Source organism: Labrus bergylta, chromosome 14, assembly GCF_963930695.1.
Source record: "Labrus bergylta chromosome 14, fLabBer1.1, whole genome shotgun sequence".
In the NCBI taxonomy this organism is placed as follows: domain Eukaryota; kingdom Metazoa; phylum Chordata; class Actinopteri; order Labriformes; family Labridae; genus Labrus; species Labrus bergylta.
In genome coordinates this window covers 16,803,668-16,939,867 of record NC_089208.1, presented here as the reverse complement: position 1 = coordinate 16,939,867, position 136,200 = coordinate 16,803,668, and the positions used below count along the sequence as shown (strand labels likewise).

General features: G+C 40.4%; 4 protein-coding genes across 6 annotated transcripts; 3 read left to right on the top strand and 1 right to left on the bottom strand.

The window, feature by feature from the left end:
• Positions 1-17,774: 17,774 nt before the first annotated feature.
• Positions 17,775-19,382, top strand: ovca2 (OVCA2 serine hydrolase domain containing). The gene is made up of 2 exons (XM_020644091.3): positions 17,775-18,195; positions 18,560-19,382. The coding sequence occupies exons 1-2, from the start codon at positions 18,042-18,044 to the stop codon at positions 19,081-19,083; spliced, it is 678 nt and encodes a 225-aa protein (XP_020499747.2). The 5' UTR covers positions 17,775-18,041; the 3' UTR covers positions 19,084-19,382.
• Positions 19,383-37,532: 18,150 nt separating this feature from the next.
• smg6 (SMG6 nonsense mediated mRNA decay factor) lies at positions 37,533-52,382 on the top strand. 2 transcript variants are annotated; one of them, XM_020644082.3, is made up of 19 exons: positions 37,533-37,664; positions 39,186-41,595; positions 41,783-41,975; positions 42,326-42,436; positions 42,613-42,719; positions 43,883-43,961; positions 44,123-44,233; positions 44,448-44,663; positions 45,443-45,504; positions 45,599-45,744; positions 46,131-46,244; positions 47,022-47,196; positions 47,626-47,842; positions 48,011-48,190; positions 48,348-48,515; positions 49,395-49,539; positions 49,725-49,987; positions 50,121-50,202; positions 50,331-52,382. In XM_020644082.3, the coding sequence occupies exons 1-19, from the start codon at positions 37,574-37,576 to the stop codon at positions 50,459-50,461; spliced, it is 5,001 nt and encodes a 1,666-aa protein (XP_020499738.2). In that variant the 5' UTR covers positions 37,533-37,573; the 3' UTR covers positions 50,462-52,382. The 2 variants fall into 2 exon arrangements, with proteins under 2 accessions (XP_020499738.2, XP_020499737.2); XM_020644081.3 differs by having other exon boundaries at positions 47,623-47,842.
• A 2,404-nt stretch (positions 52,383-54,786) lies between these two features.
• LOC109991726 (serine/threonine-protein kinase TAO1) lies at positions 54,787-80,178 on the top strand. Of its 2 annotated transcripts, none has more exons than XM_020644078.3 (21): positions 54,787-55,208; positions 65,755-66,013; positions 66,193-66,264; positions 67,261-67,362; positions 67,452-67,497; positions 68,075-68,171; positions 68,284-68,397; positions 68,784-68,875; positions 69,063-69,156; positions 69,370-69,451; positions 71,024-71,191; positions 71,425-71,631; positions 72,565-72,699; positions 72,908-73,144; positions 73,326-73,454; positions 73,988-74,071; positions 74,217-74,336; positions 74,433-74,672; positions 74,779-74,991; positions 75,755-75,937; positions 76,243-80,178. In XM_020644078.3, exons 2-21 carry the CDS (start codon positions 65,882-65,884, stop codon positions 76,756-76,758), a joined length of 3,063 nt encoding a protein of 1,020 aa, XP_020499734.1. In that variant the 5' UTR covers positions 54,787-55,208; positions 65,755-65,881; the 3' UTR covers positions 76,759-80,178. The 2 variants fall into 2 exon arrangements, with proteins under 2 accessions (XP_020499734.1, XP_020499735.1); XM_020644079.3 differs by lacking the exon at positions 54,787-55,208 and adding an exon at positions 55,307-55,752.
• A 137-nt stretch (positions 80,179-80,315) lies between these two features.
• LOC109991712 (protein ABHD15) lies at positions 80,316-86,205 on the bottom strand. Its single transcript, XM_020644062.3, has 3 exons — positions 84,989-86,205; positions 83,621-83,850; positions 80,316-81,818 (listed from the first exon to the last, which is right to left on the bottom strand). The coding sequence occupies exons 1-3, from the start codon at positions 85,727-85,729 to the stop codon at positions 81,104-81,106; spliced, it is 1,686 nt and encodes a 561-aa protein (XP_020499718.2). The 5' UTR covers positions 85,730-86,205; the 3' UTR covers positions 80,316-81,103.
• Between the last annotated feature and the right edge of the window lie 49,995 nt (positions 86,206-136,200).

Below are 136,200 nucleotides of genomic sequence, written 5' to 3'. Positions count from 1 at the left end.
GCATGCAATCATCACAATGAAAAAAGTATTCATTTTTTTCAGTTCATTTTTTTCATTTCAATTGTACGAATGCAATTAAGATAATTAACCTATGAGCCAAATCTCAAGCTATAATAATTAAGATCAACAATATAAAACTTCAGAAATACAATACAATACAATAATAAGGTTTATCTTATGATACATAGTTCCAGACCACACTCTTTTTTTATATTATTCAAAAAGGAAGCTACTTAAATCAACCAATGAGCATCAACTTGGCAACAGTGTCGTGGTAAAACTTGCTCATAACAGGTGGATCCATGTTTCATGTTTTTCATTGTTGTGTGTTCTGTCTTGTGAAACTCATGCTGACAGCATATTGTTGTTGTTGTTTACGTCATGAACTTTCTGCTTCACCTGGTAAAAACATTTATTGTTCTTTCACCACGAATAAAGGGAGAGATGAAGAAAAAAAAGGGACTGCATCATGACACCATTATCTTACTGGCGTGAAAACTGCAAAGACACATTTGCTAGCAGAGTAAATCGGCCTCCACAAAGTGCACTGCTTTCTTTGCCAAGCGACGACTCGGCCCCTCACTGCTCCACACGCATTCATTCTCCTCATAAACTGCAAAACATCGGAGACCAGAGCAAACAGCCATAATTCACACGTCTCCCATCTCCCTCCAGTAATTAGCCTCCCCCACCATTTCCTCCTCTGCACGCACTTAGTATTTCCAGAACGTAGTGCTGTCTCACAAATTGTTTTAAATGGTGCATCTCATCTTTAACATTTAGGCTGATAAAAATGTTAACGTTCCTACCTAATAAGACAACAGTCTTCACTCAGATATTTAACACTAATAAACCTCATGAATAATTCAAAAAGCACAGAGATAAATAAATAATGTTTGATTGAATACCACAGGGAAATTAGAAGCCAACAAGACCAAACAAAGCACATAGCAACCTCTCTTTTATGTTTATTCTTTTGTTAGTTTGCTTAAAAATGTTGCTTTTAGCTGACTTGCCTGATGTACATAAAGCACTGCTTTTGATTATTTTCTTAACGTACTTATTTAGAGAGAATAATGAAACCAAATGTATTCCCAAACTGATAGAAATAGTTTTGGCTGTGCACCAAATAAGTTTGGTACAAGAACAAGCTAATCTAATTTGCATATTACCTTGTGAATTCTAAATTGCCATAAGCTGTTACTCTTCTCCCCTGCTCTTTTTTTTGGGGGTGAATTAAGAAGTGCTTTGTTCCAGCTTTGATTCTCATTTTTGTTTAGGGAGTAGGCATTTGAGAGGATAGTTGTTAGCAAAATCATTTGAGATCTAATAGGAAAACAGAAGCGGTGAAGACATGGAACTTTTATTGTTCTTTTTATACACCTGTTTAAAGAGTACTTCAACCCATTATCCCATTGTTTGGGATAAACATTTTTCATGTCTGTACCTTAGCTAACAAGCTGAAACTAGGGCACGGTTAGCTTAGCAACACAAGACTAGAAACGGAGGAAACTGCTAGCTCTGTTAATCAAAATAAAATGTGTGAGTTCGTGTTAGTAAATATGAAAGCCTTTAATCTATCATTTTAAAAAACAAGTTAAAATTTCAACAGGGAATGTGTGCTGGACTATTTGTTGGCCCATTAAGGACAAGCATTGAGCAACACTAACAGTACACCCCTGCTTCCCGTCCGTATGCTAAGCTAAGCTGGCAATCCTCTGGATGTAGATTCATATTCAGCCGACTGATCTGAGAGTGTTATCGATCCTCTCATTGCAGTCTCGGCCAGAAAGAAAACATTCCCCCTTCCTAAAATATCTCAGGCATTTTATTTAACGTGATCTATCATATCAATGTTAGCCTTCTGAGAGCATGCTATTTCTGTCTCTTACTGTAATCCACCGCAGTATTAGGCCAGCACTAGTATTAGAGAGACAGAGAAAAAGAAGAGATATAAAATGTTTAGTCAGAAAATGCTCGTGAATTGAAAGGTAAGTGGAAATGATTGAATATAGATGAAGTAAGATGGCGACAGTGTTGAGAGAAGTGTGTGGGGACGAGGTATCAGGTATAATTAAGTGTATGGAGACTCTAAAGAAGGGGGAGGATAGCTGAGTTAGCTGAACACATCCTTTCTTTAGCCTCTCCAGCCTTCTCTATCGACAGTTGTATTGACCCAGTGGCAACAGCACCAGGTCTGTATCCCATTTAATGTAATCAACACTGTGTCTTCAGTCCAAAGTGCACTGTGAATACAGACCAACACCAGAAGTACTCCTAGTGGAGTACAAAGGAGGTGGAGAGTAACAGTTAAAATCTCAAGCACTGATACCACACAAGCCTCTTCTGGACCAGGGACGAGTCCCTGCTGTCCCCTCCCCTCCTTGTTGTCTTCCCATTCTTTTTCTTAGTTTTGTCTTATTGTGAACCGTTTGTCCCTTGTGGAAGAATAAAGTCAGGTAATTTTTAGTTCCCTCATGCCAGGGGGAGAGCCTGTGGGGAGCAGTGTTTGTCACAAATTCAAACTTTTTGACTCATGACTTCCTGCCCAGAAATGGCTTTGAACTGTCTTTAAAACTGTCTTTAGAAAGACACATAAGTAGAATCATGTGAAGTAGCAAATAGCTCAAAAATAGAAATACTGTGGGGGGGGGGGGTATTTTGTACAGTTACTTAACGGTGTAGCAACAAGCTATAACCACTTGTTGACATCATTTTTTTGACCTTCTTTATATGGACCTGGATATCACACATATAAACACACATTCAAAACATCACTGGTCAACAGCATTTCTTCTGATAAAAAGTTATTGTACTAAATATTGATAATCTTGACAGCATCTGCCAGAAACCCTGTTCTTTCATGAATTCAGGCAGCTCACCAATAAACATAAACTTTGGAGCAAAAAAGAAAGACATTTGGTCAGTTCATGGTAAAATGTTAAATAGACATAAGCTTGTAGTGCTTTTCTATTCTTCTGACTACTCAAAACACTTTTTGCACCACGGGTCACACTTAACAATTCACACACTGAAGGCAGAAGCTGCAATGTAATAAGCCGGTGACGCGGGAGGCAAGTGTCTTGCCCCAGGACACATCGACATTATGGCTGCAAGTTCTGGGGATCGAATCTTCGACCTTCGGTGGCTCAGGAGTGAATTTTTCGAGCTTCTTACCTCACATTTTCTCAATGTAATGCTACAATCCATTCCTGAGTATTCTCTTCTTTATGTTTCCTCTCTGCATGTCTCACCCTGTCTCAAAATGTTTTCTGCATTGTCGAATCAAGTGCAAATTATTCATGAAAACAAAGTGAGCAGCATTTCCATTGTATGCAGTCATATAATGCATGACCACTCTGATGGCACCTCTGGACTCTCACAGAACACTAGAATCGTGAAAATTTTAATGACCAATCCTGATTTCTCGAGCCAAGGTGCTTTAGTAAACATTCCTCTCAACACAGGAGCCATGAGAGCACATAAAAAATGTCATTTACAGTCTACATCCTCCAGTGAATAAAATATTCTAACTCATTTCCAAAGGGAATAGAATAATGTCAGATGGAGTATTGGAGGCTACAAGTTTGATCCTGCACATGCATGTTTTTTAATATTTGGGTCAGTCTGCAGGGACGTGTAGTAGTCATGGCTTGGCAGGGCAAGAAATGATTTGAACGAAAAATTTAAAATGACTTACAAGATTAGAATGGACTGACTCAGAGGTAATAAAACCAGCTTCTGAAATGTTGTCATTGCAAGGGTAGAACACTGTTTACTGTGAGTAATATGGTACAATTTAATTTTGATATATTTACAGTGATATATATTTAGACTTCTCTTGAAATAAAGGTGTTAGCTTTTAAGTATTTTCTCCATAGACATATTGCTCTGATAGTCACCATTATGCCAGTATCAGGCCAAAAAAAGATTAAAAGTTGTATTCGTTATTTTAAGTGAGATTTTAAAGTTTGTCTTTTTTTTTTTTTAAGGCCAAAAATCCTGATGGCTGATCTGGCTTTAAGGATCATCCCAAAAAAAAAATGCTGCAAAAGAGCTACAAGCGACATAGTAGATGTTTGTCGTCACTTTGGTGGATTTAATGTCCACATAAAAATATCTAGACAATTTCAGGAGGACTGCTCCGGAGATTCTCCTGACCTGGCTGTTCACATATGCTCCTCACAGCGGGAGACTATCCCTGTCAGAGGGGAGGGGGGGGGATTTCCTGAGGTAAAACATGATGTAGAAAAATGACGCGGAAGAAGCAGACGAAGCAATAAAGTCCGCTATACGTTGCCATAATGAGAATATTTCCCTTTATATCAATGCTCCGGGTAGTTCAACTGAATCACAATATCCACAAAAGAGTGGAGAACAACATGCTGACGATCAGAAAACGTAATGCAGCCGCTTAATTACGTGCACGGAGATCTTAGTGGTCGTGTGTATACTCTCTGAAAAGTGCAGCAGTAACAGTATATGAACGTCACTCCCTGCATTCTCACAACAGCTCCCTCGGACTTGCTGCGGAAAAAATACTTGGGGTCCCGCAGGAGAATGTTTGCGTTCACACACACAGCTCCTCTGTCAACTATCAGGAGTTTTTCAGGAGTTTTCTGCACATGTGAATGCCCTAACAGTGTAGTGTGTCTGTGTAGCACTTACATTTAATTGTGAAAGAAAAAGTGGTTTGGATAAGCTGCTTGCAACTGTCTCTCTCTCTCTCTCTCTCTCTCGCTCGCTCGCTCTCTTTCTCTCAGTTCAATAAAATTCAGATGAGCTTTATTGGCATGACAGATCAGCGATCTATGTTGCAAAAGCAGTACAGAAAAGTATGAACATTAACACACTTTCGCTCACTCTCTCTCTCGCTCTCTCTTTCGCTCTCTCTCGCTTTGTTTTATAACCATCTAACCCAATCTGATAGCAACTAATGAGTGTGATTACTTTAGAAGCTGCTAATAGCTGTGGCTAATCCCCCCTTCTGCCCCCTTTCATTTCATCTCATTCTGCTCCTCCTGCATCACTCCACACGTCTCTGAGCTTTCTGACTCTGCATGTCGTTATTGTTAGATGTGTGGCCCCTGATATTCCCCCAGCTCCTCCTCACCTATTATCCATCACGGATGACAGGAGGCCATGTTCTAAATGTTCTACTTGAAGTGGAATTAGTGGCTGTGAGTGTGTTTTGTGACAGGAAGTGAGTTAATGTTGTGCTGCTCTGTAAATGGGGGTACTACACTGAGTGGGAGGGAGACTGGCTGACCTGTAAATTTGTCGCGCCATTGCAGCAAAAAACAAAAAGCGATTTTTTTTTAATCTTTCTCACCTTTCCCTTAACTTGAGCAAAAGTGTTTTGTTTTCCAAGATCTGCATTCACTTCTCTCTCATCAGCACACAAGGAGATGATATAATAGAAAGGTATTGATCAAAGGTATACTGTAGACTGAATGAATAATGGATGAAGCCAACGTAATGTTACCCAAGTATATGCCGACTGCCTTTTTGAAGCCTCAAAATCAGCATTTTGGCAGCCACCTTGTTTGTTTTCTTGAGCCATAAATTAACATATTTTGATGTGAGGTTTACACTGGCAGACAACAAATAATCAAAACTTAATCATTTGTGTCATAAGCTAATTTATTAGCTGGTGAATGAGCTACTTACAGGATGAGATTCTATTTTTCCTGTTTAAGAGAAGAAGAAGTGTTGAGAGCTTGCAGAAAATAGTGGACTCATGGCTTGCTTGCTATTTTTCTCTGGTGCCAGTAATGGTGGATTGTGTTCTGCCTCCTTTTCTCTCTACACAGACTGTTTTCCTGCATACAGCCAATGCCTGCTGAGGTGTGAGTCGACAGTTATATTTGGACTACAAACAGGAACCACAACACTTCCAATACCAAAATATTTTTCCCCAGCTACATATTCAAATATGAATGCATGACGAACACTGAACAAGCTAAATAGGTACTAAATATGGCTAACCTTCAAATAAAATAATAATAGCTTTTTACTCATCATAATAGCTTGAGTATAAACTTTTTGGACTCCGGTTTGTACAAAGAAAAGTGCAGAACAACATGTTTTAATCCTGTATTTGCATTAGAAATACCAAAAAGGTTCCAACGCAAACATGGCCAAGAGATGAAGTGTAGTGACTGAATTAGCTGTGTTGATGTCTTCCAAACATCAGCAAATCAATCAAAGTGACCACTTCCCTAAATATGCATAACAGATGGGTTGTATTAAAAATCACCCATGTAAAAATGATATGCATAGAAGATTTAGCTGTATCGGAAACCATGTTTTTGGCTGTAAGGTTGGAAATGTTTAAGGATTCACTCTATTTTAGAGGTAACCTCACGTTGCCACTTGAAGAGCTGCAGTTTTTGGCACCTGAACACTGGCTTCTTTTCTTAGCAAGAAAGGTCTGTGCTTTGGTAAAGGCGAACAGTGGAGGTCACAATCCCTTTAGGTTCTAGATGAGGTTTTATAAAAGAAAGGTCAGAAGGTTTTGCTGACGCGAGGTTCCTTCTAGCAGCCTGTGTAAATGTGTGGCTATGAGTTATGAACACAAGAAATGTAAACATTGTGCCACAGTCAGAGAGCAATTGATCTTGTTCTTTGGATTCTCATTAATTGGGATCAGTGGGAGAGTCCCACCTGTGTATATCCATTCCAATAATTCTTTCTGAAATATAATCTATATTTTTTTGTGCTAATTAAATTCCTGGAAGCACTGCGGGCTCATATGTGAATGTGTATGAGAGTGATAAACCTTTAACAAACCAGAGGGTATGCAGTCCCTAAACATGTTGGCATGTTGGTGTGTGTGTGTGTGTGTGTGTGTGTGTGTGTGTGTGTGTGTGTGTGTGTGTGTGTGTGTGTGTGTGTGTGTGTGTGTGTGTGTGTGTGTGTGTGTGTGTGTGTGTGTGGTGAGACAAGTGGTGGTGCATGAATGACTCTGATAAGGGTGTGACAGAAGGGACACAGAGCAGTACTTCAAACAGGAAAAACATGGTGAGTCACATGGAGGAGAAACCTTCTCTCAAGGATATCAGTCTTTGCACTTCATACCCCCTTTCTCTCAGCGTATGTTGAGCTGTGATACGCTTAATTAAAGCCGCATAATGAGCAATTGATACATGTGCAATGCAACCGGACCTGCACCTATTGCACTGGCTAGACTTCAAACCAGGTCATCCCACATAGTACAGTCCTGACTACCCCTCACAAATGAAAAGGAGACTCTCAAACTCAGATTCTCAAGTACAGGTTCCATTTTTATTCCGCGTCTGACCTATAAAGTGACTTGCTCCCTGATGCAAAAGGACATCGAGTTGAGTCATTGCTGCAAAAATCCATTAGGAGACTAGCACCTTTACAGTATATGATCATCCTGGTGGGTTGTTATTTTAGTTTTGAGAGAAAGCCTGAGTGCATATAGGAACAAGGACTTACACAAATTGCAAATGTAAACTGAAGTGGTGTGTAGGTGTAAAATGTAGATCAGGAGCGGCAGGTGTTTTTCTAAGTATCCACTTATTGCTGTGATATATTTCCTCCTAGTTTAGCATATACATACTTTACACCTTTACTTATTTTTTCTTATACACACACACACTTTAAACACTCTCTCCCCTCCCCTTGTGCTCCCATTTATCTGATTTGCAGCAGGAATATTATAATGTTTCCATTCCTCATAAATCACTGTGACAGGGAAGGGCCACATTACACCTGAGTATAGGAATTCCCCAATTTCTTTCTTTCTTCTTCCCTAGCTTTTTTTTTTTGTATTTATCACACACCCGCTTATTTGCACTCCTTTTTTTCCCCCCACACCTCCCTCGGGGTTCGACACATGGCTCCTCATCAGTGCTGGAGAACGTCAACAGCATCCTCGTCCCCTGGGTGTGCTTTTTTAACTCTCCCTAATTGGCATGTGCATCAACAGTGAGCCTGTGTGTGCTAACACAGCAACCAAAGACCTTAAGTAAACCCAAAGACTCTTTAGTGACACCTTTTTAAAGCTAGTGTCATGCAGTAAAGGATAAAAAAACAGATAAGGAAACAAGCAGAGGCACCGGGAAGAGAGAAATGAGCTGAAACCACTCATTTGAGAGCTGCCTTGAAGCTGGTCCAGAGAGCACAAATAGTTAGTGTCATCCTTGCCTAACTACCAGGTCCCAGCTGGGCTCTTCGAGAACACGGTGAGGCTCACAGGACTCTGGTACCTGCAGGATATAGCTGTCTGCTGATGTCTTTCTTTAAACAAACAAGTATGAACTATTCACCAACCATTTCAAGCCTATTGGGTAGATGACATGTGAAAGGTGATATCGACAAGCCACTCGTTGCCTGATTTTCTTTCCAATAAACAAACAGTGTACTGCTGACATGCTGTAACAAGCCTTTACTCTTGCTCTCAATGTATGGCTTGTTGGTTTCCATCCCTTTCAATACAGCACAAGTATCAACTTGCAGAGGCTGAAAACTTGCTTGAATGAAGCAGGTGATCTATTCTTTTTTTGTCCTGGTTAAAGCTCTGTCAATTTAAATTTGACCACTAGGGGGCAGAACTGCAATACAAGCTCAGCCTGTATAGTGCTTTTCTAGTCTTCTGACTACTCAAATCGCTTTTACACCGCAGCTTTTCCAGTGCAATCGAAAGCTATTTAAAAAAGACAGGATTTAATGAACTGACATTGACTAGATTTAGGTGTGGTTAGCTTCAGGCATAAACTCAACTTGATTTGGGTTTAGGGAAAGATGTCTAAGATGTCTCATATAAAGAAAAAAATGAATTAAGAAAGAACGTGGTTCTTTTATCTATTTTAAGAACAGGAGACTATAATCACCATGCTGACAAAATAACAACAGTGAAGGTTGGGTAACATTGACAGGCATGGTTTTAAAAATACAACAACGTTGCGTGTTGGTAGGAAACAGGAAGCAAACAGCCGTCTCCCTGGGCAAGGTTCCATGTTTTGGTGACCCATCCATTGAACCTTCATCCGTGGACTCTGTGGCTCCAGGAAACATCTCCCAGCCTTGCTCTGCAACAACTGCTGTCTCATTTTATTCAGTTAATAGGAAAATCGACTGTATCTACCAATGCATGTTTTCTGCTTTTAGGTGCTTTTAAAGTCACTAAAAACAAACAGCTAGCTTCTGAATCCAACCATAAAGGAAGGATTCTCTGTCTGTATGTCTGTCCTTCCCATAACTCTATAGAACTAGTTGATTAACTTCATACATGCGAGCCAATTAAATTTGTGCCATACTGGCATGATGTTGGTGATAAGCCACACACTGTCAGCTTTAGTCTGTAGGTGTGTTTTCACAGTGGGTAGAACACAATCAGTTTGAAAAGCATGGTTTGCTTTTATAAGATGGTTGACAGTTTCGTTAAATATACCGTATATGTGCTCTTTAAGTATCTGGCTTGAACTTGTAATCCTCAGTCTGACCCACCATTGTTTGTTTATAAAAAAAAAAAAGTCAGGTCATCTAAAGGAGAGATTCTAATCTACATTTCTGAATTTCACGATTCAGAGGTGATCAAGGTGATCAACTCTGCAGGAAACATTTTAGAAAAACATGGTTTATAACTCTGTTCTGTTGCTGCAAGCTTTCAGTAAGTTTCCAGTTTGCTGAAGGCAATTGAAATAGCACAAGGCCTTTCACCAGAGGTTAGACAGGGATGTCTTTCTCCATTGTCTCTGTGAGAGCACTGATATACTACCTCTCTGTTCATCTCTTCAATCTTCATCTCCAGTGTCCAGCATATGTCCTCCTATACCTCCCTCTGGACACTTAGACTGCAGCCTCCTCTGAAACGAACTGTTGGAAATTCTCCACACAACCCAAATGCCCGGATAAAACATCCTGCACTAGTTGAGGGTCATTTGTCTCTCTGAATGTTGGGCCTCTTACCAAAGACAACAGATTTTTTTTTTTTTTTTAAATAAGATCAGCAACATTGTGCTCCAGTCATTGCTTTATTGCTGAGGGGAGAAAGGGGAGGGGGAGGTAGAGTTTTATAACATATGCAGTCTTTAATTACTTGCTCTTGAAGTATCACTAACATAAAATTCAATAATTGAGCAGCATATGAAGCGGATGATGCTGGGAGGGGGAAAAAAAAGTGGGATTTCCCTTGTACAATGTTTGATTCCCGTGCGTCTGATCATAAAATTTAATTTCTAGTGGCGACACGGTTTATAGCCCCTCCTAGACTTTTATCAATTTGATCTCTTTGATCTATTTCTTAATGAAAGCCTGCAGCCAAAAGCACCAAGACCGAAATACTGAAGTTCTGCGAGCTCTGCATCAGGCAACGGACTGTCGATTTGAACAGTAATGCATCACTGCATCTTTCTGAAACGTTCGCCAGAGGATGGTGTTTGGCAGCTTTGTATGATGGAAAATAAAATATTAGGGTTTTTTTTTCCTTTATAAAGTTTTTGAGGAAACTATTTTCTAAAATGATTCAAATGTAAAAGTTATGTGAAATTCCAAAGTTCAGTATTGTCAATATTTAGATCCTTAAGGAAGTATCAACAGTCTAAGAAAATGTTAATAATCTGGTCATGTGACTTGCAAGAGTGCAAAATCCTGCAATTCCTCGAGTGTCCACTTGAGGCTGGCTACAGAAGCACCGGAAGCCAAATATAAGTACACATCCAGTCAAAAAAAGCCAGTTTTACAGCAAAAATGAACATGTTTACAGCCTGGTCCATAAAAAGAAATAGGTCTGATTAGCTCATGTGTCAATCGGCGCACACTGTACGGGGTGTGAATTTCTTATTTTCTAGTACTGATCTGTTTTGATTTTATGAAGGATGAGCATTATTCACAATAAGGTGAGTAGCTGACCTGATTGACAGGGGGGGCGCAATGTAGCGGTTTGTCAGAGGCTTAACAACAGGTTCATAAAGGGCCCGCCTCAGCTCCAGCTCTTAGCCTGCTGTTAGGTTGACTGAAAGTTAGGGTGAGACATCGATGGGACTCCAAAGCCCCCTGCAGTAACAGCTGATTGATGTCACGCAGGCTTCGTCCATTAATATTTACAGTCTCTGCTCATAACAAATCTCCTGATGGTAGAAGACAGGATGCCAGTTGTTATTCTTGCCCTTCTGATTAGGGTTGGAGAAATACGGGTCACCAAACTATGCAAAGACACTGTTACGACTTTCCTGCAGAGCATTATGTTTCTCAATGAACCCTGAGCCTTTTAAAGAGAACCCAGAGTTTGACTCATTCGATGACGAACAAACCACCCTTTATGAGCCTGTTGTAATTGAGATTCAAAGTAAATACCCATAACCCTTTTTGTTGGTTCTGATCCACCCTCTTCCCAATGTTTTCACTTACAATTTCTGTCCCTCTGCTCTCATATTTACTGGCCTGCTACAAATGTAAAAATAGATGCTTCTCGGGTTTAAGACTGAATTGCACGTACAGTGGAATCCCTCATTTAGAAGTCAATCAATAAAAGTGAGTGCAGATCTTAAATAATGTATAGCTTGGATCAGATGTGTAATACCACGTCGTGTTTTTAGACTTTTTCTACAGTATGTAACTTAGTGATTTTGTGCTTGTCATTCCTCGCTGAGTCACACGGTGCAGCTTGTTCCCAAACATTAACAACCAATATTACAAGGAGTCCCTTCTGTATGAGTCAGTCAGAATCGGACTCTATGCTTAAAATAAATACCTGTATAGCTCACAAATTTCAAAGCAGCTGAGAAGAGTCAGTCTGTGAGTCCACAGACCAACTCATCATGTATCAGTAAGGCGTAAGCATGCTCATTCAGAGCACTGAAAGCATCGTCCACAGGGAAGGATAAGAGGCTTTGTAACACACTGTACTGTGACTGAATGGATGTGAGAGCAACATCAATATTGCTAAGATTTCATGGGAAGGGACCACAGTCCCGATTTGATCTCACATAACACTATTTGGATTAAGTCAAACTTTATATGCATTATGGATCGTCATACTTAATTTTTAAATGGGCACAATTGTACTCAGAGGGGGGCCCTTCAAACATACATAAATTAGCTCACTGAAAAAACTAAATAAAAACATTTGAAATTCAATGAAACACATACATCCATTTGTTGGTACATTTTGTTTAAACATGGGTGGAATAGGTTGAATTTTGAAGGGACATTAGCGTCAGGTGCCGACCACAATGCCTCTGTAAGCTATGTGGTAGGCTAAGAGGTTAGGTATTAGTTTATAACTCTGACTTTTTTGGCTTCGAGCTAAACACAATGTACGGATATTTGTGTTGCACTTTGACTTGAAGAAAAGGCTCGTTCTCCAAGAAACATTAGCATCAGGAGCAGACCACAAGACACTGGGAGCAACAACCTGTGGGAGCAACAAATGTGACTTAGCAGTACGCTGCAAGCGTATACAAAGGAAATACAATACAATATGTAGGCACTTTGAGAAAACAATAGATACATTCAAAATTCAAATGGGCATAAGCATCAGGCGCAGACCTAAACTCCTCTTGGAGCTAGAACCAGTCAGAGCAACACAACATGTGACGTATCGATAGGCCGCTGGGCTAGGTAGCTAGTTCCAATAGATTATATCACATCATGGCTTCTAGCTCAACTTCAATATACAGATATTTGGCATAACAGAACTCAGTAGCACTCAATTTTTGTAACTAAAACTAGCATTCCGTTTGTTTTATACTTAAAAGTTGTGCAGATTCAGAACATGCTTTTTTTTTTTTAAATGCCCTGATGTTGCTTCTCTCTAAACTCACTGTATACAACCTGTGCAGTTTTAGTAAAAAGGTCGTGATTGGAAAACTGTCTGAAAAAGACACATCCTCCACAGCAAATAAAACATGAGCTCATAGATTTATCTTGTTGTAAATATTCCTCTGTTATCTCATCATTTCAGTTCATAATTACAACACTTTCCAACATTCAGTCAAACTGACAGTTTAATTTATGAGGATATGAAATGTCTCCTACTTCTGCTGCCATACCTGTCACCTTTGTCCCACCCTGCCGTTATATCTGTATGCTGTCAACAACACAACAACAAAACAGCCATTTATAGCACTTTTTTTTTGCACTATACTTGTCTTGATAACAGTCATAGTGGTGTCGCACTGAATAGAACTTGAAGATAAGCATTTTGTATAAAGATTCTTATTTCTCGACTATCTGCTTTTCTTCTTCCAGGACATTCACACTGTGTGTATGGCCTACATTGCCAGCTCCAGTGAGGATCCAGAGCAGGCAGGACATTCGTCATCCTCTCTTCTTGTCCTCCTTTATGTGCATACAGACTTCACAGATTGCATGGCAGAGTGACAAGGTCTATAATAGTGTGGCTGCAGAGGACAGCAGTACAGATCTTTCACTGGAGGACACAACCTGCAGGCTAGTCTGACCTCGCTGAACACACCCACTCCCCCTCTGTTTAAATTCTTGGCTCAGGCTGCGAAGCTTAACCTGTGTGTCCTTATGATCAGTGAAGCAGACGCAGCTGTAACAGCACACGTCAGCATCTGGCTTTACAGTCAGAATCATCTGAAAATGTCTTATTACAGATACTGTAAATGTCAGTTTGTTGTCTGGATCTGCTTCTATAAAGGTGGACATTTTGTATTCGAAATATATATATTTTTTAAATTGTATATATCCAAAATTACGCAAGACTCCACACTTGATCCTTAATCTGTGCAGAAACTTGCTGAGGATTTGTTTTCCCACATGCTTAGGTGGGTTCAGCTTTCTAGGAGTATTTTAGCTGCCAGGGAGGCATAACGTCTGCTACAACTCTGAATTTATAGTGCACCGCTGCCCCCTTGTGGACAAAAGGCAGACATGAGACTCTAATTGCTGCTAGGAGTCATAATTGGTCAATTTTCCACGTTTTCTTTTGATAGACTTACTGAGGTGTCTTCTGCTGTCTGTAGCTTTTCTACAAAGATTCCCACAAGATGAAAAAGAATATGAGAGTAATGTCACACCTTAGGCCACTAATAGGATTTTTTTGTAAAATATATGTATTTAATCAGCTGAAATGCAAGTAAAAATAATACTGGCAAACACTTTGTTTCAATATATATATATATAAAGCTGAATATAACAATGTATGATTTCATTTCATCATTTTTTTCACTCAAAGTTTAATGACAAATGTGTCTTTCAAATCTTTTAACGAATAAACCAGGCTGAAAAAGTCCTTAAGAAAAATAATTTAGAAAATGAAATAGCTTTAAGATGTGCAGACCTCAGCATTTGCAATCCATGTCACAAGTTAAGGCACATTAAAGCCTCATATTATATTAATAGACTAATTACACCCATTATGTTATGATCATTATGTTACCAGGGTTTTATATAATATAGAGTGTTAATTAAGATCATTAACATGTTTAAGTTCTTTATGATAGAATGCTTCTAGTATATGTTATTATTTATGTATGTTGAAGGATGTGCTAATATTAGTTGTTACAATGTGTTTTATGGTCAGCATGAGTGCTCAGTTTTTGGAGCTGTTAATGATGGGAAATGTGGAGCTGGAAGGGATCAATATGTTGCTGCAGCCAATTCTTAAAGGAATTTTAAAAAGATTAATAAGTTGTCTAAGGTCTCTCTCTCTCTCTCTCTCTCTCTCTCTACCTCCCTGGGGGCGACACATGGCTCACCACCAGTGCTGGAGAACATCAACAGCAGCCTTGTCCTTTGGGTGGGCATTTTTTCCCTCTCTCCCTAATTAGCATGTGCGTCATGGCGGGGCAACACGTGAGCTTTCTCAGCAACAGAAGACCTTTCACTGAAGCCGGTGTATGAGTCCTCTTCAAAACCTTGAACATGTCATCAAAGAAAACAATGGCTTGAATCCCTGAGAGGTGACATAAGTAGCAGAAAAACAGTCGATGTGAATCAGAGGCTCACCTTTCTTTGAATCTGAAACAGTCCTCATGGCTACATTACCCAGAAGTCCCAGTTGGGTAAACCCTAACCCAGAGCAGTTTTTTAACACACAAACATAAACAAAACATCTCAGTGAACATCTAAGTATCTGTGTCCTGGAACCCCATGAGTTGTTTTCTCAATTAATTGAGAAAGAAGACAGTGAGTAAAACCAAACATTGTGATCATGTATTAAATTCAGAGACTACACAAAAATGCCATATAGGGCACACCAGATTCAACTTTCTCTTTACCTATTCATCTCTTCTTATGCACCGGGCTTTTACAGCTGTCACTGTTTTGGGTGCTCCACAAGCCCTTTGGAGACTGGCTAAACACCAACTCCTGCACATCACTGCTGGAGTGAGAATATGCTGTTTCGGATATTGCCTTCATAAATTTGTCAAAAAAGAGAATCTGGATCAAAGATAATGTCTTCATTTTCGACTGGGACCTTTGGGAGAGCAGTGCTGCCACTGAAGTTGAAAGAGAGTCTGATAACTAAGATCCTGTGGCCTAGAATTAGCATTTGACTTTTATCCTTGTAGAAAAAGGTTTTTTTGTGTTCTCCTCTCTCTCTCTCTGCCTCTCTCTGTCTCTCTCTCTGCCTCTCTCTGTCTCTCTCTCTGCCTCTCTCTGTCTCTCTCTCTGCCTCTCTCTGTCTCTCTCTCTCTCTCTCTCTCTCTCTCTCTCTCTCTCTCTCTGTGTGTGCTAGCATTAAGTTAATTAACATCTGCAGTTAATTGGCAGATCAGTATAAAATAAATCACATAGCTATAAAGCATCACTTGCATTTAACTGCTGAACCTCCTGCGAATATATCATCAGAGATTTCCAGTCCAGAAGTTTTTCTTTATATTCAACAAACTTTTAATACAATTGTCTGTCTATATTTCTACATTTTGACTGTTACAGTTAAACATATCTAAAAGGCTTCTTTTCTGACACTGTTTTCCTCTCTGTCTTTTTGGAAATGTTTTAAAGCTAATCGGTTGTTTTACCTGCATGCTCAAATCTTAAATAATTGAAACTCTTCAAATGTCACTATTTTTATATGTATTTTAAAATTAAAATAATTAAATATAGGCAATTTGCAAATAAGTTGATTTAAAAAAAGAAAAGAAAAAGGGAAACCATATAGAGAATCTGTAAAGCTTTGATGCACACTATATGGGGGTCATGACCCACAGCCTTGGTATGGGTGCTCATAAGAAATGGTTAAGGTTAACATGGAAATGCCACGTATTTATCAACAAAGTTTAAAAGGAGTTCTGATTTCTGTAATCAGTCAATCATTTAAGATGAAGTTGACACTTCAGAGCAGTGCAGAAATGAAACAAAGAACTCTCGTCATGTCGAGATTTGACTGTCAACACATTCAGTTAACTTTCACCGTTATGTTGTTCAACTTTGATGAATGTATTTACTGACAAATATAACTCTGTGTGTTATAAAGTGGCAGATGAATATAATGTACAAACACAGTGACATTTTATGACAACACGCTCATATTGTTGTCTAAGCTTGTCATGCTTCATATAGTGAACTCAAAACTTCATCCTGTCTTACACGTAGCAGCATGCATGGTGGCAGCATCATTAAAACCAGCTGTGTATTCAGCAGCCTGTTAATCAAGAGCTGAAGGAGGGCAGAGCCAGGCAGGAATGAACAATGAAAAGTTTGATGTGAAGGGCTGTCACAGCTTCACACAATATTTGCAGCTTCAAGCTGCTGCTGTTTTATGTGAGGAAATATGATGATCATTTCCTCTGACAAACACTTCCCTGTGAGAAATGTTTATTTCCCACAAGACTCACATAACCTTCAAGTTCTGAGAGTTTTTTTTTAGCTTAATGTATATTCAACATCCTAATTACTAACAAGTAAAGGAAACATATGATTGCTAAATCTATGTTTGGCTTCTGAGACATTGCCGCCTGTTTATCCTATATGCAAAGCTCTAGGCCTATGAAGACATATTTGTTTGAAGGTAATATCTGCAAATTTTTCTTACAATTGGAAAAATACACAATTTACACTTTTATATAAAATTGTTAGCCTTCCTATAAATGTAAACATGCATATCAATACCTAAGCATGCAATTCTTAAACATCTTTGTTTTTATTCCCCCCCTGATATTTATTGTATTATTATTACAACTATTTATTATCATGGCACATCATCATGGCTATAAAACCACAGAGAGTATGCGACCCTGCATTTCACAGAACAAATAGCCAGAATGAAACCACATAAAATCAGAGTTCACCAGCATTTTATTCACAGAGAAAACAGCTGAATTCAGTTTTCTTTTAATACCATATTAGCATAGGCATGGCTTTAGTCAAGTTCACAGAAGAAAGATCAGCCAAATCACATATTTTAAGTTGTATTAAAAATGTATTTGACACATATCTGGAGAAAATCAGTGCAATATTGTTCATTTTTTAAATTGTTTTATTTTATAATGTATACCAAATGTATGGAAGCCCATTTCCGGCAGTTAAAATAAAAATAAAAATGAAAATAATAAAGTCATAATAATGAGATATAAAGTCGAAATTATGAGATAAAAAGTCGAAATTGTGAGATATAAAGTAATAGTTGAAATTATGAGACTATTTTTTTTATTTTTTTTACTGGCGGAAATGGGCTTCCATACAAATGTTCTGTTTTTACTGGCTGTTTAATCTCTCTTACATTTGCTTACATGTATTTATTTTTTGAATGTATGCAGGAACATTAGTCATCTTTTCGAAGTTTTACTTTTCAAAGTTTTACTTTGAAATACTTTTCAAAGTTTTACTTTGAAAAGATTAAACGGAAAAGAGCCTTAACTCTTTCCGGCTGAGCTTCCGAGTTTTGCAGATGTGTGCCAGACTTGCTAAACTTGCTCTTCTTCATCAACTAAGTAACTCTTTCTCGCGGTTTATGTCATCCGCAGTGTGTATATATATATAGGAGGAAGATTTTAAGGTGATCTTGTATATGTTTAAATAAACGTTTATATTGTATGACACGTTGAAACAAACCTGTCTGCCTAGATTGAAGCTAAGTTAGCCAGGCTAACCTGTCCATGGCTCCTGTCCGGGTCTTGTGTATCCATGGTTACCGTCAGAACAGCGGCTCGTTCCGTGAAAAGACGGGATCTCTGCGGAAGCTCTTGAAGAAACAAGTGGAGCTTGTTTATCTGAGTGCACCGCACAGTGTGCAACAAGCTACCAGTGAAGGTCGGTCATTTACTTTCTCTTCTTACGAAAACATGCTGCAGGTTAACAACAACAAGCAAGTTCTCTAAATAAGTTGAGTGTTTATAAAGAGACAGACTAAAGATGTGTCCTTATAAAGACAATGTGGACTTCATTTGAAATGATGTCCTCAACGAAGAAAACATATTAAATTAAGTAATTATAGTTAATTGCAAAAACGAGGAAACTAAAATGCTGACTAATAACATAATTCATTTTGCAGCCCATAAATAATTGTATTTAATGTACCAGTATGTTAATTGTCGGGTGATAAAAGAAACGTGCAGCTTCCCATTGAATAAGTCCACTCAGCAGATTTATCACTTTGTACCTTTCTTTCTTTCAGATGCTCCAGAAAAGGAGACTAATTCAGGACGTGGACCGGGAGGTGATGAGGACCCAAAGGGATGGTGGTTTTCTGACATCCAGGCCAGAAGTTTCAGTGCTCAGCAGGAGTGTGAGGAGAGCCTGGGCCTTGAGGAGAGTGTGTCCGTTGTTAGAGAAGCCGTGAAGGTCATGGGCCCGTTTGACGGCATCCTGGGCTTCAGTCAGGGAGCAGCATTTGTGGCCATGCTGTGCTCTCTTCAGGAGCGAAAACTAGAGCCGGATTTCAGCTTCCGCTTTGCCATCCTATTCGCTGGTTTCCGCAGTGCCTGCAATGAACACCAACAATTCTACAACGCCCCCCTCCAGATCCCCTCCTTGCATGTATTTGGACTTGAAGATCGAGTCATCTCGGACAAGCTGAGCAGGGAGCTCGTCCCGAGCTTCCAAGACCCTGAGGTCATGACACATCCTGGTGGCCATTTTGTTCCTGCAGCATCTGCTCATAGGCAAACCTACCAGGACTTTCTCAAGAGGTTTCAGTGACAAACAAACATCAAACGACATTATTTGGTTGAAGAGCTTTAATTCAGGGAAACTCAACCACCAGAATATGACATGGGAATGTTGATAATTTATTGTTCAGAAAATCATGGGGTACTTACATGTAATTAGATCCAGAGTCACTTTGGTTAAGATGCTAAATTTTGACTCTTGACGTTTGTCTCAAAAAGCTTTGTCCTAATCAGATCTGATGAACCCAAACAGCACAATGACTGCTGTTCTTCTCGGGATAGATCTCAGAGTACAAGTCATAATAAATTAATAAATGTTTACATACTGTATTCTGCTCTGTTTTTGTGAGTTTTGTGATATATATGCCAAGTTATAAGTAACTTAGAAAATCAACAGGGCTTCATTCCAGTAAAATGGTATTCATTGTACGAGGCTGTTTTTTTTCCCCCCAACACATCTTTAATGAACTATTGTTCTATGAAGAACAAATAGGAAATTAACTTAAACTTTAGCGGTCCACGTGGGCTAAATGAAATAACAGGTCATGATGTTCCTCTGCTGTTCACTGGTACAGTAACTTTTCATCTAACAAAGGTCTACAGGGAAAAGAGTTTGCCTCCGTCTCCGTACATGTTCTCTTTAAAATCGACCTTGAAAATGTTACAAGGAAGTTGGAACAAATATCCTCGATTGCGTTAAAACTCTGCTGTTCCCTAAGAAGCGACTTGACGTATGGTAAACGTGTTTAAATAAGACAAAAAGATGTCAAGCTTACCACACCCATGTAATTGCTTCCTAAAGCAAACATCATTACAAGTTATCAAAATGTCAGGTATCCCACTATCAACACCACCATTTAAACTATTAGAAAAAACTTCAATATTAAGCCCATGAAAAGACAGTGTATAGAGCCCGGCAATCCCAAGGCTCATATCGCCACATGAGGTTCTGACAAATTTATTTGGTCCCTTAATTCATTAAAGGGGGGGATACATTTATGTGGATTCTCTATTTGTACACTGCAAAAAACAGTTATGCTCAAAAGTTGTATCTGTCTTCTAAAAAACAACACATTTCCAGGAGAGGACTGATGTGTTAAGGATCTGGGAACACTCTGCCATGATTGTGGAAAGTTATGACACTGTTTTTTTTTTGTTTTTTTTTATCAGAGCCACAGTGGAAACCTTGATTTCATAAGTTTGAGTAATATTTTGCATAACGTAGTTTTGTAGTCTTTGCCTGTGTAGCATGGGGAGATCCTTATTCTTCAAAAACTGACCTGAGGAGACTTTCAGATAAAAACAGGAAAAATTGAAAGTGACATTTTTAAGCATCATAATGTGGTGACTGAGTTGTTCCCTCCGCCTACTGATTTTTTTGCTCTGCAGATTGTGAGTAGCTTTACAGAGTCCATATACCTCAAAGATGAGGGTCTGTCCCGTCACGTGGGTTATACAGACAGGTTTCTGCACACGCTCCAACGCTCAAGGTTCAAGGACAAGTTGTTCTGTTACAGCTGAAGCATGTGCACGTCAGTCTGCACTCTGTCGATTGTTTCCAGATGTGCGTTCTCTCCTCTCCACCTCTCTCTCTCTCTCTCTCTCTCTCTGCCCTTCCCTTTAGCTTTCATCTCCCACTGGCCTCTACCTCGCTTCCAACTCACAACATCCTCCTCCCATCCAACAATCCTGCGTGTGATCCACACACTCTATCCTATCACATGTCTGCTACATTTATGACACGGGCAAAAAATAGTTTGGTTTGTCTGGATGTCATATAATCCACTCTTGACCTAAAAACTACAGATAACTGTGGGCTTTGCAGCAGGTTATTTGTACTGCTCATATTGAGCAAACACAAACACACACTCTCTTAATGAGTCTGAATGTTGAAAATATGCAACCTGTCTGATCATCTCAAACTCACACACACACACATGCAGATATCACAAGTTTCTGCTCCTGTTCCTCTATCAGAGCCTTCATTTTTGTTCTCTCCTGCGCTCCCCTGTGGCCCTTGTGTCCCTCCAAGACCTCACAGCAGACACACACACACATATACACACGATCACACACATGGTTTTGATAACAACGAGAGACAAACAGAGAGTGAGCGAGCAAAGGGAAATAGTAAGAGAAAAAAAACAAAAAAAACAGAGGGTCACTCTTGCCAGTAAGTTTTACAGCAGAGCCGTGACTCTCTTCTCAGGAATCCGTTCCCCCTGTTGCACAACAACCGGGAAATAATGGAATGAGAGACAGAGACAGATGAGGGTGGAGTTATCCTCCTTTTCTGTCTTCTCCCCCTCTCTGGGTTCTGGAGAGTAAGGGCACTTTTTCAGCTCCTCTTGAATGATCATTTTTTTCCCTCTCTGTCCGGTGGAGTAAGAGAGATGGAGCAGGGGGCAGAGGGGTGTGTCACGGCACAGATGGGCTCTATTTTGATTATTTGTTGTTAAGGGAGACGGAAGGAAGAAGTGGGAGGGGCCATGTGCTGCGCGTGTCTATATAAGAGTTGCACTTAAACTCCAAAGAGCCCGGTCATCCCAGGGCCCATGTCGCCAAAGGGAGGTTGGCAAACTCTTGACTTGTTGCCATAACTTCCAGCACTGGAATAATCTGCTATTTCAAGATATACGGCAAAGGACTTGATATTTCATCACATGACCTGAACTGTCGGATTTATACATTTTGTTCCCTTTTTTTTTTATTTAAAATGCTTTGTCAATTGTGTAATCTACAATCATCTGATTGGGACAAGAGGAGATTCAGAGGACTAAGTGACTGCTTTTGCACATTTTTTTTTTACACCTTTGTAGAAAAAAAAAAGGATGTTGACCTAATTTAAGCATGAGCTCATTTAAGTCTGTGCATGCCTGCATTTGTTTGTGTGTCTGCTTGCACTTGTAACAGGTATGCTAGTGGGGATTAATTTTTATGTAACTTGACATTGGAAGTATTCCAGAGGGTTTGGCTTGGGTCCAGTGTCACATGACATTCAGCAATGCATTTCCCCTTCCTGTGTTAGTGCGTCTGTTTGAGTCTTAAGGTGCATGTTAGCCTGAATACATTGCATTAAAAAGAGAGTGTTTGATGTGTGTGTGTGTATTGTGTGTGCATGCTCGCGTTGTCTGTTGACATATGAAGAGGGAACAGAGGGAGTATAATTAGAGCTGTCTGTCCATTCGCTATTTAAAGAGCCAAAAAGACAAGGTTCCTAGATGTCAGTCAATAACATGAAACTACAGAACAAACAAAGAGATGCTGCAGCGTTAGTGTGATAACTTGGCAGTGGGTGTTTATGCGTGAGTGAGTGAATGGCTGTGTGTTTGCATATTTTGTCCCTCCATATGGGTGTGATTTGTTCATTTGTTATTCCATGCTTGCTTACTCACACATACACACTCCTGGTTTCCCTCTACTTTGACTGTTTTTTGTTGTTGATTCGTTATGTTGTTTATGTGGAGTGGACGGAATGTACTTTGTCTCGTGCCAAAACTCTGTTTTTTTTTGTCGTATGTCAGACATATAACGTGTTTTGATTCTTTTGTTTAGTTGTTTGTCACCAAACAGTCACAGATTTGATCTTATTCAACATCCTGACTTTGATCGGCCACTAAACTTGTTCAGTATCTGGTTCAAACTTTTTTTACAAGATGTAAATATGCCTTAATGTTGCGCTGATTATTGACTTTGAAGGTTCAGAGGTGACCTGAGGACACAGCTTAGGCTGTTTGATGTATGATGTCATCTGTGGGTATTTGTCTGCGTGCGTGCTTTACTGGACTGTTGTAGATGCCATAGCTGGGCCCTGGCAAAGAGTGCTGTGGTTTGGCTGTACTTACAGGTGCCTGACTGACACTACTCGGGTAAATATTAGTCATCGGGACTTTGGAGGAGGAAGGATTGTGGTAGAAAGGAAAGGGAAAGGAGGCAGGTCACGGCTCCCATGTTGAATTGAAAAAATGTGTTGACTGTTGTGCAATCTTGCTTTGCAGGGTGAAAAGGGAACATTAGAAAAATGTAATCAGATGCTTTTGCTGGAGTATTGTAGCTTAGCGGTACATGCAGAGGAATTATATGCAGACTGGAGAAAGTAAAAACACTTTCGGAGAACTTAACAAACAATATAAAGTCATAAAACTTTAATGGGCGTTCTATTCCTCTTACATTTCTCAACCTTGCAGTGGGACTCGTGGTGTAGTTAGGCACAAGAACACTTATATTAATTTCTGTTATTAAAAGTTACATAATTTAAAATAACTATAAAACAAAAGTATTTTCATTAATATATAAGCCATTTTCACACTGAATAGATGAATCCATATTAATGATAAACAGTTCAACTCTAAAGTGAAATGCTCCTTTATATGTGGTGTGGCTCATTTTGATAACTTTGCTTGTCTGCCCTGAACAGTAAGAGTTTATGTGCTGTTGTTTATCTGTCAGCACATGAGCTTTTACGGTGCAGGGAGGCAGAGGCTAAACAACTGTTCATTCAGCCGTGTCTTTGTCTTTTATTTTCATCTATCCTCTTATCATCTTAGTGGTTAAAAATGCCATAATGCAATAACAGATTACTTTTTTATCAACATTTTCAGTATCTTTTAAATACCCCTGAAAGACTTAAAGTGTGGACAGATTTTACTTGAGATCTGAAAAAGAAGTCTACCTTCCTGTCCTGCTTGAATAACTCAGTCAAATAGCATCTTTTTTTTTCTTTTTTTTCTCGCTTTTCTACTCAGACCTCAAATGATATCACCATCTGTCACATTGCTACTCAGCCACAATAGGCTATGTGTTAGTTAAACATATAAACAGTAAAAGCCACCTAAGCAAGTATGCACAATACAAAGGGGAACAGTTTTATATTTAATTCATTTATTACTTCAGGTTTTTCTCCAAACTTTTTCAGCTTATACAAAACTTAGTACATCTTTTATTATTAGAATGCAAGGACAAATCCTGGCCTGTAGAGGGCAGATTAACTCCAGATAATATAGAGCAGTGCTTGAAAAAGTGAGGACCAAGGACTAGTTTAGTCTTTTTGTGTTTGTGTTTACAATAAGCATACTGCATATTTGATCTGCATGTGTGTGCACATACTTGTGTGTGTGTTTGTTGTCTGCCAGCATGGTTGCTTCGCTGCCTGCAGGGAGTTTCTAGCTGTGCTGCTTTGAAGTGATGCTGCTCTCGTCTGATAAACGGAGAGAGGAACAGGTGTTGGAGCTGAGTGAGTCATCCGCTTAACGTGTGCACTTTCCATTCATTACTGTACTGAATGATCAACACTTAAAGAAATGCATCATACCTATTAAAGTCAAACTGAAAGGCAGTATGGGTCCATATGTGTCATTACTAAAAACTCAACTTGTTTTTCAGTATGTCCTGTCATATTCTTATCAAAAGGGGTCACAGAAAATTGCAGCCATGAGAAGGAAGATAACTCTGCAGCTTCAGACAGCAAGGATGTGCGAACAATCATTGACCCCATTTCTCCCACTGAAGAGGATTTTAGCACAAGTCTCGAATGCATACTTAATCATCACCTACAACTTAACTTTCTGTCCCTTAGTTTTTTCTTCCCCGATGGTATCTGCCCCTAACGACCATGGCTGTAGACTGTTACCATGGTGCTGTTGCTAGAGTAACAATCTAAAGCCACGGTTGCCATGGAGACAGCAGGGTGGAGGAAGAAGAAGCTGGAGTTGGCATGGTAACTGGAAACTGGAAGGTCCCATTGGTTTAAGTGTGGATATTACGCACTTACAGAGTGTAGGACTCCCCCAATGCAAGCCCACACAGGTTTCCTCTCTGAGCTGGAGAGCAGAGACGAGGAGAAGTAGGAGGAGAGATTGCTAAGACAAGGTGAACCTTAAGCTATTGAACCAACTGTTTTACAAGCACTGTATAGTATTACCTTGGAGTTCCCTATAGACTGACATTCCTCAGCCTGTCCTCTGGATGTCTGTGTCCTCTTCAGTGCAGCCTTTGGTGCATTGCCAGGCTTCAGTAGCCATGACTGTAGACTGTTACTGTACTGTGATACTGTATAAGCAGTAAGCAGTCTAAAGCCAAGGTGCTGATGCTCTGGCCAAGATAGGAGGAAGAGGTAGAGATGGAAAGAAGGGCAAACCTGTATCAGCAAAAACAGGAGAGGGCATAGGTGTATCGTTACTGGACCATTAACCATTATAACTGAGTAAATTGACCATCGTGGAATTCTACAGTTATGGCTTGTAGTGTAGTAGAGAGCCTCGTCTCTTCATCATTAGAGAGATGTAGAGTGAAAAACTAATTTGTGGCTGACTGAGATTGGAGGGAAAAACTCCAGTAGAATTACATTTTACTGCTATGCTTAGCTAAAAAACAAACAACACACAAAAAAAAAAAAAAAACATACTAATCGAGGCGCATTGGAAATCTTTTGAAACATTACATTGCTCAATTGGGATACCTGTGCAATTTTGAAGCTACAATTATTCAAATATGTTCTAGCCTGCTCTCCTGCCATCTACTCAGGTGCTAATTTGCTCCTGTGATGACTTGAAAATGTAATTCTTCAGCTAAGAGGACATAAAGGAACAGGACTAAGATGATGTAATGTTACATTTTAAAATGTATCCACAAAACAAGATTGGCAAAACCTTTCTTTATAGATGACACCATTATATTCACTAATGTTTCAACATCTGAGTAAGTCATTTGTAATATTCAGGAATGTGTGACTCTAAACACACATACATTACAAAGGTTATACAAAAACATTGTAAGATGATGAAGTTATTATGATATACAAATGTTTCCAGTGATTTTTTCCAGTTTCCTGTATCTCAGAGCCAAAACTAATTTTAAGAAGAATTAAAATTAGAAACTGCTGGCATGATTGGCACTAGGCATCATCCACCCACTGTTTTCCCTGCCTCTGACCTAGTTAGTGTTTGTATGTGTGCAAGTGTGTGAGGCCTCTTTGCCTCCCTGTCTCTCTGAGACATTTGCAGTTTCACTTCACCAGTTGTGTGTTCCTTGACTAGCATGGCTTAATCTTTGAAACAAGCGTGAGAGGGATTTAATGCAGTGTTGCACTAGTCTGATAAACTGAAAACTGCCTGTAACCTCTCCAACCAAAATAACTTTAAGAACCCCACATAATGCATCAATAACTCATCCATCAGGTTGACTACCTGTTGAATACTTGGGTGACTTTTTACACCACAAGCAGGTCAGTTCAATAAGTATTTCAGTAAGGGGTCAAAAACTAAAGCCCTACTTTCTCTTCTTCATACCCTCAACAACCCCAGGCTGCTATGCTGTAGGCTCTCTAACCTGTAGATATGATTCGATCTGCTGATTGTTAGCCTTGGCTGTGCTCAGTGGCTCACTGAATAAGTACAGTAGAAACTATGCGGTGCTGGTACAAAATGTACTGAAGACAACCAACACCAGCCATACAGATAACTCTGTGATGTACAGAGAATGAGTACAGCAACAGCAGAGAATCAGTCTCTAACAGCTATCTTCACATTTATCTTTTAGGATATTTGACTTACAAAGCTATAGCCTATCTTGTTTTTACAAGTAGCCTAAAAGAGTTGTTTCATTGCATTCGTTACATGAAAACAAAATCGTTTCTTGTTGGCAAGAGTGTCTCCACTTAAGATCCGTCGTTTCAGTTTCAGCACCACGGGGCTGGGACAGCGACACAGCTGATCGGCGCTGTCCGCGGTGCTGAACTGTACGACGGTGAGGCGGACACTAACATGTCTCACTTTTACAACGGATTGTTTAGAGTAGGCTCATACGTCCCAAACCATACTAACCGTGACTTTTATAGTAAGACGATAAAATACACAATCCGTCTCATGACACATTGTAGTGCCCAGTTTCTGTAACGTCACCGTGTCCGTAGTAGAAAACATTCACTGTCTCTGCTCTTATCGCCGTAAAGACGCCGGTCAGGTGAAGATCGAGTCACGCGTCTCTGCTCGGCAAGTTACGTGCCTTGGGTACGGGTGTATGACGTCACGTCGGCTGCAAACCAATCGCCTCTCGTGCCATTTTGCCGCCTGGCTTATCAGAGCGAGTGGGCAGTGGCTCGCTCTAGCTCGGTTTCCATGGCATCGGGGAGAAACCGCTAACTTGACGTGCACGAGAGTCCCTCGGGTGAAATAGGATATGCACGGAATTATAAAAAATAAAAATAAAAAAAGTGAGCCGTGAAGAATAGCCTCGTCTTTGGGGGAACTTCATACTCATACGTTTTTAAACGTATGAAAATAACCTCAAATTTAGGTCTCTAGACTTAGGTGTTATAGAAAGGGAACCAAGAGTATTAAGATAATTGCGAACCAAGAGTTTCAAATTCAGGTCAAGGACAATAAAGGCTACAGCTGTTTATTAAACTATTTGCATTTCATAATGTATAATAATCAAATATATTAGGCTTACTCTTCTTCAGATGGCTTTGCTCTAGCCTACTCATTCATAATTGGCGTTGTCTGATCAAAGGCAGTGTAAAGTGGCGAGTTGTGAATGAATAAGGGGTTTCATTGACTCGCTCCACCCACTCCTCCCTCGTGTTGCCCGCGCACGAGCCTCTAACTTTGTGCATGCACTCCCCCGCACGCGAGAGTATCAGCCCGCAGTCTGCGCGCGCGTGCGCGCGATGCCATAAAAGGGAAATAGTAGGTGACTGCGTATCATCAGCAAAGTGCGCAAGAATGACGCAGGGCTGACATCACTCGCTGACGACGTCACAGAACAGAACTGAGGGTAGAAAAAAAAGTTAAAGGAAACGCCGGCCGGAAGTGCATGACGGGGAGGGAGGGGAGGATGTGAGGAGCGCTGTGGGGGTAAGGAGGTGGGGGTTCGAGGTGGAGGCGAGGTGTGATCACCACACCGAAAGAAAGTGATGGTTATGATAATGTAATCACTATCACCGGAAACCACCGGGTGCCACGCGAACACTCCCCCATCTCCAACCACCCCCCCCCCCCAGCCCACGAGCACAAACAATTTCTGAAACCTGTGGGCACATAGACATGGAGGAACTGTAGGCGTGCGTGAGCGTGTGTGCACGTGACATTGTACATTACTTGGTGATATTTGGACATTTTAACTGGACAGTATAACACAAGTACTGCCCTGGAGGCAACATACAACAACGTGTTCCCGTTCAATTCTGTATCACCTGCAACGCGTAAGACAGGTGATCATATACAAACATACAAGGTGATTTATTTAATTATATAGCCTACATGTACCCGGCGCAATTGGAACATAGCGAACCCGGCAGAAAGTACATGTTTCTCAGGCAATGTTTGAACGCATTTTATTTGAACTGAGATGTAAGGTTATGTTTTTTGGTAGCAGGCTGAATTCTGCCAACATGGGGGAAAATGAGTCACACTGCAGCAACTTCTTACTGAAGAGTCAAGATGAGAATTTTATCAGTAAAAGCAGAATGGCTAGCATGGCATCTCAAGGGGGACTGCCCGTTCAGATCAACCTTTATTTTAATCCATATCAAAAGTGTATTTTCAAACAGCCTACCAGTTCTTGAATACATATTACAAAAAGGCATTTAAAAATAACGTTTTGACTTACCTCTGACAAAGTTCCCTGTGTGGCCATGGCTGCGTAGCTCTTGCTGTAGAATAACGTCTGTCCTATCTCTAAACTCACTGTCTCCATCAACGTGAAACTGTCAGCAGCAAATCTGTGCCACGCTGTCGTCCCTCTTCACCAAAGTCGCTCCCCTTATAGACCGGGCTCTCCCATCAACCGTAGGCTTTTTATAGAGATCCCGTAGTAACTAGTAGAGGGAACGGAGGAGGGAGGGGGAGGGAGGAGGGGAGAGACGGAGGCAGGGGGAGAGAGGGAGAGCTCATTCAAAGATTCACCTACACATGTACGTGCGTATCCCACGTCATTGAAGGAGTGCAGCTATTTATAAAGGGGGAGTAAAAGTATAGCCTTCATCATTTTGCAGGTCTGATGAAAATAGCATGTCTGTTGTCTTTACGCTCCGTACACCGAGGAGTCAAAAATTAGAAGCTGTGGTACTCAATTCCGGTATAAAGACATTTAGAGTCTCTGAGGTACTAATTAGTGAGATAGCCTCTCACATTTTCATCTCCCAATACTGCTGTTTTATTTATTATAACATGATGATGTTTCATTTTCATCACAAATTATATATTTCAGGTTCTCATTGTCTGTAATTTCCCAAAAGACAAAACTGCAACTACAGTTTATCATTTTATGTTGATGTTATTTCGGAGACAGTAAGATTGATTGTTTATATGTTAATATGACATGTTAATAGGGGGAATACTACACAAAACTTGTTATTTCGGGGCGAAGACACATTAAAGTAATTAAGATTTTAAAAAAAATAAAAATAAAAAAAAAGCTGATGTTTTATAGTCGCATATGTTCAAAAATGCTTCTCTGGGTAATGATGGGCAGAGATGAGCAAATCGTGAGTTTAAACCATGTAGGCGATGAATCACTGCTTAGAGCACCCGATAGAGCACCGTTTGCTGCATTGCACAGATTTTTTTTTTTTTTTCTCATAGTGATGGAATTTGTGAAATAAAAAAATAAAAAACATGTTCCAAATATCCAACCCAGATTGCACGGATCTATATAAACGTCAAGAGAAGCTGTGACAGGAGTCGTGCGTAAATCCGTCCCGACTCTATTGAACTCACAAAATATTCAGGGAGATTTTGGGGGAGACCCTCGTGCGTAAAGAAGTGTGTCAGACGTGCGTAGGTGTGCGCAGTGAGAGGCTCCAGTAAACTAGACGCAGTTTGGGCACAGGTGTCAGATTCCTCTGAGTTGAAAAGCGCGGAGTCACGCAACACTCGACGACAGGAAGTTCAGATAAAACTTTTAGTCTCCCTGCTGCACTCGTCTATCACTGGAGGACAGACCAAGCAATAATTATGGCCTGTCTTATCAACCCCCCCCCCCCACCCCCTCCATATCCACACCTCATTTGTCCAGAAGTACTGTGAATTTCAAAATTAAGTAATCAAAAATATAATAATTTCAGTCAATTAGAAATCCACTGCAACCTCGTGGAAACCTTTGTGGTGAAATTTGAATTATTTTTTTATTTTTAATGTTTTATAGTTTTCTATTATCCTTAGATGTAAGCTGTTAACTTTCCACACACTCAATGACAGGAAAACCACTGCAGCTTGCTTTAAGAAACCACCATGTCAAGTTCTCTCCATTATAGTTTGGGGATTTAAATCCTTAACAGCAGGGAAACATTCTGTAGTTATGCAGAGTTGAATTCAAAAGGAAACTGGACTTGGTTGAAGTTCATGAAGCAATTAGCCCCCTAATCCAAAAGTCTTTTTTTTTTTTTTCTAAGGAGAGGTGAAATGTCTTGAATTGCCTTTTGTATTAAACTTAGAGTTAGCCTTACCCAGATGACTAAAAACAACAATACTGCCCTCTCTCATTCTCATTAGTCATTGACCTTGGTCAAGAGAGAGGTTCTTCCAGTGTATAATATGTGCATAATATGGTGTCTACAAAGCGTCAAATGGATTCTAAAACAAGCTCAGATCACTGAAATCCAACACTTTCAACATAAGACCCTGACATACCAGATGGCTAAAGAACTAGTGGCGATGAAGGCCGACTGTGGCGTCGTCTCCCGTCGCCTCTTGACGCCTCACCATGACTTTGTCTTGGCCAAAAAGTTGCACTTGAACACACCACAAAGACTACAGCCAACGGCCAACCACCACATACATTCTGCACATGCGTGTGACAGAAGTTATAACTCCCCACCCACCCCAAAAAAGACCTGGAAGCATTAGTAGCACATTTTCAGGCTCTTATTAAAAATCACTGGAGTTTTAGCCACAGGGTTCACCTAATTGCAGGCAGTAGAAAGAACTAAACACCTTCAGGACTTGACACTTGGTGTACCCTGCTGGCCTTGGGCTAAGGTGCATACTGTATAATCCTAACACCCCTGTTTGATTCCAATCAAGAGGCATAACTTGACCTTTGTTGCATTTGATACCTCTTATCTTGAGACATGCAGAAGACCTAAATACACATGACCATCTGTTGAAAGTCGTGTGTTGCATTTTTTGAGAGCTAGTATGAAGTGTGGTTCAAATATTTCAAACACTTGTTTTGAATGGTCTGTATGACCAAAGGATGTTTGAAGAATGATGCAATATGAACACATCAATTGACTGTAGCTCCTTCCCCCCCATGACCTTAGAATAAATCATTTCCCCATTGAAGGCATCCCACTGGCATGTACCACTTCACTGAAGAAAAAAAAATGCATGGTAAGAAACCAGGACAACAGTGCACCCACGGATGCAAGTAAAATATTTTATTTATTTTCCCCCCACTCTTTTATAACAATTTGGTCTGCTGTAACACCTTTTCTTATTTAGAGTAAACAAGACTTTCAAAAAGAGAAGGAGGAGGAGTGTGGATCTTCTTGCCCTGGGTCTCAAAACTGTAGAATCTCCACTGACTGTGACCAAACAGCAATATAACAGTGATGACACGTGACAGAGGGGGAAGCATTATGGAAGTGTGTGTGTACACAGGCATGCACAATTCAATTCCCTTATACTACAACTGAATGGGAGAGGGGGGAGGGGGATGGGGGGGATGGAAAAGTGTGAATGAAGTATATTTCCCCCTACCTTTACTCCCTCTTTCATCTTAAACTGCCTCTCATTACAGCCCCCATGGTTGCATTTACACACATTGCTACATCAACTTGTTTTGCATTTTTCAACTTGCTTATATCTCCATAGTGGTTCAGGATGCAAATGATTTCCTGTTCAAATCCCTCATCTGTCTGTCATGTCCAGTTGTTGGCTCTCTTTTTTAGCTCCTCATCTGTATTCCAAACACAAAATGCAGTCAGATAAGAGAGAAGGGGGGGGGGGGGAAGTAACTCATCTCTCCCTTACACTCTCTCCTCGCTGCCGCCTACCTTGCCTTCCCACCTCCCCATCTCCCATTCTGACTCATACTGAAATCCCAGTGAGCCTCCTGTCTTCTCCTCTCCTCTCCCCCTACCCCTCTCCTCAGCTCTCATTTGTGTTTTCTCTCCCTTTGATTGCCAAGCTGGATCGAAAAACAACTAGCAGGAGTGAATGAGCAAATGAAAAAGACAGAGAGCCAGCGAGGAGGAGGAGGAGGAGGAGGAGGAAGAATCTGTGCTGCCAACACGTGCCTGTAATGAGGATTCTGTCAAAAGAGAGCAGAGGAGAGGTGTGTGTTTGTGTGGTGCGGAAGTGTGGGTCAGGGAGAGATGGTGGTTTAGAAAGAGTGGGTGGACATTAGTGAAATCCCCTCTCGCCCCCACATTATTGCCCCCACCGCCTCTTCTTGCCTAAAAGATGTGTGAGATCGCAAACCCACACTCACGCACAGCAGCAACTCCTCATCCACCCACGCTCACACATCCCCACACACACACACACACACACACACGCCATAGCAGACAGACTCAGAAACTTTGAACTTGAGTATTTGGAATGTTGTGGGAGGAAGAAACATGCATATGATGGTGCATGTACTGCCTCAGTAACATGGGGTCAATGAAATGGATCCTGCATGATTGACTTACCTGTGATGAGGGGATTACTGGCATGATTTTATTAAGAGCATCTGCAGCGAAGTTTGCATAAACGGGCAGTTCTTTTGCAAAGTCATACACTGTCTCTTCTCATCTGCTGTGACTGACAGTGAGTCACACCAAACTTCACAACATTATGCCAAAGTCATATGCTGAATGCAATTAACCAACTGTGTGTGCCTGTATGTGTGTGTGTGTGTGTGTGTGTGTGTGTGTACAAGTGTGGGTAGTCATTAGTACATATCTTGATGTAGTGTGTGTGGGTGTTTCTTTGTGTGTGTTTGCTGGAAGATTATAGTAATTTTCTACACTGATCCCCAGAAATATTACAAGGCACATGTCAAGCCTATGCCATGCAGCCATTATCATTTAAAACGCTCATATAGAGAGCAGGCTTAAAAATACATTTAAAAACTGATCTTGAAGGAACTGCGTGTTAGTTATAGAAGGGAACCTATAAGGCCGAATGAAATATATCATATTTTGCAATATGAAGGAAGAATGTTGAAACGTATAATCTCTACAGTAGAAGACACCAAATTCTACAAAGTGCTACTTTTCCTTTGAGGGCTAACTCCGGAAAACCAAATGACGTTTCAAAGGGCTAATCATTATATTACAAACTTGTTGAATTCATCTCAATTTAAGTTGTGGGTATTTCAATATCAAAACTGTTCTTAAAGACTCATATATATGATACATATATAAAATGAATACAGATCATTTCAAGGCCTGTAGACTATTTCTGTTCTATTCAGGCCCATCACAATGTTAACAGATAGTTGACTCCATAAACTGCAGAATACCTTTGAACGGAGCATTCTTTAGCCTCGTGTTCACCTGGCAGTCCAGTTCAGTTTGGTTTGGTTCAGCGTTTCCACTGTCAAAAGTTGTCCTGTGGATTTCGAGAGAGTCATTTCAGGGCTGTTTTTTCTTTTTTTGCAAATAATGTCAGAGCCTAGCACTGCCCAATTAACGACCTCGGAGGTGCAGACCTTCCTAGGAATCATTCTGTCTCCTCTGTTGTGTTCTTCTTCTGTTTTGGATTTATTTACGGGCTGCACCGTGTCACTCTGCTATGATGTCAAGCTATTACCTAGCTGACATGACTATTGCTGTCTGGCTTACACCCCGAACGGTTGGCTAAGGAAACACAAGCAAGATCAGGGTTTACCATACCAAACTGCACTAAACCAAACTGGACCACTCAGTGGAATCAGGCATTTAGTGACAGCCGAACATTATTGATGTGCATAGAACTTAATCGCAAAAATAGACAAAAAATGACACGTTTAATTGTGGTGTGACTTGCAACCCAAAACAAACAGGATCCCTCTGTCATATAGGTAAAATCAGAATTCCATATACATTATACTGTAGATTTGACGTTGAACAGTTTATTTCGCTAAAAGCTGCAGTGAGGAGTTTTTAACTGGTTATGAAAAAGGCTGAAATGAATACTGATGTCTTTTTGATGAACTACAAAAGCAAGAGGGACCATTAGTGATGCAATAAAATATTGCTCTTATAAATTTCCTGGAACAACTGCAGGTGGCAGACAAAGTGATTAACTGCACAAGGTCATAACAGCCTTTTTTCCACATTCTTCCACAGCAAATATTCTTAATGAGAGATTCATTTGACTGTTAAGTCGGTAGAATTACATTTTTGGGTAATATAACTGAAAACGAGCAAATAAAAACTGTACCGCTGTGGCCACAGTGGACGCAGGAACCTACACAAACTTAAGGTCCACAGGAGCTTTGAATGAAGAATAGGAATTAGCTCAAATTGAATGTATATTATTTGGATTACTGCGAGACTAAGATGCCGGCCCTGAAGGTATCTAAAAGTGATGAAGGGTTTTAATAAGAGGTGGGTGTTTTTGGGCACAGTAGTGTCAGGAGTAATGAACTATTGTTTTGATATATGATGAACATCTTCATTGAAACTGTCATTAAATGAGGTCACACAACCCAGTCAAAAACTTCTTATGATACATTCATGCCTTTGTTTTCAACTCTCCTGACACATCCCTCCATGCAGTCCATCTCATATTGTCTTGATGCTCATTCCTCCCCCTGACACTCCTTCTATCTCTTTTTGTGAATTATACATTTAAACCAGTTGATATGGAAATATTCCAAACATCTAGTGCCAGCAAATATGCGTCACACAAGCCCCTGTCCGCCTTACTCTCTGCTTCTCAGTTTCTGTCTGTCTGTATCTCCTACACATTCACGCACTTTCATTTCTGTCTCTCTCACTACTTAAGATCTCGTTTCAGTCATCTCACTTTCATCTGGTCCTTATTTTTAACGTGTATTTAAACCTTAGATTGTTTTACTCTTCTCCATCCTCAAACCACAATGTCCCACCTTTCCCATCTGACTGTATTCCCCGGTCTGTCTTCCTCCTCCACCACTCCAGTCATTTCTAAAAGTCATCTCCTCCCACCTCACAGCGCCCCAGTTGGGGGAGACACAGAGAGAAAGGCTGAAAGAAGGATTGAGAGAGACAGAGAATGAGGTGGGGGCCGGAGAGATGGAGATATGATTGTGTCGGAGAAACCCCACTGGTGTCAGAAAATCACCTGCAAAAACTCCCCCGCTTTTTTTTTCTCATCTGTATTCACAGCCTCTCCTCCTTCTGTTTCTCTTCTCTCCTCCTGCATCATGCCTCCTCACCTCTTTCCCTCCCTTGCTGCCTCCTCCCTGCCTCCCCCTATCTGTCCTTCTGTGTCTCTTACTATCCTGCATTGCTCCACCTGCACTGTGGTGCAGCACTAATAATCAGAACTCTGCACGCATACACACAGGCACAGGAGCACACACACTTTTAGAATCACACACAGGGAGACACACGCCCACAACTTCCGGCAGCCCCCCTCCCTATCTCTCTCCCTCTCTCTCTCTCTCTCTCTCTCTCTCTCTCTCACACACCCCTCCACTGCAGGCACGAAACATTCTACAACTGCTGGTGTGCTGGAGCTTCAGGAGAAACTGCCAATGAGAACTACTCTGCATTCACACTAGATCCTGCTTTTTTTTTGTAACATACATGAATCATTTTGATAAGGAAATAATAGAGGAAGGATTGCTGATAGTAAAAAGAAAATGAAAACCATAATAATTATGAATATAAATATGATCAACATGCCACCTAAATTCTATCTTTCTTTTGGTTGCACCTTTTCCAGATAAAATATTGAAGTGTTGATTTATTGAATGAAACACATTAATGGCCAATTAGAAGAGTAAAGCAAAGTTATTTTTAATTAGAAAGAAATCGAAAATGTAATGAATATAAAGTCAATCAAATTGTGTCAATAGCCCAATTCTTGCTGCTTGTATTCTCTCTCTGCTGCCTGCCTGCTTAATAATTTGTCTATAGTAGCTATAAGACAAGTTTAACTTCTCAATAAGTTCCGTATGTGTAGATGTTCCTGATTACTGTGCGAAATAAGAGAGCCAAGCATGTTGGATGAACAATTTAGGTGTCTGCTGAAGGTACGTATAAAAAGATAAAAGAGGTTTTGCTCGATGTTAGGAATCGTGTGGGAGATTTATAGGAAGGACAAGACAGAGAAAAAGACGCTGGCCCTTTAATTTGGTGTTGCTAGGGAGATGAGCTGTTTACTTAGTATCAGCCACAGAGATGATGTCTGCTTTAACTTTAATAAGCCTCCCTCATATGCAAATACACACGCTGGTTCTTTTGTGTATGCCTTTTTTTCCTGCATTGCCACAATCACTATACCTCTTTCAATCTTTCAGTTCATGATAAGGGCATGAGTGGACGCAACTGGGAAATTGAGTGATGATGATGAGATGACAACAGTAATGTAAATTGCTTGAATGGAAAATTTAAGAAGATCAGGCCAAATCGTATGGGTTGGATTAAAAACAAATTGACAGAATGAGAAATTAGAGAATGAGAAATCAACACTGACATCTAGTGGATAGTGTTGGAAATTGAGGGTATGCGTGTATGTAGGATCTCTGAGTGCTTCTTTATATAATGTGCAGACCTTTTGACATCCTTCCTCCAGGCCTTCTGTCGGTCAAGGCCTATGCAACAGTTACATAATTACACATTTAGAATAACACAATTTTTTTAATTGAAAAGGAGATTAAAAAAAAGTTAAATTCCTGTAAACAGCTTTAAAATCATCCATTAGCCTAGTCTAATTGGAAAGGTAATTAGATTGGAAAACTTTGTTCAATAAAGCACCCTTATTTTTTGTGATTAACAATTTTTTTTTTTTTTCAAAACATGACATGACAAAATAGGCATACAATGCCCATCAAACATACAAGAAAATCCAAAAACAAACAAAAAAACAAAACAAACTGCACCCATCTGTCCTTGATTGTTAATGTACAATAACGGTCCTTGATCTTTAGTGGAAATAAAGCACCCTTTTATCAAATGAGATATGTGTTTGCATGCAATGATGTGGTGTAAATATGTTTTTCCAAACTGTTGATCTTCTCATAAAAAAAGGAGACGATTTCAAGTAGCCTTAAACTGTCGGCAAACAAAATCCATACCATTTAAAAAAAAAGAAAAAAAGAAAAGAAAAGGAAAAACTATATTAAATTCAGCAGGCCTATACCTCAGAATGACAGGAGCTTTACATAAAACCAACCAAAAATTACAACATCATTGGCAAAGAAAAATACTATCAACGATTTAAAGCTGACTTACGAAATAAATTATTTAAATTCATAGGAAGCGACTGCCTGCTACATTACATTACCGAACTGCCTCCACTAACACGTCATCTGACGACTATATTTGGGATCCAGCGGCTTTGAGGATGTTTGACACACATGGGCCACCGTACTTGTTGTGTTTGTTTTAGCGAAAGCAAAAGATGGCGAACGAACTAGACCGAGTGCGAATCTCAGCTGCGGAACTTCGAGGCGACGCGTCGAATTCACTCAATGTAACTGACTGTCAAACAGGTGAGAGCAGCTTTAACTAGAGCAGACGAGTTGACACATTCGCGGAAAAGTAGATACATGTATCACTTAAGTCACACAAGTTGTCAGAAAGTAGCCTGCGGAGTTGCTGAGTTTTCTGACATGCTAATGTTGTTAGCTAGCTAGCATCCTGTCCCTCCATTCTTAGGTCCGCGCGGTTTGTTTTAAACGCCCCCCTTTGACATAAATACCAACCCATGAGTTTTTTTTCCTCTGTATTTATTTACGTGTTTTCCTTCCTCGAGGCATCGTGTTTACTTACATTAGGTCCCGAAGTAGATATGCCCACCTAATATTTGCATGTGTAGTGGAATGATAACAACGATAAGCTTGACTTTTCACATCGTTTAATGTTGGATAATATGCTCAACAAAGTTTTGCAGTCTCGTTTTATGCCGTAGAGAACAAAATATTAATTTAAAGATTTAAAATAAGGTGATGTTTGGTTCTCAGGTTGTTGGGTGTGTATAAAATGTTGACGTGACATGTGACTTGATTATATTGTGGTCAACAAGTCCTCAGTTGTGTTATCGTGTTGTGCAGTAATCGTGAAACTGATTATACTGTGTGACTTATAATAATAATAATAATAAATTAGATTTATATAGCACTTTTCTAAATACTCAAAGACGCTTTGACAGGAAACAACAACAAAAAACTTAAGAGAACGATACAAAATAGAAATAGTGTCAGGGGAAGAGGATGAGAGTCAGTGGTTGTAGGCGAATGAAAAGATGAGTTTTTAGGGATTTCTTGTAGGAAGTGAGTGTGGGGGGGAGTCTCTGATGTTTTTAGGGAGCGAGTTCCAGAGGGTAGGAGCTGCAATGGGGAAGGCCCTGTCCTACCCAGGACCGAAGGTTGGTCCTGCAAGGGGACAGGAGGCTTGCATCCGCAGACCTGAGAGTGCGGGTGTGAGTGTGTCGGTGGAGAAGCTCAGACAGGGGTGGGGGAGCCAGGTTGTGGAGGGCTTTGTAGGTGATGATGAGGAGTGTGAAGTGGATACGCTGGGGGGATGGGGAGCCAGTGGAGGTCATGAAGGACAGGGGTGATGTGATCTCGGGGTGCGGGAGTGTGTGAGGAGACGAGCAGCGGAGTTTTGAATGTGTTGAAGTTTCTTGAGTGATTTGGATGGTGAACCGTACAGGAGACTGTTGCGATAGTCTAATCTGGAGGTGATGAACGCGTGGGTGAGGGTCTCGGCAGCTGAGAATGAGAGTGATGGGCGGAGGCGGGCTTATTAAAACATTGCGACTACTATAAATTGTTGTCAGTCAATCCACCATGAACTCTCATACCACATCCTTACTAATAACACCAGAACGGCCAGTTTTGGTCATTTAATTGTTTTGTGAATCAAGGAAAGACACAGAGTATGAACATTGTATACTTTTCACTTAAAGCATCAGTTTAACACATGTAAACCTACAGTGTATCCTTTCTGTTTATGACTACTTTGTCTTACAGCATTTTGATTTTTTTGATTTTTTTTTTTCTTTACTGCAGGGGAGCATTCTGTAAACAAGCAGCACAAGAGGCATGAAGGAAAGCGTCCAGATCTGAAGCGCTATCAGTCAGTACCTGGACCTGGACAGCGTCACTGTGAAAGTGAGGAGGGAGAAGCTGGTCAAAGTGAGCCTCTGACTGCTGATTTAGATGGGAGTGATCCGCCGTCACAGTGTGACAAAAAGAGCGTTTCTCGAAGCGTTATAGAGAGGCATGGGTGCACATATGATGGGATGGATACCGACTATATGGAAAAAGACAGGATGAGAGGTGATGGTAGTGGAACTCAGAACTGTAGAAAAGCGGGCATATCACAGGCTAAAACTGATGCAAATCTAAGAAAAGACTTTGTTGAAAATGACAGTGAACAACTGGAGCCTGTAGGAGCTGCTAAACCCATGAGGAAAGCTCGCAAACCAGATCGAGCATTTTATCAACCTGGGAGCAGGAGGAGTATTCAGGGAAAGGACTGTGGAGTTGGAAGTGAGCAGGATAAGCCGCCATCTAACAAGCATGAGCACAAAACTGAGCAAGAATCCCAATCGATTACAGGGAATAGGGAAGGGAACAAAAAAACGTCTATACTGAAGCAGGAACAGAAGGACCAAGAAGTAAAAGGCACACATGATAATGCCAGACAGTTTAAATCAAGTGAGATTAACAGAAAGCAGGAAAGCCGAGATTTAAACAAACCTCCATTACCTTCTGATTCTTCAGTAGAGAAAATGTCTCGCCAAATAGAAAAGCTCAGCGTAAAAGAAAAGGGTAAAGTTGGAGGTGAAGGGGATGACACCCCAGTTTCAAGAGATGGGAAAACAACTGATAAAAAAGCAAGAAGCCAAGGAGTAGGAACCATAGAGGAAGAACAGAAGGTAGAGAAGAAGAGGGAACGGGGAAACCGCAGAAGAAGAGGAGGAGAGAAGGAAAAAGAGACAAATCAGGATGCCAGTAGAGATGATAATGAAGTGGGTGGTGGAGGAAAGAGGGACGGGAGGAAAGCTGAGAAAGAAAGAAACAGAAGAGCACCTGAAGCAGAAAAGGATAATAAACCAGGTAAACCAGGAGAGACACACCCAAGCAAAGGAAGAGAGAACCGCAGAGAAAACAGAAGAGGAGATAATAATAACAACCCGAACAGAGATACCGAGAAAGATGCAAGGGTGCAAAAAAATAAAGACAGGGTTGTTGAAAGAGGGGAGAGAAACAAGCCAACTGCAAATATCGCAACACCAACTTCAAAACGCTATTCCAAATCAGATATTCGGCGCTCACGAAATCGAACTTACAGCAGTAGCTCAGCCAGCAGTGTGACCAGTCTTGATGGTCCAGGAAGAGGAATGGATAGGGATAGTACCAAGTGGCCATGCTTGGAACCAAAGTTCACTAACAAAGAGGGTATGGCTTATAGTGGAGAAGGGCGGAGGAGACATCTGCAAAGCTGGACAGCCAATGGGGAGTCTTCTACAGAATCGCAAGAAGGGAGTGAGATGAGTGACATAGCAGAAGATAGAAGGAGGAAAAGAAGAGGTGGACAGGAAGAGCAAAGTGCAGGGAGGCAAAGAGAAGACAGGAATGGATCAAAGGGAAGCAAAGGTGGATGTCGGGGAATCCTAAGGGTGTCTCTAGAAACCCAGATGGGTACCTCGCCACGTGGTGGGGCTGCCAAACATTGCTCACCAGGCTCGGTTCCACGTGGCAGAGGTGGGGGTATACTGGTGCTCCCAACCCGGACGGATGTCTCTAATCCACCTGAGGTCAGGCAGAGGCTTCTTTTTGGTGGAATAAGAGGAGGAGCTGCTAGCAGGAGTAGAGGAGGCAGAGGAGGTGGATTGAGACGACTCTGGGATCCAAATAACCCTGACCAGAAACCGGCTCTTACCGGAACCCAGTCCTCACAGCACTTATCTCTCCAACAGCCGGTTTATCTCCAAACAGGGACTGCATATGGACAGCTTCACTTTTTGGACACAGACGATGAGGTTGCAGGAAGTCCTCCAGTTCCACAGGGTGAGAATTTTCGATCAAAGCAAGCTGCCATGGCCTACTACAAATTCCAAAATTCCGACAACCCCTACTTCTACCCCATGTCCAACAGCAACACACATAGCCCTGGTAACACTACCAGCCATCAGTATTCATATCCTTACCATATGGGGCCCTATCAAATGGATCCCACCAACGGTATGTACCCAGGCCCTGGTGTGGGTCAGTTCTGTGGTAGCTATAAGACAGCAGGTTACTCCCAGACAGCTGCAGGAGCTGGTTTGACTCCAGAAGAGGCAGAGCAACAAGCCAGAGGGGAGCTAGGGAGAATGCTGAGGGCTGCAGATGCACAGGAGCTCCAGCTCAGCAACCTGCTTTCCAGGGAGAGAGTGAGCGCTGACGGGCTGGATCGGATGGCCCAGCTCAGGTGAGGATTTACGGGAATAGATGTATGTTACTACCATTTTTCTCTTTTGTGTCATGTGTGACTATCGTGCTTTTTACTGCTTGTTTCGCTGGCAGTTGCCCCTCGAGCCTAATTAATTATGAAATGTACAAATCTGACACAGTTGGTATTTAAACAAAACATTGTCCTTTTGTGCCCTTTTTTCTAGAGCTGACCTTTTGGGGCTCTATGAGCAAGTCATCCTGACAGACATTGAGTTCTCAGACTCTCAGAACTTGGATCAGGCTTTGTGGAAGAATGTCTTTTACCAGGTTATAGAGCACTTCAGACAGTTACTCAAAGACCCCACTTGTGACAACACTCCTCATATCAGGAATATGCTGCTCACACTGCTCGATGAGGTAAGAATTGTTTTCCTGATTTTGAGTAGGTGTGGTTTCACTATTTATAATCCTGCCATAATACACTTCAGGAGGAATGTTTCTCTGGGACTGAATTGCCCTCTGGGATAAATAAAGTTGTCTTACTAAAGTTATATTTGGATATGCAGTTGTAAATCCAAATATAAAGGGTTAGCTCTGCAATCAAATGAACCAAAATGATTATGATTGTATATAACTACAGAATATAATAATTTGTATATGTAGATGGCCTGTGGAAATCATTTTACAGCTTTGTGATGTTGTTTGTTCCTTAATGAGTTGATTATACATGCCTTTCTTTTTTCTGTTGTGATCATTGTGTTGTACAGGGAGCACTATTCTTCGATGCACTGCTTCAGAAGCTGCAGACAGTGTACCAGTTTAAGTTGGAGGATTATATGGATGGCATGGCTATAAGGGCTCGACCATTACGCAAAACGGTACAGCAGTATTTCTTTGAATTTGTATCTGTATGTCTACTTCACATGAGTTTACTTGAGTTTACATCATGAACTACATGTCGCTTAGGACTTGTTTTACAATGTACACGTATGACAATGCTGAACTTTATGTTGTTAAATGTTTAAAGTTTTTCTTGTGTTTCTGGCTTCCTCAGGTTAAGTATGCACTTATCAGTGCACAACGCTGCATGATATGTCAGGGAGACATAGCACGTTACCGGGAACAAGCCAGTGACTCGGCCAACTATGGAAAGGCTCGCAGGTAGGCTGCAATTTGAAAGTTCTCTAGGTATTGAAATATTTCGTCCCCTCTCTGAAGAGTAATTAAGGACACAACCGCATTTGGCAATCCGTACCATGCCAAAGCACGCTTCACCCCTAAAGTCCAGTTCGTTTTGACTGCTCTGATCCTTGCTCAAGCACGGTACATGTTGTTGGCCCTGGTAGCTTGGAAGAGGTGCGCTTCGGCATGGTAAAGTTTATGCACGAGCACAAGCACGGGTACACAACATGCACAGCCTTCACTATGGAGAGATCCTAGAGTGTACTGGCTGTATCTCATTAAAGTGACTCAAAATAAGCCACAAAGTCAGCTCTTTTATTTTTTTATTTTTGAGTGTGCATGTCTTGTAAACTAAGCATGCGTCATAATTACGTAAAGCCATGAATGTGTCATTCTTGTACAAGAAGTAACCATTCTTAGGCTCAGTCGGTCCTGGAGCAGAGCGAGTGAGGCCATTGGGGGTATGGGGAGTGGTGCTTAAGCCGGTACGGGACAACTTCGCCTAGTGTGAGTGCGCTCTACATGTTTGATTTTCACTAAACCTGGAGGCCATAGTGTCTATGTCTGGTAACTCAAAGTCAAAGAATGACTGTTAAAGACTAGACTGTTTTTTTTTTGGGGCATCACACAATTTGATGCCTGTTTATTGTTATAGTTCATCTACTTTTGCTTTCTTTTCTCTTTTCTTTTTTGGATTGCAAGGTCGGATTAGGGGAGAAATGTACACAGGGCCCTCATATAAGAGGCCACATACAGGAAATAATGAATAGTGGCCCCTCATAACCAAGAGCCCCTAGAGAATTCTTGTGTACAGGGTCTATAATTTTATACAGCATCCCTGTTTGTTGGCAACTATTATCATGTGCATCACTGCCATCTACGTAATAGTATGGACCATAGTTCTTTATCTTGTTCATCAAACACTTAAAAAGAAGAAAGCAAAACGAAATAACAAAATAAACAAACCAAAACAACCTTAAACATACGAGTAAAATGTTGTACCCTTTAACTGCATTTTTACTTTTAGATTGTTGCTATGTTCTAAAGCCAAGAAAATATGTATTTCCTTCAATGCAAAAAAATGTGCACAAAGTTTCATGCTGATTTCTCTATACGTTATGTTCGGTACTCATTTTTCTCAGTTGGTACCTGAAAGCCCAGCAGATTGCCCCCAAAAATGGACGACCATATAACCAGCTGGCCCTGCTGGCAGTCTATACAGTAAGTCATTGGTATTTTTTGACTATTTATGTGACGTTATGCTTTTCTCCTTGTTATGGCCCTGTAATGAAAAAAACACAAAAAAAATTGAGTCATGGTCTATTTTCATCCACCCATTGTGCCTCTTATTCTTTCTCTGTTCCCGCCTCTCGCCCTTATAGAAGAGGAAGTTGGATGCTGTGTATTATTACATGCGCAGCTTGGCAGCTTCCAACCCCATCCTGACAGCAAAAGAAAGCTTGATGAGTCTGTTTGAGGAAGCTAAGCGGAAGGTAAGACACATGCCTTGGTGACTGGATTGGGAAAGTTGTAAATATTCCATTGTATTAAATAAAGACATAATTAGGATTTGGACATGTAGGTATGTTTTTTAATAATTTACTGAACTGAATTCCAAACTAACAGAAGCAGTTCCTTTTAACCTGTTGATCATGGTGTGACTGTAGGCAGCAAAAGAGCTACTCGTTTACAGCCTTGTTCTTGTAGACAGAGCAGCTGGAGCGAAGGAGGAGGCAGGAGCATGAAGGAGGCTCCAGGGGTCCCGCAGTAAAAGGAAGAGGAAGAGGGGAAGACGGAGCACGTGTAGAGATTTGGATTCGCCCCAGTGGGCAAGCTTCAACGCCTTCCTCACAGAGGGGAGGTAGTGAATCCAGCAGAGACTCTGAACAGGATGGAGAACTTGGCAATCTGAGCCCTAGTGATGTAAGGTCATCTTTTCTTTCTAATCTCCACAAGTGGTCATTAACAACCATGCAGCATTCTTCTTTGTCTGTGAACATTTCCCCCCCGCTATTCTTGATGATGTTTTTCAAATCCCTCTGAGACACTAGCGCCTGCATTCATCTCCTAAATGGATTAATAGAGTGTTTGATTCTCCCTTCTTTTGAATCTAATTGTGTGCTCCTGTAGTTTAATTGTTTCCTTTGAGTTAATTTTTGATTCACTTTATTTTCTTCTCTTGTCAAATGTTTTATTTTGAGTATGTTTGGGGCATTTATCTTTTGTTTTCATGACATCTTCTTCGTTAAAAGGTTTTTCAACAACCTATTCACTCTCTCTTGTTCTTTGGCTTTTGGAATTCTTCTGGAATTGGTTCAGTTGGGCATTGCTGATCCGTGGTACTGTTAAAGCAGCAGCAAAATGGATTCATTCCAGATTCCGAAAAAAAATGCTTTCACTAGCTCGTTTTTCACATGAAAGATCTCAAATATTTTGTCTCTCATCAAAGTACACTTCAATAGTTATCAGTGTGCATCCTGTTGGAAAAGAGGTGCATGTGTGTCCTCCTTCCTGCTTCAGTAGCCTGTCAGTCCATTTCCTCCAACCCCTAAAATTGAAATCCTCGGGTGCATTTCATTGGTTACATCAGCTCCATGTCACATGTCTTTTCTTTTGCTGTCATGTGTCGTGCTGAAAGGTTTATTGCCAAATGATAATTAATTCTTTCTGTTCTTCCTTCTGCCTTTTTTTTTTTTATCCAGCTAAATAAAAGGTTTATACTGAGTTTCCTGCATGCACATGGAAAGCTCTTCACTAAAGTTGGGTAAGTAATGCCTGTTGTATTCTGGCTCCTAAGTTCAAGGACTAAACGTTGAAAAAGAGTGCTTTTTCACTTTTTGTCTGTTCTGTATTTACAGCATGGAGTCCTTCCCCGACGTGGCGAGCCGTGTTCTGCAGGAGTTTAGGACACTGCTTCAGCATGGCCCTGCTTTACTCGGCAGCACTCACTTGCTGCAGATCATTACCATCAACATGTTTACCATACACAATGCTAACAGCAGAGGTATTTATATAAAATATCACCATTATCATTATTCAACAAACAATGTTTAAAAGTAAAAAATATACATATAATATATGGCTGGGCAAAAGGTCCTTTATTTTCTGTGTGAAATATGACTTTTTAAGAAAAGTACACCTGCTGGAATGTTTGGACTTGAAAGCTTCATTGAACATTGCACAGCTGATAGTAGCTCTTGATGTTTCAATTCAAATTTCATTTTCATACAGTCAAGGTTTTACTAAACCAATTGAGCATGCAGTTCTTCTTCCAACTTGCCCAAAATTAAAAATGAACACAGATTCTAACAGTCTGCAAGAAACATTGGTAATAATTATCTAAAGGGTGTTGAAGAAAATACAGTTTAAATTCTTTGTTTGGATTTTCAGGTGAAGACGGAGAAGTGCGGCACGTTTTGCAAGAGCAAAGCACTGCCCTGGGTCTGGGCATGTTTGCACTGCTGGTGCAGCGTTGTACAGAGCTGCTCAGAGACACTCCTGCAGGTACACTGTAGGCTCTATACATATTATTGTAGGCTAACGTTATCTATCAAGTGAACCGTTAAAAGACAAGCTTTATGCACATTACTGGTCAGCTCAAACCTTTTCTGCTGAGGTCAGTGCAGGTGAGCCATCTTGGCTTTTTGTGATTATTTGCCATGCTGAGAGCTTACTCCATAATAGCTAATAAGTGTCTGTTTGCTGACAGCTAACAACACACGTGTTGTGAAGATAAAAGGGCACCATTTTGACGGGCACCATGTTTTTGAATGTTTTTGTTACAGTCAACTATGACATTGCATAAGAAAGCACTTTAGTTATCATCTCCTAATTTAAAAAACTGATCATAAATAACTACCGGATATATTTTTTTGGTTTCATTATTACATTTTAACATTGCAAATTGCAGTCAGCTCTGATGTCCTAACACTATCTATTGCTCTTTGGAGTAAACACATTTTTGGCAAACATCAACAACAAAAGTCTTCAGGGGTTTCTAGTTTAATCCTAAGATTTGTCTTACCTGTTAAAACACAAAACCTTAAATAATTTTTGGCTGCAAAACGTGATAGGCTTTTAGAATTATTTTTGTAATCACATCTTGTATTAAGCATGTTCTGTTAATTATTTCTTGAATTTGATGTCGGTCTCAAAACATCATTCAATTGAAGTTTTGCAATATTAACGATCCTGTTTTCACATGATGGAAGTTTCAGTTCTTTTTGTTGAATCTTTATTTTCAAGTGTTGTATTAAAAAAAAAAAGTGTCCCCTCTCTCAGATCCAGTTGTGATGGCAGATGGAGAGGAGGAGGTTAAAGGGGAGGACTCGGAGGGTATGGTGCGGGTCTCAGCTTTTCCAGTGGACCTTAGGGAACTACTGCCCAGCATGAAAGTCTGGTCCGACTGGATGCTGGGACACCCAGACCTTTGGAACCCTCCACCATCTAGCACTGAGTGAGTTACCCAACTAACTGATTTCTTTAGCTACTTCAGGTCCTGGAAACAAGTAGAAAAACAGTTTTTTGTTTCTTAACAACCCCTAAGTGAAATAATTGGCTTTTTAGCATCTAAATGTTCCATTGGGTTCAAAAGCTATTTGCACCTTGTCTGTTTTACACAAAAGCTGCACTATGGCAGCACATGAAAAGGAATTAAATGATTCTGTTGGTTCATGTCTGTGGGGGATTACACACTATCGTTTGACATGATTTTTGTATGTAAAACATTGAAAATTGTCACTTTAATTTCTATCTCAGAGTAATAAGTCAGATCTGCTCATAGCATCTACTGGTATTTCTACACTACACAACCCTCCTCTGACCGAAATTACTGACGCAGTTTTTTCATAGACTTGTCTGTCTCCATCACTTCCCTATCCAGTAGCAACCCTGATGTTTGGCAGTGCCTGGCTGACCTGTGTAACATGCTGGCATGTGTGGACCACGGGGAGGTGCCGCTGTTCAAAGCCGACACTGATGAGAGTGAGGGAGATGAGGAGTTGACAGTGCTGCAACTGAAAGAGGACAGACTACTTGCTGGCTTTGTACCACTGCTGGCTGCACCACAGGAGCCCTGTTACACCGACAGACACACTGAAATGGTGAGTGGAAAGAAATGATATCATAATCCTGCAGCCCTGTTACATACTTCCTCTCCTGTGGAATTGCTGGATTTTCTTCAGCCACCTACAGAATGCTCAAATTAACATGTGAGCCTAATCGTCCTCTTGCCGTTCTCAAGCACATAAACCTTCATCCTCTTTTCTCAGGCAATTGCAGCAGATTGTAAGAGGGTCACCGTGCTTAAGTACTTTCTGGAGGCTTTGTGTGGACAGGAGGAGCCTTTGTTGGCCTTCAAGGGGGGCAAATACATATCTGTGTCTTCTTCTCCATCGCCAAACAGCTCACAGGATACACGGAGCATGCAGGATTCTATGACAGAGAAAGAGGTCAGTAGCTTCTTTTAACTTGTATAACCTTTCTTTTTTTTAAACGAATTGAACTATACAAAATGATGTAAATGTAAAACCAAATTCAATTGCAGTTCAGCAGAGCTAGGTTATTGTGTTGCAAAGTGTGTCATCCTTATCTTTGTCTGTTTGGCAGGCTGATGATGTCATAGTGGAGGCCGAGTCCTCTCTCTCCGCATCAGAAGGAGACGAGGATGCTGAGGAGGCAGGAGACAGTGAGAATGACATCAGACAGCTAAAAGCTCGACGTCACGTCCTTGCCAACAAGCTGGCACAGCAACAGAAGCGCAGAGATAAAATACAGGTAAGAGGCTTAGACTTGCATACCTGGAAATAGATATTTAAATCAAGAAACAAATCACTTTGGAAATTGTCTGCGTCACTGATATGTCATTGATTGGATGAACAATCTGTGAGGAAAACCAATAGCTCGTAGCAGCACAAGCTGAAACATGTCAGTCCAATTTGGAGCGTTTTCATTTTTTTAAACAAACACTGGGGAGGAGCAGGCCGTCCTGTCCATGTAAACATGATGTAAACACGGCTATGACAACGACACAGCCAGCGGGACTCGTGCTTCTCGCTCATTGTAGACAGTCATAACTCAGAGAGATATTTACATATGATATTTATGATTTGTCGCACCATTTTTTTATTCCAGTGCTATTTGAAACAGCTTCTGTCATTCTTCACTAATGAAACTGACAGCTATTTTAAATGCCACCTAAATGTGTGACACTATGGGAACGATGTCAAATTGGTTTGCAATGTGTGGCTCACGTATGCAGCCTTCAGTCCCCCTTGCAGCTTAACATCCACATGCCTGTGCTGAATATGGTTACCCATTGCTCTGGTCATGTGGTTCATTTTATCTGCATTGCACCTTGTCAGGTGTCACCCTTTCATTAGTGAGTTAAAACATCAACCAGAGCCCAGGTGTCTGAGTTACAGCTTAGATGCAGCATTTATTAAGGCACTGTGCGCATTAATTAATAAAAAAATATGAATACTAAGTTTGACTAACAAGTAACTCTGATGTGAATAGTGAGGGTGAAGATGCTTAATCGTCGTATAATTATGCACATCCCCAGTAGCAACCTCAAAAAGCTTATGTTTTTTTTATTTAGTCCTTCATGGAGTTAGCTCATAAAGCATTTTATCTGTATCTTCTTTCTTCTTCCAGGCAGTGCTGCAGACCAGTGGGCAGCTGGAGCTGGAAGTGAGGCCACTCTTTTTGGTTCCAGATACGAACGGATTCATTGATCACCTGGGAGGGCTGAAGAAACTCCTCCAGTGTGGAACATACATAATAGTTGTCCCACTTATTGGTAAGACACTAATAAAGAGAAAGGGCTCAAAATGTAAGTTAGAGTATGCATTCTAGAAAGTAGGATGACAGAGAGCCTTGTGACATATTAAAAAATGATTCCCCATGTGTATGTGTACATAGAGTGTAAAAACCAGGCCACCTTTGTTTGTGTGTGCTCATGGTGTTATCTGTGTTCTCTCTCAGTGATTACAGAGTTGGATGGCTTGGCTAAAGGCCAGGACAACTATGGTGGAGGGGTGGGGTCAGGAGGCCGCAGCACTGGCAGCCGCAGTAACTACAATGTTAGTGCGAGCCATGTGCAGGCGGTGCAGGAGAAGGCCCGGTCAGCAGTGGCTTTCTTGGAGAAAGGATTTGAAGCCAGGGAACCTTACCTAAGAGCCATGACAAGCCGAGGAAATCAGCTCGAGTCTATCGCCTTCCGCAGTGAAGACACCACTGGACAGCAGGTGATTCAAAAAAAAAAAAAAAAAAAAAAGACGTTTTTTAGATTTTTCATTCATTTTTAATATGGTTTCAGACTTTGCAACATGCTGCTTTATGTTTTACTTTTAGTGATTTAGTCTTATGCTCTTCCTTTAGGGTACCAATGATGATGTGATTCTGTCCTGCTGTCTCCACTACTGCAAGGACAAGGCCAAAGATTTCATGCCTCATCAGAGAAGTATGTAACATCATTATTGTCATTGTGTTTCATCATTGTCATTCACTCACAAACATAAAAAAAAATACTTTGCACAATGTGTTGTAAGTAAAGTGTATTTTTTCAATACTCTTTCCTTTAAAACACAGATGGAACAGTGAAACTCCACAGAGAGGTGGTGCTACTCACAGATGACCGTAACCTGCGCGTCAAAGCGTTGACCCGCAACGTCCCGGTCCGGGACATCCCTGCTTTCATGAGCTGGGCCAAAGTAGGCTGAACTGGGCAAAGCTAGAATCAAAGGAACCCAACTGCTGAAGCCGGCTTGCCACTCAGCCAGGGGAGAAGACACACTTTGAGAAGAAGACAGGGGAGAAACAGGGGAGAGGAAATCTATGAAGAAAGCAAAAAACCACTTCATATGGAAAATAAGCAAATGATTGAGAGAAAGGTGGTTTCAATGAGCTTGCCCCACCCCCACCCCTCCCCTTGAGACAAAGTGTGTGTGTATGTATGTGTTAAGATCAGTGAGCTTCCCCAGAAAGAGTCAGGGAGACTTGATAAGTCTCAGGAAGGCGGGATCAGAAAGGAGTCAGGTAATAAAGGAGTGATTTGATTTGTAAGATGTCCGGTACCAGCCTCGAGCCTCTGCTCCTAGTTAGTGAGTGTATTCTGCAAGAAGTATTCAAATTTGAGGCTAATGATAGAGTGAGGCAGAGAGAGGGAGAGTGTTTGTGGTCATTTAATTGATTAAAGAGAGTAGTAATGAGGCCATAAGTGGCACTTCCACACTCCTCTTGAGGACACGGCCACTGAGGCTGCTCTGGCCTCTACAGTAGAGCTGAGAGAAGAAGGAAGATGATGAGAAAGCACAGCTGGAGGACCCTAAGAGTGTAAAATGAGTGAAGTGAGGGTCAATTAAAGGCCCACATGTAACTTCAGACTATCCATGGAAAAGTGTGTCTGTTATTTCCTGCTAACCCAGGAAACGTTCCATGCATTGATAACTTGAGTTGTTCCTCCAGCTCGATGCTAACGTTGAGTTTGGGTATTAAAGGAAAATTGCTCTTCAACAAGTCTACAACAAAAACTAATTGGTTATAATTTATTTTCTTGTTGCTTTAACTTTTTTTTTTGTTTTGTGTGTGACATTTATTTGTTTTAATTCTTGGAGGCCAATTTCTTTATTTTTTTGGACCTGATAATAAGCATCTGCAGAGTTTTTCTCAAAACATGTGAACCCCAGTTTATTGAATCCAATCTTTTAAAGGTTTTATGATTTTTCTTTTTAGCTTAAAAAGAACAGTAACATGGACAATAATAAAAAGCTAATCAGTTGCTTTTTACGAGATGTTTGAGTGACATTCCAGCTATCTTTCTTTTCTCACTTGAAACAAATAAAAGCAGATACTGAAAGAGCCCCATCTACTTTAGACGGCCATGTTCTAAGTAGATCCTCGGCCCTTACAGCTACTCTGCAGAGCTCTTATTATAAGGTCCTACTTGTACCTACTTAACTCCATCTTTACAATCACGTGAGTTGTCATGTGCTTTTCACATAAAACTACAACAGCAGTTTACCTATTCTGAAAAAAATATTACTAACCCCAACACATGTTTTACTTTTTAAGTGTGACAGTTTTTTTTCAAGGTCATATTTCACATAAATCCACTTTCACTCTTAGTTATAACACACACGAGGTCCACCAACATCAACCACAGCCTTTAAAACGCCAGTTAGCTCGAGCATCATCTCACTGGTACATGTTCAATATGAAACACGTGGGTAGTGTTTGTGCTTGTGTATGCATTGCATTGCTTTGAAGACAAGTACAACTATGCTGACTTGTCTCGGATGCTTCTGTGTGCATTTGTTTCTGGAAATCAAAATCTTTTATTAACAGTCGGTATATAGATAAAAAATAATTCCGTCTGTAGATGTGGCTTTCTTGCTTTTTTTTTTTCTCCTGTTCTGTTTCAGCTAGGCTCATTTGACTCTCATAAGCTGTTGATGTTTCTGTATTAGTGTGAACAGAGTTATTGCATTTGTTCCACTGCTCTGTGCAGATGCTACTGTAGTGTTCAGTAAAATCTACTGTGTTTAGTGCTGCTGCTTTGTTTTTGTGTCAGAGCAAATGTAGTAGAGACACAAACAGTTCATCACTATTTCATCTTCCATCAATAAATGTGTTCTGAAGCCATTGATGTTTCCTCATTCATCGTTTACTGAAGGTGATATTATTAGTACAATAGGCAGACATCTTATAACAGGAAAAAACAGATGCCACATATTGATGAAACATCTATCTATTATATACCATTCCAGGAACTCTTGTAACTGAAGCAGCTGAAAGGAATTCAGCCTTATTCATTTGATTATTTTCCCCTTTTTAATCTGGACCTTTCAGTGAGACATTTAAAGAGCCAGATCGTGCGCTTGCCAGTTTCATTGACTTATTTATTATTTATTTTATTACATGAAGTATATATATACAATAAAGCAAAGAGTTAAACTACCTGCTAAATGAAAAGAAAATACTTGTTCACAGGATGGATAAATCAAAAGTTCACAGTGAAATGTAAAATCCATTAATACCAAATGAAAAGCATGAAATAGGATGCACACTGCACACAATCAGTGAAACCTGCAGCGAACAATACTGTAATCAAAACCTTTATGCGTGTGCCCTCGTGTGGTAGATAAAGATGACACACGTGGGAAGAGATAAAACATTGAGTGCTGAGTGTTGGTCAGAGCAAATCAACACAAAACATTTCTCATTGATACACAATTGTGAGAAAATGGACATATCAATCATACTGAAATTATTAAGGTCAAATCTGGGAAAAAAGCACAAAGGTTAAATTAACATCTAGACATAGTACATGGGTGAATGTCTTGGGTTGATTCCCATCACTCTGATCTTCAGGCTGATGTTTGATCAAAGTTCTAGTGCTGATGAAGATTACAGGCCACAGGGTCAATCAATGCACACGAGTACAAATGGTATAGGAATAGTGCTCGGAGGCTTCTACTGTCTACTGTAACATGATAGCACCCATTCTTCTATAGACGGCAGTTATAGCAGTCAAATCTGAAGTAGCACAGTCATTGCACATGTTAAGTTAAAGGCTAAATACAATATATCTATGTGTATAGTAATGAGGATGTGTGTGTGTGTGTGTGTGTGTGTGTGTGTGTGTGTGTGTGTGTGTGTGTGTGTGTGTGTGTGTGTGTGTGTGTGTGTGTGTGAGAGAGAGAGTGAGAGAGTTTGTGGGACACACAGTTCTGCAGCCTATCCATCCATATCATTTGCTTCAGTATACTTGTGTGCCTGGATACAGACCACACAGGCAGGACCTGATTCCCATCATCATGACAACAGGGCTACCAGGCAACCAATCAAAGCCCTCTGAGCCCTGCTCTGTGAGCTGATTGGTCCCTCTGCCTGCAGCCTGTTCTGGAATGCCCATCTTTAACCTCTGTGCTGCCATGCACAGTGCATACATCCTTTATATTCTCTTGATGCAGATTACACCTACATGGCTAATCCTTTGAGATGTGGTGTCACGTTTGTACTGATGTTATAACAAGTTGTTGTTTTTTTTCATGCGAGTACGAGTCCATTAAAATGAACAGTGTTTATATAAACATGAGATAAACAGAGGCTACAGCTGCACACATGGCTACTTGTATGCGCCCCTGATGTAAACAAAACATGATGTGTCACAAATGGAAATGTATCAGCTATTTGGGCACTGAGTGTTGAGGTGATAAACCTCCTTGAAAGTATGTGTTGCATCATCAAGCATCTGGACTTGTCCACTATTCTGTTAAACCATTACATTAATACAACCATATAATAAGTTGTACAATTTATCGGAGGAGTTGTAGACTACAGATTAGATTTTTTTTTACACAGCTTCCAAGTACAAACTAATGTTTCCACCAGATGATCAAGATTTATTTTCCAGCGCACAACGAAGACTGTTTACAATACTGAAAGAGTGTGCTGTGGTTTAAACCCCACTCCCACTCATGGTACTAGACAAGAACAAGATCAGGTGACCTGACAGTCAAAATGTTACTGACCCCACTTGACAGCTTGAGAAAATGTGTCATTGTCTGAGGATAAATAACACATTTTAGTCACTGTCTGTCACTTACAGGGAGGGTTATTTATAGTAGAAGTGCAACTGTTAATCAGGTTAGGAGCTCAGTGACAGAGAGCAGAAGGTCAAATAAACACACACAGGAGGTGAAGAGAGAAATGTCCAACACTTGGTTACTCTTCAGGGTTTAATTCCTGCATGGTTCCCTCCATGGTTCCCTGCGGTTGTTGCACGGTAGCCTACAGCAAAGCTCCCAAAAAAACTCTGAGATAAGGGAGGGCACAGCATTGACCCAGTAGGACACACCTGGACAGCAGCAGCAGCAACAACAACAACAACAACAACAACAGGACTCTCCAACAAAAAAGAAAAAAAACTGCCCACTCCCCCCCCCCCAGTTAAAGACGACTGCACTGCTCTGACTTAAGTATTACTCGATGCACTTGGCTCCCTGATTCCTCAACCATGAAAGGGAGGTGATTCTCCCCCCCCCTCCTCCTCCTCCCGCCGCCATTTTTCGGGAAACTGCCGATTGAAAAAGAGAAACTTTGCTAGCTCCCTTGTCTCCCGTTAGCAAGCTAGCTCGCTAGTAGCCTGTGTGTTAGTTGAGTCGGGAGAGACAGTCGTCAAAGTCAGGTCCGCTGGGCATCACGTTGACGTATATTATCCATGCATCCAAGCGAGCATGCATGTAGAAAACAGCGGTGAACAAATACGCTAGTTGTAGTCAGTATACTGGAGGGAGGGGGGGGGGCAATATTGTCCTTTATAGTGGCGACTTTGCAGTGCTAACTTACCAGCTATAACACTTTGATTTCTCTGGATTGCCTCGTCTGTGATTTTTTTTTTTTAGCCCCTCAAGTCACTCTTCTCCGCGGCTCCAGCCCACACCGAGGACTCGGTGTTTGAACCCGGTGAGTTGAGCTGATGATAACTTCACTGTTTTGAAGCTTCTTTTCCCCCAAAACGTTATTAAAGCTTGCGAGGCAAGCTTCATAAATAAGGGTTGTGTTATTCCGCCTGCTAACTTTTAAGTTGCTGTCACATCGACAGATTTTTTATTTATTTATTTTTTTCAACACCAGATTACCGAACAACTTGAAGTGAACTCTTCGTATGCACAAGGGTGTTGTTGTTTTAAGACATCCACAAATAATGTCAATGTACGACTAGCGAGCTGCATAGTGAGTGATTTGGGGGTTTTTTGTTGGGAGACATTGGGGTAACACATTGCTTTACTAAAAAAGCGTTAGCTGGCTATACTAGCTTGCTAATCCGCTTTATGCAACTACAGTGCCACTCCCTCGTTTCTGTTTTTTTTTTTTGTCCGGTGTTGGCTGTACGTTCATAACTCGGCTTGTGGATTGTGTGTCTTGTTTTCGGAAGTTTTGCTCATATCTGTTGGAGGGACACCATGAACCCGTATATAGCTGTGTGAGAAGCTTTAGCTGTGTGACGGTAGGTGACATTGGTGAAGTCTCCTGTCTGTGTCTGTGTCTGTCGTGCATGCAGTGCCATTGTGTTTACAAGCAGCATTAGTCAAACCATGGTGATAATCATTGTGTAAGCGACATGCACAGCTCGCGTCAATCTGCTGCTGATGGATGTTTTTGTGTGTGTGTGTGTGTGTGTGTGTGTGTGTGTGTGTGTGTGTGTGTGTGTGTGCACTGACGTGAGTTTGCATTCCTCAGTTTTCTCTGTGTTGATATTGCGTAACAGCAGCTATCTCTCAGCAAAGCCACTCTTCAGCTCTTCGCCCTTTTTTTTTTTTAACTTATTATGCATGACTGTGGATCAGCCAAACAATGATTTTTAAACTAACACTATGAATATGTTTTAAATCGCACAACTTTCACCAGGACGCTGCGTGCTCTGTCTGTCTGGTTGTGATGTATTAGCTTTGATGTCTAGGTTTTATTCTGGCTCGAAAAAAAACACCAACCAAAACACCTACACATGATGTACCTTGTATGTACCATTTGTAACGATGCTGTCAAATATGCTCTGCAGCAGGAGCAGCCCACCTATCGTTGTTGGTGTTTTTTTTAGGACGTGATGAACACAGTGTCCATGTTATAATATGCAGCCAATAGGCTAGATCTGAAATGCAAGTACGACTTGTCCTTTCACTCTGATCTTACAGATCTCTGCTAGGCTGCACACCCCCGCTCACCTTTATTTTCTGTAACCTATGCTGATGTTAACACCTGTCATGTGTTCAGTTATATAGCTGCATGAGAACAAACGTGTGTTCACAGCTCCCATTCTTTACTTTCAAGGAGTGACTGCTTGCTGCTGATGATGAGAGGTATGCAGTTTGTGTTTACTGTGAGCATCTTGATGCAAAAAAGCCAACGTAAAGTTGTGTGCTCCTTTGTGTCGGTGTTATATCAGGGGGTCTGGATATGGGCTGCTACTGCATAATGGATTTAAGTGTCTCCCAGGAAAAATGGATTAGACACTGGAGCAAAGCCTTCTCCTCTTGCTAAAGTCTACATCTAAGTCAGTCAGTGACTGTCAGCCACTGCAGAACAAGTGCTGGTTCAACAATATGATCCAATGCAGTACAGCCACCATAACTTCATTTATTGATTAGAAATATGCAGTGACAGAATGCAATCGATCTTATTCATGTTTCCCATCTAATTTCTACTGTCCTTTGATTGTATTAATGTTCTCATGAATCCCAATTGTCCACATGTTTCATCTTTGTTCACCAACCTGACTGAAGCCGCTTTCACATATGTATTCCCAAAAATCTTCGAAAAAAAAATCCGACAGATTGCCTTGCAATCCTTCTTTGTTGTCTGTTCACACATGCACCTGGAAGACAGTCTCTGTCTGATGTATATGGCATCTCAGGAGGCAAGACATGACATGGAAGTGTCAGCTGAAGCAACAGATTCTGGCGCTGTAATTAATTTATTCAGTGCTGTGTAGTTCGACACAATCATAATATTGCCAAAAGAGTGGAGAAGAACATACTGGCGACAGAAAATAATAAGCAATTACATAATGTGCATGGAGGTTGCACCAGTTAATGCATTCTATGGTCGTGCACCAGTTGCAGGATAGAAACTTCACCACCCCTTCACTCTGACTTGTGGTGGATTTTCCATAATATCTATTTCTGCATGATCACATCAGCGCACCCTGACTTGACGCAAAAAAAAAAAAATTGAGGGGGCTGTCGGGGACAAAGTCAGCCAGGGTAAAGTCGGAGTGAAAAATATGGCCGTTGGAAGTTCACACATGCAGCCCAACCTGAACATTTCGGGAAGATTTCATGGGTTTTGTGCTAATGTGAAAGCACCACAACAGTGACAGCATCTTCATATTAATAGCAGTTTACAAAGTGATGTAAGAAAGCCAGGGTCCGCTTCTTTGAGATGCGTTGCCGAGCATCTGCTGAGGATCTTTGATTGAGAGTGAAAACATTTAGTAACCACCATATTTGATGAGTCAGACTGAGAGCATGAAGATGTATCAGGAAAGAGGAACATAAAAAAATATTTCTTCTTTCAGTCGATTGACAGATGACTCAAAGGATAAAGTCATTTAAAATCATCCCAGTCGTGAAGGTCTGCCTTTTTTTTTTTTAAGTAAAGGATGCATCATGCATATGAAAGCTTCAATCACTTGATCTTCATCAGGTGCTGCTGTCTCAAATTTCAATCATCTTTGGAGATGAACCGATGCTTTAAACAATCTGAATGATTCTGTCTCATGTGCATTCACTCACTATGCTGTGATTGTTGATGCTTATGACATTTATCCTAACAGGCAAAGTGCAAATGGAGCTCATGTGAGGGAAATAGGATGTTTTCAAATCCTCTTAGTGTTTGGTCTCTCCATTCCTCTCCTCTGCCACCGTCATTTCTATAGCAGTATCATAAATCGGGATGTGTTGTTGTTGACATGGGTTAGCTAGAGAGCTTTCACTTCCTCCCCTCAGTCAAAAACCACAATCTGTAATCAGTCTTGGAAGCAGGAGCAGGAGCATGGTCACCCCACCCTCCTTCTAAGAGGATAGAAACATCGTGTGATAGCTATTTCAACAACAGTGCACATGTAGGTCATGAAAATGAAACATGCAAAGTCTGGGACATGTGCACATTTTTACAGACGTTCCGAGTATAGGAAATATTTGATGTTTAGCATTTCCATCTGGCTGATAGCATTGAATAAGATGTATCAGCTCAGTGTGTTCCTTCTCTGAATAATTTAGCAATACAGCATTTAGCATCTTACTGAAGGAAATTTAAAAGTCTGTATCAAGTAGCATATTTCGTGTTTAGAGCAAAAGCATGTGCAAAATGTAGCTGTGGCTCGTAAAAGTAAGACCTGGGATTGTCTGCTTAAGGCAAAAATGGTCACATGGCGGTCTGGTTAATTATCGGAATGATTTTTTTGAGTTTTTATTGATTTAAACTCATAAGAGAACGGCTGCAATGAGCTTTTCCTGAGATCTTTTGGATATATTTCTGGCAGTCTTTCTCTGCATTTAGAAAGTCCAGCAGACAGTATAGGATTTCTCTGGGTTGCTCTCCTCTGTAGCTGACCATGCGCTGTGAGGAGAATTTCACTATCAGGATCAATACACTATTTGATTATTTATTGTCCCACTCCATTTCTCTTTCTCTCATCCTCTCTGTGATATCCCTCCACAGCGTTGTGTAGTGGTTGCCTCTTCATTGGGCTTCTTTCTTTCATGAGGTGGTTTTTACAGGAGAGTGAAATCAGAAAATATGGTCAATGAGAATCCCTTTTCTTGAACACTGAATTAAAAAAAAAAAAAAAAAAGGACTTTCGATAAATTTTTTGAACACACTGTTCTTACTTATAAGCTGTGTGTGCACATCATGAAGTCCAGTCTATCATTTCAAGATTCTTACACCACCATATGTTTTCTTTGTGTGCAAAATTCTATTTGTACCCAGAACTTCCACCACCAGATACGTGTGCATTGCCCGTCCACTCCGGTCCGTTACGGCTCTGTGCACCCTCGTACGTCAACACCCCACAGGCTGCCATCAGCTGAAGTGCAGAGACAAAGGAATTCCCGCGGTATTTTAAAGATTCACTTGCGACGTCACAAGATAATATGTTGTATAAAACCATTTAAAACACAAAAAAACCACACATATAGTCATTGTTCTGAACTGTCAAAACAGAGTGTTTTATTCTGAAAATAAACCAGAGGTTTTCAATGTTATATCGGTGTCTGACTTCCCATCCCGCTCGATCTTTCCTGTGGTAAATTGATGTGCCATGCTACGGCATCTGGCAAAAATAGAAGCGGAGCCAGTGGAAGCACACACATTGAATAAAATGAAAATCTATCTGCTCCGCTGCTGTAAAGGAGCAGAGACGGACCGAACGTGCATCTGGTGGAATTTGCCCGTTACTGTCCTCTCATCTAGAACTCTTTCTTAGTGAATTTTTTTGTCAGTTTGCTGCTAGTATAGATTACTAAACCACGGTGACAGAACAGGTCCAGGGAAACAAGGGGTCAGGGGGCACCTAGACCAGAGAGTCTCTTTAAAGTAGGGCTAGCTGATGTAGGAAAAACTGACATTTAGAGATTGTTAATGTTGTATTTTTTTACACAAATTATACACAAGATTAAATTGGCCCCTTCTTTCATCGTAGCGTTGCCTTTAGCCTGTATTTTACACGCAGGGGACAAACAGACTCTGCCTGCACAGTGGCATAGTTCTCTGACTACTGAAGTGATAGCAGACTGGTTTTTGTTGTAGATTATTCATGGAAACGAGAAAATGAACACAAAAGTGGAGGCGTGATGTGCTTAGCAACATCTTGACTGACAACGCACATCCTGCAGACTATTTCCACGTGTCCGTATAATCGCGATGGTAAAACGATATATGGCTATTTGACTTCAACCCTACTTTTATTTTTGAAATAAACTGAGGACCTTCTGGTAGATCGAAGGTTACGACATTAACTTAACCGCGGAAAAAGAAACCCGTTTAAGGATCAAAAACTAATTGAAAACAGCTAGTAGGAATAAAGTGAAATGATTGTTGTGATTAGGTGAATATTTCTTTTGACTCGTAGTTTTTTAAAAGTGAAATGAGACATTCAAAGATGCAGCAGTGTCGTTCTTTTCCATCACTGCGACTACAGGGGGACGCTGCGGAGGCTTATCCACTGTGTGTTTAAAGGGACAAAAAATAGCATGCGATTAATCATGATAAAAAAAAAAAAAAATGTAATAGATGAATTGAAGATCTTAATTAAGTGTGATTAACTAGTTAATGCTGAGCCTTTGTTTGTGTTATTGGCTCCTGTTCTTCTTTTTCCTGCGATGAGAGTTCAACTTGTGTTCTTTTATATTGTAAAGGCTGTCATGATCACAAAGGAAACAAAGTGATGCGTGAATTACAGGATGTAATACTATACACTGGTTGTCAACAGGCAAGGCAGGCAACAGCTTGGGGCCCCAGATCATTAGGGGGGCCCCAGAGGGCTGACAAACTTTGGACCAAAGCAGCAACCCAAAATTAGCAAATTTTGCAATGACAGTAAGAAACCTCCTGTAAGGTGGCCCCATCTCGTTGCCCTGCTGCGCGCTAGTCGGAGGGCCCCTGAAATAACTTTTGCCTAGGGCCCCCCAACAAACCCTAGAATCGCCACTGTTTGGACTGCTAATGGAAAACACGGTCATTTCCTACAGTTATCAGCAACATCCTCCTGAGACGCCGAATATTTAGCAGATTTAATACCACTGTTAGAGGGCTAACATGGATGTCTCTATTTTGTCTACAGTGTATAATCAACTAATCACTTATGTAATAACTTTCCTTTTACTAACCTAGCTTGTGATTTGATGTGAGTGAATCAATGTGCTGAATCAAGTTGAGTAATGAGGAGGAAGTACAGTCACATGTTAGGTTCAGAAATCTCTTATAGGTCTTTCGTAAAGGCCAAACCGCTTTGAGAGCGGAGTTCCACTGACATAGTTTTGTTGGTGCTGCTGATGTTCAGGCTCTGTCAATGCATCAGGCTATTTTTGGTGCGGGGACAGTCCGTATTGTCTGTGCCTGGAAATTAATCATTTAGAGTACAGCAGTGATTTTACTTTGTCAACATTACACTCAAGCCTTTTCTGCCTTTCACACACAAAAAAAAAAAAAAAACACCCAAACCTCAAGCCATTGTTCATGAATGATTAATGGTCTCAAATATGAGGAGGGTTCTGTCAATAAACTCAATGTCAAATATTTCAATGTTAACCTTTGATTTAACTACACAGATTTTTTACAAATTGTTATAAAGATGAAACAAGTCATATTTCAAGAAGTTGATCTTGGTCTCTCTGTTGAGAAATGTTTTGTTAGTCAGGTTTCAACACATAAAGAAAACTTTCTTGACTAGCCTAACACTAATGTTCTCCGTTCACTGCCTTTAAAGTCAGATTGACTTTTCTTTGTGTGGGTTTTTGTACACTTTTGACCAGTTCAGCTTTTTCTCTTTCCAAAAACTCTGCCAGCATTCTCTTCTTTTGATCCGTTCTTCCACAAAGTAGACAGCTAAGATCATTGTCCTGCTAGAAAATCAGTCATTTTAGAGAAAATTGTTTTTACAGGAATAGCTTTCATTAACTCAGTGTAAGAGAAACATTCGTACACCTGAACAAGGGCTGCACGATGGACCCACCGTACTTATTGAATTCATTTTCACAGAACGAACCCTTGAAATTCTACTAGGTGGAAATGATTGTTTTTTGCATCAAATAAATGAATGTTCTTGGGGCGCAGATGGCCTAGCTGTTAGGTCGTGCCACATATACGGAGACTCTAGTCTTCAAGTAGTCGGCCCGAGTTCCAGTCCGGCCTGTGGCTCCTTTTCCTGCAAGTCATTCCCCTCTCCCTGGTTTCCTACTCAATCCACTGTGTTATCCAATAAAGGGAAAATAAATCTTAAAAAATTATAAAATCAATAAACAACAGCATCTTAGTTAGTTAAAGAAACTTCATTGTAGCCCGTGGGCATATTGCAATTTCAACATTTTAATCAACTGTGCAGCATTACACCTAAACATGAAGTGTTACCTGTACAGTTCCCTTAACCTGTCCTGCTTTCTGCATTCAACTCGGATCCTAGGCCCTCGTTCCCTCGAGCAGTCAACTTTTGGTGTGGTTGGAAACATTTAGCAGCCAAGTGTTATGCACTACAGTGCTTATCTAATAATGCTGCAAGCATTATGACAGAATTAGACAAAATGTGAATCACTCTTTGTTCAGTAAAACCAGATTAAAAGAAAACAGACTGGATCTCTGTTAGTGTGACTGAAGTTTGTTCCCAGCAGCACTTGTAAGCTTCTCTCTACTAAGATATGTTTGTTTTACTTGAGAGCTATGTGTCTTAGTGAAATACTTTTTTCCCCTCGATTGTTTTTCTCGGTCAGCTGGCTGGCTTTTTGAGCGAGACAAACCTTGTGACATTCAGTTATCAGTGGAGTTTTGGTACACCAGGAGTTGCTGATAATATCGGTTAGAGTTGATGTTTTCTAAAGATAAGCTAAAAGAAGAACCAGTAAATTGAACCTCTGAGCATTTATATGACCATAAAGGTAAAAAGATGTGGTGTTAGGAAAGGGCACAGGTTAACCCACCAGTTCCATATTGTCTGAAGACAAGGTCAAGATAAAGGTTTAAAAATGTGAGAGATACTTTAAGGCAGCATGCTGATGGTTGTCTTTTTGTGTACCTCTTGTTTGGAACTAATGCAGATCTTGAAACCCAGTGTTTGATCCCTGGAACACTCACTTTCAATGGAATAGTATTTTCACAACTCTTTATGTTTATTAAAGCAAAATTGTGTTAGAACTATGTCCCCGAACCCCCCAAATGCTGAAGCAGAGCCACTCACTTAAGTAACCAACAGACCAGCCAGGTAACACTGGGCTGCTTCCAGGTGTGAATGTCTAACCTGCATATAATCAAGCATAAGCTGAACATTGTCAGGGGGTTAAATGCATTAAGCCAGAATGTCACATGTATCTCATCCTGACAAAATAAGAGTATATTCAGGATCATTGGGCCTTGGTGTCTAGTTGAGTAACTGTGAGTCCGTTATTGACCTGAAACACTACAATGGAAAAAAAACAAACAGGCGATCAAAACCTAAAACCAAGTGATGACAGTACATCTCAGCAGTGCTACTTATACATTATCAAATGCAGGTAGTTCACAGATACTGCGTATTTGCATGAAACCTGATATAACACACTGTCTCTAGAGCAAATCCTGAGGAAAAACCTCAACAGGGTCATAGAGATTTTAGCAGAGTGAACTGAGCTCAGTGTGCACATCATGAGTCTGGTCACACACACACACACACACACACACACAAGGGGAACAATTTAAAGAGCCCATATTATGCCCTTTTTGGGGTTTGTATATTTAATGTACCTACTACCTACCTAAAGTATGTACCTACTAAAGTATGTTCACAATAGCTAAACTTCCAAAAAAGTGTCTGTTTTCATGTACTGCCGCTCCATGCACCGGCTCGCTTCTGACTCTCTCTCTAAGGCTCTGAAGTGCCCACGTTCAGGGTCCCCACGTGTGCCAAGTCCGCTCTGATTGGTCGGCCTGTCGGTCTAATTGGTCAGTCGCTCAGCGCGGTTCTCGGAAATGTCCCGCCTCTTTTACCATATTAGGAATGCAGCCACTTTGGCTCCGTCCGAGGGGAGCATAAACATTAGCACCTTAGCACTACTGTGCTACGGCATATCGTGGGCGTGCTACAGAAGTTAATGGGCGTGCAACATGAGCTGCAGGGTTTGCCACAATGAGCCAATGGGCTTAGATCAGTGATATTATCACACTGACAAGACGTCACACTGACAAATTTTTATCGAGGGGGGCTAGAACCGAGCGTTACATGCGGCTAATGCTGCAGTTAACAGGAGGACGTAGGAGAAGCCGCGTTTCCGCGGACTTTGAATTTCTGCACATAGATGTGCCTAAACATGCACAGGACACTTGGAAAACACACTAAAGAGCATATAAAACCAGAAAAAGCATAATATGGGACCTTTTAATGTATAATCTCCCCAAAAGACGATGTTGACTTTTAATAATGTTTTAATAGTTGCACAAATCTGAACTCTTACTTGAATCTTTTAATCAGCAATTGTGTGTATTGTGCATGTGGAGGAGGCTTCACAGTGACGTAGCACAGTACAGAAAACAATCAAAGAAAAAGTTGCCAAGTCACCAAAATACAACAGCACCAACTAATTTACAAGACAACAGCATCAAGTACGTCTACATTAAAGAAGAGAGGTCCAATAACATTCAGAATATGTACAGCACAGACATAATGAACATTGTTTCTCTACAGAGCATGTGTGATTGTCAAAATGGCAAACTTTTTGTTGGCCAAATTCACCATTTTAACCCATGAAGTTAAGTCTGTGTGGGGAACACCAGTACATGACTCTTAACATGCATGTTACATTAATGAAGAAGGAAAAAAAATGATTCATCACATTTAGAGTTCTCTGTCAAATGTAACCCCAGGTCCTCTAATTGATCATCCAATGAGGCTCACTCCTCATTCCTGTTGGTCGCCTCGTAGCACTGGACATGAAATCAATCCGCAAGCTGGGATATTTACATTACCCAGTCGTTCCAGTTGCTTGAACATTTGCAGTAATTGCTGAGGCAGTCTGAACTGATGCACTTGTGATGACTCTGCAATTGGTAGATTCTATCATGGTCAGCACTTGAAGGTGTGACTAGTGGCTAAAGGCAATGTTTTCAAAATACTTAAGGAGCTCCTGGCCTCCTTTTGAAAAAACTTTGTTCCTTCTTTAGTTGGTTTGATTTTAAATCCCACCAAGTAAGTCAATATTTCTTACATGTGTGGTTTTTTTTTTGCCAATTGTGTTATATCTTGTGGATAGGGGTATTTGTGTAGATCAACATACAGGATGTTTGGTGAGCATAGATGAATAGTGTTCTAGGTAACAAGGATACTGTAAACTTTATGCCTAACTTTTAACGTCTGGAATTGGCAAAACAAATGTATGTTCATATAGGGGTTTGATTGGATAAAGGTGCAAACTTAGATGGGATTTTGTGAGGCAAGACTAATGTTTGCAGAGGTTTCTTTTCTTGTCAAGTCTGAACTTTTTCTGGGTGTGCAGGTAGCCTAGTGGTTAGTTTGCATGACCAATGTGCGGAGGCTATAGCCCTCCTAGCGGGCAGCCCGGGTTCAAATCGGACAGTTGGCTCCTTTTCCGCATGTCATTCCCCACTCTCTCTCCCTGATTTCCAACTCTATCCACTGTCCTCCCTCTACAATAAAGGCACAAAAAAGACCCCCAAAAAACATTGGGGAATGTCATATTTTGGAAAATCAAGATATTTGTACCTTATCTGTAACACTTCTGTCTTTCTGTCTTTGCTTGTCCCGTCTCAGGTGCTCATGTGCTGGTTCCTTAGGCCCATCCACTACTGCAGATGAATCTTCAGCTGCTTTGGCATTGCTCAGCACCCAGATAGTCCCTTCCCCTTTGCGTGGGTGATAAGGGACTACATTAACCAGGATGCCCTCCTCTGTAAGGGCAGGCAGTCTGAAGGATCCGGAGGTGGCAGAGCTTTTCTTCAAAGAAGACCCAGAGAAGCTTTATTCTGACCTCCGAGAGATCGGCCATGGCAGCTTCGGCGCCGTCTACTTTGTATGTGTTCACATTGAATTGAAAAATAGAGAAATGCACTTGAACTTATCTTTTAAAAGAAACTAAAGTAAAAGTCTGTGGATAAATTAATGATTTGATCAAATTTGTAAAAAAAAAAAAAAAAGATGTAATGTTTTTTGTGTGCACTTAACATGTGTGTTATCTGTTGTGTCTCACAGGCACGAGATGTGCGCACCAATGAGGTGGTGGCAATTAAAAAGATGTCCTACAGTGGCAAACAGTCCAATGAGGTGAGACCAGAATTATGTTTGTGTTAGTAAAACATTTTTTAAACGGAATAGGAAAAACACACATGAGCTTGTTTGGAAAATTTAAAAATGATTGAATTTAAAATGCTTCAAGTCACCCTATACAATATTTTGTTTAGGTGTGCACTTGAATTAACTCAAATGTGTCCAACAAAATCAAAACCCTGAGATATGTTTAGTTTTTTATTTAAGGTAATGTTACGCTCTAACAAAAAACAGGTGTTACCTCTGTTTGTGTGCAACAAACCAGCAGTGAAGGATCTTGAGGCCTTCATATGGGCCTGTGTCCATAGCCAGCGCTTTTTTGCACCGGCAGCGTCCAAAACCTCAGTTTCACAGTGCTTCTCACTGGCGCTCATTGTTGCTAGGTTACATAAATTGACTTCTTCTTCCCTCTGTCGTAATTGTTTTGTCAGTTTTATTAGCTCCATGTGTTTAATATTTTCCTTTATTCAAGGAAATATCACCAAGAAAACATGAGAACAAAGTATAGGAATATTGTCCTTAGAGTGCTGCGACAAAAAACATCTTGCGCAGAGGGCGCTGAGCACTGAACAAACTACTGTACTTTAGTTTTGCAATGAAAATAGGCGCCGCCAGTGCAGAAAGCACCGTCTATATCAATTATTAGCAACAGTTCATAAATGCTAACATCATCTATTAATATTTACTTCACATATTTAAAATCTGAACATGACAGCCAGAGAAAACAAAGAACCTACTTCCCCACAAAGCAGAATTCAGTTACTCATCTTCATTTCAGTGAGTCTGACTTTGTGGTGTCATCATTGTCTTCCCTTTATGTTCACTTTCACTGCTGTTATCCCAGATGTAGTTTACTCTGCTCATGATTTCAGATTAGCTCTAATCAGATTACACATAATCTGTGAAGAGAGCCACCTTGCCCCTTGTTTACACTGACAGAAATCTTGTGCCTAATCACACACGCTCACTGTCATCCTGTTTTTCCCCTCGCAGAAATGGCAGGACATCATAAAGGAGGTGAAGTTTCTCCAGAGGATCCGACACCCGAACAGTATAGAGTACAAAGGTTGTTACCTCCGCGAACACACAGCATGGGTAAGTGACAGATTGTCTAAATGAAGTTACATTAATTATTATTTTCTAACTTTTTAGATTTTTTTTTGATTTTTTTTTGCTTTTTTCAGCTGGTGATGGAGTACTGTCTTGGTTCAGCTTCTGATCTGCTTGAAGGTGAGCCCGTGTCTTGTGTCAAACAAAAGACTGTGTCGAAGGAGTGGACTGAAACATTTAAAAATCTTTTAAAAGCCAGCTCCTTAGAATGTCATCATAGTATAAAGAAAATGTTTTCTTCCTTTCTGGCAACTTGTCAAGGTAGCCAGGCATGAAGCATACGTGGCATAAATATCTAGTTTGTGATAATGATTTAAAATGAAAATCAAGCTGTATTGCGCAACATCTGAGACCATGAAACCATGAACTTATCAGGAAAGCATTTACTGAGGTAATTTGCCAAGTGAGAGATAGGCTCTTTTTCCTATGAACTGATGCAGTATGCAATCAGACCTCTCCTGCAGCCAGTCTGCTTCCCCCTGCTGGCAGCTAGAAAGAATGCAGGTTAAAGGTTTTACTGTTGAAACCCTGAGGGGTACATCAACTTCTTATCATGTCATCGGTGTCAAACATATTTGACCCTCCTCAAAGAGAGGAGGTGACTGTCTAGCCTCAAAGAAAAAAAAAACCGTGAACTACTTTGTGACCTCTCCAGCTTAATGTCATTCCTGCTCCATTTTTGTGTTCCCTCTTTTAGTTCATAAAAAACCTCTACAAGAAGTAGAGATTGCTGCCATAACACATGGTGCTCTGCAGGGGTTGGCCTACCTTCATTCCCACAACATGATCCACAGGTGAGAAAAGCTTATAATAAACACTACATCTCTCACATTCCCTCCCCCCTGCTCTCTCTCTCTCTCTCTCTTTCAAACACAAACCAACATATGGTTTCTCTCTCTCTTATAGGGATGTGAAGGCAGGTAACATTCTGCTGACGGAGCCGGGGCTGGTCAAACTGGCAGACTTCGGCTCTGCCTCCATCGCCTCGCCTGCCAACTCCTTTGTAGGAACGCCATATTGGTGAGCGAGCACTGAAAAAGAAAAGCGTAGCTGAATGAAATGCTGACTTTATGAAAAGCCTCCAAATGAGCTTCATAAAATGGCATTGGACTAAAAATATTTACACATTTCTATTAAAAAGCTGTGTGATGATGTATTTAGATCCTCTGTCTTTAGCTGTTATGATGTTATCTATGTTGGCGTGAAACTGCTTAATTGAGTCATAAAATATGCACTTATTACATTTTAAGGATTAAAGTGACGATGATGCGAGGTACCATCACCTGTGTTGAGCACTTACAGAGACAATGGTGACTGTGTGTCATTGAGTAAGATGTCTCTTTTTATAAGAAAAACAACTTTTGTTCTTTCTCTGCCCCCTTCTCCTTCTGCACCTCTTCTTTCAGGATGGCACCGGAGGTGATTCTAGCTATGGATGAGGGTCAATATGATGGGAAGGTGGATATCTGGTCCTTAGGGATTACCTGTATAGAATTAGGTGGGTGACAGTACATGTGTGTATATATAATAATGTAATATACTTTGCTGTGATCGTTGCCTAACTGATGGACTGAACTTTAATACAAAGACAAATCTGGGTGGCTGCATTAATGAAAGTCATGCTCTTTGACTATCATTGATGTTTGGGTTAACTGAGTAATGAGTATGAATTGTTTGTCTTTCAGCGGAGAGGAAGCCTCCCTTGTTTAACATGAATGCAATGAGTGCCTTATACCACATAGCGCAGAATGAAAGCCCTACACTGCAATCCAGTGAATGGTGAGATGATACACACACACACACACACCAGAAAAAAAATTATTTGCATGAGAATACAAATACGTAAGATACTTTTGTACCTGTTTAAAGCTCTTCTTTTCAAAACATAGTTGTAATTATGCTCCCTGTGTTGCACCTTCAATAATATTTGGTTGTTGTAGACTTCTGGTCTCTGTCTTGTTTCGACACTGTGTCGTACGATCTCTCTTTCAGGACGGATTACTTTAGAAACTTTATCGAATCTTGCCTTCAGAAAATCCCCCAGGACAGGCCACATTCGGATGACATGCTGGGTGTAAGTGCATGCACACACAGTCCACATGTGATGCAGGGTCAGTGTGTTAAGATGGGAGACTGACAAAGTCCTCTGGTGATAAATCTCTCTCTGATGTTTCCTCTTTGCTCTGTTCTGTCCCCCATAAGCTTCTATTTTCATTCACTAATCCTCTCCATCCGGATTCATGCACACACACACACACACACACACACACACACACACACACACACACACACACAAACACACATGCAGAACATGTAGACACACAAGTACACACAAAGCTCGGTTTGGGTAGAAAAAAACACAGATATAATTACTGTAGTGACGTGACTTCAGTGTCCATGGTTAAGTAACTGAGCAGCTGTCACTTAGCCCGCTAATGGACTCACCATTGCTAATGGAATTTGTCCTTTGGGTATGGTAGCACTCCACTCTATATACCTTTTTTAAATGTCAAGTTTCAAAACAACACATGTTCTTCAATAAAATGAAGAGTTATTGTTCACGATAACTGCATCTAATTGGTATCTCAAAGTGCTCTTATGGTTAAGAACCAAAACACAAAAACAATTATACACACAAAAAAATGTACTGATAGCTTACTCATAGAAGTGTTCCGTTTTCTGTAATCAAGCATCGTTTTAAAGGTGTTGGCACATCCAACTGTCTCATGAAGTAGACGGCAAACTATCCAATGAAAAGAAAACATTCCACAAACTACTCTTGCTCTGTATCACCAATTTTTGATGTTTTCAAAATGATTGAGCATTAAAATCCTTTATCGTGAAGTACTTTGCGATATCTGCTCTTGAAAGGTGCTATATAAATAAACTTAACTTACTTACTAAAATAAAAAATTTAAATAAATTGACGGCAGCATTTGTTAAGAGCACACAAGCCCAATCAATCAGCATATTATACTAGCAACACTAGCATGTACCAGACCAAATCTACAACACAAGATTCCTGAACTCAATGCAGAACCATATAGCAGGTGACTTCAGAGTACAAAGGCAAAGGTTCACTAAAAAGAAAATTCAGGATTGAAAATAATTCATATGTCAGCCAAACAGTACCATTTAAAAAAACCCACTAAGAAATCATACAATTTACATTTTGCATCTAAAGCCATCAGTCTACCTCAATCGTTTGCCACACCAATGTACACACCAAATCTTTTGATGCACTACAAACTAATTGATAAAACATCATAGAGGCTAACAAAACGATAGCAGTATTAAATAAAAAAGCTTTATAAACGGGAACTATTAGTGAGAGGCTCTCTTACTTCCATACTGGCCTTTCTTTCTGCAGCTTCCTGTACGAACCAACCAGCACCTTGTAGATCAAATTCAGGACCGAATATTTATAGCATTTAAGCATCAAATTCTTAATTTGTGAACACTGTGCTAATCATGAGGGTTCTTTCTTTAGATATAACATTTAACACTCTGTAAGTTGTAAGTTATAATGATTTGTTTTCTGCCTGATTCTGCATCTCACAATGTCAAAACCTTTTCTGGTGTTCATTTCCTGTCAAACTGTGAGTGCTCTTTTCTTAATGGTTTGTCTTTTTTATCTCTCAATCAGCATGCATTTCTTCAGCGTGAACGTCCAGACTCGGTGCTGATGGATCTCATTCAGAGGACCAAGGATGCAGTACGAGAGCTGGACAACTTGCAGTACCGTAAAATGAAGAAGATCCTCCTCCAGGAGGCCCACAACGGACCCACAGCAGAGACCCAGGATGGAGAGGAGGTTTGCAGAAGTTTATAGTTCTAAGAATCAGATTTATGGAGGATATTTTAGCGCAGAAAAACATATGCAATTGTCATGGAATTGGACCAAGGAGAGAAAATAACCCAGCATGCATTGGTTTGTATGCATGTCTCTTTGTGTGTTTTGTTCCTTCTCTTGTTCCCTCTCGCTCTCTCTCTCCCTCCCTCCCCCCCTGTCTCTTTCTATATCTGCTCCTCCCGCCGTCCCTGCAGGAGCTGGAGCCGGGCGGAGGTCGAACAGGAACAGTGAACAGTGTGGGCAGTAATCAGTCCATCCCCAGCATGTCCATCAGCGCCAGCTCACAGAGCAGCTCTGTCAACAGTCTGAACGAAGCAGCGCAGGACAGCCGCAGTGAGCTGGACCTGATGGAAGGAGACCACACGGTCATGTCCAACAGCTCCGTCATACACCTCAAACCGGTGGGTGAAGTGACGCAGACATTCACGTACTGCTTTTTCCACCCCAGTCTGGGAAATGTAGTTTCAAATGATTGTTCTGACTGAACCATACTACACTAAATGTCAAATTATTTCAGCCTCTTTTTTATCAAATGTGACAACTTGTGGTCATTCTATATCTTAAATGTCAACAGATTGATATAATTTAAAAAACTAAATGAATGGACTACTTCCTCAGTGTAATTTAATCAGTGCATTTTCACACTAAAACGGTTATTTTAGAAAGAAGAAGAATAGTGCAAAATGTCTGTAATGAGTACCCAGGGCCCGCATCTTTTTTTACTCTTCTTTTACCTAAAAAGTCAAACTCAAACTTCAATGTTTAGTCTTTGTGTTAACATAATACTTCACAGATGCAATAAGTCAGATTTTAGAAGCTGAAATGAGTGAATGCTTTTAAGTTATATATTTTTTTCATAACTAAAAAATCTATCCACAATAGATAGGTTGACCAAATTTCAATTCATCTAAATAATCGAATGTTTAGGTTTATCCTGACTGATTGCAGAATCAAAAGATGATACACGTTAGGTTGGGATAATCTCTTTCCTTCTGTGGACTATGCTTCTCAACATGTCAGTCTGTTTAGGGACCTGACTTTGTCTATGATTTCTACAAAACCCGAACATGTTGATTGATTCAAATTAAAAGAAAACAACAGTTAAGACAACAGTTGTGGTTTGTGATAACATGAATGTCCAGTTTGCTTTCCAAAGTGTTGATAAAGGCACATTGAACTGTAAGAAAGCTGAATCTTCCTGATTCTCCTCTGTCCTGTCTTGTCCTCTTGAGCTCTCTATCTCTATCCCCTCTATGCCTATAATGTTTCTTTTGTTACTGATGTGTAATGTGAAACCCTGTAACTAAATAATTTGTTAATTCTGCTGTCTCCAGGAGGAAGAGGAGAGTTTCTCTGAGGAGCAGGCAGCCACCAGCGAACCCTCTGAGCCTCAGCCGACACCAGCTCAGGCACCAAGGAAGCACTACCGTAACAGAGAGCACTTTGCCACCATCCGCACAGCGTCACTCGTGAGAACACAACTTCTGTCTCCTCCACGACACTTTACTCATTTCATTTTATTAGTAGTTGTTTTACAGAAATGGTCAGATTATTTGTGCTTCATGTTTTGACTAGAAGACTGTGAAAAGTTCTATACATTTAACCATCCCTCCCCCGCCCCCCATTTTTTTCATACATATCTGCGTCTGAATGGACTGTGCCGATTCTCTTCTGCAGGTAACCCGTGAGATGCAGGAACACGAGCAGGACTCTGAGCTGCGGGAGCAGATGTCGGGGTACAAACGCATGAGGCGGCAGCATCAGAAGCACCTGATGGGGCTGGAGAACAAGCTGAAAGGAGAGATGGACGAGCACAGACTGAGGCTGGACAAGGAGCTGGAGGGTCAGAGGAACAACTTCACCCAGGAGATGGAGAAGCTCCTCAAGAAACACCAGGCGGCCCTGGACAAGGACGTATGTGGAGAAAGAATTCAGGAAAAAAATCAACAACAGAATATTGATTCTGAGATGACATACAGTGATTTACTGTCCCTGTATTAACTTAGAGTAGGACTGACATGTACTGTTATCAGTTTTTATGCGTTTTTCCTCAATTGAAGTATGTGTTGTTACTGTCTTTACTTAACCTTTTTAGTTGAAGACATTTAGCAACGATGAGAAGAAGTTCCAGCAGCACATCCAGGTTCAGCAGAAGAAGGAGCTCAGCAGCTTCCTGGAGTCCCAGAAGCGAGAGTATAAACTACGCAAGGAGCAGCTGAAAGAGGTAATGCTCTTCTGTTTTAAACACATCTCCAACACAATCCCTTTGTATCAGAAACATGTCATCCAATTAAGTGTTTTTTCTGAGAATCTATTTGTTTGTAATATGTGAAAACACTAATTCTATTCATTTTCATCAATTGATTTGACCATAAGCAGCAGAAAGAACATTAAGAAGTGCAGCAAATTGTCTGATTGACTGGAGCTAAAAAACTTTTGTTTGCCTGAAAAAAAAAAAGAAAACGGATTCAATCATTCAGTTTGCAAAAATATTTTTTTCTCAATTGACGGATCAATCAATTGATTCAGCTCATCTCAACATTATCTCAGACATCATACATGAAAGAAAGAGCTTGAAGCTTCAGTGTGTCAAATGTTACTTTCAGTTTAATTACCAAAACGATATATAAAATAGCACTCATTCTATAGATTCTGTGTTTTTAAATGTCAACATGCTGACAAACTGTTGTATTTTATAAGCCAAGAAACAACAGTGCCCTTGTATGATGAAAATAAAATGCACTTTATTTTTGAAAGGAACTGAGTGAGAACCAGTCGACTCCCAAAAAAGAGAAGCAAGAGTGGCTGTCCAAGCAGAAAGAGAACATCCAACACTTCCAGGTCAGAGTATTCCCACACAGAAGGCACCAAGATCTAATGCTGATACAACACAGAGCTGAACATATTTGTCCACAAACTTGATATCTGTCGTCTTCTGTCAGTGTTTAGAGGAGTTATTGTTATGCAACATTGTGTCACATCCCAGGCAGAGGAGGAGGCTAACCTGCTGAGGAGACAGAGGCAGTACCTGGAGCTGGAGTGTCGGCGGTTCAAACGCAGGATCCTTATTGCCAGACACAATGTGGAGCAGGATCTGGCCAGAGAGGTATCTATACGCACGGAGATAATCAGCCACCAGCATCTACTACTTTAAAGTAAGATTTCTTCTGCTTGACTGCTGTCACCCAACATTTTTTTCCAGGAGCTGAACAAACGGCAGACACAGAAGGACCTGGAGCATGCCATGCTGCTCAGGCATCACGAATCGATGCAGGAGCTGGAGTTCAGGCACTTGGGGACGATTCAGAAGGCGAGGGCAGAGCTGATCAGAACCCAGCACCAGACTGAACTCACCAACCAGCTGGAGTACAACAAGAGGAGGGAGAGGGAGCTGAGGCGGAAGCATGTCATGGAGGTTCGACAGCAGCCCAAGAGCCTCAAGGTGGAGAGACACAGGAATGCAGATCTGTAACGTACCCTACTACAGAGACTTCCAAACACTGAGCCCCTTCACTACTCATTTTGTGTCTTTACTTTGTCCTCTCCAGTCCAAGGAGCTCCAGATTAAGAAGCAGTTCCAGGAGACTTGTAAAACCCAGACCAGGCAGTACAAGGCCCTCAGGAACCACCTGCTGGAGACCACGCCCAAGTCTGAGCACAAGGCCGTGCTCAAGAGGCTGAAAGAGGAGCAAACCAGGAAGCTGGCCATCCTGGCTGAGCAGTACGACCACTCCATCAATGAAATGCTTTCCACGCAGGCTGTGAGTACCCTAAGAGAGGGTCTAAAAAGATTATGAGGCATTATTTCAATAAGTTTATTTTTATTGTGTAATATAAATATGAAAATGTCCTCGTTTGGCCTGATCTATTTTTTAACTCACTTTAGATTAGCGCTCGGATTGTTTAGAGTTATGAGCACCAGTTTGAGTATGTTACTCAACGCAAAAACTTCACACATTCTAGTCTTTCATATAGCAGCAGTTTAAAAACATACTCATTAAACTTGTTTTTCTTATCACTAAAATCTGGAAATGTGTGATTTAGGGATATGTAATCAAGACTGAGATTCAACCAAACATTTGAAATCTACTCTGTGAAAATCAAAGGTTTTTCCTCTAAAACTTTATATTAGACTTTTTATATATTAAACTTATATTTTTCGGATATTGCCCCTTTGCATGCCAAACAAAAGTTGTTTAATTAAACAAAAATAAACCATTAAAAGTCGTCTGTAATTGTGTTAGAGGATGTCATAATGGTGATATATTAGTCAATCATTCTCAGTTGATGAACAATCAAGTCTCGTGGCACACATGAAAGTCAGTTAGTTTCTGTAGTTTTGTTTTTAAACATCAAATAAATCTGCAAGTCATTGACATCCAGCCAAAAACAAACCTCCGTCTTGCAGTCTATCCAGACCATTTACAAATTTACAAACAGCCTACAGGAGTATGTCTCCCAGAGAAAGATGTGTTATTTGTCTCTCTTTGACTTTTTCTGTCTCTTTTGCTTACGTGCCCTCAGCTGCGGTTGGACGAGGCTCAAGAAGGGGAGTGTCAGGTTCTGAGGATGCAGCTGCAGCAGGAGCTGGAGCTGCTCAACGCGTACCAGAGCAAGATCAAGATGCAGACAGACGCTCAGCATGACAAGGAGAGGAGGGATCTGGAGCAGAGGGTATCTCTGCGGAGGGCCCTGCTGGAGCAGAAAGTAAGAAAGATCGTAATCTCCCTTTGAGTGGGCATAACATGCACCCTTCTTATAGAGGCGTCTTAGTTTAAGAGTTGTGAATGTCTTCAGATGTTCTTTTTATAATTGTTTTTATAATTTAATTGCTGGAAAAATACGTCCTTGTCTTCCTCAAAAATATCAAGGATTAAGTTGAGTTGCTAAATTTTGTTCCTTTAACCAGAAACTTTAAAATCAGTTGCCCTCTAGTCAAGTAGCAGTTGTATTTTTTGCACTTTCAGTTCAAATGAATTTGAGTTCATTAGTCTGTGTGTTTACCCCCCCAGATTGAGGAGGAGATGCTAGCCCTACAGAACGAGCGTCTGGAGAGAATCCGCTCCCTGTTGGAGCGCCAGGCTCGAGAGATTGAAGCCTTTGACTCAGAGTCCATGCGCCTGGGCTTTAGCAACATGGTGCTCACTAACCTGGCCCCTGATTCCCAGGGAGGCTGGGGGGGAGGAGGTGGAGGAGGAGGCCAGGGGGCTCAGGGGGGAGGCCACTGGCCCGGAGGAGGAGGAGGAGTTGGTGGTGGTGGTGGCCACCACAGTCATCACCACCAGGGGGGCTCCAGCTCACAGCAGCCCTGGGGTCATCCCATGCTGGCCGGGGGCCCGCCTCCCTGGAGCCTCCACCACCCTGGAGGAGGGAGTCAGAGGGGGAGTGGAGCAGGCGCAGGAGGGGTGAGGAACAGCCCGCAGGCTATGAGGAGGACGTCAGCAGGGGGGAGGAATGAACAGGGCATGAGCAGGAGCGCCAGCATCACCTCTCAGATCTCCAACGGATCCCACCTGTCTTACACCTAGAACACACGCTTACCTTACGCACGACACGTTGGTTGTCTTCAAGTGAAATCGACACACGATCACACACCATGTACGCACCACACATGCTTCACTCACACTCGTTGTTTCCAACAGTTAATCTTAAAAAAGTGTTAACACTGGATTTACCATCACCACTTTCAGTCTCTTCCATGAGTGCTAGCAGCAGTCTGTGGAAACCCAAAGGGCTTGAGGCCAAATCCCAGATAGCTGACAGCCGTAGAAGGCATGCCACAGTGCTATAGTGTCATTTTTTAAAGCAGCCTGCAATGCTTTTCCATGTGTATATATTTGCCATGTTAGTTCGTGTTGCCATAGACCCAGAGTAATGATTGTAACAACTACCAGAGGTTTGTAGTCCTTTGTTTGCAGTATGCTATTTTAAATGCAATAGCCCATTGAGGTGCATTATGGGAAAATATGCATTCAGTATGCTATTTTAAGAATGACATTAGATAGTGTGCCCTATAGAGTTAAGCATATCATCTTTTATTGAAGGAAAGTTTAATGACATTAATCTTTAAGTGAAATGTAACAGGAAGAGGAGAGGGCAGGTGGTGTTTAGGGCTCTGATGATCGAAGAGCAGAAGTCTAGAGAGGGAAAAAGAAAAAGAAAGAAGGTTGTTGTAAGTGAGTATCGTTGGGTATCATAATGTCAACATAAAGTCACAGCACAGAGATGGCTGAATACAATAATGAATACTTTTAAGACAAGTTTTCATTCCAGCCTGAATGACTTTTTTCAGAAGTATATCCTACAGTTGAGAGAAAATCTACCTAAAAAAAAACAATACGTATGTCAATGCCAAAGATGCCAATGGTAAAAGTGCAGAGTTTGTCATCAATGCCAATCATCAAAGAGATTTTTTTCCAGAGATTCAGGTTGAGTCAGTAAATTGTGGCCAAATAGATGCATGCGTTGCAGAATCAAAAAAAAGCATACTCAGTGTAGTTGGCTTAGCTCTTGCGTTTCCACAGGTCTCTGCCCTTTCACTCTCACCCGTCCAATGGACGGCTAACCGAAGGAATACTGTACACCTATTAGTCCAGCACCTTCACTAAGGGGCGGGTTTAGCTTCCAGAAGCCCACATTTGCTTGAATGCTTTCAAAACTGGTGTTCTCCCGCCCCTCGTTTGCAGTCATTTCTTGGTCGAATTTGGTGATGTATCTGTTGGTGAAACTCTCTAACCATGCCTGTCCACCTACCTCGAGAATCCTCTAGTAGTGCTTTGCAACAGCAGGAGTTATGTGGCAATGTTTCTCACACACAGACACACAAACACACACACACACACACACACACACACACATTAATATAAAAAAATAAGATTTTATTCCACAGGGAAGAGTTTGTCCCTTTAGACACTTGGATAATGAATGCATGTAAGTTGGTAAATTATGTGAAAAATGGGATATAGCACACTTAGCAGTAGTTAGCCTAGTTGGCTGTAAGTGAGCAACACAATCCGTGCGACAGTATCCATCTCAGATAACTACAAACATCTGTGTGTGATGTTTTGATTTACAAAAGAGAATTTCATGGAGCCAGTGAACAGGAAGCAGAAAGAGCAGCTGCTCGCCCTCTGCTGGTGGGTGGCCTCTGTATGTGTCAGCTGATGGGCAGTGATGCTGTGATCTCCACTGCCATGTCCCTGCAACCTTCCTCCCTACTGACACCCCGCTCTGTCTCACCCCCGGGTCGCTCCCCCATGTGGCGTTCTGACCAGTGATTCCCTCCTCCCCTCCAGCTTTGTGTCCTCCCCTTTGTGAGCACTGTGTGGTCATCGCCTCCTCCCTGATCGACATGGGAAGAGCTCTTCAAGTGAAAGTAAAGAAGTACAGAAAATATATTTATGTAATATTATATAAATCTATTGCAAAAGAAGGATTATAGTGAAATAGAGATTACGGTGGAAGTCTTATTGTGAAATGCAGAGATTGTGCATTATGAGTGTCAGAGGTGGAATGTACAGTAAACCTGTTAATATTGTATATTTTGAAGTTGAAAATATGGACATCTAATCGACAAATCAGAGACAAATTAACCTGTTGTTATGCCGACACAGTGACATTGTTTTAGATCAGTGGTGCTCACAGGAACGTTAGATTATCGGCCGCTGGGTTTTCACAGTCTTCCTCGCAGCTGTGAATTCACAAACATGTTAAAGATATTCCTTTAACGAACAATAACTACACAACGTCGGTTTGGATTGCCTTGAGTAATGCAACAGTTTCTTGAATACTGAATGAGGACGATTTTTGCACATTTCAAATGTAGTTAAGTGTAGCCTCTGCTTTTGCACTGGCCATTACTGACATTATGATGAAACATGATAAAGAAGAATCAATATGTCTATTTAGGTTTTTTTTCATCGTTTTAAGAAGACCTTAGAAAAATATACAAAATCTAAAAAAAAATATTTGGCTGCATTAACAATATTCAGCACACTTGGCAACCTGAAACTGTTTCTAAATTCTTGCACAAGAGTAAATAAGGCTGTTTGACATTTACAAATGGTTCCTCTTAGGTGTTGTGGGGTCCACTATTTGGACTTTTATTTCTGATTTATGAAACCTTTGCCCCCCTGTGGTTTTACACACAAAGTCATCACACTTAACTCAAGTGTTTGCCTTTATAGATCGTACCACCATGCACTCAGAACTTATACTCATCTGGATTTCATGGCCTAGTTCTGAAACAGAAAAGAAAAACACAGTATGTGGTGGTCTCACTTGTCTCTGCAGCCAGTATGAAGTTGTACCCCACATCTTTTATGAACCTGTTTTTCCAGTTTAGTGTTTTATTTCCTTTTATTTTAGAAAGGGTTATTTTATGTTCCATATTATGTCTACAGAAGGCCAAACCTGTGGCAAATTTTATTCAAACCTACTTCCTTGTTTACTAGAACAACCGGGTGTTTTGCAGGCAGTCGGGGCAGAGTCTAGCTTTAGACCTTGGTCACTTTGAACTGGATCAGTTGCACTGATTGCACAAGTGATTGAACAGATCAAAGAGTCTGCTGTGACCCCCCCTCCCCCCAAAGAGCTGCCATTGGCTGAAAGAAGGTGGGAGGCAGGGTCACATCTCTGTACAGTCAGTTTATCAGTATTCCCTTTCTCTTCCCTGTCATTTGGTGGATCTTGCTGTTTTATTCCTCTTAGTCCAGAGACCTGTATTAAACTGTATTAAATTGTATAGATTGTGAAAAAAAGATGAATGTCGCATAGCAGAAGAGAAAAAAGCTATTCCTTGCAGATGAAAAAGTGATTTAAAATGTATAAAATCAATTCAGAAACAAAGTTTAGGGGATAAATGTAATATTTTGTTTGTAATTACTATTTTTTGTTGGAAGAGGGCTACTGGATAAAGAATCATCTGTAATAAAGTAATTTTAATATTTCTACGTCCCATGCTGGTTTTTTTGTGACTAACATAGAAAATATATTTTTTTTAAGCTAAGAAAAAAAAAGACCTAATCTGAAGCAAAAAGGTCTGAATTCATTATAATTTTGTCATAGATGTCTGAAGTATGTTAAAGGTCCCATATTATACTCCTCTTCAACAAGTTTCAGTAACTCTCAGAGCTCCCCAAAACATGTCTGTGAAGTTTCTTGTTATAAATCCACTATGATCCTGTATTTGATCATGCCTATAAACCCCTCTATTTCAGCCCTGCTCAGAACAGACTGTTTCTGTGTCTGTAGCTTTAAATGCAAATGAGCTGTGTCTGACCTCGCCCCTCTCTGGAAGGTCTCTGGTAGGCTCAGGCTTTCTAGCGCCATGACTTATTGTTTACATTGAGAAGGCACATAGTGTTCACAAAGCATGGTAAAGTGTATTTTGCACAATATGTGACCTTTAATAACAATGTTACTGATACAGTTATACAATGTTTCCACCTGCTTATACATTTGTACTGGGATCACTTTCAACATGCAGGGAATTGTTTTACAATAACCTGTGGAAGGTCAGGCTTGAAACATTGTGTTCTCTAATGCATAAAGCAAACAAATGATTACATCTTTGGGAGCCATAGTATTGCGAGTCTGTGCATCAAATCTAGTGGTTTTTTTGCTTTTTTTTTTTTTACCACTCGGCACCTGAATAAGTGATGTGCGTGTCTTCGCTGACTTTTTATACAGATTTTCTCCTCAACTCCAAACATGTTTCCTATGGGATTTATCTGATTTTCTTTCCTCCAAACTTTGTGTCCTTGTGTCATATACTGTAAAACTCCAACTACAGATGTTAAAAGTAAGGAGGCACAAAATAATCATCCAAAGATGATTATTTCTCTGCAAATATTCAGCTTCCTTGTCTTCTTCTCAGCGTGTGTAGGACCTCTTCCAGGTGAAGTTCTCCTCTTCCTCCACATTTCTCTGCTGAGCTGCCATTGGTCTAGGTCTCCTCATCACAGGGTTTCTCCTCTTGCGAAGGGGAGCCATGCTGCTGATCCTGCTCAACTGCCCAGCCAGACTAAAATCTGCTGCAGCACCCCACACTGCATTTTCCCTCTCCTCCTTTTTCAGGAAATCAGCAACCACTCTGAAGTACTCCAGAACTACAAAATGACTCCAGTTGTCCTCCTCAACCTCTTCGTTTCCTGTCCTCCCTCCCTCCTTCTCCTCTTCTTTGCCCTCTAAAGTGAACCCACAGTGCCCTCCACTGTCCGTCAACGCCAGCAGGAAGTAAGGATTGCTCTTGAAAAGGGGAAGGGGCAAAGACGTTGCAGGTGGAAGGAGGGGGTCATCACAGCTGCAGATACAGAGCACAGGCACCGCTACCTCGTCTGCGTCTCTGAGAGGCTCGTTCCTCTTCCAGTAGCCGTCCCAGTCCTTGGCTGGGTAAGCCCTCTCACCCAGCTCCCAGGCCGCTGAGGGGGCCAGACCCTTCGAGGAGGTTCCTGGGGCCAGTCCAGAACTTGTTTTTGTTCGCTGAAGCTGGGATGAGGAGCAGGCGAGCGTTTCCTCAAAGTCTCTAAGAGAGGAGCAGCTGAGAGCCCGATCCACATCCAGCACCCCTCTGAAGGATTCGGCATATCTAATGAAAGTAGAATATGAAGAAATACGTTTAATATAGCTGTCCCTTATATCCATATTAACAATGTTAGCATTTATCTTTTACTATTTATGTTTTATGACGAGTGCAAATAATGAATTGTCAAATTCAAACTATTAAGCCAATGTGTTAACAATTATGATAACAGTAACAGATTATCACTAAATTATTCCTCTTTATCAGTGGCTCCTTTTTGGCCCAAACAAACCCCCCCACTCCCCAAAAGCTTCCACAGCAATTACAAAACACTTAATGATGTTACTGTAGGTGTGCAGTGCGTGAGTCCGAGAGGGCTTGAGATGATACGCACCATTATATAAGAAGAAATCACACTTCCCCGGGAATATTTGTATTTTCGTCATTAACATTTTTCTCTATCTCAACACATGATCAAAAGTCAGACAAACACAATATTAATATTTTGTGAATATTATACTGAAAAACACAAGCAGCTCTTCAAACATTCTTTAATTAACAACAAAAGAAAACTAGGCTACATATGGTCACTTAAACATATTAGCATTTTCCAGACACATACATGCTTGCTTTGGTGACAATTTAATTTTTTCATACTTTATGAATACTACTTCAGCAGCCGGACATTTGTTTGCATTTTGCAGGGGCAAGATGCGTCCACGTCCTTCCAAGTTTGCAGTGACCTCTGGGTAAATTCCACAAGTCTCCAGATAAGCAGACTCACTAAGTGGCAACCTCCAGTGTTGAAATATGAAGCCAATACGTTAGTAGAGAAAAAATGTTGTTCCTTAAGCGTCCACTTTAAGGGTTGGAGGCAAAAGTCCCGGACGTCACATACACACCCCATTCAAAAATGAATGTTTTTACAGCCAGGTTAAAATTGCCCCCCACAAAATGTTGTCTGACAAGCTCACTTCCTTGCATGCACACTCTGAGCAGGGTGTTTTTTAGTAACTAATCTGTTTTTTTTCTATTAAGGACAGAGTCATTTATAATGGGGGCGTGGCTAATCTGACTGATGGCTGGATGGGTTGTCGCTGTTTATCAGGAGATTTAGCCAGAACTTCCACCAGATACGTGTGCATTGCGTGTTCACTCCGGTCCGTAACGGCTCCGTGCCCCCTCATCCGTAGACACCCACAGGCTGTCCAGCTGTCAGCTGGAGTGCCGAGACAGGGAATTCGCCCCGGTAATTTGACATATTCACTGGCGACAGCACAAGATAATACGATGTATGTTGTGTAAAACCATTTAAAACCATTGAAAACACAAAAACAAACACACACAAGGTCATTGTTCAGAACTGTCAAAACAGAGTGTTTTATTCTGAGGAAATCCCCGGATGTTTTAATGTCTGACTTCCCGTCCCACTCAATCTTTTCTGTGGTAAATTGATGCTCTGGAGACGCACGCAGCGCAGCAGAGCCGGTGGAAGCACACATAAATAAATAAAGTGTAAACCTATCAACACCGCTGCCGTAACGAACTGGACGGACCGAACACACATCTGGTGGAATTTGACTGCAAGTACCTGCCTCAGCTCATTGCCCGTTGTTAGGATGATCAAAAGTGACGCTGACACAGCTTTTCCAAAATGGTAATCCCCTGTTGATAGGTTACAAAAGTCTCCTTCAGTAACTCATGGGTGACCTCACTGAGACTACGTCCATGTTTATATAAAGTCAATGGGACTCACCGAAATAGTGTAGCGTTTAAGCTTCCTGACCAGTGAGTGAGAACAACAATAGGGTGGATTGCAGTCATATTAACAACTACAACATAATCCTTTTTGTGTTTAGTTCTCTCACCTTCTGAGCTGCATTTTCCGCTGGAACAAAATCCCCCAGTGATAGATCGGAGGCATTGCCGTTTCAAACCACTGCTGGCCCAGGAGAACAGGTGAGATAGCTGCAGCTGCGGTCAGGTAAGAACCTGATCCGCTCTCCCCTAAGTAGGAAAGAAGAATCCCTGAGCCTGAACCCTCACTCACAGCAAAGAGAGCAGAGGATGGGTGGCGGCTGTGGACATATGTTATCACCTGAAAATTGAAGAAATCATAATATATTAGATGCGTTAATTGCGGCAGTATAGGCTGAAAATTCTGTCCAGACTGATGACTGGATGAAGGCCACAAGCCGAAAGGTGTAAGTCTTATAAAGTTCTTCTTCAAACTAAAAAGTGTTGCTTGAGCTATTTGACCTAATCCAGAGACTTAATGGATAACTAAGACATGTTTTTTTTAAACTATCATGGTCCCAAGAAGAGGATGAGACTAACTTTTGTGACCCAGTAACTTCTCAGCTGATTGCCACCAAACTACAATATTTCTGTTTCTGATCAATTGCTTAGAAAACTTGACATTCACATCCATTCAGCTGTTCTTATGTCCAATCCTTTAAAGCTAATACTAGCATGCTAACAAACTAAAATGTGATGGTGCAACATTAAAGCTTTGAGCCACTTCGCTGTATCCACACAGCATGACTCTTATTTAGCTTAAAATGTTATTTGTTTACTCACATCCATTAAGACATTTTACCAAGTAAATAACAGAAAACATTTAATCAAAATGTAGCTGTTCAATTTTGGTCATATTAAGCAATACACTTCAGGACAGATTCACAATAAGCTCAGTACATAGAATCTTGGACGAAAAAAAATAGCAAGTGTACTTTTCCCTTATACGCGATTTTTTCATCCAGCAGATGTCGCCCTTGAGCACCAGCATGAAACCAAAACAACTCTTGGTGCATTGTTGTGTTAGCATGCTAATGCTATCGATCTTTACTATGCTCGTATCTTCACACTGCATGTAAATTTACCCGAAATGAGTGTGATCTAGAAACACAGTTAAACAGTGAGTACAGTATGTTATTCTTCTTTTCTCTAGTCCCTCAATTAAACAACTTTTATACGCGAGGGGAGGAGTCTGCTGCCGTCCGGGCGATGTAAACAAACTGAAAATATGACTCTGAAAGTGTCACAGACAGTGGGACTCGGGTGTTACACCCATTGTAGACAGTCATGACTCACAGAGTTATTTTCAGAGGATATACTTGATTTCTATTACATTTAAGTGTGAAAAATCGCATATAAAGCCTTTAACCTCCTAGATAAAGAGACAGTGTACACCTGCCATCTTGTATTAATGAGAATAAATGTTTCTGTCTCTATACCTGCTCGAGATCAGCTGGGTCTCCAAACTCAGTGAGTCGAGCTGTGGTCAGTGGACACTCCACTGTGCCTCGAGGGTGAGACACCACCACATAAAAGCCCTGATGTATGGCCTGATGGCACAGCATCTTTAGGTGAGGGGTCATCCCTCCCCAAAACTGTGGGATGAGGAGGAGGACAGGAGGGTTTGAGGTGATGCTGCCAGGTATCCTCCCCCCTGGCTGGTGCTCCCTCCTCCCCTCCCACCTCTTCCTCTCAGCCTGTCTGGTTCCCACAGCCCAGTCCAGAGCTACAATGCCCCCGTCTTTTAGTAATAGGTGGTCTCTAGTGAACTGTACTGTGTCCCCATGTTGTCCAAAAAGCAGGCTGGACAGAGTCTGGAAGTGGGGATCTCCTCTGGGCCACGAGGCCAGTCTTGGCCTAGCCAGAGAGTTGCAGTGGCTGAGCAGATATTTGGCCAACGCAGTTGCTTTGCAGATGAGCTGGGGGCCATCTGAGACCTGACTTGACCCTGACAAAATATCTCTCTCTGCTGATCCGGCCTCTTTGGTCCGTGTTATTGTTCGTTTGTCCAGTGGTAGCTCCAAGATCAGGCAAATTATGACCCAGAGTCTCCAGCATGCAGCCCTGACAGCCAGCCGTGTCCAGGAGTATGCCCTGGGCCAGCGGAGAGCCAGAGACAGCAGCAGGAGGAGCAGGATGGGGAGCAAACACCACACAAGGTCCATTAAAAAGGAAGCCATTGGTACAGAATACTGTTCCACAAAAATACAATAATTCCTCTGTGACGTTTTGCTGTGATTTCCTCAGCGACACCTGACCCCCATTCTTGAAACTCCTGTTCTGATGCCTTGTCGGGGCCAGACTAGCAGTCTTCAGTTGACAGAGCGCTTTCTTCCGTTTTTTTTAAATGTCGGATGACAAATCATAAAAAATTGGCATCAAACAATATCAAAAGGAGAATAGGGAAAAGACATGAGAAGCAAATTGTTAACTGCTGCTCCACTTCTCCCTGCAAATTCTCCTCCCTCCATAAATCATTCACTGCAAACACGACCTCAAAAGAGCAAACACAGGCACATAAATCTGTTCCATTAATGCAAGCATGATAATAGTCCTTGACCTTGTTCCATGTGCAAAGTACACATAAAGTTTTCCTTTCACAGTTTAATCCCAGCTCCAGCTGTATAAAAATAAATAAAGAACACCCAATAACAGATGAATATTGCTGTATACAGTCACATTAAAGGCAGCAGACTGTGTTTTTTTTGGGCTTTTTTGTGCCTTTATTTAATGCAGAGACAGGACAGTGGATAGAGTTGGAAACCAGGGAGAGAGAACGGGGAATGACATGCGGAAAGGGGCCATGGGTGGAAGTGAACCCAGGCCTACTGCTTGAGGCGAGAGTCTCAACACATGGGATGCGCGCACTAACCATTGCGCCACATTGTGTTTTATCAGATAATTTATAGTCTGTACTTTCTTTTAGATACAAATAATTTCTTATCATCTGAACGTTACAATCTGGATTTAGGATTTTGTGAAAGACAAAGATTGTGCTTGTTTCTTCCGGAATAGGGGCTAATTCAATTATTTGTCCAATAAAAGAGTATTAAAGATATATACATCAAATGTTACATTTATATGTCCGGAGCTTTCTTACAATAGTTTATTTAATAATAGTTTCCCATGTTTGACAGCCTCGCCACTTTGCTCCACCTGCTTGTTTGAGTTGCAGGGAATGTGTCCAAGGGGGTCATCAGCCCCAGACCTCTCATTCATCTTCTCTTCTCTGGCTCTCTCTAGTGCTCTAAACTCTCACAGCAGGTGAAGGGAGGAAGGTGTTTTGGACATCCCCTGCTTTAACCTTCAACAGGTCACTCTAGCTGATGTTCCTGTTTCATCTGATGAGTCCCCAGCATGTGAAAAGACACCAGATAACACTAGGAGACCAAAAATGATTGAAGTAAAGCACATTGGAGAGTTGTGCATCCTTAATTAAGACAATGAAGCATACCCAGGTGTCATCGTGGATTCAGACAGGCACAGTGTGAAAGTGTATTCACCGCAATGGCATAAACAAATTCCATTGGCCAAGTCTCCGGGAGGACATCTGTTGATACCATGACTGGCAGGTTCTTTGTCTGTTACCAGAACAACAGGCTCTGAACAAGCTCTCTGTACAGATGGAAGTATGTGGAACAGCAGCTGCAGAATTGAGCCATGTCTCTGCAGAAACAGAGAGACTGTTTGGAGACGCGTCTAAGTGATCGCTCCGTAACATGCTGTTTTTTCCAAATCAACCGTTCTCCACTTGAAAACATTTGTGTTCTTGTTCTACAGTTGAATGTTTGACTTTCACTGTGCAGCTTGATGTACAGAGTTTAACAGAAGAATGGCTCATTTTGGGCAGCCGCATGCAGGTAGAGTGGACTGCAGCCACTCACTCTTTGAGAGTGCAGCGTTTGATGTTGCCCAGGGAAACGCAGCCAAGTTGCATGGCATTTGTCATGTGACCCTATATCGGTATTTGAAGAAGGAGACAAGGCTGTCAGGGACAGAAGGCGCACCAAATGTGAGCTCAGGATACCAGCCGGCAGGAAAAGTTTTCACAGCAGAGCAGGAGAACATACTGTGCAATTACCTTCTCAAGGCTGCTAACCTGTACTGTGGTTTAAGTCCAAAGGAGGTAAGATTATAGTGAACACTTGTCTGTCATATTTGATGAATTAATTGTGCTTTGTGTGTATTTGTGCAGGATGAACTGTTTACTTTACTTTTACTAGTTTATGTTGATCTACTATAGCCTATTTATTTACACACAAATTATTTCAAACAGGTTTGAAAATTTGGGTTGGAAAACTTGTACAAATGCAAGTTCTCCAAACAATGGGAGGAGAACCGAGTGGCTGACTGGCTGGATGGTTTCTTGAAAAGGTAACCAAGCCTTTTGATAAGACTGCCACAAGCCACAAGTTTGGTAAGAGCAACAAGCTATGATAAAAGCAACGTCACCAAGTTTTCCACAAATCTGGCCACAGTAATTAAAAAAAGAAAAATCACTGCCAAGGATATTTGGAATATGGAGGAGACTGGAGTCACAACTGTCCAGAATCCAGAAAGGTTTCTTGCCAGAAGAAGCCAAAAGCAAGTTGGAGCTGTGATATCTGGAGAGCGTGGAACCCTTGTCACTGTGGCATGTGCAGTGAATAAATTAGGGAATGCAATCCCGCCACATTTTGTGTTCCCCTGGACAAGTTACCAACCCCATTTCATCAGGGATGGCCAACCTTGCTCGGTAGGAACAGCGAATGAATCTGGCTGGATGTAAGATGAGGATTTTCTTGAGTTCATAGCCCACTTTCTAACCCATACAAGAGCCACTCAGACAAACAAAGGGCATCTACAGAAAATGAAAAAATGCAAGGAGGAAAAGAAACAAGTGCACAAAAGAAAATGAGGATGGAAGTGAAGACGAGGAAGGATACTGCATTGTCTGCCTGGAGAGCTATTCAAAAGCAGAAGAGGTCTGGCTCTCTTGTGTGTCTTGCAAGACCTGAGTACACCTTGCCTGCACGGATGGCAGTGCCATCTACATGTGCCACGACTGTGATTCAGACTGACATTAATCATCATGCCGTTGTTACTGCAAATTGTTTACAGTTTGAAACATGTTGACTATTAATATCTCTCTGAAATCTGTAAATAATTCAAAGAAGGCATGTTTGACTTTTTCTGTGCTGCTAAAAGTTGTGCACGTTTTCATAAAATGATTTATCAGACTTTTTATATGAAATGTAACAAGAATGTGTTGCTTATAATTCCATTTGATTGTGTTTGTTATTCTTTTAATATGTAGATCTTGTACTCGTGTATTTCATAAAAAAGTATATTTTTTATTGTCCATTACTTATCAGCTGATCTATCAGTTACAGTGATAGTTGATGATCTATCGATCTGTGACGATGTACTCTGGCATTACTGCTAGAGGTTTTAGAATAAGATTCAAGATAAAACACATGGAAACACAAAACATCTAAACACATCTGCAACTGACCGAATATTCAAAAAAGTTATTAGGGGTGTAACGGTACACAAAAACGTTGGTTCGGTTCGGTTCTCAGTCTGCGGCGAACAGGCTACAGGACGCCGGTTTCCCACCGCGTACGGTGGAGCAGGTCAGATCTCGATGGAAGATTTTGAAGAAGCAGTACTACCTGGTCAAACACCAGAACAATAGAGGTAGCTCTAATCCGTCAACATTTAAATGATACAAAAGATTGGACGAGATGCTTGGTCACCTTCCGCTGGCTACTACAGCAGACGATGGTGTTGATGTTGGCTTCTCTGGAGAGACGTATGGTGAGCCTTTACAGGAAGACACACAGAATATAGATAAGGTGTTCAACTAATGTTACAATAGTTAGTAACTTAACTATGTCATCAGTATTTTTCATGAGCACATTTAACAGATTCAAAACGTTAACTGCATTATAAGATATTCCTGTCTATAGATTTCAAAGATGACACACTGGAGGATTTAAGCTCAGCGGGAGTTGACACAGACGACACCGTAGCCACCTCTGACTTAAACAATAGCCTCCCTGCGTCCACGGAAGGAAACTCTACTCATCCTTCCCATCCTTCTGCTGAGGGAACTTCCCGATCCACAACACAAGGTAACTGGAGACATAGGCCTACCTCAAGCTAAAGCCCATGTGATAATCTATCGTACTTTTGTGACACTCGACTTTACATAATCAGCGCTAAACACACAAGGGGATATTTTGGAAAGCAAACCTAGCCTATAGAGTAAAAATTATCAAAAAGGAACCCAACCCAAAATTAACATTTGTCCCGCATACTTTTTTTGGCATTAACAAAATTCATAGATTACCAACTTAAATCTTTTGTAATCATTGGCTATGTCCTCAAAGTTATTTCAACCCACATGGTGTGTGTTTCATGAAATAAAAGTTTTAATTCCAACAAATTACTAGCACTTAAAATACAATGATGAATAAAGAATGATCATATAGGCCTAATGATTGTGAGATGCGTATACTGTACTCAGTTACCACATTTATTTACACCATAAATCGTGCCGGTGATAAAGATGTGCTGAATAACGAGAATACAAAACGTGTGAAGCCCCTGCCGTGTCTCTGTGCATATTGCAGCTTAGTCATCTTTATTAAAAATTAAAATCACACTTTATGATAAATGCAAATACAAAAAACTGGGGGCACTATGTTGTTTGAGTATATTTTGGATCCCTACATTAGTGGTTACAATAGTCTATGCTAATTCTTTCATATTAAGAGTTACTTGAAAACGGCTCACCACATGCATGCGTACAGATGAAACTGCCAGTTTTAATGATAATGATGTTTAGTGATATAAAATGTATGAGAGACATCAATATACACTCTGCAGGCTTCAATTCACCCCCTCGATGTCTGTGTCACCAATTTCTAATGCCACCAGAATGTACGTACGCCTAGGTCAGTGTTTGCGTTTATATATCCCAAACTCTGCATGGGAAATGGCGTACGCCGTTTTGAGTGTATGCGACAGTTATAAATGGCGCAGTGGTTAGTGCGCGCGCATGCCCATGTATGGAAGCTGTAGTCCTCCAAGCGGGCGGCCCAGGTTCAAATCCCACCTGTGGCTCCTTTCCCACATGTCATTCCCCACTCTCTCTCTCTCCCTGATTTTTCCTATCAACTGTCCTATCTCTTATTAAAAGCACTGAGGCCACATTTACACAAAGCCGGGTATTTACAGAAACTAATATTTCTCCCCCTCCGTTTTCAATAATAACGTCGTACACACCAGATTGTTTTCCAAAAAAAGTTTTTGTTAACATGAACCCACATAAATACGCTGTCGAGCGCCATCATAACTATGCCAAACCTACTGTATATGCGGCAGTGTAACGAGAGGGATAAAACCATGCAAGCCAATCAGAATCCTCAGAATCAACAACGAATAACTTCCTGTTCCTTTCAAAACGGTAAAAGAATATAAAACAGGAAACAACAAGATCAGAAATAACGACAGCCCAAAGCCCAGCTAGCTTTATTTATATAAAGCACATAGATGGAGTGTGTTTTTGCCAATTTTCTTCACTGGTGTGAAACTATCCATCAAGGACAATTGTGATAGATATTGATTGATTTGACTTGTCTGTAATACATTTCTGCAAGGGCTGAAAATAGTTGGTCTTTTTTAATAAGCCCATACCAGCAGGTATCTGTTTGTCACAGATTTGTCAATAATTTTAGTATCAGGGGACTTGCGCATGAAACAGTAAGGTTAAGACCTGAGCTCATAAAAGCACATGCTAGAGTGGTCTGATCATGTGTCAGGTCTAGTATTAGCTTTCTCCTCAACAGGAGAGGTCAAGGGGAAGACACATTTTGACAAAGCCTACTTGGAGTTTCAGTAGAGCTGGACATAAATGTAAACCCTCCTCTGTTCAGGCATAGTTTGTAAGCATAAATGTACATTTTATTAATAGCCTGTTTTGTTCTTTTAGTCTTTTTAAAAAGGGGGGGGGGGGTCCTTTGACAGGAGCAGATTTTGTATTTTAATGAAATAATGTTGAATTGCATTCTTTGGATGCCACATCTCCCACCATTATGACACAAATTCAGTTGAAGGCCGGTGACTAATGTAAATATAGCTTTTTCCGCAGCATGTTGGATATGGCTTAGCTTGTGTTTTTAGGAAGCAAATAAATAACCTAGAAATGTTCAATTTTTCAGGTTTTTGCAAATAAATAGTCAACCCTCTAGCAGTGAAGCTCCCGCCAAAATAGCAGCACAAACACCGACTCAGCCAATTTATATGCTGCTAGCACTAACTTTATGACAGGAGCCAGCAGCCATCCTTATGTACATGATCCAATCACTTGTGGTGGGTTTTGGAGGACACTACCAACACAGCTACATAAACATAAAGACTATTATGATGTTTCTCCCAAACAGTCTAATGCCATTGCTGAGCGACCAGCCAACAGGCCTGACAAACAGCAGCCATCTAAATAATGGACCAGGACAAAAGTATGTATCTAAGGAATACATTTCCATGTTTCGTTGTTAGTGAATAACAAGCAAGTAAACTTGCACTTCTGTACATCCACCATGATGTTGGAAATGACGCAGTGCCTATTCTGCAAGACTTAATTTCATATAGGAATACTATTTGTTTTTTATTTTCTAATCTGGGTTTTTGATTGTTTACTTTATAATAATGTAGTTAATTGCAGCCTAGCTGGCTGGTGTTTGTCAGATTTTGGCTGGTCTTTGAAAAACAGAAGGTTAATCTTTTTTTTTTATAGTGGTTCTTCATACGTAGTATAAGTGCAAAAGAAACATCTATTCATTCTCTTGTCCTTGCCCGCTCACTCACTTGAGTGGACTGCGTTTGAGAGCATGTGATAACCTAGATGTTGAAGATGGCTGACACATGGGCGGATGGTTCTGATGGTTTGGGCACTGGGAAACATAATCCTGCTGGCTCCACTGTATGCAAATGTTGTGCACATTTCATAAGTATAATAATGTGGCTGTGCAATTAAGTCGTCCGTTCAGTACCTAAACATCCATTAAAGAGTCTATTTTAAGTCTTTCGTCTTGCAGTATATATTGCCATCACTGCAACACAAAATGCAATTTTGAAAAACTTTTATGACACGATAGGAGAATATATAATGATGTTTGGGGACTGCGGAAATTTAATTTTTAGGGAAGGAGAGTAAATGAGTATCTGTATTCATTCATCAAGTCAGGTTGAGATGCCCTTGACCCCAATAATATCCCATTTAGCGAGACAGCAGCCGCCCAAAACATTCTGTGGTTAAAGTGTTTAGCTGCCAGATGCTGTTGCGTGTGTGTGTGTGTGTGTGTGTGTGTGTGTGTGTGTGTGTGTGTGTGTGTGTGTGCGTGCTCCAGTTAGTGTGTGTGTGTGTGTGTGTGTGTGTGCGTGCTCCAGTTAGTGTGTGTGTTTTAGTGCTCCATTGTTGATTGAGGCGAAAAGCAAAAGTTGAATACAAAGATAAGTACAACTAAAAAATAGGCAAATGTAAATAACAAATTACTTCATAATAGACTTTTGAAAAAGAAAAAGATTATTTTTGTAATACAATGCAAATATCTTTTATCATTTTATTGTTTAAAATAGAAAAGGCGTAATTATTTTTGTTATTTGTTGTATCAGTTCAAATCACTGATGTGATTGTCTGAATCCTATCATCTTTCTGAGTTTTGAAAAGATGGATTCGGTTTTTTTAAGACCTGATGAATCCCCCAAAAAATATCTGAATAATTCAAGCTGACTGCTACTGCTGCTGCGGATTACTTTGAATATTTGAATGAACATAAAAAAAAACAGTAATTGATATTTAGATGGTCCACTGACAGAAATAGAACCTTAAACCTTTATTTCTTATTAGTATTTCATCACCTGACTGAGGATATTTTTGTCATCATTACCTTGAAATGAGCCCTTTCTAATCACAGAAGATGACCACTTTAGGTTTTCTTACTGGATGTGAGAAGAGAGGTTATCAATTGGTGCAATCTGCTACCTAACCACTAGATGACACTAGCACCTAATTCACTAGTCTGTCAAAGAAAACACTAGGCTGTGGTCCTGGAGAGAGATTCAGAATAGTACCTGCAAGAAGCCTCTATAAGGATCAAAACTTCAACAACACCGGTAAAAATGAGAGACTTTCAAGCTTCAAATCTCAAAACGTGTTTATAACAAGTGTTACTGGGTTTTTTCTAAATGTCATGTTGAAGCACCAGGAGCATAGTGCATCTTAATTAAAGTCTAACAAGTGACTTCAGAGTTATATTGCTACATGATTGAATTTTTCCAGAAGTATATCCAGGAGTCTGAGTTCCATTGGTGGCACAGAGAGTCAGTAACAGGGTAATGTAAGGAGGGGATTAAAAGCCAGGGACCTTTGTGAGGATAAATCCACGGAAGACTTTCTGTTTCTTGGATGGACTTGGCTCCTATCAATATCGCAGATGTTCACAGACCCCCCCTTGATAAAAACATAGTCTTAACATACCTCTCTCTTAGTTTTGTGTGTTTGCAGAGTGCCTTTGGTTTTCCAGTTGCCTTCATATTTAATTTCCTGTCTGTGTGAGTCCAGTCTCCCCCAGGACCTCTATTGACCATAAATTCACAGTCCAGCCTTTGTGTTTTCGCCCTTCTGTTTTTACCTCTCAGAGCTTTGTGTCTCTATGTTGAGAGAGCTTAACTGATTTTGTTCTTTATCTTCTGCTTGGCCCGGCATTAAGAGTGTGGAGCTTTTCTCTCCGCTCAGAAGAACATACAGAGGCAATTGTCTTTATGGTTTGAGAGCAGAGAGGCTCAGTGACATGTCAGTCAGTGAGGGAGAAAAAGTGATTTGAGGGAAAAGAGAAAGGCAGAAGAGAGTGTTTAGATATTACAAGAAAAAAACATATAGTGCTGCATATAAAGGACAGAAGTATGTTGGAAAAGAGAGGAGAAATGCCTTTACATTGTGTATTTGATATGTTTGAGGGTGTTACTCACATCACACTTTCTTCTCAGAGTGTTGTATTTTTTACTTAATACTGCAAGGGCAAATGTTGTACTATGGCGGCCCCAGGTGGCTATTGGATAAAATGCATGCATTATTTTAAGGTCCTCCATAGGAAATAAGGATAATAGGAATAATGTAATTTCAGTTGACTCTGCCCTCTTGGAATTTAGATGTCTTATCCTCGATGGATGGTGTTGACAGAGGCATAATGAGTAAGGCTTGACTGATATGGGACTTTTAGGGCCAATACTGTCATCAATATTAGGGAGAGAAAAAAATCTGACACCGATGTATAGGCCGATATCTTTCTTATATCTATCTTCAATCTGTAGAGGTAGACAGATAGATATACACATTTATTGTGTTGATCCTTCAAATGCAGTTATCAAACACTAGTCTAAAGGATATAATGAAGAAGATATGTTCACTCAACTTGAAAGTAACTGTGCATGTATTTGTGTCACCCCTTGACACTCCGGAGAGTGATAATGCTTGTTGTAATTCATAAAGCACCCTCTGCTGGTGAACCGCTAGTGTAATACAATGAAACTCAAATTAAATACTATTTAACTGGTGAGTAGATCTAGTAGTATCGGCGTATGTCTGCATTAAAATGATCTGAAACCAATATTCACTTGATAAGCTGATATCGGCTGATATTATCGGCTGGCTGATAAATTGGTCGGGCTCTAATAGTAACTGGTTGATTGGGTGGAAGAATTAATACGCTGGACTACTTTGCAATCATTGCATCACATTTGTTTTGTGATTGATTTGAGGTATGCAGCACTAAGTAAGTAAATACATTGTCTAAAACAATGCTTTGATAAGGACCTCAAAACTGTGTCAAGTGCTGCTTGCTGTGAGGATTCATCACTTTGCTTTTGTCTGGAAAAAAAACACCGAATGTTTTTATTGCAGTAAAGTTTTCCGGCCTTTAAATTGAGCCAATGTGGAAAAAAAGACAGAAAAGTGACAGAGACAATAAAAAAGCGACTAGTGTTTTGTGGTTTGAAAAATGCTCTAACAACTTTGTAAATGTATTTGACATCATGGATTTGAGCTTGCTATCAGTCTTTGTGAGCAGCAGAACTATCCTTTAAATCTGTTAAATCAGTTAATGTACAGTCAGCTTGTGAAGTTCATAAACAATTCTTCTGTGTCCATGTTTTGATGAGCAGAAGCTCTTGAATGTATTTAGCTTGAATTCTCATTTGGCTCTGTTGATACATGATGTATAATGGTGCAGCTTAAAAGCATTTAGGGAGTTCCGTTTTTGCCTGTTCCTTCTAGTAGTTGAATTGGATTGTGATTTTCACACAATGTGTTCATTGACTGCTTGTAGACTTGTAACAAAAGAAGGGGAGTGATGGCGGGGGGCATCAGTTCTGAGTTGCAGCATTTTTTTTTAAACAGACTTTTGAAGTGCACCTGTCCCCTCCAGCAATGAACTGAAGTCTTAGGGGGTTTGAAACGAGGATGTTTTAATATTTTTCTCCATACGAGATCCTTCATTATGCTGACTGTTTTAAGTCCTCTTCAAAGTGCTTTTTACAGTCTGCCTGGCACTGCGTTTCTGTTTTTTTAAATTTCCTTTCTACACATTTTCATCAGCCCTTGTCATTTGTCTTTTTTATCTGTATCTTTCCTCTACTCAAGGGAGTTTTTCTATCCATCAACCCAACCAAAAACTCCAGCTTTTAAATGTTTGACTGTGTCTGCCTCCCTCTGAGACAGGTTGGATCTGAGCATTTCATTTCTGTCTCATTTTGCCTCTCTGTCTGCTTCTCCTCTTCTCTTTTCTCCATCAATCTTCCTCTTGTTCTCTCGCTTCTCCTCCAACCTTTATCCTCCCTTCTCTCTCTCTCTCTCTCCCTCTCCCTCTCTCTCTCTTTCTCATTCCATCACATCATGCGTCAGACTTTTCTTCGCTGTCTCAATTTCACAGCCTCCCTCTCCACGCTTTGCTGTTGCCACTTTGATCTTCCTCTCCCAGTCATTGATAAGCAGCCTGTTTGCTGGCGTGTAAGTGTATTTTTAGGTTTGTCTTCTGTGCATTAATTGGCCCTCCTATCCTAGGCTCGTTCTCTACAGTAGCTCTCAGCTGTGGAGGAAACATTTTCATCCTGTTATCCTCTGGCTGTAAGAGATTTTCTGCCTCAGGGCTTTTATAACTCTGATCCTAGTTTTCTGACAGACAGAGAAGTCTGCTAGTCTTCGCTGAGGGTGATGATTTCAAAAATTTGAAATGTTGTTCTTGGATGACAAACTGGATAGTTCCAAGGGTTATTTAGTCACATTAGCTTACAGCGGTTACTCTGTTCAGAACGGTTGGAATCATATTTTATAAATCATAGTTCTTTTTTAATGTGAAACCTGTCTGTTTTTTTGTTTTTTTTGCGAGAATTGTTTAAAAGGGAAATCAAGAAAATTATCAAATGAATGTACAATTACATTTTTGAAAACAAGAATCAAACCAGTAATCTCGATAGAGCCAGTCCATTATGACCTATAGCAGTAGTTCTCAACTGTGAGTGGGTCGCGAAAATGTGACTGAAATAGTAGCTAATGCGAAAACACTCCACAGTCGTACAATCCTATCTGTGAGTGTTACAAACTTTTGCGTAGTGTTATTAGAATATGACCAACTGTTTTTAAAATAGATTGAATGTGTAATTGCTCAAACACAGTCCCCAACCAAAGCCTATTCAAAGTGAAGTGAACCAGATCTTATAGCTCTGTGAAAGTAGTACATTTTTCTTTTTCTCTTTTCTCTGTGTTTTTGAGTTTACCTCTTTTTTTTTTTTTTTTTTAAACACATCCACGTCTGCAGGCTCCCATAGAAAATAAACATGTAACAGACTTCTTCTTGTCTTGCATCACTGTTATTAACAGTGTTGGGCAAATTACTGAAGATTAGTAACTATTCTTGCAGTTACTAGTTACTAAAACATATTAGCGTTACATCTTTTTTCTTCATTACTCATATTTATGTACACATTATTTAGAGCTGCTGTGGTAGTGTGAGAGGACAAAACTCTCAATACTATAACATTGTAGCTATTAATAATATTTATGTGTTTTGCTCTTTAGTTCTCTGAAGGCAACATACTTAACAGTTGACATTGGAGCATTTGGTCAACTACAAATGTTGCTGTCCTCTCTGGCTTACAGATTGCAGAGCTGTAGGTGATTAAATATCAAGCCTTGGCTGTTTGGATAGAGTGGCTCCTTCTTGGATAGAGTGGCTCCTTCTTGGTCTGCTGGGCTAACGTGAGTTACACCTGATCCCTGATGTGATCAGCACCAGACTCTCTGACAACGAGAAGCTTGTTGTTTAACTCGGTGCATCACGACTTGGCGGTTGACAAACTTTTAATTGCTGCGCATAGACAACTCACCACCAAATTTTTGTTCTTTACCTCGAGGAGGAAAAACTGCTGGTATAACATTGACAGAAAGCTCACGCCTAAATGAACCTCAGCCATTGTGTGTGTTTACTGTTATTACGTTCTGTATTAACATGACCGTTGGCTTAACCTCACCCGCTGAAACCGATGTATATAAACCTTAATACTGTATTATAGCTGTGGGCTATATCAAGTTAAGTTTTGAGTAACAAGCCCTTATGAATCTCTGTAGTTGTATCAGTGATTTCAATTTGAAAAGAAACTACATACACTGCTAGTTACTGTTAAAATAAGTGGAGTTAAATGTAATGCATTACTCCAAACCATGGATGTCTAACTGTCTTAGAGGTGCATTCCTGCAACCTACTGAATTATGAAGCAGAAAGAGTGGACTCTTGGCCAACTATGATATCTCAGACACAACAAAGACTAACATAACATACATAGAAATCTGCCACTCTTGGTTTTTAATAAACCTTCAAACACTTTCCCAGACTTGACTGCTCATAAACAGACATTGTCTCCCTTTTTTAATCTTCTCCTCCAAATATGTCCGTACAGAAACGAGATCTCACAGGGAACTTTCCTAGTCTTTTGCTGTGTTCCGGGAGGAAAGATCACCTTGTCAGTCGAGTGTGAAATTTCTGACGGCTTGGTGACAGTCTGTTCTTGATTGTTTAGTCACACCTTCTTCTGAGTGTGAGAGGAGGCAAGTTGAGAGGAATTAATTGGTGAACAATAAGGAGATACAGTTGCTGTCACAAAACTGTGTTGAACCTCACATTGCATAAACCACGACTGCTCACACCGACGGGCTGCTCATAATTCTTCCTCTGAATCCAACTATTCTATTAGATGCTCTCAACAATGTAATCATTGTTTTTAGTAAAATAACCAACAAAAAGGAATATAAAAAAAATTGTCTCTGTCGTTCAACTTTTCCAATTTGGCATGCTTTTTACATTTTTAACTCTGGTGTTTGCTTGTTGCTTCCTTTGTGGCATGTTTTTCTTCCATTTGAGGCACTGTTCATTTATTGAGAATGGCTCTATAAGCTTATTATGATTATGAATGAGGCTGAGGGAGGAGAAAAACAATAGGCGTCGCAATCAGACATTCTGGTTGGTGTCAGAAGACTGAAGCAACACACACACGCACACAGACACACAGACACACAGACACACACACACACACACACACACACACACACACACACACACACACACACACACACACACACACACACACAACCAATGTTGCAGTGTCTGTTCATTTGTACTGGTGCTGAACCCTCGCCTCGGCCTTTTGCTTCACTTTGATGAGGGCACCGTCGCCACACAATAGAACAGAAGGTGCAGAGGATAAAGCTTTTCTAGAGCAGGAGCACAGAGAAAAAGGAGGTGAACCAAGGCCAGGAGAGGAGAATGACAACTAGAGAGCGAGAGAGATTGAGTGCAGGAAAGAGAGTCAGCTCTATTAATGTTAACTAAGCAAACTTGAAATACCGGCACCACACAAAGAATTTGAAAAAAAAAAAAAAAAAATCAAGAGCGCCATGGCAATGTCATTGAATAGAAAACACAATTGTAAGATAGACCACAGTTGAAGAGCAAACGTATATTGATCCACTAGTGGTGAAGTAAGTAAGTGTGGTTAAAGCAGTGGTGTAGTGGGGCCTAAAGAAGTTGGTATACTCTCTTTTTTTATGTGGCCCTTCTGGCAGAGGATAATCTGCCTCTGTTATAAACACTGACATGTTAAGCCAATTAGAGACAGAGTAGGGATGAGGGAGGGTTATCCCTTTACCATCCTAGGAAAAACAAATTGCAGCATACCATGGATATTGTCATTCAATCATTGGTGTGAATCAGAGGGGATTTAGAAGTGGGTGTACCCTATGGAGACACAACTGGGATCTAGAAAAGGTCTCATGTTTGTGTCCTGTAAAATGGTGTCAGTATGTTGTGAAGATGAATCTTTAATTCATACATTCAAACCTTTCTCAAATAGGTTACAAGAGACAAGGAGCAGTAGTGTAGAACGTTACAAGACAGATACTATATGTTTTTAATATGTGGTGTAGTATAAAAAAATAAACGAGAAAAATATGGAAAAATCCTGCCACATAAGTTGTGTTGGAAACATGGCTTTACTGTTTTAAAATTATGCTGTTGAAGAAATGTTTTAGATTTCTTTATATCATAGTATAATTCTGAGTTGGAGCCAAATTACCCAAAATATTGGGTTGACAATATTGACAATAGCTGAAAGCCATCAAGTAAAATGTACTTGGTAAAAAACAGTTATTATATAGTAGTTGAAATAAGCCATTCAAACTAATTTAAAGACATCACATTCTCCATGAATGCTTATATCAATTCTGGCATATATTTTTTTAGTCAAATAGTTACATTTTTTTGCACAAAAGAAAATCAAGTAATCTACCGGAGATATGATTGCTTTTGACTTCACTCCTGGATCGATTGTATTGGACCGCAAAATGAGTTGTGATGTCACAAAGCCTCGGTCGTACACTGAAGGGTTAAATTCTTAAGAAACTTTTTAACTGAGAGAACAAGGTTCTTTTACAAAAGCTTGCTCTTGATGTCATTCTGCACAATACTTCCAAATCAAGTACCAAGAAGTAAAACGTGTATCACCGCTAGCATGCCTAAAAAGGATAGGAACCCAACAGCTTCAAAAATGATTGTGCATGCAACATTTATCCTCTCAATTCTCCAAGGAATGATATCAGATGTGTGTGTGTGTGTGTGTCTGTGTGCATTAGTGCATTACTCTCAGACACACTGCGTGATATTGCCTTTTTCACTCCTCGATAGCCCTTAATTGAAATGCAGTAAGTGAATTGTAGACTTTGGCAACAGAGTGACAGGCTTATTAAATATAGCTTTCTGTCAATGAAGGTTAGCCAGCAATGCTTTACTGCACTGCTAAAACCCAAACACTAAAAACAAGTGCCAGGCCCACGCTCTGGTCAAGGAAACCATTTCATAACCTGATGGCAGCCATATAACAGGGGGTAATATGAGAGCGATGTCGTGGCATCCAGAACAACTGTCGGGGGAAAAGTGCGCCCAAAGGTAAGGAAGGTGACATAGGTAATTTTCATAATGGAGGAAATTGCAGTGAGAAGAAGAGTGTTGTGTCTTACTGTACTAAAAATTAAACGGGACAAAATTAAGATTTTGAATACTAAAATAGGGCTTTCATTATTTCACCGATGCAAGATCAGCCTTTCCTAAATTAGGGTTTTGTAGTTAAAGTGAAAGTTATTATCCTTAATAATCTTTGATTTGAAAATAGTAACATATGAGATGATTGGGCTTTTTAAATATTTAACAGGCAGCAGTGATTAGTTTCAAGGGAAAGAAGCTCTTCCTTCTCTCTTTTCCTATTAAGCTGTCAGAACCATTTCCAATTCTTCATTTGGCTCTTCTTTATGTCTACCCTTCTTCCCTCGAAATATGCTGTTTGCATGAATCCTATTTATTTATTTATTTTATTTTGTAGATAATCAAATTATAGATAAGTTTTCAGTCATAAAAGAAAACTTGGGGAGGGGATTATTTGCAGCATTTATTAGCATACGATTTATTTACACCAAGTGGTAACCCATTCTAAGTGCCAAGACAGTGGTTCCATAAATGGCAGATATAAACTTTCTCCTATAACAATACAGTCCTTAAAGACTGGTATGTTAAAATCCTTAACCCCACATGAAAAAGGTTAATTTCAACGACAGGTGACTCATTTGAGCTGTTTGGTTGGTGTTACCGCAGCTGATTCTGGTCATTGAACTTGACCTCCACCCTCTTGTGTGAACATGACTAACCACATTTTTTCTCCTCGACAGGGAGCTTACTTATTTATTTATTTAAATAGGAACAGTGCACATTAATGAACATAAAAATGTAATTATGCCAGATTATAGCCAAAGGAAAAATTTCCATCTGTAGTCCCTTGGCAGGTTGGTGGTAAACAGGTAAAGGAAGTTACATAAACCATGATGACAAGCAAAACCAATACAACAAGTAATGACAAAAGAACAACATATACTGTACATTACTAGACATAGACACATAAATACAGTTGATTAATTTCAGCAATAACTGTAACACATTTCCATACTGTACATGGAAATAAAGCTTGGGTGAAGAGTAAGCCAGATTTCCAAAAGAATACTCTGAAAGATGCTAAAACAGTCTGTGGAGAATTAGGTCATAATTGTTAGAGGTTTGTTGTGGCAGCAGCTTTTATGTTTTTCCAATGATTCTGCTTTTCTTTGCAATGTCACAGTCCAAAACAAAATATTTGATTCCCAATGCATCAACCTAGTTTACAATACTCTAAATAAATGTAATAAATAATCATACTGACATAAACATAATGGGGGAAAGCCATTGGAAATGCTTCAGTGCCTCTCAGGGCCTTCATATTCATAGAGATCAGTTAAAAGCCTCCGGTACACGAGCACAATTTATCGAGCTTCCTCGAATTATCCCGAAAGAAAATCACTTAGCAAGAGTCTGTGAGGTGTGACGAGGTGAAAGGAAGCAGAGATAGATAAATCTATAATCACCCAAAGCCGTGGTTAGTCGAGACTTTCTGAAAACGATCCTGTGGCCCATTGTTTCTTTTTTTCATAATGAGCCTCTTTCTCCTGCTTTCTTTTATTTCTGGCCTTTGCTTTAGAAACACATCCTAAAGCAAGGTCCCTGAAATAACACACTGATTTTTTTAATTTTTTTTTACTTATTATAAGGAATTTAGTCCTTAATTTAGCTTCTTATGTCTTGAAATACGATTTATTTTTATCTGGACATGTCAGGTTAATGTGGCTTACAAATAATTGTGAGATAAATGTATTGTTTTTCACAAGAAATTAAATGCTTGCTTCAATTAGAGTTTTTTTGCAATGAATTATGAAGCTGATCAGTTCTGACCAGGCCTGGTTCTAGATCAAAATGACTTAAAGCTTAAAGTGGGTGCAGCTACAGTGACCGGCAACAGCAAAGGAAAAACAGCTTAGGTGTTACAGGTCCTGCTTGTGGTCCCCGATGAACGGACAGGTCATGTGCACCTGTCATGACAATCAGGTCATAGGCGTCATAAAAGATTTATCTGAGTCACTGTTGTCATTTGAAAACCGGGGTTACTTATTGGAAGAAAAAAATAAAAACCATTGTTATTTTTTGCATCCATTAAATTGAGGGTGCAGAAATGTAAAATGGTTCTGACAGTTATGTTGCAAACACGATATCTTGAGGCATTGCATTACAAACAAATGATAGAAAATTAGTGAAAACCTCAACATTTAACAGTGGAAATAACAACAAAACAAGTCATGTATGGCTTGGGGTACAGGACACAGTGTAGACCGTATTCACACAATGTCCACTAAGATCAACATCACTGAGGTTTGGTTGTGCTGCAGGGAATTTGATGTCTTTCTAAAGGAAACTCAGACACTTCAGGTTGCAGAAAATCCAACCTAAGGAGTCTCTATTTGACCTGCTGGGCTTGATAATGACTCAAACACCCCACACACACCAAACACACCTCAGCACGACAACCTGCAGTGGGAAGTTGCACAAAAAGAACATAGCCTTCTCTGTTATTGATTCTAGCTCTAAACATTTGATCTATCAATGAGATCACAATACAAACTTCTACTAACTAAACTAAAATATAGCGATGCTATTCATTGCAGCATTATCTCTGATTGCACTGGTTTTATGTTTTACAGCAGAGTCAATCTCAATGTCTTTAAAATTCACTGTAAGATGAATTTCCTCTGTAAGGAAGTTTATGTGCCTGCAGTCTCAGACAGCCATTACACACATTAAAAACATTGGAATTTGGACTTACTATTCTTATTTTATACCTGTAACTAATCTCTAAATTTGATCTTTCCACCCTTTTAAGCTTTTACAGGTTTTAACACAAAATGTTCTATCTTTCTATCTATCTACAAGGAAACATGCATTAACATCCTCCATTATATCTACTATTTGTATAGACTTCAAATTGAAATCGTTCGGTTACATTGTAACATTTCTTCTGAGTCTCCACAGAGTCACATATTCCGTACGGGGACTGACCCACTGGGGCAGTTGACCTGGATACTTCTTTAAGACACACCACTACGTGGCCGAGAGAAGCAGAGAAAACCTGAAGTTTTTTCTTTTTCCTTTTTTTTTTTTACTGACCTGACTCATGGAGATGTAGTTGACGTAACAGTTGTTCTGCAGTTATGTATCAACTTAAGCGCCAGCTAAGCTCCTCCTCCCCTTTATCCTTCTTGTGTGGGCTATAATGCCATAATTCATCAAATGAGTGCATATGTATGGTGGCCGGTAGGGGTCAAACGCTCAGCAACTGATGAAACGACATACATGCGTTTGTGTCTCTGCAGCGCATTTCAGCCTTTGCATTTGCTTTTGAATGTGCAGCGTTTCTATATATGCTGCACATTTTTCTAAATGTGTTGTTTCATCAGTTGCATTTGACCCCTACCGGCCACCATACATGAGATGGATAAAAAAAATTAAATATAAAAAATCTCAAGACAAGATAATGAGATGACAGCCTATAGCAGAAAAAAAGGTTGATTTGGAAAAAAAAAGAGAATAACATTTGACAATATAAAATAATGCAGATGATCCTCTGTAACAATACAAAGACTCAGAGATGACCACAAAGAGATAAGAAAATTAATTGTATTTTCAAGTGTCTTTGTATGATCCCACTATAGTTACCTTTTAGACTTCATTTTTTTATTAAGCTCTACATCAGCCTGAAGATTTCATGAAAAAGAAAAAATGCTTTCTTGAAGCACTTATCAAGCCAAAGTAACCAAATTAGAATAAACCACATTTCTAGCTTCATGAGACAATAATTCCTTTAATTCATGCCTCAGTGAAACGCCTGCTGATAGAAGCTGCCTCTCTCTAATAAACACTTCTTCAGGTTATGATTCTGCAAGTTAATCTAAAATTTTCTGGCATCAACTGTTCAAATGTTGGTGCATAAGACATGATGTATTAAAAACCATGCTTTGTATCTTAAGTTAATATGACTTTATTGGATAAGTCCGCAGTTGGAAGTTATGAATTCAGGAGATAACTTGCCTTACATTCATGTATAGTGATAGGAAATGTAATGGTTGGAGGTGTTTATGATTGATGTGCATATACTGTATGTCAACTTGATGTTGAGGTTTGTCCAATGGAGCTCTACCATGCATTCGATATGAGGCTTAAATTGCATGTGCATACATTGAAGAAAACAATGTCTCCTGACATATGCAAGATGTAAAAAAAAAATATAATATAGTCTATGCCCCTGTCACAGGATATAAACATCACCACCCTTTTCCACTCGTAGAGTCTGAGTTAAATTTCGGCCGTTTGCGTTTACACATACAGCTCCTCCTGCAAATATCGGGAGCTTTTCAGGAGTTTTCTGCAAGTGTGAACGCCCTAAGAGAGACACTTAAATAAAATAATCATGCCTTAATAATTTCATAGAGTCATAAAATCCTATCTTATAGCACTATAAAAGTGCTGTGCAGGGTAAAAAGCATTGCTCTACTACTTAAACTTGGCCTCAGAATTTCATTTCCTAAATCTAAATCTAAAAGCATATTCTCCCTTTTCCCCCATGCCATTATGTGTTCTTGAGACATCTCTATATATTTAACCATAAGTGAACTCCAGTTCTCCAGATGACCTCCATTATTACACCAGCTGTGGTTACTGGCAAACCTGTAAAAAGCCTCTACGGAGAATTTTGTGTCAGATAGAGGGCACGCCAACCCCCCATGAGAGCTTGACTACTTCTGGTTCCCACTTTAACACCGCAGCTGTTGTGGTGGCATCATGTGCAGCGCCAGCATTACTTTCTACAGCTACCAACAGATGCTAATAAGAAGAATAATCAGTGGGAGGGAGAGGATCTGTCTGAAGGCAGTCACCTGAGGCAGGTCGGAGACAGGAATAGAGCCAGGCATTAGCTTCATAAGGACAGGTATATTAGGAGAAGCCAGATAAATGCCAGCCTGTAATGTGTTTAGACAGTGGCTTAAAATCGAGGCATTAATGTGTTATTGCTTATTAGAGCCGCCATGTGTTTCAGCCTAAGGGAGCTGGGCTTGTATGTGTTGTGTTGCTTTGTTTACACTGTCAGCTAGTTTTGTCGATGTTAGGACAATTTTAATGCCTGGAGGACAGATACATTTGAACTCGTTCAGTATTTGTTAACATCATGCTGTGGACAAGAAACAACTCCAAAGTTAGCCATTATAGCTCCTCTGGGAACTTTTCGTTTGCATTAATTTTAGCGCGCCCTGTAGACGTTTCTGCAGATTTTGCCCTGTACATCCAGTTTTGCATTAAAAAATATACTATATCCTGCTTTCTTCTTAACAATCAAAAATATCACTCACCATGAATGCATGCCATGGAAAACATAAAAAAAGTCTGTTTCTTGAACCTTGATCTCCTTATCTGACCATGATCTAAAAACGCTTAGGTGACATTCAAATAAGCAGTGACTACAGTATGTTTTTATTTTTTCTAGTCCCTCACTTAAAGAGCTTTTAGAGAAGAGAATTTCCCTCTGGGATTAATAAAGTATTTCTGATTCTGATATACGCAAGGGGATGAGCTGGCCGTCCCGTCCATGTAAACACGATGACAACATCATATCCAGCGGGACTCGCGTGGCTCACTCATTGTAGGCAGGCATGATTTAAAGAGATATTTTCAGAGGATAAACTTGATTTCTGCTGTATTTATGTGAAGAATTTCACACTTTCTGCCCTTAAGTGGAGCATTCTGTATCTAAATTTGAAAAAAATCTAAACATTGTATGCTTTCAATTTTGACCAAACTGGAATCTTTGCCTCCACTTTTAATCCGTGCACAATCTAAATCTAATAGGTTGTAATCTTATATAAACAACACTCACATATGTTGCACCGTAATCTTATTGAATTTTTAATGTGAGCGTGAAGATTCCATCTTGATCTTAAAATATCCCCCAAAGTTATTTCAGTTTTTGACCCCAGACGAACCCTTACAATGGAAGAGACAAAAGAATCGCTGGATTGGACTTCAGTCAGGTTTTTCCAGGAGCTTCAAATTTAATTAACAAACTGGGACTAATCATATTAGACTTTGGTGCGCACACAGTAACAGGTTTGTTATTCTTAGTGCAGGTGAAAAGCAGTATCTGAAGATGTGTTCTGAACTAATGAGTGTTCTGTCTCTCCCATCAGCCTGTTTTTAATCAGGTGTTTGGAGTGGGCGATGTGAAGGACTCACGTGGCTTTGTTTTCACTCTGTGAACTTTGTGAGCAGATCAAAGCAGCTAATGCTTAAAACAAAATACAAAGTTGTTTATTTATACAAACAAGCGGGAGACCTGACTGTCGGCGAAAGTTCACAAGAGACCATTATACGGGCTGATTAACTGAAGAAAATATAATCTTAGAATGACCTCACAAGAAGAACAGTCATCACCACTTACATTGCAGTCTTAGTTGTAGTGTGTGTGTGTGTGTGTGTGTGTGTGTGTCTGTGTGTGTGTGTGTACTGTATGAGAAACATCAAAGGTCAAATTGGTAGCTTATCCATTTGGTTTACTTGTACAGTTGGGTGTGTAATTAGGGCCTTAAGGTGAATGCTGCATGTGAAGGTGACCCCGGTGGGAGCTGTTCAGTGGTTTAGTGATTTTATCACCACTCTCAGAAAGGGCAGGATTTCATTAGGCTGCAAAGATGGACTTTCTCATTAGTGCTTACCCTGACTGCTGCTCAACTCCATCTGAGAACGACTGTGTATTACTTAAAAACATAACAGATCATAACGATAGATTTTAAATATACTTAATTCATTAAATTCAAACCTCAGACGTCAGGATCTTGTGAAGTGTAAAGATGAAATAGAAATAGCCTTCAGTAGTGTTCTTGCTGGGTATATTACTCGGCAGTTATTAGACTACTCATTGTTTTGGCATCTACTTGCATGGCAATTCAAATACTGCATCCGTGCTATTACATTTGCTCAGGATATATGAAACACATTTAGACAGTGAATCTTACAGAGCCCCTGAAGTCCCAAAAAGTAAAATATATACTATATATATATATATATATATATATATATATATATATATATATTGTGCCGGCAAGATCATTTATTTGACTTTTTTGGACTTAAGGGGCTCCTTAGAATCCTCACATCCCTTTGAAGTCCTACAACCTAAAAATACTTTCCTAAACTTTATCAGTTTGAAGTGAACAGAAAATTGATGTAAAATCACGACGTTCTTTCAAGGACATGCACAACTTAAAGCATTTGTATTTACATAAACATCAAGCAGAAGTCCAGGCAGCAGTGTGGATGTCACGATTAGTTTTCAGTACATAAAAAATGGTAAGCTTTGTTCAACCATATTGATATCTCAATTGGAAAAGCGTCTCTCTTTTCACCCAACATTTTGAACTGTTGAACAGAAAGTAGTTCCTTGTTTGTGACTGCATTTATTAACATTTTGTTATATATATATATATATATATATATATTTAAAGCAGAACAAGTTGTGTTATCTTAATGTCATCCTCTTACCTTTCTGTTTGAGACCACTGTGAATAAGCCACTGACACTGACACCTGCAGCTGTACACCTAAATCACACAAGAGCTGATAAACCTTTGAGCATTCAATGAGGCATACAAAAACAGTTTTATTCCCACTGCCATCTACTCTAATATAGATCACATTAATTGCAACTTGAAAACACACAGACTGCTAATGGATGCATTATTCAGCTCAATGAATGACCTCATTAGGATTACTAGTTATTTGTAATTCTAAATATGGGAGGACATTAGTCAGCTTAATTGCTCTTATTTGTTGTTGTGGTTTAGAATTACCTATGAGAACATTGAGGACTAACACTGAAACTGCAAAATCCCAGTTTACTGATCTTTTTGCATCTTTAAGTATTGATAGTATTGATGTAATCAGGATAATTGATACTCATTCAGAGGAAAAACAAGCCTCATGCAGATATAAATACCTCTGACAAGCAGACTTAGCAGCTGGTGGCTGAGAAGGGGAAAGTTGTAGATTTTGCAAATACTGGTATAGAAATTGATGGAAGTGTTTGGATTTGGAGCCAAAAGAAAATGCATTTTTTAGTTCTCTGCCGTGGGCAACCCTTGGGTAACAAGCACGACGTTCTCTCTTTGAGGCAGTTAAGGCAAGAAGAAGAGGGAGAACAAGCCACAAAAAAGAGATTGAAGAGACGGGGACTGGCTGTCAAGCTGGCATAAAGATGTAACTGTGAGAAAAAAAAACAGAGCAAGTGCGACAAAGGAAGGGCTGATGGGAGGGGGAAAAAAACGCCACGGTTTTGTGATGGAGATAAAGTGTGTGCGATTGTGTTTATGTGTGTAGGGGAGCTCTCTGTGGTATTCCAAACACCAGGCAACTGTATGATTCTGTGTTCCAGTCTGCAGTTGTCAAACCCTGCTGGGGCTGCTGGGTGAGAGAAGCATGGGATCGCAGCTGTAGCAGTGACTGTACACTGTGTGTGTGTGTGTGTGTGTGTGTGTGTGTGTGTGTGTGTGTGTGTGTGTGTGTGTGTGTGTGTGTGTGTGTGTGTGTGTGTGTGTGTGTCTGTGCGTGTGCATGCTTTTTATAGTGATGTTTTTTTACATGTGTATCTTAACATACATATTTGCAACCCAGTGTCCTAGATCAGTGGTCCCCAATCATATTGCCTTGGAGACACACCCCCCCCCCAACTGTGTCTAAGAAAAGCTAAGGCCCCCTAAGACCCACACCAGAAAAAAAGTGCTACACCAATGTAAAAAACTAACATTAATTCCAATTTTTTCAATAGATAAAATCCCAACAGAATGGGCCTATAGACATTTGTTCTTACCAGAAAACCTTTATGCACTTTACATAGTAAACAATATGGGGACAACTTGATGACAACTTGACAATTTCATTCCGGTAGGTGTCACTCATCGACCTCCAGGATTCACTTCTCCTGTGCGAATAAAGCAACAAACAACAACTTGACAAGCATTGCAGTGAAATATGTAAATGAAGTAGCGGATTACTTGTGCAACTTTACATCTTTACATTTTCCTGCCCCTTAAATTGGCATCGTGATGCAGTCACTAGTCAGTGTACTTCAGGGTTTGGCTATGACATCACTGCTGAGTGTTTTCCCATGCAGGTGCAACAAATATTAAACAAGAAGTGTGGTGGAACCCTGCTATTCAAGGCTGGTTTTCATCGTTCCCCTTCAATGCTTATATCCTGACTTTTCAACAGTGAAATATTATTCATCTGCCTTGTCATTAACTCCTTAAGAATGCAACACAGCACGGGACAAACACCCTGTAGAGATAAGTTGTTTATCCTGATATGTTCGATACACTATGTGCTCTTGATACATCTGATTGGCTCCAGGTGTTTGCCGGTTTCCCAATCACCCAGTTTGTTTTCCTGTGTGTTTTTGGATTGACAGAGAGAGCGACAGTTGTGTCCCTTTGGTGGCTCTCCCAAGCAGAGCCAATTTGCTGGGTGTTCACAGACGTCCTCCCAGCATCCTGACTGCATGTCTGCCTTCCAGACTGATCAATAACAGCTGCTTCATCCTACACTCCTTTGTGCTCTTTGATGTGTTTTCTCTATTCCTCGTCATGTATTCCATCTCCTTGGTTAGTTCTTAGCCTTTTCCTTAACTGGTGTATCCTCATTTGCATTTTAAACTCACCTCTTACCTCGCCTTCTTCATTGTTCCGATTCCTTTCCTTCACCCTCTACTTTCCTACCTCTCTCTCTCTCTCCCTTCCTACCAGTTCTTATCCGTGCTTTTCTCCTTGTTCATTCAAAGCTTAAGCACTGCCTAATGCTTACGTCCGCCTTGCTCCTGTCATCCTCTGCAAATAGAAAAAAAGAAAGAAAGGCAGTGGAGGGAAAATGAAACAGAAAAAAGAAAGAAAGAGAGACAGAGAGGGAGGGTGGGCTGTCTGTGATTAAGCCATTTAAACAGTGGGCTAATTGAATTGACAAGCTGTTAAGTAATTGTCTCTATTTGTTCCCATCCATTATTCAGCTCTTGACTGCTGTTATGACAGCAGCCTGGTGCTCAAAATACATCTGCATGTGTGTTAAGTGTGTGATAGAGTACTTTTCTGATTTGTGTACATGAAACAGATGAGCAAAAGAAAAGAAGCTAACCTTTGAACACGATAAAAGATATGGTGTTCCAGTGTGCCTTTAAGAGAGCTTTATGTGAACAGTGGAAATGGCAGATTAACAACGCGCACAGTAGCGACCGCAACTGTATTCACCAGTCTGTTTGTCATTCTGTGAAGTTTGTGCACGGAAAATGTCCTCATCAATATGAAGTTCAACGACTTTGCTTGTGTATTCCCAAGTGTAAATAGATTGAGTCCTCTCCACCTTCAACTTGTCTTTTTAACAGTTAGACTGAATGAGGCACTGCTGTCACTATACTGTGACAGTGATGGTCAGAAATGGCATTCACACTTACCAGAAGTTATAGTTCCTCAATAGGGTTGCCATGTTGAGGAAAATGTCCCAAAAGTTTAAAACCTTGTGACAAAATGGGTGGTATAGATACCACTGGACATTTTACAAGAAGTCTATCCATAATGCTGTAGAGCACATCCAGGAGAGACAAGAGCAGGGTGATAAATCAAGATGTCCAGCAGAGAGTACTGACAACGGCCATAGATATAATTTATACCGGCGATAATAGTTAAGTCTTATCTTCCTCTGATGTCTGCATGTCTGAGCCTTTATAGTGCTATCACACACACACACACACACACACTTTTGGGAAAAAATAATACAGCATCTGGAAAAATTGAAACAGATTTCATAGGGCCCTAATATTTTTAGCCATGAATCGATACATTTATCCTCACTCCCCGAATCAGCTAACGCTAACTATATTCATTCATTCCCAGCCAGACAGCTTTCCCCCCTGTTAGGTGGGGGTTATTTCTGTATGAGATGGACAATTATGAAATGGTGAAACAGACTGTGGATCATCTTAGATTTATTCAGCAATGGTCAGACAATACAGAAACACAACACACATGGCTGACAAAGTGCAGACCATCGCTGACCCATGCTGACCAAGATCTCACAATCATTGACAATCATTGACAAAGTGGCCATCATGGGCAAAATGGCAAAATGGCCAAGTGGCCAAGTGGCCAAGTGGCCAAGTGGCAAAGTCTTCATCACACAGTGTGGCTTATATTCTGCTAGAAGGTACAGCCCACAAATTCCTTTCCATTTGGGTACATCACTATAAAACAATAAAGATGACATGACACTGATTTGTATACATATCAGATGTAGACTCTCTGTCTAGCAAACAGTTGCTGACAACATATAGTTGGCTCCTATCCATATATAGATCTGCTACTACTTAGGCGCTTCACCCATATAAGGTTACAGCTTCACAGACCCAAAAGTAGAATTACTGTGAGATGGTTGACACAATTTAAAGATTTAGTTGTTAAAGATGTCCACAAAATTATCAAGATGAATGAATCCATGAAAATACGTACTAACACCCCCCCAGAATCCGTCTTGTTGGAAGCATCCGACAACATCCAATACAGTTTTTGAACAACCAATAAAGAAGCTATTCCAGTCGGCAGATTATTGCTATGAAGAACAGACTGTTGCTAGGATGCTGCTCTCATCAGAGTCTCTAGAGGACTAACTGTAGACATATCAATCAGCAGAATAAAGTTCACTCAATTTGGTGTTGGTCCGTTATCTGTGAGACAAAGAGAAAGGAGATGAAAACAGCAGGGAAAAGAGGTCAAATCACACAAAAATGGTACGCTATGGTTTGGGATAAGTGGTGTTTTTGAAGACTAGTGATGGAAAAATAAATGTCAACAGATTCCGTCAGTGATGAAGCGAAAAAAAAACTAAATCAGGTGCTGTCACAACACGCTGTCAGAGGAAACACAGACTATATCTAGACAATGAGAAGTAACAATTTTGCCATCCTGCCATTCTGCTGAATTGTTTTGTTTCCTGTTCCGATCCTGTTGTTTATTCGGCCTGAATCCATGGGAATTCAGCAATCCTTTTCTTAAAATCCTCTACAATCGTGTTGTCAATTAGCAGTTTGTTTACACGGCACCAGGTCAACTCTACACACCCTATTCACTTGATAAATGAAGACTTACTCCGGCTACTCTGTGCTGTGACTCTGCTGTTGCTTCTCCAGGCAGAGACACTTTTAACTAACAAGCAAATACACAATACACACAAACTACTTTTTTTTTACAGTTTTGAGGTTTAGCTCTATACTTCTACCCCTGTCAAGATAGAAGACAAAGAAAAAGCCAACACAAACACACAACTCTTCTACATCTATTTAATGAGAACACACTGTGCAAAGAGCGTGTTCTACTTGTGTGAGTGAAAGAGACACAGAGGGGCACCAGTATCCTAACTAACCGAACAGTTTCATGATAATCAGCCTTCACTTCAGATGATGCTGGTCCCAGCTCTAACATGATTACCGTTTTTAATCCAGTGGTTGGCATTCAGTGGCTGACTCTCGTTTCTGTTCTCTCAGTAGAATGTGAGGGCTCTCACTCCTCTTTAAGCTCTCAGGATGGATTAGTTCACTAAGAAACATAATGAAGAGGACACCACAGTAGACACAGAGCTTATATCAGAAAAGATCTCCAACTGGAGAACAGGCATCTTGTTTTAAAGTGATAGGACATACTGGAGATTATCATTTTAACAGTAAAGATAGTGATGTTAATTTATGATCAATACAAAAGTTTAAATAAATCACAGTGTTAACATAACACCATGTTTTATGATCAATAAAAAAAGTTATAAAAAAGGATCCTTCATAAGACAGGGGTACAGGAGAAATGAAAAATGCTTACTAGTGAATGGTATGTGCGGATGGTTATGCGTTTCATATGTCTTTTAAAAGCAGCAGAAAGAATCCCACAGCAACGTTCAGAGTCATCCTGGAGCAGCCACTGTTCTCTGCTCACAGCTTCACCTCTCTCTGATTCATTTCCTTCAGCAGAGTTCAGAGGTCACAGTCAGCCAAAGAGCAGCGACTCTGCAGCTAGCAGGGACTCAGAATTTATACTCAAGGACACGTGGGCAAAATGGATGTCAGCGACACCAGGTCACTTGATGAATGATGATCTCTGCATCGCTCTGATGCTCGAAGTATTTATGTCGACCCGAGTTTGTGTGCACACACTTGTCACAATTAAGGTGTGGAATTGGGAGTTCAAGTTATGATTGAGTGAATTCAGAATTTTAAAAAAAACGAAAAAAAAACATTCTTTTATGACAAATGTTTTTCACCTCAAATGACTTGCCTCGTCAGGAGTGATTTTGGGCAGTTACCTTTTGGCATATTTTTATTTATATTTGTTGGGCTGCAGGTTTGATTTGCGTGCCTCGACCTTTAATGGATGTCTACCTCACTCTCTCCTCAACACATTTTATTTAAGCGTGTTACCAATGAAGGCAAAGGGCCAAAATAAAAAAAAAATAAAACATAAATATTACGAAAAATTATTTTATCACATATAGCTGACACTGATTCACACAATAAGGCCCAACAATGGCAAAACAAGTATGAATTAGAACATCATGAGATCATATTAGAACACAAATATTGCTCTGTAATACTTTTGTTATTCATTTTGGTAGCAGAAGTGTTCTAGGCTTCAGTTTGTAGTCCGAGTATCATCAAACCAGTGAGCGATGGCTGTGTGCAGGAAAACAGTCCAAGAACCCATCAGCAGTCATCTAACAACATCGCTTTAATTAATAATTAATGTCATAGCAGAGATCTGTTACAAGTACAGGCTTGACACCAACTCCATCTTGCCTATCAAGTTGTTAGTTGGACTGTAAACAATAGCAACACCAAGAAAAAGGAAATCCTGGTCAGAGGTCCTTAATTGTTAAATGATGGTACACTGGAAGCCTTGAAAATGTAGGCTTTGCAAAAAAATAAACTAAAACGTCATCCCGAGCTCATTGTTGTGCTGCTTTGTTTCTGTTTTGCATGAGTGCTGAGAAGCAGATGAAAATCGCATTCTTGCTTCTGCTTTGACAAAAAACACTATCTACTAATAAGCCATGGATTTGAGCCAAACTCTGTTTGCCGTCCACAGTTCTGTCATGATGAACATGGTGCCCAATGTTTCCTGACCCTTTTCTGCACAGATTGAAACATGCCCCCCCGTGCGTTTACGATTTATGACCACCTCAATACTTTAGGGCCACGTGGCTCAGAACTGCAGTCGTGATAAATGGCTGCCTTTCCATGTCCTGGAGTTCAGTAAGAGGCAAGCAGAAACCAGGGGTGGGAGAGGACGCTTGGGAGGACTATTTTCAACTCTTTCTTAGCAGTACAGCAAGGTGAAACGCGAAGAGGGAGAGGAAGTGTTAAAAGAGGAGAAATGAAAAGAACATGAGAAAGTAGAGGGGCTGCTGTGGGAAAGAGGGTGGATGCAGAAGGGGAAAAGGTTGGTGAGTTAAGAGAAAAAGAAGTGAAATAATGTAGAAGAAAGAAAGGTAGGGTGTGAAAATGAAATGAAGTGGTTGACAGGAGAGGATCCAATATTGAAGCAGAAAGGGAAGGGTTTGGCAAATAAAGTGGAATTGAAGAAAAACAGAAGAGCAAGGAGGACACAAATACTTTGAGCCAGAGAACTATATTGCAGACAAACAAAGCAGATGGACACATGCTTTGTCTTTACACCGCAGTATTTAGATTCTTCACTGGATACATGGCTCCTTCAACAAAGTATTGGCTTCCAATTTGTGTTTCTGGGGTGTAGGAATGAATGACAATTCAGGGAACAGGAGTCTACATCTTCACTGAACAAAAGAGAAGCCGAGAGATAGAAACAACATGCATTTACCCAGCATGCACCCCGCCACCCTTCCAAGCATCCACGTGTTCATGCTTTTATTTTGGGAGGAAATTTACTACGCTTGGATACAGTCAACTAAATAAATGTCCTAGATGCTTTTTTCAAAAATTTCCTCCCTTCTTTTTGTAGAATTCTTTGTAGAATAAGCTCTCCAGAAGCAACATTTCCGCTGCAGTTGTGACACAAGATTAAGTTAATCTTTGGCGTGGCGTGGTGAGGCAGCGAAGTCGGCGTCAGTGTGGTGTTAATGTAAACAGCATTACCTCTTCCCCCGTTTGGAGCGCTCCATGGCTGTCTAGGTTAATTCCATCTTCTGGTGGCAAACAGCGCGGGGTACCTGCCATGGACGACTGTGTGAGCTTACACGGCTGTGAGCAGATAGAGCGCCACTGCATGTCGCCAACATGTTGGGGGCAAGAAAATGATCTGTTTCAGTGGGTGAGGAGTTCACAGATCTAAAGGGATTCGTGAGGTAGGAAAAAAACACATTATATATACGTGTAGCACAGTACAGTACATGACTGTAAAATAATGACATTTTGTTCTGATGTGTCATTTGAACTATGCATTCATGTGAAACTTGTAAACAGAACAGAGTCGACACAGAAATAATAGGACAAGCAGTTTGTTTAAAGTTATGCTGAATCCAGATTCTGTCAGGGTCTAATGTAGTTCATTCAATCTGATTTTCGGTTCTATCAGTGTAGTAGACAAGCAAATAGAAGACACTAGGAGTTGGTGATGCAGAAAAATATATTTTCTTGATAACATTTTTTTCAATGATCAATAACAATGTATATCATGATACAAAGTTTGATAATACCCCCAGACGGAGGAGTCACCTGGTGAAAAAAAGCATCCCAAATAGACCAGTAACTAATACAGTTTCATTAACTTCATAATGAAGTTTACAAAAATGTGCTAATGTTATCCATTACACATTTTCAAGGCAAGCAAAGCAGATGGACACATGCATCATCTTTTGTTAAGAACATGTTGAATACAACCAGTCAAACAATGAATTAAGTACTTTGATATCAACAAAAGTGCCTCCCAGAGAATCTTCAACAGACAAAGCACTTCAGGTTGTCTTGAAGCCAATCTTCTACTGCTGTGCAGGTCTATATAGGTTTGGCCTCTTTTAGCTTATTGTGTTGATTTGCAGACTATGAATAGAGGGGTCAGTGTTATAGAGAAGAAGGTACAAAAAGTTGTTTTTATTTAATTAAAATGTTTTTTTTACCTGACACTGGTGTGACATTGCTTTTGATTGTCACAGCTCACCGCAGGCTGTTTGGACTCAACATACTTAATATAATTAGGAACGAACAAGACAGAGCAGAAAAGCTGCAGGAGCACACAAGTAATAGGAAAGGAAAGTAGCAGTAAGAAAATTAATTTCTGGTTGTTCTTGCTGCAACATAGGCTCACAAAAATGAAAACATCCATTAAGGGAATGATAAATACTTTCCACAAAATGTGTAAAATTCAGCTACTGCTAGGTGACTTTACATGAAGGTATATTAACACAGACCCTAACCATTGTTTGCACTCCTTAATAGTCATGGTTAGCTGAGGTGTCTTGGGTTGTGCAATATTATCTGGAATCAGCTAAAAGTCTGTCGGTCCATCAGGTAAACCCAAATGTAGTTGTCACATGGAGGTACTTCTGCTGTACACAACACATTGATGTATTGTGATGGTGTCACTTACTTATTTAGCAGTTTTACACCAGACATCAGCTTTTTGCTCTGCTTAAGAAATGCTTGGGAAAATGTGGCTTATAATCCTACCAAATAAGTTGTTCCAATAAAAGGGCTCAGCCCCTGAAATTGATGTAGTCATGTTACATGTAGCCCCACTTTTGTTCAACACTTATAATTTCCTTACAACAAACACTGAAGGTTTAACAGCTGGCCAAATTCTGCATCTTGCAAACGATTATTCTACATGTTTTCTGACAATCCGACAATTTGACGATCCCTGCTTGTAACAACATAAAGCATTGACCCCCGACTCCTCAAGTTGGCATGTCGGGCAGTGATGACCAGTCACTGCCCACCTTCTCCTGGTTTCCAGCTCGTCTCTTCCCGCCTGAACCAAACCCAGCAAGAGGCTCTCTCTGCTGCCTCCTCCAATCTGCGAGCAGCTGTCTTCTTCTCCCTTCCTACTATTCCTGGGGCTGTTAGTTTGTTTCACACAGACTGCACATAGAAACCCCTGCATCTAACTTCCACTGGGAATAGCCAGGCCTGCCACCCTTTTTCCCTGCACCGCTGAACCAAGTCCTGGTATTTGATGGCTTTCTACTCAGAGGCCTCCTCGCAGCCATCTTCCCATGGGACCGCCAGTTCGATCAGGATGATCTTCTTTCCCTCCCTGGACCATAGGAGCACACAAAGCCTCAGTGATGTTCAGATGACCTCAGGGAAATGGAGCTTCTTACCCAGGTCCACACTCATCTGCCATGCATGTGTCTGCAGGAGGCTCTTCTGGAATTGAAATTCTTTGCGGTACTGAATGCCCCTCCAGTTTCTTACTGTTCAATACAATTAAACATAATTTGTAGGAAACAAGCCAACACCAAGCAATCAAATATGATAAAACCAATATATGAGTTGATTTGACTTAACCTTTAAAACATAATGGACACCTTGGCTGGCATGTTGGTTGGTTATGTTATGTTATTATGATACTCAGCTGCTCCTACTAGAAAAAAAAGCTGTGCAAATGTATGAATTGAGAATCAGAGTTCTTGTTTATATTGATGCCTTGTGAGAAAAACAGTAAATGTCTGGGAAGTTCCAGATTTATGTCCCTCCATGAGCAACATCTGCTCGTATATCACTTGAAAAAGTTGTCTAATTTTTCATCCCTGGCACCATGGCCCACTTTGATGTCAATCTCTTTAATAATGAATGTACATCAAAATTTCACTAGCTGGGCCTATAACAAGACTGAGAGCAGGATACAAAAAATAAAACATTGCACTCCACCAATTGGCCAAAGTTAATCCCCTTTTCCATGAACACTCCCCTGACCTGTGGTTATAAAGCCACTGGACGGTAAATATCAACAAGAGAGAGGGGGAGGAGAGAATACTCAACACTGAAACATGTTAGGGTAGTTTAACTCATAAATTATGTCTGAAAAATCAGATCAAGTGATCTCCTAAGCGGTTCTAGTTACCAAACTAAGTTGATGTGACATTAAGAAGTGTTACCATTTGTTTTTATTTTCAATCCCATGTGTCAGACGTTTCAGGGTCTTTTACCCATTTTTTTCGGATTATGTTGTAAAGTTTTCTGGAACAATAGAAGAATTTGATTCATCAACTAATCCCACACAAGAAACTAAATATGTCCATCTCATCTCTTTGACTCGTACCAAGTCCATTAGAGGGTCAAACATAAAAACTGAGCAGATATGAAGTTTCATTAAGTCATTCTTTAATAGAAGAGATATTCACACATTTAGACATTTCCAAATGTCTTCAAGTGCTAGTACTTTTTTTTTCTAGTTCTTGAGTACTACTTACAACAACGTTGTTTTGTAAAACAACAGTAGTGCTTGAAAAAAATCTGCCTTGGTAGGAGAATAGAACCTAACTATGGGGGGGGGGGGTTATTTAGCAGACAATGACATATTTGGTGCTCTAATTTACATGCACAGCACCAGTGTTGTACTATAAAATTACTCCAAATACTTAAGTAGGCCTAAAATATTAAATATAAAGCTAAAGATGAAACATTGTCTGATTTGCCTGATCTACAAAGAAGTGTTTTACGATGAAATAGTTTGGTAAAAGAAGCACAAAAGGAAAAAAAGAGTGAATTATTAATAAATAAGAGAAAGAATACCTTCAGGGGCTGACCATGGATATTTGTTTAGTTTCATTGGATGCTTGGGGCAAAGCGTCATATTTAAACACCTCTGAGTGCTAATGATGTTTGCATCATTTAGAAGTGGGATCAACGACACAGGCAGCTACCACTGTTTCAGCGACACTGGGAAGGAGTGCTACACTGCAGGAATGTCCAATTTAAGTGGAAAGTATATAACCTTTTTTCCAATGAAGGAGGTTAACAGAATGTTGTTGTTTTTTGCTTTAGATGTTATTAAATTCTGGATTATATCTGGAGATAAAAATATCTTAAAACCAACACTAGGCTACTTAACATACACAAGATTCTTAATGACTCTTCATGACTGTGCAAGTAAATTTTTCTTTGAGAACAGAACAGGTTAGCTCTTGCCGATGCCAAGTTTGAAGTAAATTTCTTGTCGAGATGAGGACTTTCTTATTCCTTTTTTTTTTAAACGCAGTGTATTGCATCCCTCTCAGCACTAGCAGCGTTTGACTACAGTTTCACAGGGGTCTCCTCATCTATATTCATCTACAAGCTTTAAAAGATTTAAAATGACGAATAATATCCCTGTGAATAATAATAAGCAAGCCCCATAGTGCTGCCTCACTCAATTTGAAAAGAAAAAAAGATGAGGAAAGAGCTAATGTACTATCCAGTGAAATCATGTTTTAGATTATTAAATTAATTAGTGATGAATTTTGATGAGCTCCGCTCCGTTAGATGGACTAAGGATGCTTGAATATTCATGTCTTGTCCCGATTTCCTCATATGGTGGCTTTATGTTTAAATCATGATGGTAAAAAGGGAGGGATATATGAGTTTATCTATTTTGTATTTGATGCTTTTTGGTGCCCCTCCCTAAGGCCAGTTTAGAAGTCAGAGTGGCTTCATTTTAAAAGCTTTGGTATGTTTGTGAGCTCTAAATGCTGTTCAGCACTGAGATTGATTGCGGTAAATTTGAATTGCAAAGATTGCAGTATAGGGAAGTTTTAATATTTTCTAGATGTGTTCTTTTTCTCCCAGTCAGAAAGTCAGGTTTGAATATAAGCAGATATAGCCTGAGTGACCAGAGCTCATTATTTGATTTGTCTTCCTGTGTAGTTCAGGAGGATATTTAATAAGATGCAGCCTCATGTCTCTCCCCTCTGACAACAAGGGCAGAGAGGCAGAGTGCCCCATCAGAAAAACAAATGAGAGCGTTTTCATCATCTTTTTTTTTAATATTAAAAAAAAAAAAGAAATCATTTAAAAGATTCTTGCCTGTAAAATTGTTCAATTCAACTTAAAACTAAGTGGGAGAAAAAGGTAATAAAGCACTGAAATTGTATATATATATATATATATATATATACATATATATATATATATATATATATATATAAAACCTAACCCTAACCCAAAAAAATCTCAAAAAGTTTGTGGCCATTACCTTTGCTGCGAAACTGTTTCTCCATATACGGTTTAGAATATAAAACCACATTTTAAATAAAAATGTAAACAATTATTAGTAATAATAGAATTAGTAGGTATCAAAACCAGCCACAGAAAGTTTTTGATGAATGATAGAAACCAAACAATTCACAAACAATTCACAAGGCCTGAATAAATACAGCTAAGGATTGAAAGATTAATAAATAATCTTTTAAAATATTGCTATTTCTTACCTTCTTGTTTTTCAATAGAATTACAAGTAATTGATTCTAAAATGTGTTTTAAATCTGCTTATGTTGTACATACTGTGTGATTCCAAATATGTCTGCTTTTGTGACAACACTTCATTATACCAGGTTTAAAAGAATAGACTTGAAAGGATCGTCGTTTGTGGAGCTTTTTGACACTTTCCAGTGATGAAGTTGCACAGCCAGATTTGTTTCTTAAAGCACAGCCAGCAGGCCTGCAGTGACTCCCGGCTCTCTGTCAGTGCTTGCCACAGCTTTATGGGCCAGAGGCAGGATGCCTGGGAGGCTCATCATTATGCACATTGTAAAGGAACTCTTTCCCTCTGCAGACCCTATGTAGGAGTGAGAGAAGGACAATGAGTGTGTGTGTGTGTGTGTGTGTCCATGTCCATGCAAGGATGGACGATGGTCTCGCTTAGCAGAAAATAATGCTCTCTCTCTCTCTCTCTATCACTTGAGGCCTGAACCTTTGAGGGCGTGTGTATGAGTGTGTACCTACCGCAAAGCCAAAGCCGTGGATTCTGACAGATATCTCTGTCTCACCTGTTTGAAAAAGCTGTTCAGTCTTTGGGTACACGCCATGTCTCCTAAGTTGCATGCATGCATCCCTTATGTGCATGTTTTCCTTGCCTTCTGGTTCAACCCATGGAGAGCCGCAAGAAAATGAAGTGAAGAAGAGAGAAACTGAGGTTTTATCTTTTATGAGACCTCCTTTGCTCTGTAGCGTCATGTGAAGGGAAATATTTCTGTGATGACTGGGTCAATGTGCCAGTAGAAATGTTTGTAATATACAGAGCATGCTTTATTTCTGAATCATTTGTTAATTATCTGCATTTGTATTTACTGAAAATCTGATTGTCAACTCTTTACTCTATAGACGCTGTGGTGTCCAATCAACGAGTGATATCCTATAAAGGGGTGTGTCTGTTAGTGAAAAGACCTCCATGAAGTTTGGTCTTGTGTATCCTCGTTCATCAACTCGTCAAATCTCCTCAATCCTCTCTCCTTCAAGCAGCAGTTGGGGGTTTAAATGTTACTTTTGGTGGCAGGTCCAGAACTATTTCTGTTTTGACTGAGAACGAGAACCAAAAAGCTGAGGAAACATCATAAAGGACCTTGAGAAGCAGCTCAAGTCTGACCCACTCTGGCTTTGTCAGAGTCATGGAAATGAAGACAGAGGATGTCTGGAGCAGAAAAGAGATACATGATAGATGTGAGCACTGTGTTAGAAAACATTGTCTCAAGTGATGACAGTTTGATTCCTCACGGTAGCTTAGGAGTGTATGACACCTCTGCATTTGCAGTTTGGGTATGAAATCATAAACTTCTTCTGCACTGTTATTGCTGTGGTTTCATCAGTAATATAAGAAGCTAGTTGTGTGGATATCTATACTGGAATTTTGATTTGGTTAAAATTTTTAAATGTGTGCATACTAATGAGATGGGCACTGAGTGTTAGTTCCGCTCCAGTTGCACTCTAAAATCCTGACATGATGTTAATAATGCTACAACACATGCTGTTATCAGAATGTTATATAAACTATTTCCAATGACTATACCCTTGGGACTCTTCAGATTGGGCCAACTTCACCAATCAGTGGGCCAGGGAATACATCTTGCAATGTCGGCCCTAGTTTCAGGTCACCATTTTAGTCTTCAACCATAACCTCATGAGGAACATGTGAAATGATGGTTTCATACGTATCTATCAGCCATATGTGGATGAACATGTTCACCAAACTTTCGAATTGGATATCCTCATAATTTTTACACACACCTCTATCTTTCCCGAAACAAGGAGGGAAAAGCGCAAAGATGCCTTTCAGGGTCTCACGTTCCTCCTGGTCGGTTTCTCAGTGGCTGTGCTTCTCTGCTACCGCTTTGGGATTTGACATTGGAGGCCAGTTTGCAGCTGACAGCTGCTTGCTCTGTCGTTCACCTCCAGCTGGATGGATTTGCACAGCTTAGGCTGTTACTTAGTTAAACGAAGCCCTAAAGGAGGGAGAATGAGCTCCCCTGCAGCAGCAGCAGCAGCACTCAAAGCAGCCCAGAGAGGAAACTCAAACGTATCTTCCATTCAGAGGGTGAAAACAGATAGAGATACTTTTAGCTGTCCCCTCCAGGCTCGGAGAATACAGGAGCAGGGTAGCGGAGAGACAGACCAAATTACACCAAACATTTCCAACAGTATCACTTCGGAGAAGGTCAGGTTTGAGACGGCTGATTGAACTTATACACACAATAATACATCAACAATAAGCATCAACAACTAAAAGAGCAGAAGATTTGTGAGTGTACATATAGTCAGCACTGAAACTTAAATGCAGCCAAATGCATCTTTATAATAAGTGCATTTTATTAAATATGCAAATTGTCATATTTAAAGTTTTGGTTTCAAAAATGGAGGTATGAAATCGGGATTCAAAAACCTACATGAAACATCCCGTGGGGGGAAAGAAGCTGACATCATTTGACTTACAAGCTCTTTCACATTTTATTACTTTTGAATGTCACATTTGATAAGAAGCCCTTTTCTCACTTTCCACTGGACCAACCAGATGTCCTGGCTGAGTTTGGCTTGCTGGCCAGCAGCTGTTTTGCAGAGGAGGTAAATTTCCCACGACATTAAGTTTCAAATAAAGGGAGTGCTGCCGGGTAAAGGATTAGAGAAGCCCCTGAGTTGGACATAACCTGAGAGTGGATAAGAAAATAAGTTTTTGTCAGCAGATGTTAAAGTGTTTCATTTATAGTTTTAATGAATCAGAGATATGGATTCACTCATTACATAATCATTTTCATTGAAACAAATGAATGCTATGATCTGTAGGATCATCTTTGGAAATTACTTTCATGTGTAATGGCTGTAAATATCAACTTTCTAATAAAAAATGGCGGTTTGTCATTGTCCAACATCATGTTTTGAATTAACATATATGTACTTGTCAATGATTGTATTTAACAGACATCTCATATCGTATCAGATAAGCTCTCAAGTTGGCCAACAGGTTGAATTAAATCAAAATTGAATCAAGGTAAACTTTGGGATATCACTAAACATTGTATAATTGTCAAATAATCTATATAACAGAGTGTGATTTGGGACACCAATGTATATTCTTGTTTTTCAACCTGCAGTTTTCAGTTATGGTTTCCTAGAATTTAAATCCTGAATGAAAACTTTGATTATTTAATATACAAAGAAAATAATTGAGTGTCTGAAATCAACATTACAAATCGATTGAGCATCTTTTACATCATTCATAGTGTAGCACATACTCTACTTGTTGAAGTAAGCTCCTGAGTCTATAGCCTGAAGTTAACTTTACCTTTCTAGACAACCTCTCCAGTTAGCACCACTTTTCTTTTTTTATGCTGAACTTCCCCATGAAACCAGTCCTGACCGGTTGCCCTCTTGGCAGCTGGCGATAATGTTGACATAACAATTGAGCGACCGATCATTATTCCATCTTCCTGAGATGACTTAATCGGCTGTCACTCATCTCCCTTGGCGACTTTAAGCAGAAGTGTCACTCTATTGTCATAATTCATAAGGATAAAGAGCCGCTTACAGTCGCCTCCTGGCTTGAATGAATCAATTAATCTCACACTCGCACACATACACACAAGCTATGCACAGGCTCACCTCTAATTTCCCGTTATCGTCCTGCAATGCTTTTGAATAATTCATGCAATGCCCCTCAGTGTAGGGAGAAGGTAAAAAGAGAGGAGTGGTGGAAAATCAAAATACAGAGGTGGAATACGGAAAGAGAATTAAAGGTGATAAAAAGAGAGGAAACAAATAATTTATAAAACATAAGTGAAACATCAGAGTGCAAAGTCAGAGTGGAATACCAATAACGTAAAAACAATCACAGAAAACCTGAGGAAAGACCTGTAAAAAAACATGGACAACGCCTCAGTGACATCACCCATTAGTTACTTAAGGGGGTGCTTGAAGCTCATCGATGGTGGTCCCCGATATTGGAAATTTAACCTTTCACTCAACCTAACAACAGGCAAAGTGCTCGAGCTGAGGCAGATTCAATCAATCATTATTTGTATAGCCCCAGTTCATAACAAGTGTTATCTCGAGACGCTTTACAAAAGAGCATATGGGATAATATGCAGGCTGTTTTTCTTTTTTAGTTTATTTCTGCTGTAAAAACTGATTGAATGAAAATGTTTGAATGAGTGTCTATTTGACTTCTGGGGCTGCCCTTCAAGCACCAAGTGGATAGTAGAGGAACTGCAGTGTTTTTGCACTGCCGTCTTGGTTTTGTCTGGTTTTGCCGCTTGGGAAAGAAAGGCAAAACAATGAGAGGAGATGATGAAACACAGGGGCAGGAAACAGGAAAACAGCTTTCTGCACTCAGAACGCAGGACAGGTATATCACACGTCCCCGGGAGTGGATGAATGAAGCCGCCATGTCTGTTAGCTCATAAATTGTTCCAAATTAGTAGAGCTTTCATTTAGCATATGCCCGCTTAAACTGCAAAGGAAAGTATGGGGAGCAGGAGTGCACTGGGGGATGGAGATTTATTTCCTTTTTTTTTTCCTCCTCCCCTTGTCTCGCTGGTCCACATGAGTCTCTCCACCAAATGTAAGCAAACCCGAGGACTGGTGCCTCTAAACTGAGTCCTGTCTGAATATTCATTGGCATAATTTGCATAGCCCACAGATGGCGAAAGCAGATGCTCGTTACGGCAAGTGTCAGTTTTCAAAAATTTGCTTTCATGACAAAACAAATAAAGCTATACAGGAGGATGGAGCGACTCGAAGCCTCCTGGCAGGGCTGCCAAAAGTGTGTGTGTGTGTGTGTGTGTGTGTGTGTGTGTGTGTGGAAGACAGTTGTGGCAAGGGAAACTTTGATGCATCTGAGTGTATTTAGTGCATAGTCCATGTCCACACTCATTGTTTATCAAAACTGTAAATACAATAAAGGCATTATAAACTTAATTAAGGGAATTTTTATTTGCACAAGACTAACACCGGCTCCCCCTCCCCAAAGTCTGGCATTTTGGCTGCCCATACCTTTTTTTTAAAAAAACAGAATTGGTAATATATGACGAGAAGTTGGACCCATATTGATAAGTCTATGATTGACAGAGGGAGAGTTTTTTTGAGTGACGATCCGCCTCCAGCACCGAGGGGCCACGCGGCCTCGGGTGCGGGGATCTCAACTGGTAATGATCCTTCCGCAGGTTCACCTACGGAAACCTTGTTACGACTTTTACTTCCTCTAGATAGTCAAGTTTGATCGTCTTGATCGAATACTGCCGGTGACATGTAACTATACTGATAAAGAGCATAAACTTAATAAGAAACTTTTCCCTGAAGTATTCAATCAACTGAGAGTCTTGTGTCATACAAGACATTTTTGTAACTTTGAAAAAAGTGACAGCCCTCTGGCCCCGTTTGGTAATTCCTTCTTTCCTTTTGTCTTACAGGTATATGTGATTGGAAGGCGTGGCTGTTCCACGAGGGCAGCATTCTGTCCTCGCTGTAGTTTTGCAACATGCAGACAAAAATCTTGGATTGATACTTTTGGAATGGGGGTGTGGTGAAAAGTTGGATTAAATCCATTACCAAAAGATTGTCATCCTGGTAGTATGGTCATATTAAGGTGAAAAATGTTCACAGTGCAAAGGTAAAAACTGATCAGGCCTCCAGAGATCTTCCTGAACCTTTACCCCCTCCAGATCCCCCCCTGCTCCTTGCGTTTCTTGTCCCAGCTTATATCGTCAGACGCCTTGTTGGAGCCACTGTTGATCACATTCTTGCTGTGTGTCCTGTTGTCATTCCAGCACCTATCAGTCCCGGTTCAGTGATGTTTACTGGCAGACTGCTGAGAGCCGTTCTTCTCCCCACCAGCATTCCCTGCTGCGTCCACTCCACATGGCTAATCAACATTGTCAGGAAATGACACGAAATCATTTGAAAAATAATCAAGATGCAAAAAAACACAAGAGGGGGCTTCAATAACAATCAATCAAGTAGTAGTTTTGGAGACATTTCACTTGGAACATCATACGGTTATCTGTTGATGGGAGAATTTCAAGTGACACAAGATTCAAAACAATTCATCCTCTGGAGACAATGACTTTTTGTCTAATACTTCACGGCAATTAATTAAAAATGTGCTGAGATATTTATTTCTTAAAGTGTAACAACAAACACACCAGCATTACCATCCTGCATGGACCCATCTACTTATTGTCCTGGTGGGAACAGTTAATTGTCTTCCATGTTTGACTATCCACCTGCCTCACCTCTAGGAATTTGTAACATTTGTAACAACACACACACACACACACACACACACACACACACACACACACACGCACACTTTAGTACAAACATGCCAGCTGCCTTGCACGTACTAACACACATACACACAAAGAAACAGCATGCAGCTCCCCTCCAGTTGCTTGGTGCTGTGTGCACACAAATGAAAATGCTTCCCGCAGCAAAAATTGTTTTCCACGCCACACAGTTTCCTTGTCTTCACTGTTGGTCATGGGAGATTTCACGTGTTTCTTCACTTTCTTTTGATTCTATTTTTTGTTTCTTTTCCTTTTTTATTGGTCCGCTCATTTTTCATTTAATTCAATCGCACTACATCCTCCATTTCCCCTCGTAAGTCTGCTCTCACCCCGTATACCGCTCCAATTTCCTCACTTTGTAACTTTGTAGTTCCGCTGTGTCCAACGTTGCTGGAAATAGCCTTCAGAAAATAAAAACTGAAAATATCGGAGAGTGGACATTTCATTTATGTTTCTTGGGTTTTCTGATGTTACTTGTCAATGCAGTGCTGGTCAGTACAATGTACAACTTCTTGAATAGAAAAAGCCTGATTACCAAGATACTGAGGATGCAAGCCTTTTTCTTTGCAGTTGAAGTTTATAGATTGCATTTTCTACTGGTCAGGTTATTAATCCAACTGGTTGACTAATTTAAGATTTCCATGAAAGGTAAGGAAAAAAACACAATAGTCCTCGTAAGGGCCCGAGCAAACAGAGATACGTTGCTATAAAAGCGTCGCCAGCAAAACCAATGTTTTCCCATGGTTCAGCGTGCTTGCAGGGCGCTCTTCTCTGCTGCTGCGTGATTCTTTTCACTCACGGTTTTTCGGCGTGCATTAAAGTACTTTTTTTTTCAACATTTCAGCTTGTGGAGTTGCTTATTATTGCTTATTATGCTCTGTAAAAAATGATTTGGTTCGCAGAAGGGGTGTAACGTCAGTTACAGAGTTTCACCAGCCTGACTCCTAACAACATCAGTATCAAAATATGTCAAACGTTAGCATGCTTACTGTACATGCTAAACTAAGATGGTTGATAATTCAACATCAGCATGTTTAGAAAAAGCTCCACAAGTACACACTTGTTACATCTTGAAGCATTAAGGTTAGAGTAATGATCAGCATCATTTCAAGATTCTGTCTTTAAAGTCAATGATAGCACCATCCATCCAGCCGTTCTTCTTTTTGTTAAATGTCTTCCAATAACTCTTCCCTTTCTCTCTCTTTCAGTCCTCTTTTTCCTCCCTGTCCTGGTTCTCCAGCTGCCTGCCCCACCCCGACACACACTGCCACGTTGTGCAGCTTCTTTCAAATATTAATTAAACACCCTTATGTGTCATCAGCCCCTATGGTGAGCACCTTACTCTTCAATTAGACCTGATCAACCACAGGGAGAAAGACACACACCTCACCGGCTTAAACCCACACAGATATATGTGTGTGAGGCTTGAGAGACACTGACTTTATCAGACCTACACCCTCCTGATGTTCCCCTGACTGTGCATTCTGGAGTGTTTCTGTGTTTGTGTCTGCTGCTCCATTTCTCAGGAGGACAGACTGTTCTTGTGTGTACTTGTGACCGCTGTGAAAACAGCCCGTGGTCTTTTTTTGCTTGTGTGAGTGTGCGTGTATTTGTTTTCCGGATTTTTGGTGAATTGACAGTACAACAACAACAAACGTATCCCAATATCTCACATTTGGCAGACTTCACAGCTTAGAAGTCACCATGACACTTGGCAGTGACTGTGGAACTTGTGTACAATTGCAAAGTGTATTATAAGATGACACTTCAGCTAGACAGAAACGTCTTTTTGATTTGGTCATTTTTGTTAAGTTCCAGAAATATATTCAGACATGCATTGAAGTTTTCTTCGATTTACTCATAGACTGGACTCTGCAAATGCCCTCCTATTTACTTTATAGAGTTGCAGAGATGTTAAACTGATTCAAAAGCTGATTCAAAACCCCAAGAATTGCCAAAAGTTAAATTCTTGCCAAAGAGAAATACATATAGGTAATTACAGTATGAGTTAAGAGAAAGGGAATCAGAGAAACCAAAGCAAGTTAAAAGAATACACTTTAGCATCTGTTCAGTTTGGATCAACTTTTAACTTATCAAACAGCTCATGTGTTGCTACCCCTGAGGTGGTTTAGAGCCTTTAAATGCAGCTGTGACATGCAGGTAATTTTAAGCACCCCCTAAGAGGTGTAATCACATAGTAAATACAGCTTCCAATAGCAGAAGAGCTAAATATGCTGCTCATTTAATAAAGCAGCTTATTTTCATTCAGAAACTGGTCCGTTCTTTATTTCTGGACAACTGAGTGTGAGGTATATAAACTTTTTAACATCCATTGGTGAAAGAAAAACAAAGAACATTTTGGAGAGTTGTGTATTTTAGTTTCATTTTTCTTTTTACATTTAAAAAAAAAAAGTAACACAATGCTCTATAACATTTTGTGAGGCAGTATCTAAAAGTTCACTCAGAAAGTTCTTTCAGCTATAATCCTGAGTTGAAGTCAACATTATTGGTTGACCATATAGGACTCTTTTTTGCAGTGTGGTGGTGCAGTTAGCTTGATCTGGGTTAAGGGGGTTTGGCTGTCCTTCCTCTCACATCAGCCAACTTAGCTCCAGAGCAGAAGCAGCAGCATGAGGCCCAGAGCACAGCTTTGCCAAATTTCCTCCACCAGTAGCTCTGTTTTCCCTCCAATGCAGCCTCCGCTCATTCCCTACACTGTCCCGCACCAGAAGCAAGCCAACTTTTCAGGCAGGGGCTTCAATCTTTTTCTGCAGTTGTGGTGTCTAAAACTTTGCAGGTTTGACTAACTTTACCGTGGCTACCTTTGCTGTGAATGTTTGAATTCATTCTCAGTAAATGTAAGCAGCCTATTGTGTTTCAACTTAAACCGTTATTTTAAAAAGAAAGCGTCTGAGTCGTTTTCATATGACTGACCTGATTTCAAAAGGCCGGCGGCGTCATATCAGTTTATCTACAGACTAAATCAGCATTGGAGAGTTTTCCGTGTAAATTACTTAATGGATTTCTAACGGCCCCAAATTAGCATCAATGAGGATTTTTACTTTACACACAATAAATCAGCCAGTGTTGTATTGTAGGTGTTGATTTTTCATCAACAGTATTTTTCAGGAGCAATTACTTGGCGATGACAAGCGGGGATGGAAACGTTGTTTTTTCCTCACACTAGAGGTTCATCTGGTGAAGACTGTCAAAAGCTTAGAAGGGTGTAAACATTCATGAACACTGACAGTGTTGCATCTCTGCTTTCAGAGGTAGATTAACTCCAATGATACTGCAATATGAAAAGAGATGAGGAGAAAAATCTAAATCACCACAGATAAGGCTGTAAATGACCTTATTGAATCCATTTAGTGCATCGGTGGTTATCAGTACATTTAATGTCTGTGTACCATGATTAGAAGTGCTAGAGACATTTTTCTCTAGGACAGTAAACAGAAAGATGTACACCATATTGTATTCTTTGTACTCATTATCTCCACATGCAGCTCGTGAGAGGAACTTTCATTTTGCAGATCCATCAAACACATCACTCGTTGTGGTACTTTTCCATGGCAATTCAGAACAATTGCACCCACGTACTGCGAGCTGTAATTCTCTTCTTTTGAAACCATCCTGGTGGCAGCAGTGGGGCGATTCTGGAGACCTTTAGGGCCCAAGGCAAAAATTCACAGGGGGCCACTCCAAACAGCGTTCATGTTCATTAGGTTATGAATAATCACAACAAAAACATTGAGTAGAAGTTATGTCATTGAAGTGTTTCTCCCCCAATATTTAGGGCTAGATGAGCATCATTCACTCATTTACTATTATATGAGTGAGTGCTGTCAGATGGTGCCCCCATAGGGAGCTTTCCTATTGTCATAGCAAACTTTAAGCCACTGCTGTGGTTGAAGTTCATCAGCCCTTGGGGGCCCCTAACTCGCCTGGCGCCCCATGCAGTTGCCTGTTGACAAGCAGCGCATCTGGGTGGCAGGTATAACAGACAATAAAAAACGACTGACCTGTTGGTCTTATGTGTTTTTTGTAGCTCATATGGGGGTGTCAGTATCAATTTTAATCTGTCTCATAATCAGTTAAAAACACATAGCAGGTGTAACATTTTACAAAAAATCTATTTACTACTAAAATCTTCCCCCTTATGGATTAATTATTGAAATATAATACAAAGAAATACATGATATCACCCCTCAAGTCAAACTTTTGGTTTGTAGAGAGTTTCCGTCCGTCTGCAGTGTCAGCAGCACATCTGGCTGAGCTGGAGACAACATGTCACCTGCTCCTCCTCAGCTGGCCCTGGGAGTCAGGGGCTAATGACCTGAAAGGATTCACAGTCCCTCTGCATATGTGCACACATATTTATATGCACCTTCTCTGATTAAATGCCTACCTGCTTGAGTCCAAAACCCTCGCTCAGGTTGTTGGCTGGTTTGTGTGTGCGTGTATAAGTGTGTCTATGTTGGTGTTTTTCTGCTCAGACAGCAGCCTGAGACCTTTTCCTTAGTGCTGGGAGAGTCCCTGTGCATCTGGGCCTGTGGTTCTCCCTGCTAGTAGAGTAATTAGGCCAGGACATGCTGACCAGTAGCACACTCAGGTGGGACCACTGACAGAACAAGGACAGATGAAATTATACTCCTGGATGCTTCTTTATGTTTTTTGTTTTTTTTGGTGATCTTAGAGTTGAAGTTATTTTTTGTCCCATTAAAGAAATAAATTGATGTCACGACAGACATTGTGGAAGGTTTCTTGTTTCTACCCTGTTTTCCACAAGTGTTGTGCTCTTTTCAAAGGTCACTATGAATATCTCACATATTGTGCAGGAGAGGTTTGTTAAGTTGGCTGAGTCAAATTTAGATAAAGCATGTAAACACTTCTATGTATTGCAATTGCAACGTGTATTTAAAGGAGACCATTGTAGAAGAGTAGAAGGGAGGTTTGATTTGATTGACACAGGAGTAAGTTCTGTTATATCAGTGACTTCACAGAAAACATTAATGGTAGTAAGATTGATCCATGAAATACTAGGCAGCCCCATTTAGTTTCAATCTAAAAGGATGATGAAGCATGCATTAAAACATCTTCTTTTCTGCTAACTGTGGTGTTTGAGCAATAATTATTTTGGACAGGATATGAAATAATGAAAGGGTCAATGGAATGCAACAGCTAGCATTGAAAAGCCAACAACAGTTGTCCACAAAGTTCAATTTATGAAGCTCTTTGACAACTTCTTTATTGTTGTCACACACACACGTATGTTCATAGTTCACAATTTTAAATTTGGATTTGATTTCACAGTTAAAAAAATATTAACTATATAAATACTAATGTATTTTTTCTTTTTGTTTTACTGTTGCACTAGGCTTCTTTTTTTCAATGGGGCCTTCTCTAATTCTGTCTCTTCTTTTTATCGATGTTTTACCCATAATAGGGCCAAAAACTCTTAATATTGCTTGGACTTTTAAGTATCATTGTTAGGGACAGATCCCAAGGAAACTAGGTCACAGGTTTCCTCGCTCATCAGGAGCTACTGACTGCACCTGTGATGTTCTCCCTCACCTGATGGCTGATGACAATCAGCTGGAGGCTAGGGAGGTGAAAGTCCCTTTGCTCAGGTGATTGTGTGTATCCATAGATTCAACACTATCAGTTGGCTCTCAGTTTTCTGTGTGTTTTTGAAAATATATAGATTTTTTTGGCCATTTTTTGACTCCTTCCATTACCTCCCTGTTAGACAAATTATAAGTTTGTCTGTCATTTTGATAGAATTAGTGGGTGGTTTTGAAGGGCTATGTTCTTCTCCCATCTTAAAGAAAATCAAGGCCCACTTATGTGGTACCGTTTGTAAAAAAGTGGCAGTGTTTTGTTAGTTCCCCAACTCCCGACCTCTGTCATTCAAATTTTGTTTACTGGGGGGAACGTATCAATCATAAGGATCAGTTTTTTACAAGAAGGGGGAAAAGTCCTGTACTCAACTGTAAATGAGGATCATTACACGTTAATCTTCAGTATGCAACTCATGCACTCTGTTTTTTTCTGAGAACACAATGCTTTTTATTAAAATGTCCTGCAGGACCGTTATTTATCGGCAGTAGTCATTTTTGGGTCTCTCCTAAACTTTCTTTAAAATCAAACAGTCATAGAACACGTGCAGTAGACCATATTTACACCACGCTAATTTTAAAACATTGGGTTACAGAGATATCAATTATTTTTCAATTTCCCTCGAGTTCTCTGCCTCCACTCTGCCTCTCGCTGCTGAAGTTGTTCTTGCATCTGTATGTTAGTTAAGCACCTGTTATGAATGACTATTAGCCTGTAGAGTAAAGACTGTTTACCGTTCACTAAAAATATCAGCACGTTCAATGCAGATTGAGGTCCACCACCGGAGCACAGATCTATTGAGGAGAGGAGACTGAGACGTGCTGCTGCCTTTCCTGGCCAGGACAATCTTGTCCTGGTTTAACAAAGGTTAAACAAAAGAAATACAATGTCTTGCCCTTTTCCTCATGCATGGGAGTGAGAGTGTGTATGTGCTTGAGCAACACTTTAAGCTTTTTACTAAAGCCATTATTTTGCTAATTGTGACATCTCTAACATGTATTTTTCTCAGCAGGCCCTGCTGCCTAACATTACCTGTTCTACATGGTTTATTTATTCTCTAACTAACTTATCAATTAAGATATAAATAGAGTGAGGAGTTCAATAATCAGTGTATATGTTTTTTTTATTTAGTAATATCTATTTAGCTTCCTTGTGATCCCATGAAGTGATGGTAGATTCTGGTCGAATAAAACCAGAGAGTAAGTGTGTTTATGGTGGATAACTGTAATAGTTACATTGTTTCCACATAACTCTAGCAGCAGAAGCAGTCCATAATGCTGCATGAACTTTGACTTCTTCCCGGTTTTTATTACATCCTGCAACATAACTCTCGTTTATTATGACAGAACTGTTTCATGTACCATAACACGCTTCCCTTTTGCTTGTATAGAGTGTTACAGTGTGAGTTAGAATGCAATAAATATATACATCTGTAAATCACACATAAACCAATTAAGGCGTGTGACATGGGGAAAAACCCTTTTACTCTCCCCGGGGGTCGGCTCCTCAGCCCCCCCCCACAGGTTGAGAGATGTGATTTGGGAGGCATTATGTCAGTGTTTTGTCATTGATTCCGATGATTGATCCCGGCCTCTGCTGGGCGATGGGCTCTTCCTCTTGATTTAAAACCAATTATATGATGATGATCTCGCTCAAGAGGCTGTGAGTGTGATGTGTTTGGTTGGTAGAGTGGAGGGAGCTGGATAAATCACAGAACAGTGTCAGAGAGAGAGAGAGAGAGAGAGCACATTTTGCAGTGTACTTTTTCTCTCTCATCTCGTCCTTTGCATGTCCTTCTCTTCTTCTCTTATCACTTCTATCCTTACCAGAAAACAACTTTGGATTTTTTTTTCTGTCAGGGTCAATTAAAATGTTCAAATCAACTTACGAACTAAATCTAAAAAGAAAAAAACCCACTTAAACTGTAGCAAGGATTCAACAGTTTTCATGGCATCCATTCAACACCCACAGAGAAAATGAGCTGCACAGCCTCTTGATGAATCTCCAGTGTGTATTTTACATCTTCCCGATATGAAATCCCCTCCTTGATCTAATATTCATGAGAATTAATCTTGGATTAACACAAAGCCAGTTTATTGCTTCACTGCCTTATTGAATGCCAACTAAGTAATTGCACATAAGCCAACACAGAACTCCCCCGACAATCACACACCGACAGAGACCCTCGCTGATTAAGAACAAACATGTTGCTTGGCGGGGCTGAAATGATGAGAAGTTATTATTTTTCCTCTGTCTTTGTTTTAATGAGGCGACTAATTTACAGTTGTTCTATTTTTGTCGTCATCGCCATCTTTCGATAACCCACTGAGAGACCTTCTCACCTCGTTTTCACCTCGGGTTGGAGTGGTAACGAGGAGTCATCGAGTTGGCATTTGCACCTGAAACTTCATAAATCCTTGAAAGCTTGTTCCGCTCTTGGAGGGCATCAATTTCAATATCAATATCAGATTCAAAATCAATGAAACAATTTCGACGACAGTATGCCAGGGAAATAGAATACAATAATCAGACATCATTGATTCTTGTAAAGCTTCTTTGTGGAGTGTATTTTTGTCAAGATGTGTTAAGAGCCAAGCTTACTTCATTTTAAGGTATTTTTTGTCCATTTTTTCCTTTATTAGATAAGACAGCTGACGAGTGACAGGACATGTAGGGAGGAGATCTGAT

Excerpts from the sequence above, each read along its gene's own strand:
- smg6 (XM_020644081.3), top strand. The coding sequence starts at position 37,574 with ATGGCGAACGAACTAGACCGAGTGCGAATCTCAGCTGCGGAACTTCGA. Across the intron at positions 46,245-47,021 it reads GCTCAGAGACACTCCTGCAG|ATCCAGTTGTGATGGCAGAT; the intron begins GTACACTGTAGG and ends CCCCTCTCTCAG. Across the intron at positions 48,191-48,347 it reads ATTCTATGACAGAGAAAGAG|GCTGATGATGTCATAGTGGA; the intron begins GTCAGTAGCTTC and ends TCTGTTTGGCAG.
- LOC109991712 (XM_020644062.3), bottom strand. The coding sequence starts at position 85,729 with ATGGCTTCCTTTTTAATGGACCTTGTGTGGTGTTTGCTCCCCATCCTG. Across the intron at positions 83,851-84,988 it reads ACCCAGCTGATCTCGAGCAG|GTGATAACATATGTCCACAG; the intron begins GTATAGAGACAG and ends TTCAATTTTCAG. Across the intron at positions 81,819-83,620 it reads CGGAAAATGCAGCTCAGAAG|ATATGCCGAATCCTTCAGAG; the intron begins GTGAGAGAACTA and ends TACTTTCATTAG.
- LOC109991726 (XM_020644078.3), top strand. The coding sequence starts at position 65,882 with ATGCCCTCCTCTGTAAGGGCAGGCAGTCTGAAGGATCCGGAGGTGGCA. Across the intron at positions 66,265-67,260 it reads GTGGCAAACAGTCCAATGAG|AAATGGCAGGACATCATAAA; the intron begins GTGAGACCAGAA and ends TTCCCCTCGCAG. Across the intron at positions 67,363-67,451 it reads TCCGCGAACACACAGCATGG|CTGGTGATGGAGTACTGTCT; the intron begins GTAAGTGACAGA and ends TGCTTTTTTCAG.
- ovca2 (XM_020644091.3), top strand. The coding sequence starts at position 18,042 with ATGGCTCCTGTCCGGGTCTTGTGTATCCATGGTTACCGTCAGAACAGC. Across the intron at positions 18,196-18,559 it reads GCAACAAGCTACCAGTGAAG|ATGCTCCAGAAAAGGAGACT; the intron begins GTCGGTCATTTA and ends TCTTTCTTTCAG.